The 144,179-nt window shown below is 46.4% G+C and overlaps 3 protein-coding genes across 4 annotated transcripts; all 3 read left to right on the top strand.

The window, feature by feature from the left end:
- Window positions 1-9,240: 9,240 nt before the first annotated feature.
- Window positions 9,241-10,735, top strand: LOC144695607 (claudin-3-like). Its single transcript, XM_078566506.1, has one exon. It carries the CDS (start codon window positions 10,103-10,105, stop codon window positions 10,733-10,735), a length of 633 nt encoding a protein of 210 aa, XP_078422632.1. The 5' UTR covers window positions 9,241-10,102.
- Window positions 10,736-41,155: 30,420 nt separating this feature from the next.
- LOC144695589 (guanylate-binding protein 1-like) lies at window positions 41,156-71,673 on the top strand. Of its 2 annotated transcripts, XM_078566481.1 has the most exons (10): window positions 41,156-41,219; window positions 42,851-43,043; window positions 47,783-47,910; window positions 53,558-53,667; window positions 58,861-59,057; window positions 61,781-62,023; window positions 62,529-62,806; window positions 64,835-65,047; window positions 65,348-65,450; window positions 71,185-71,673. In XM_078566481.1, exons 2-10 carry the CDS (start codon window positions 42,860-42,862, stop codon window positions 71,193-71,195), a joined length of 1,467 nt encoding a protein of 488 aa, XP_078422607.1. In that variant the 5' UTR covers window positions 41,156-41,219; window positions 42,851-42,859; the 3' UTR covers window positions 71,196-71,673. The 2 variants fall into 2 exon arrangements, with proteins under 2 accessions (XP_078422607.1, XP_078422608.1); XM_078566482.1 differs by lacking the exons at window positions 41,156-41,219; window positions 42,851-43,043; window positions 47,783-47,910; window positions 71,185-71,673 and adding an exon at window positions 53,071-53,241 and having other exon boundaries at window positions 65,348-65,628.
- A 1,173-nt stretch (window positions 71,674-72,846) lies between these two features.
- On the top strand, window positions 72,847-112,085 carry LOC144695598 (zinc-binding protein A33-like). The gene is made up of 6 exons (XM_078566497.1): window positions 72,847-74,601; window positions 79,730-79,825; window positions 80,460-80,693; window positions 81,665-81,687; window positions 81,781-81,896; window positions 111,511-112,085. Exons 1-6 carry the CDS (start codon window positions 74,227-74,229, stop codon window positions 112,083-112,085), a joined length of 1,419 nt encoding a protein of 472 aa, XP_078422623.1. The 5' UTR covers window positions 72,847-74,226.
- Window positions 112,086-144,179: the final 32,094 nt, after the last annotated feature.

A 144,179-nucleotide genomic window follows, 5' to 3' on the forward strand; every position in this document is an offset into this window, starting at 1 on the left:
ACAAAAATGATGCAGTATTACTACTATCAATTACTGCTTACTACCCTCCCTCAGCTAATGAATCACTGCTACTCCATGTTGAACACCACTTGGAAGAAGCACTGAAGGTGAAACTGAAGCTCCATCAGTGTCATGTAGATCATTTGCTTATGACATGTCAATAAGACATGAAAGAAGTCAAAGCTGTGTATACCAAATTTTTTTTTGCTATTTTAAAATGGACTTTTGTTGAACCAAAAGATGGCTGCTACAGGTCATATGATTCACAGGATTGGCCACCTGTCCTGGACGCTTACGACAGGAGTTACAAGAACAAAAGAGTTCCCTCTCATCCTCATGGAATCATGTACCCCATTGTAAGGACATTATAATCATGAAACCAGGGGACTTGCAGTGATTGAAACTTGTTATTCCTGCAGGGTTGTTTACAGACCCATCTCACATCTGGGACTGTCCAGCTCCATTTCATAAGGGGACCAATGAGGAGAAAATGAAAGTCATTTGCATCTTTATAAGCTTACCCCTCCAGCGGATTCTGAGGCTCTGTCCAGACAATGGCTCCCAAAAAACAAGATCCTCAACATGGATGGTGACTCTTTCAGAGGCTAATGACTGGGACATTATGAGCCATAAAACAAAAGCCAGGCCTAGACACCAGATAAATATCCCTTTTGAAATCGTTGTGGAGGAAGGAGGTCACATGACTCAAGTGACCATTTTGAAAACTCTACATTCAGTTGAGAACTGAGAAACAAGCAGTCTGGCCGGCTTACATGTGACTCCAGACCCACAGCAATGTGGTTGACTCTTTAACTGCCCCCTGAAGTGAACCAGCAAACCACTCAGTTGAAGGGCAATAAATGCTGGTGCTTGGCAGTGATTCTCAATCCCCATGAAGAGAGTAAAGGAAAATAAAGTCAGAGAGGACCGTCACCTATGTGACTTCATTGTCGTGTCAACTAATCCCATTCAGGTGAAAGCCGAACTGCTGTGTGTCTCCACTTCTGTTTCAGGTTTTCAGCACCTGCTGTGATTTTCTTTATTATTCACAGTAAGAAACTGGCCCACTCAACTTACCCCTCTAGCATTACAGACTGCCTGGACATAGCTTCCACCTTACTTCTACATTGACCAACATAGCGACAGTATAAGCTGGGTGGCTTTGACAGCGGGAGGAGTGAAACTGAAAATCAACTGACCCCTGCATTTTCTTATATTTTCCTTACCACTGAGAGGGAGGGGATGAATCACCGTCAGAGTGTTTCTGTAAATTTACAGCTTTTACTGCTTTTTGTGTGTGCTGATGAAGTGGGGAAAGTCAGTATTAGTACTTTGCCATTCTAGGCACCTAGGATCAGCATCAGACTTGTCTACATCAGGAATACTCCCAATTTCAAAGAGCAGAGTACCCCCTACTGTGGAGAAGAGCCAGGAGCCTAACCCATAGCTTCAGAGAAAGTTGACCTTCTTGGTCATGCAAAGGGACAACTAAGAGGAGACCTCGTAGAGGTCTGTATAATGTTATGTAGTACCTTTACAATGTAAACCCAAAGTTAAACTATTATTACAGCACAAGAGACGAAGTAGTGAGTAACGAAATGTAAACTCAGAACTAATTTCAGGAGGTTTTCCAACAACTGATCAGCATAAGGAATAGAATTTTGGATAGGGCGATGGAGACAAAAGCCTTGGAATCATTGAAGAAGCATGTGATAGATGGACTGTGGGGTCTTTCAGGAGCAATGAGCTGCCTCAGGCCCTCCTTCATCAGTATCTGCTTTGTGCTCTTCTCGAGCATGAGCATTTACATTTCCCAAACCAGCCATCCTTCTGACCACTCTATTGAGAAGTGGATGATTTTCCCTGATATTAACTGAGGGAAATAATGTTGTAGACATAAAAACATAAGAAATAGGAGCAGGAGTATGGCCCCGTCAAGTCTGCTCTGCCATTCAATTCAATCGTGACTGAACATCTACATCAACTCCACTTTCCTGCTCTATTCTCCATAGGTCTTATTGCCCTTAGCACCAGATAAATAGTGGCTACAAGAGCAGATCAGAGGCTGGGAATTCTGCAGCGAGTAACTCACCGCCCGACTCTCCAAAGCCTGTCCACCATCTACAAGGCACAAGTCAGGAGTGTGCTGGAACATTCTCCACTTGCCGGGATGGGTGCAGCTGCAACAACACTCAAGAAGTTTGACACCGTCCAGGACAAAGCAGCCCCCCTTGATCAGCACCCCTTGCGCTGCCTTAAACAGTTATTCCTTCCACCAATGACACACAGTGGCAGCAGTGTGCACCATCTACAAGATGCACTGCAGCAACTCACCAAGGCTCCTTCCAAACCCACGGCCGCTACAACCTAGAAGGACAAGGGCAGCAGACAAATGGGAACACCACCAACTGCAAGTTCCCCTCCAAGCCACTCACCATCCTGTCTTGGAAACATATCACTGTTCCTTCACTGAAGTTGGGTCAAAATCCTGGAACTCCCTCCCTAACAGCACTGTGGGTGTACCTACACCACATGGACTGCAGCGGTTCAAGAAGGTGGCTCATCACCCCCTTCTGAAGGGCAATTAGGGACGGGCAATAAAAATGCTGGCCTAGCCAGCGATGGCCACATCTTGTAAAACAATAAAAAAAGGCCCAAAAGTCTATCCGTCTCAGTCATGAATATAGTCAACAATTGAACATCCATTTTAGGGTAGAGAATTCCAATTTCAGTATCTGCTAATGATGAGGGATTTTTCACAGTTGTTTTCCTGTGGAGCTAGGAGCAGGCTGCCCATTTAGCACAGGGTTCATTCAGCCAATAGCCAGAGAAATCCTTCATCCATCAGCCTGAGTTTAATTTGAGTCTAAATACCACCAAGTCCCAAGTCATCTTCACTCTTAATGGTTGACTGAATACAATTTGTTCATCTGGGAACAGATTGTCCAACTATAAAGGAGAAGATACGGATGAAAGATTAATTGTGTCAGCTAGGAACAGGGTGTTCAATGACTAACTACAAATTAGAAGAGATAGATGAATGGCTTACACTCTTTGCTTGGGTTTGTTGTTACGGCAACAAGGGTCATGTTAATTTTCTCCCTTACTGCCCTGTTTGTTCATCTCACAATCAACTATGGCCTCTGGACCAAACTATTGAAGAAACTTTGTAATGAATGTCCCACCATGGAAAAAGTAGTCAGGCAGATATATGAAGAAGCTGCTGGCTTATGACAAAAAGCTGATAGATTGTCTAAACACTCCAATAATTTAACATTAATTTAAATAGCTTGGGGGTAACTTCCCGCTGTTGCATTCTCCAGGGCAGCATCTGGACCAATCAGAGTCCACTTGCCAACCAATCAGCACCCTACTCCCACGCAGTACAAACTGTTGTTCCCTTTGAGATTTGACATTCTTGTGATTCTGCCCTGATAAGTTTAAAACGAAAAGATTCAACCACAATGCAACAATAATCAAGTTCTCTACTACCAAATGACTATTAATATAAAGTAAGACTTGCATTTACATATAGCCTTATCACATGTCTCAGATATGTCATAAAACATTTGGCATGCAAAGCATTGGATTGAAGTGTGATTACTCTAATTTATACAGTTAAACTCTTCTGAACACTTCAAGATCCCACAATCAATGAGATGAATGCCCAATTTTTTGAGGAAGGGATATTAGCCAGGACATTGGGAGAGATCTCTACATGATAACCCATGGGGATCCCTTAAACTTCACCTGAACAATTAGACAGAATCTCAGTTGCCATCTCTTTTGAAGGAAGGCATTTTCCAACAAAGCAGTGAGTTTGGTTCCCTAACACTCTGTCTCAAATCAGGGAGCCATTACCTCAGTAGCTTAGTGAGTGAATCAGGCATTAAACCAGATCAAAGAGACCAGCAAGTCCTTGGTCCATATTGCTGTGGTGTTAAGATAAAAGCAAAATACTGCAGATGCTGGAAATCTGAAACAAAAACAGAAAATGCTGGAAAAACTCAGCAGCTCTTGCAGCACCTTTGGAGAGAGAAACACAGTTAACGTTTCGAGTCCGAATGACTCTTCTTCAGAGCTAAAGACAAGTTAAAATGTGATAGAATTTATACTGTTGTAGGGGGTTGGAGCAGGCAAAGCAGGATAGAAGGCCAGCAATAGGTGGGGGCCAAGTAGAGACAAACAAAGATGTCATGGACACAAGACAATGGGGGTGTTAATGGTAGTGGTGAAGGCTAAGGAAGGAGCTGATGGTGCCATAGAGATAAGAAAACAGAATTTGTTAACAGCAGAACAAGGGTCAGCACTCTGTGAAATGGCGGAGGATGATCCTTTGAATGTGGAGGCTGGTGGGGTGAAAAGTGAGGACAAGGGGGACCCTATCATGGTTCTGGGAGGGAGGGGAGGGGATGACGGCGAAGCATGGGTGATGGGTCAGACACGGTTGAGGGCCCTGTCAACCAAAGTTGGGGGAAACCTCAGTTAAAGAAGAAGGAAGACATGTCAGAAGCGCTGTTTTGGAAAGTGGCATCATCAGAACAGATGCGATGGAGGCGAAGGAACTGAGAGAATGGATTAGAGTCCTTACAGGAAGCGGGGTGTGAGGAGCTCCTATCTCCTTTCTACCTCCTTCCCAAAATTGACAAAAGGACTGACCTGGCTGACCCACTGTGTCAGCCTGTTCCTGCCCCACGGAACTCATTTCTTCCTATCTTGACTCCTTTCCCTTTCCCCTTATCCAGTCTCTTCCTACAATATTCATGATTCCTTTGATGTCCGACGACATATTAACAATTTCCAGTTTCTTGGCCCTAACCGCCTCCTCTTCACCATGGAAGTCAAAATCCCTCTACCTTCCCATCCCCCACCAGGATGGTCTGAGGGCTCTCTGCTTCTTCCTTGAACAGAGGCCCGAACAATTCCCATCCACCACCACTCCCCTCCATCTGGCTGAACTTGTTCTCCCACTGAACAACTTCTCCTTTAACTTGTCTCACTTCCTCCAAATAAAAGGTGTGGCTATGGGTACCCGCATGGGCCCCAGTTATGCCTGTCTCTTTATGGGGTTTGTGGGACATTCCTTATTCCAGTCCTACTCAGGCCCCCCCTTCCACAACTCTTTTTTTGGTACATCGATGATCGTATCGGTGCCGCTTCATGCTCTTGTCTGGACCTGGAAAGATTTATCGATTTTGCTTCCAATTTCCACCCCTCTATCACCTTCACATGATCCACCTCCAACACTTCCCTTCCCTTCATTGACCTCCCTGTCTCCATTTCTGGTGATAGACTGTCTAGCAATGTTACACGCCCACTGACTCTCACAGCTACCTCAGCTATAGCCGTCACAACCCCAGGGCATCACTGCAGGAGTTCCTGAGGGTTGTGTCCTAGGCTCAAATATTTTTAGCTGCTTCATCAATGACCTTCCATCTCTCATAAGGTCAGAAGTGAGGATGTTCGTCGATGATTGCAAAATGTTCAACACCACTCGCAATACCTCAGCTGCTGAAGTAGTCCGTGCCCATATGCAGTAAAGCACTGGGCAACAGTCAGGCTTGAGCTGATAAACAGCAGTAACAGTTGCACCATACAAGTGCCAGGCAATGACCACCTTCAGAAGAGAGTACTTAACCATCTCCCCTTGACATTCAATGGCATTACCATCACTGGATCTCTCACCAGCAATGGGAGTTAACATTGGCCAGCCAAATATACTGTGCCTACAAGTGAAGGTCAGAGTTTGGGAATTATGCTGTGAGTAAATCGCCTCTGGACTCCTCAAAACCCTGTCTGCCAGCTACAAGGAACAACTCAGGAATGTGACAGGATGCTCTCCTCTTGCCTCGATGAGCATGGCTTCAACAACAGTCAAGAAACTCAATACTATATAGGACAAAGCATCACCACTTGCTCAGCAGCGTGTACCATATACAAGATGCACCCACTCATGCATAAGGAATGCCGACTGGTGAAACCTAAGTGAAGACTGTTGATACCCGTGAAGTTGCATCTTAAGCAAGGAGCTTAAGGGAAAATAGAGTTGTCTTGGAGGCAGTACAATGAATTAGATTGGTTCCTGGGATGAAAGCGTTGCCCTATGATGAGAGGCTGAGAAAATTGGGCTTAGTCTCTGGAGTTTATAAGAATGAGAGGTGATCTCACTGAAACATCAAAAATGTTGAAGGGGACTTGACAGGATAGACACCGAGAGGTTGTTTCCCCTGGCTGGGGAATCTAGAAAACAATGGAACAGAATACGGATAAGAGGTTGATCATTTAGGGCTAAGATGAGAAGGAATCTTTCTTTGCTGAGAGTTTTGGAATTCTCTACCCCAGAGGGTTATGGATGCTCCACAGTTTAGTAAATTTAGGACTGGAACAGATGGATTTTTGATCTCTCAGGAAATCATGGGATATGGGGAGCGGGCGGAAAGTGGAGTTGAGGCAGAAGACCAGCCATAATTGTATGGAATGACATAGCAGACTCGAGGGCCTGTATGGTCCACTCCTGCTGCTGTATCTTATGTTCTTAAGACCCAACATCTTAAGGATAAGAGAGAAAATTTATAATTAACCTTTCGGGTGATGGTGGCATAGTAGTAATGTCACTAGCCTAGTAATCTAGAGGCCCAGGCCAGTGTTCTGGAGACATGGGTTCAAATCCCACTATAGCAAGCTGGTAGAATTTGACTTCAGTTAATAGAATCTAGAACTTAAAAATCTCAGTTATAGTTACTGTGAAACTATTATCAATTTTTGTAAAAATCCACCAGGTCCACTAATGTCCCTTAAGAAAATCTAATGGTCCCTAAGGAAATCTGCTGTCCTTACTTGGTCTGGCCTACATTGTGACTCTAGGTCTACAGCAATGTGGTTGACTCCTAACTGCCCTCTGAAATGGCTCCAGACAACTGGGATGGGCAACAAATGCTGGCCTTGACAGTGATGGCCACATCCTGTGAAAGAATAAAGGGAAAAAAACATCATGTAAGGTCTTTATGCCCAAAATCTCCTCTGCAACTGAGCCATTGTAACATTTCCTGTACTGGATGATGGCTATTCCCAAAGTCAACAATAACCAGGGTAAAAGCCTGTGGGTTGCCAATTTATAATCACACCCATTGTTTCTCTTCTTTTAACGTTGCACAAACTAGCATACTTTGTCCAGTCCATCAATTACTATTTCCTTTCTTTTAAAACACTCAAACTTTAACTGCCCTGGTGTGGTACTGAGCCACACTGCTCACATGTTTACTTACAGGTCTATTGGCATGTTGGATGACCATAGCCAAGGTGCTGGAAGGGATTTTGTTATTGGCTTGCGTGTTGCTAATTGAGGAAATAGCAAGCCAGCAGTTTTCCCACTGCTCATCATTGTACCATATGGGGCAGGGGAAAAGGAGATAGTGATATAGTGATGGACCCAGGTTAATGCTCTGGGGGCATGGGTTCAAATCTCACCACAGCAGCTGGTGGAACTTAAATTCAATTAATAAACCTGGAATAGTCTCAGTAATGGTGGCTGTGATAACTATTATTGTAAAAACCCATCTGTTTCAATAATTTCCTTTTTCGGGAAGAAAATCTGCCACCCTTACCCGGTCTGGCCTACGTGTGACTCCAGACCCACAGAAATGTGCTTGACTCTTAACTGCCCTCTTAAATGGCCTGGCAAGCCATTCAGTTCAAGGGTAATTAGGGAAGGGCCAAAATTGCTGGCCTTGCCAGCGATGCCCACATCCTATGACAAAACAAAGAGAAAGAATGAAAGGAACATTTATGCAGAAGCCCATTAAGATCTTGATTGCTCAGGTATGATGCTGCAATGATTGAATAGCCTAGGAATATTTACTAGGCTCATTCTGTAAAGTAACCATTTGAGCAAGGGGCCAGAGCGCAGCTGGCATCCATTATTCTCTATCATTATATGTGGAGGGGCAAACATTAAGAAATCATACATTTTAAGCATGATGTTATTTTTCTAAAATAAGAAGTTTATTCTCCGAGATCTTTCTTCATAATTCATTTTTTTATACTGAGAGAATATGTTTGTGACCATCCTCTGGCTTGGCTCAGCTACATTTGTATTTATTTCTTCAGCATGCTGACTACACGTGGAAACAATGCTTCGCTTGTGGTGTTGTTGATAACACAAGCACAGGAGTCAGAATCAGTGGTGGATGTGGCGGGGGCACCCTAGACTAATGATCACGGCTGTACTCACACGGTGGTCACATGCATTGTCTCTTCATTGTGGCTCGTTTGTCAATGGTTGCTCATTAACCTCAGTGGTACAAAGATTTCCATCTCTTCACACTCTGTTGGCTTTGAGCCATGTGGCAGTGTGCTTCATGGTGGAGTTCCAGCCCGTGACCCCTTGGGCTAAACTTTCCAGCAGCCAACACCTTTGGTCTCAGACACTGAAACCTTCCCCCTCGTCCCTCCTCCTGTAGGTAGGCAGAAATGGGATGCAGCGAACATGCCCAAATAGGTGCCCATATAAGCATGGCATTGATGCTGGCCATGCCCAACTGCTCCCAGCATCACCCACTCCAACCTTAAGTTTCAGGAGAGAGGGTAATGGCCAATCAGGGGGGGAGAGCGTGGAATCTGACAGACAGAGAGGCATGAAGCTTCACAAAGATGTGCACTTGGATGGGTAACAAGGGAGCAGAAGGAACATTGTGTAGCTCTGGCCTTTCACTCTAGTGAATAGGAGGACAGGAGTGAAGGCAGGATGATTTGTCACGGCAACCCCTTCTCTTTAATTAAAAAAAAGGTTATTCATCCCACAAGTGGGGGAGATGCGGTTTATTGAGATGTCAGATTGCCTTTGAAATACACGACTGACGTAAATGTATGTGAGGGAACGCCAGGCTGCCTCACTCCTATGTTGGCTTTCGTGAACCATTGGAAGCGGATGGTGGTGGAGGGGAGCACTGGAATCTCCAGGGTGGTGAACGCTTCTCGGAATTTCTCAGCAATCCCTTATCTTGAAGCAGAGGAAAAATAAAGTAAGGCTGGGAAAAGTCACGTCATCAGTCCTGCAGTGGGTTCTGCTCGGGTTTGAGAAATAAATAAACGCCGACAGGTCTCCTGAGCGGCAAAATAGAGGAAGAGAGAGAGAGAGAGAGCGACCCACATAAAACAACCCTCAGTGAGACCTCTTCAAGGCGGACTCTGGATTCAGTGAAACACATTTGAAAAGACATCAGCTCTTTTCTAAGTCATCCGAAGACTGTATGGGAAGGAACTAGGTTTAGGATAAATTCACTGCAGTAGATGAGGAGTGGGGAGATTATAAAACAGATTTTGATTTTTTTGATATAGAAAAAGCATGGCATGAAGACTCTACAGTGAGAAGCCTCCCCGAGACTTCAGGAGACTGAAGAATCAGATATTGTTGGTTCAAATTGGACAAGTGTCAGGAAGAACCCCCCATTCCCTCCTGGGTGCAGACTCTACACAGTTGAACGGGTCAATCCATTGCCTGCCTCCAGGCGGTCATCAGTCAAAGTGCAGCTAACGCCGAGTTACATATGGATTAGAGTGAAGAGTGAACGGCCTGTGGAACATAGACACCCAGGGGAGAAGGTGCTTCGGGCATTAACTCTTAACCTGAGACCCTGGGTTAAAAAAAAAGTCATTGCCTGAACTTAAACATTGTGACTTGTTCTTTTTAAAAGAGTGAATTACTCTTCCTGCGAAGACTTGCGCGAAATTCTTGACAGCTCCGCAAAAATGCAAATTCTGGGCGAATAGACTCGTTTCTGGAGGTGAGATCAGCCAAGGAGCAACAGCTAAATACTGCGGGTGCTGGAGATCTGAAATATATAAAAAAACAACCCAGAAAGCGCTGGAAAAACTCACCCGGTCTGTAGAGAGAGGAGCTGAACTAACGTTTCTCAAGCCTGACATCTTCGTCTATTTGGCTTTAAGAAAGTGAAGATTTTCTTTTTCAAAAAAGCGTTGAGAATCGGGCTTTTTTTGCCTTTCTGAGGTTGAGTTGGGTGCTCAGTGGGACACCTGAGAGGGGAATTTGATTTGGTTGCTGTACCCAGGACATATTGCTACAACCAAAGAGAAAGGAGGCAGGATGGAGTCTGTCATGCTGGAGATCACTGGCCTCTTCCTCTCTGTGAATGGGTTGATTTGTGTTATCCTGACCTGCACATTGCCCCTGTGGAAGGTGCCCGCTTTCCAAGGGGCCAATATCCTGACCGCCCAGCAGACCATGGAGGGGCTGTGGATGGACTGCATGTGGCAGAGCACAGACGAGCTGGTCTGCAACACCTTCGACTCCATGCTGATCCTGAGCCAGGAGCTCCAATTGGCGCGGGCACTGACCACCACCGCGGGGGTGCTGGGGGCCTTGGGCATCCTGGTGAGCATCGGCGGGGCTAGCTGGACCAAGCTGGTCAGGAGCGTGCCCTGCAAGGGCCGGCTCATCTCGGCCGCCGGCTTCATCTTCACGGTGACGGGGATTCTGCAGCTCGTCCCGGTGGCGTGTTACGCCAGCAACATCATCAGGGATTTCCACAGCGTATCCATTCCTGATGCTGTCAAGAGGGAGCTGGGGCCATCCTTGTACATTGGCATGGCGGCTGGCGTCCTCTTCATTGCTGCCAGCGGGCTTCTGTGGAGCTCCTGTTACAGATCGAGAACACAGACAACTCCAACACATTACGCTCGTGGGCAAACAGGCTACAGTGAGAGCCATTATGTGTAGAGAAATGGCACAGAAATTGGGGTACCTTCTAACTGAAGAGTATGGAGATTAACAGTCAACAGTGTGGAAATTGAGGGATCCTCAATTGTAAAACTGTTGTAATCCTATATTGTCCGCTTAGCTTTTCAGTCATATATGTATATATATATATAGATAGATAGATATATAAAAGTTTATAATCTGGTTTAAGCTACATAGCAATCAGAATGTCTAATTAAATGCAACTCAGAGATTCAGTACAGCTCACAACTTAGTAAAAAACATATTTAATATAGGCTTCTTAGCAGTAGAGGTTTGAAAGTGCAGGCAGCAGAGTGTCTTTCTGATTTAGCACGCTCAAATAGATTATGTTAAGCAATTTAATTATTAGGCCAAGTCTATCTGCGGAGCACAGGAACTGGGGTAACTCATTCCCAGAACAGGGGCACAGTCTCAGAATAAGAGGCAGGCCATTTAGGATCAAGATGAGGAGGAATTTCTTCACTCAGAGGGTGGTGAATCTTTTGGAATTCTCGGTCCCAGAGGGCTGTGGAGATTCGATCATTGAGCATGTTCAAGACTGAGATTGACAGATTTCGAGATATTAAAGGTATCAAGGGATATGGGGACAGTGCAGGAAAATGGCATTGAGGTAGAAGGTCAGCCAATGTCTGGTTGGATGGCAGAGCAGGCTCGAAGGGCTGAATGGCCTATTGCTGCTTCAATGTTCCTATGTTCCTCTGTTCCACCATTCAATGGAATCGTGGTTTATTTGTATCCCCACTCCACATACCACACCTTGATCCTAACCTTTTATACTTTGCCTAACAATAAAAACAATCTATCAGCCTCAGTGGCTATTCTGCCTGTAGGGTCTCAACCTAGATTGATGGGGGCAACATAGGAGATCCCAGTGTTAGACTGATGGAACTTCAAACCAAGGCTACACTTTGAGTTTGTAAATGAGGAGATGGTGGTGCAGTGGTAATGTCACTAGATTAGTAATCTGAAAGGCCCAAGCTAATGTTCTGGAGACTTGGGTTCAAATCCCACCATAATTCAATTAATAAATCTGGAATATAAAGCTAGTCTCAGTAATGGTGACCATGAAACATCATCAATTGTTGTGAACACCCATCTGGTTCACTAATGTTCTTTAGGGAAGGAAATCTGCTGTCCTACATGTGACCCCAGGCCCACAGCAATGGGGTTGACTCTTAACTGCTCTCTGAAATGTCAACTCAGTTCAAGGGCAATTAGGGATGGGCAACAAATGCTGACCTTGCCAGTGCCACCCACATCCCATGAAAGAAAAAAATAATCTGGTTTTGGCAAAAGTCTGGAGTGAGATTCCCCAGAGAGAACAATCTCACACTTTGCACTAAATAGAGTAAAATAGTTGGAAGTGGTCATTAACAGTGCTATCAAGCAACACTTGCTTAGCAATAACCTGCTCACTGATGCTCAGTTTGGGTTCTGCCAGGGCCACTCAGCTCCTGACCTCATTACAGCCTTGGTCCAAACAAAGGCAAAAGAGCTGAACTCCAGAGGTGAGGTGAGAGTGACTGCCCTTGTCATCAAGGCCGCATTTGACCGAGTGCGACATCAAGGAGCCCTAGCAAAACTGGAGTCAATGGGAATCAGGGGGAAAACTCCACTGGTTGGAGTCATACCTAGCATAAAGGAAGATGGTTGTGGTTGTTGGAGGTCAATCATCTCAGTTCCAGGACATCACTGCAGGAGTTCCCCAGGGTAGTGTCCTTGGCCCAACCATCTTCAGCTGCTTCATCAATGACCTACCTTCCATCATAAGGTCAGAAATGGGGATGTTCACTGATGATTGCACAATGTTCAGCACCATTCGTGACTCATCAGATGAAGCAGTCCATGTCCAAATGCATCCTGGACAATATCCAGACTTGGGCTGGCATGTAGCAAGTAACATTCACACCACACAAGAGCCAAGCAATGACCATCTCCAGCAAGAGAGAATCTAACCATCGCCCCTTGATGTTCAATGGCATTGCCATCACTGAATCCCCCACTATCAACATCCTGGGGGTTACCATTGGCCAGAAACTGACTAGCCATATAAATACTGTAGCTACAAGACCAGGTCAGAGGCTATGAATCATGTGACGAGTAACTCACCTCCTGATTCCCCAAAGCCTGCCCACCATCTACAAGGCACAAGTCAGGAGTGTGATGGAATACTCCCCACTTGCCTGGATGAGTTTAGCTCCAACAACACTCAAGAAGCTTGACACCATTCAGGACAAATCAGCCCGCTTGATTGGCACCCCATCCACAAACATTCACTCCCTCCACCACCAACGCACAGTAGCAGCAGTGTGTACCATCTACAAGATGCACTGCAGCAACTCACCAAGGCTCCTTGGACAGTGTCTTCCAAACCCATGACTGCTATCATCTAGAAGGATGGGAGGAGCAGATAGATGGGAGCACCACCACCTGGAAGTTCCCCTCCAAGTCACTCACTATCCTGACTTGGAAATATATTTGTCGCTGGGTCAAAATCTTGGAACTCCCTCCCTAACAGCACTGTGGGTGTACCTACACCACATGGACTGCAGCGGTTCAAGGAGACAGCTCACCACCACCTCCTCAAGGGCAATTAGGGATGGGCAATAAATGCTGGCCCAGCTAGTGATGCTCAGATCCCATGAATGAATAAAAAAAATCTCCAATGATGCATCAAGCTTGCTTTGCAAAGTCCATGGGGAAGTCTTTTGGATTCCCTTGGGTATTATTTTGAGATGTACCTGACATTAACTTAAAGAATTTGAGAGCAGCAACTCTCTCCTCCTACATGCCCACCACCCCCACTCCCCCCACCCCACCCCCACCCCCACCCCCACCCCATGACCACAACAGTCTCCAAACAGGCAGATTGCCCTCTTTACTCCCTGGGTGTTAAGCAACGGTTGTGGGGATCCCAGAAAGGAAATCTGACAGGGAGGATTTCGCAAAGGGACAAACAAATGGATTTTTCTTCCATACATTACTGGCTGATAATACTTCAAGCGTCACGGTCCTGTCTGCCATCTTTCCTTTCCGCGTTCCATTCAGCCAGGCAATACTCAATGCCCAGGTGGTATAGATGGACATTTGTCCCAACATTTTTTTTGTAAATAGCCGGGAGAGGACTTTATGCATGTGTGTGCATCCAGGGATGTGCAGAGCTCCCTACTGGGCAGAGCAAGCAGGCACCAGCCTGGAGGCATGCCAGGTGAACATTAAGTTTAAATTGCTTGGGTGGCAGATCCTGGACCAGGGACTCCCAGGTTCACAGCCCTGTCTCCGTCACTAATTCTCCATCGCCACAGGACTTGGCAAATGGAGCCTGGGAGAGGCCTGCGTGACACTTTGTTCAGCATGTGGACCTTGGGGCACTGTCATTGTCCACACAATCTTGAGGGCTGGTGGCCAGATTTCAGTAACATGTCGAATCACAAAGGCCTGGACCGCCTTGCTGCTGCTGCATTCTTCCAGCTCTGCAGCTGGTGAGACGCACAGCCTCCCTTCACCGGTAGCAGAGGAACTGCTACAAAGTTTAACCTGAGGGGTGAAGGCCCAGGTTTTGAGATGGTGCAGATTGGATGTGATACTGGAAACTCCCTTCAACAGTTGATACCAGTGACCAATGAACTGTCAGAAAACTTCCCAGTCACAAATCCTTCACTCTTGGCTCCCTGCTCCAAAATGCCTTATTTTGCATCATTTTTCTTTGAATTATTTCCTATCTTATCCCTTTTTTTAAAAAAAGGCTCGTTTCCTGCCCTGCTGTGCCACATCTTGCCTCTTCGTCACGCCCAACCCAACCTGGAATCTTTCTGCCCACCCTACCTGGAATGACAACCCCCACCATATCATACCCCCTCTCTCCCTACCCTTCCACCCACCACCCCCCACCCCGCCCCAGGTTATCGAACAAGTGGCGAGTGCCCATAACACACCTGCAGGTTGAGTTCTTTTGACTACTTGTTCCTACAATTCCCACCAGTAGAGGTCAGGGAAGCAGCATTGACCAAGGCAGGCAGCAGACCAATCAGTGTTAGGTGAACAAATTGCAATAACTTTTTTTTTAACTGTAGAACGAGCAATATTAGGTTGACCGCCCTTTATAGATCCCTGCTAATTTCCCTTTCCATTGACTTTCGTACACAGGAGAGATGTAGATTGGGCAGCAGATCCAAGAGCGATCATTTTACATTCTGTCCGAAACTTAAAATTATCTCCAGCCTCCATGATTAATGCCCAATTAAAAACCTGATTGCCAAAATAATTGGGATACACGTGTTCCATTGCATGAACTGACCCACTGAAGAGGCCCTGGATAATTTCCCAGATTGCTTTTATTCTTTTATTCATTCATGGGATGTGGACATCGCTGACTAGGCCGGCATTTATTGCCCATCCCTAATTGCCCTTGAGAAGGTGGTGGTGAGCTGCCTTCTTGAACCGCTTCAGCCCCTGTGGTGTAGGTACACCCACAGTGCTGTTAGGGAGGGAGTTCCAGGATTTTGACCCAGCGACAGTGAAGGAACGGTGACATATTTCCCAGTCAGGATGGTGAGTGACTTGGAGGGGAACTTCCAGGTGGTGGTGTTCCCATGTGTCTGCTGCCCTTGTCCTTCTAGATGGTAGAGGTCGTGGGTTTGGGAGGTGCTGTCGATGGAACCTTGGTGAGTTCTTGCCATGCATTTTATATTATAACACACACTGAGTTGAAGGACAACCACAGCTCAGGGGCTACATGACTAAAGACACAGCCACCGATGGTGGAGGGGGGAGGAAGTCCGGGATATACAAGAGGTTAGAATCGGAGGAATTCAGATAGCTCAGAGGGCTGCAGGGCCACAGGAGTTCACACAGGTAAGGAGAGGCCAGGCCTTGGAAGGATTAGAACATAAGGATAAGCTCACCACACCTTCCCAAGGGCAATTAGGGATGGGCAATAAATGTTTGCCTAGCCAGAAAAGTCCACATCCCAAGAACCAATAATAAATAATAATTTTGTCATGTTGCTTGGCCCAGGGAAAGTGAGGTGGATGGATTTAAAGTCTGGGACTGTAGTCTTCCTTGTGGAGCTATTGGACTTGTAGCTATTCGTTTTCTGAAGCAACGCTTTTGACCCACACTGAACATGGCGGCACATTGGGAGCTCACTGGGAGCTTCTAGGCAAGAATTCCTCTACTCTCTACACACAGTGATATCTCATGAAGCTTTCCTCCTGACTGTAACTCAGACCAATGTTAGACATGTCCTTTTCGAAAGGGTACATGGAGAGCAGCTGTTTTCCCCATGTGCAGGGCATTACAGATGTCCTGTTGTGATTCTCCACTTCAGCGCCCCCCCGTCTCCCCATCCCCCCCACCCGTACACACCGGAGACACGGCAGGAAATGTCTGGGCTGGAGGCTGTGTTCAAGGGGGACTAATGTAGCAGAACGTCCAGGCTGATGCCTTCATGTTATTCGAGGAGCAGCTGTGTTGGGTTTACCTGGCAGTGAAATTGTAACGTATTCACAAGCCTGGAAGAACTTGAGTGAGAACAGATGACAGGAGTTACACGGATGTGGATGATGAACTATTCCTGTTGGTGATTACTATATACAGATATATATATAGTATATATTACTATATAAATGTCCTGTGGCATGGAACTGAATGATTGGCTCTGCTTTATAAAACATTCCAATTAATTTCTGTATGTGCCACTATTAAAGTGCCTTTTAAAAACGGTATTAAAACGGTATTTTCTCATTTTATTCCTCCTCCTCTCCTGAAGGTGCTCACTCATGTATACGGATATAGGAGCAGGGGTAGGTCATTTACCACTTCAAGCCTGTTCTGTCACCTTTCAATGAGAACATGACTAATATGTGACATAACTCCATAAATCACATTGTCCCACACCCCTTAATACTCATTGATTGTTGTAAAAACCCATCTGGTTCACTAATGTCCTTTAGGGAAGGAAATCTGCCGTCCTTACCCAGTCTGGCCTACAGGTGGCTCCAGACCCACAGCAATGTGGTTGACTGTTAACTGTTCTGTGAATTAAGCTTTCATTTCAAGGGCAGTTAGGGATGGGCTATAAATAAGTCCACATCCCAGGAAAGAAGAAAAAAAATACCTTTAGTTATCAAAAACCTATCAACCTCAGTTTTAAAATTAAGAATTTACCTACCATTATCCATTGTGGAAGAGAGTTCCAAACTTCTGCACCTTTTGCATGTGGAAGTGTTTCCTTACTTCACTTGGAATGATCTGGTTGTAATTTTTAGACCGTGTCCCCCAGTCTTAGGTTCCCCAATCATCGGTAATGTTTCTTTCTGTCAGCCTTATCAGTTCCCCTACTACCTTAAAAACTTTGATCAAATCAGAATCACAGAATCGCACAGTGCAGAAGAGGCCCTTCAGCCCATCGAGTCTGCACCGACACGTGAGAAACACCTGACCTACCTACCTAATCCCATTTACCAGCACTTGGCCCATAGCCTTGAATGTTATGATGGTGCCAAGTGCTCATCCAGGTACTTTATAAAGGATGTGAGGCAACCCGCCTCCACCACCCTCTCAGTCCACAATCTTCGAAATTCTAGGGAATAGAACATAGAGATCTGGAAAGGTCTATCCCTCCTTGTCCCATGAATGAGCCAAGTTTACCAGGCAATTATCGAGAGTGCCCTGGAATACCAAGGACCAGTCTGGCTCAGGTACCCTCAAAGATACTTCATTCCAAAAATACTTAGCTCCCACTGTCCCAACGTGAAGGATAATCGCACTGAGCAGTGTGAGGTTGAGTCCTTGTTTAGCATTCCAGATATCAGCAGCATCTCAAGAGCAGCAGCGTAAGCAGTGAAGGAGTTTGAGGATGGAATTTGAGAGCAAGGGGCGCTGATGGCCATCGGCATGGATGCCACCAGTGGGGAAGATGCACAACAGAAAGATGGTCCATCCCATTCTGGCATCCTGACCAACCGACTGAGTCGCAGCTAACAATTTACCTGGCTTTAACTCAAACAATGCCAACCAGCACACTGCATGAACATCTGGGAGATATCTGCATCCCATCCTATCATCTTTGTGGGCTGGGAGGGGGTGAGATTAACACGGCACCAAGGTCAAATGGCAATGAGAAATTGAAACCTACTTGATCATTTCAGTCCAGTTTTTCAATCCAATGTCTTTGGGAGGCAAGCGGTAGATTTTTAGGCCTGAATTTCATGCTTTGTGCGTGCACGAAATCGGCAGGCCCGGAAGCCGATGTAGAATCTGCTCCCAGGTGAGGTCACGTTTCCAACACGATTTTGCGCTGGGTGGCCAATTAAGGCCCGCCCTGGGTGAAACACGTCCTTCCGCTGGTCGGAAGGGCCAGGCGGGGTGGGAGCCTGTTAGGCACCAGGTCCAATAGCAGCCTGGCGGGGGATTGAAAAGCAGCAGAGGCAGATCCCTGAAGGCTGCCAGGGGACACAGAAGGAGCTGTTGAGTTCGAGGAAGAAAAATTTCTTTGGAATAGCAATGGCATCTGAACCTGCTGGGCACGCCAAGCGGGAGGGCAAGCCCAGTGGGCATTCGTTCCCCCCCACTGTGGTTCTTGGATCAGTGCCTGGGTATCATTGTGGAGGAGGTCAGTGCCAGGTGGGACATCTTCATACCCAGGGATGGCAAGAGGAGGCCACTGCACCTCACCAAGAAGGCATGGGCAGAGGTGGCAGCCCAGGTCAGCAGCCATGATGTTGTGCGGCGCACATGGGTGCAGTGCCGCAAAAGGATCTATGATCTGCTGCACTCAGCAAGGGTGAGTACCGAGTTGGCATGGATCTGCGTGGAGGAGTGTTAACGGCTGCCCCAACTCCGTGGTGCTCGGGGATGTACGAGTCTGGGTGCCAACTGTCACTGACATTGGCACCAGCCAAAGTGGTGAGCTCTGGCTGCTTGGCCTGATTGCCTTGCGGGTTGAGGGCCATGGCTCGAATGTGCCATGCAAGTTTCCCCTCAGCTGGGGTTGGCCAGGCTGCAATGGCGCTGCAGGCAGAGAGTGGACGAGTCAATGCCCCTCTGTCCTTTCCGGAGAAGAGAAGCCATAACACCATCGAGGGGTCAAGGACAGGCGGAGGCCCCCCCAAGCCTGATAACGAGGTACAGGATGGATGCCCTGGTGATGGAGTGCCGATTCCCAGCTCAGTCCACTGGCCGTGGAGAGGCAGGGGTCTCTGATGCAGGTAAGAGTACAGTGAACAGATGTGAGAGTGTCGGAGTGTGTAAACATTATTGTGTTGTTTCATCTGTAATGGTAACCTCAAACCTCCAGTCCTCATTGTTCATTGAAAGATGAAGGAACCATAATGCAGATCTCCATTGTCTCACCAGCCTGCCTAGCATGCACAGTGGAGTGTGTGATGATGGATACTGCTGCCATGTTGAATTCCTCCCCTAGAATCGCCACCCAGCAAACGATAGCAGGACCCCGAGGAGCCAGGCTTGACACCAGAGGCCCAGTGCCCGTCAAACGCACCAGCGTCACACCCCCTCTCTGAACCAGGCGCCAGCGCAGATACCAGCACCTCTGCCGTCATTAGATTGTTGGCTACAATGTCAGTGCACAGTGGAGAGGGCACGGCACACTGGCATGAGGAGCTTGTGGAGGCAGAGAGTACCCAGGGTGCTGGCAGTCGGAGGACTGCTGGGGACCAAGACCATGCTGAGTCCGGGGCAGATAATGAGCTTCTGGAGTCGTCCATTAGGCGGCAGATGCTAGATGTCCAGCGGGATGCACGGGAGGATCTGGTGGAGATCCAAGAGAGCCTGCATGCCATGGTCTCCGTCAGGGAGGAGTCCGTGCAGAGCACTGCGTTGACCCTCAGCACCGAGCACACTGCTTTCTTCATTGAGAGAGTGGCGTCCCTCATGGAGAGGCAGCTCCAGGAACAGAATCAGGGGTTCCTGGGGTTGCACTCGGACCTGTAAACCCTCACACAGGCACTGACCTCAGGTGGTCACTGCCAGTGTGAGAGATGGATGAGGCATCCAGTATCTCTGTCAGGTCCATCAATGGCGAGCAGGGAGGGCCAGACTGACCTCACGTTGGCGGACGAGCTTCATGTTGTCTCTGCGGGCTCCTCTCAGGACACTCTGGATGGTGGCACCAACTCCTCCGCTCCTCTGCCAGTGACTGTGCCATCTGATGAGGTGCAACGACTGAGGAGTGCCCAGCCATGGAACTGGACCCACCCTCAGAGGCAGTGGCCACACAGGGTCTGCCAGCCAGGGGACGGCCGCCAAGGTCACCAGGGCCATCATGACACCCGGGTCAGCAGGCGGCCTCCGATGCCACTGCCAGTGAGGGGAGTGGGGAGGGGGGGGGTGGGGGGGAGGGCACCAAGGGACTTTTCATGGGTGATCTTCTGTTCTGCCATTATTTGTTAAGTTGTTTACCGGTGTGACTGTTATAATGTTATGTTCATTGTCTGCAGAGCATATAAGTTTTGCTTTTGTGTTAATGGCCTGAGTATGCTTCACTTGTTTTACAGGTGCAGGGCACGCCAGTATCTCAGTTGGACGTGAGGGGCTCTAAACTTTATTGCACAGGAACTGAGTGGACTTTGAGTTGAATGGAATGGCTCATTACAAACATTGGGTAAGGCGGCAGTGCCCCTGGCAGTCTAACTGAGGCAGCGTTGGATCAAGGCCTCCCTGGTGTTCCTGTCTCCCTGAAGGTTCCAGAGGTCTGCCTCCACACCCTCACCGTGCTCCTCACTGGGCTCCTCTTTTGACTCACCACTGGATTCATCCTCTGTGGCCTGTGGAGCTGCCTCCAGATCCTCTTCCTCCAGTGGGTCCCCCCCCTTGCCAGAGACAGATTGTGGTGAGCACAGCATGCAACCACGATCAGTGACACCTATTCTGTGGGGTATTGTAGTGCACCCCCTGAGCGGACCAGGCATCTGAATCTCACCGTCAGAGGACCTATGGTCCTTTCAATCATCCCCCTTATGGAGGCATGGCTCCTATTATAACGCTGCTCTGCCTCTGTTCTTGGGTGGCGGAGAGGTGTCGTGAGCCACCTTTTCAAGGGATAGCCCTTGTCACCCAGCAGCCATCCATCCAGTCGAGCTGGAGCAGTGAACAGTCTTGGCACTTGTGAGTGACAGAGGATGCATGCATCATGGGAGCTCCCAGGATACCTTGCACAGACTTGCAGAACCTGTGCCTTGTGGCCACAAACTATCTGCACGTTCATGGAGTGGGATCCTTTCATGTTGACAAAGGCACCCGGCTCACCCACCGACGCCTTGATGGCCACATGTGTGCAATCGATGGCACCCTGGATGCGGGCGAACCCAGCAATCGCTGCAAAGCCTCTGGCCCGCTCAGCCTGGCTGGCCTCATCCGTCCGGTAATGAATAAGTGTCATGACCCACCTGAACAGAGTGTCAGTCACCAGCTTAGCGCAACTGTGGGCAGCAGATTGGGGCACTCCAGAGCCCTCACTGAGCCCTGGAAAGAGCCGGAAGCATTGCAGTTGAGGGCCACTGTGACCTTCAGAGCCACTGGCATGGGGTGTCCACCCACACGCTTGGAGGTGATCTCAGGCCCAATCATATGACAAATGGAGATCACAGTCTCCCTGGAGAGGCGGAGTCTCCTTCGGCATTGCACCTCTGGCCTGTTGAGGTAGCTGCATTGCTGCCTGTACACTCTGGCAGCAGGATAGTGGCGTCTTCTGTGCTCCTTCTGCCTTGGACTCCCTGCTAGCCCTGTTCCCCCTATGCCTGCACCCCCTCTCCCACAGGTTGCTCCCTTGGGCATTGCCTATGGACATCTGGCCTCCTCTCCTTTCTGACCCTTTCTTCCTCCTCAGAGGAGGTGCCACCAGTGAAGAGTACAATCCTCATTGCCAGGGTGACCGAAGGCTGTCTGGTGACAGCAAGGGTCCAAACGGTATAAATCCTCCAGGTATAAATCCGACTCCTGTGCATGCCCGCCTTCACATTGAGGACACCCTCCATCGTGTTGGGTGGCACTACCACCATGCTAAATGGGATAGATTTCAAACAGATCTAGCAACTCAAGCCTGGGCATCCATGAGGTGCTGTGGGCCATCAGCAGCAGAATTGTACTCAACCACAATCTATAACCTGATGACCCGGCATAACCCCCACTCTACCATTAGCACCAAGCCACGGGATCAACTCTGGTTTAATGAAGAGTGCAGGAGGGCATGCCAGGAGCAGCACCAGGCATATCTAAAGAGATGTCAACCTAGTGAAGCTGTAACACAGGACTACTTGCATGGCAAACGACATAAGCAGCAAGTGATAGACAGAGCTAAGCGATCCCACAACCAACAGATCAGATCTAAGCTCTGCAGTCCTGCCACATCCAGTCGTGAATGGTGGTGGATAATTAAACAACTCACTGGAGGAAGAGCTCCACAAACATCCCCATCCTCAATGATGGAGGAGCCCAGCACATAAATGCAAAAGGAAAGGCTGAAGCATTTGCTACAATTTTCAGTGTAAAGAACCTATTTTTTATTTTTCTTGGACTGTGGCCTTAAAATTGGACAAGTCTGCACAATGACTGTGCGGTGGTCACTCCTACCGATACTGTCATGGACAGATGCATCTGCGGCAGGCAGGTTGGTGAGGATGAGGTCAAGTATGTTTTTCCCTCTTGTTGGTTCCCTCACCACCTGCCGCAGACCCAGCCCAGCAGCTAAATCATTTAGGTTCGGCCAGTTCGGGCAGCAGTGGTGTTACCGAGCCACTCTTGGTGATGGACATTGAAGTCCCCCACCCAGAGTACATTCTGCACTCTTGCCACCCTCAGTGTTTCCTCCAAGTGATGTTCAACATGGAGGAGCACTGATTCATCAGCTGAGGGAAGGTGGTATGTGGCAACCAGCAGGAGGTTTCCTTGCCCATGTTTGACCTGATGCCATGAGACTTCATGGGGCCCAGAGTTGATGTCGAGGACTCCCAGGACCTGTTATATAACCACAAGTAGCTGCCACAATGAATTTTAACTACAATATAAACCACAAGCACATAACACTCTCTGCTAACACACCTTGTTAGCACCATGTCTGGTTCTTCCACAGTGGGGAAGAAAACTGCAGGAACAGAGAAAGAGGAGCCCCTCCTTCAGATGGTGACCTGTGTACTTTATCCTGTAACCTTTACTGCTCAATTACAAAGATTTCTCTTCAGGCTTATTTCATGGTTTCTTTTTTCCTACTCAGTGTAATGATTGACAATACACCGACCTACACCTTCAGCAACATCACAACTATTCTCACTGTAACACATCCTGCACCATATCATCAACACCACATGCATTAGGATTAGTCATTATTGGTTAACATATTGGGGCTAGGATTACAAGATTATATTGTCCGCTCTTTTGTCTCAAGACGAATCCTTTTCCAGTTCATGTTTTATCTGTCGCCGACAGGACATAGAATGGGCTCATGAATTGTTCCTTTAAGAACTGTCTTCTGGTTTGACACTGACCTTCTTTGACAAGGAAGACATTAAGGGCAGTAGACTTTGGTGTTACGGTTGCTCTGGTTACATTCAGTCATCAGACAGAACTGTCATCAGTCATCAGAATAAACTGATACCAGGTCCAAGTGATCACCTGATTCAGTTGGGATGTCTCCACTCATTGCTGCTTTTCACCTTCACCAAAATGTCCATTTCAGCCAGAGGTACTCGCACTCCCATTTCCGACTGACAGTGTAACTGATTGTTAGGGGGGAATATAGGGGTACATTAAGAACTTATTGAAAGGGAATGGATGACTTAAAATATCCAATGCCTGCAAGTACAGTTAAACGCCAGACTGGACAGAGAGGAATCTGAACCTTGCACACCCTCAGAGCCTGTGACCATCAGCAAGGTCAGGCCGAACAGAGAGGAATGCAAATGCAATAGGTTGGGTGTCTTAGGAGTCAGACTGGAGCCTTAGGTTGAAAAACAACCAAGATTGTGTCTGTTTATAGCAGATAGGGAAAGAACAGATGGTCCTAGTTGAGATGGGAGGGAAGGTCTCCGCCGGGGGTGAAAGTAGGGACAGATGATGCCTGTACCTTGGTACCTTTGTTACTAGAGAGATGTCTGTTTAATGTAAACCTATATGTTGACGAGATCAGAATCTGGAAACTGTTCTTGTGCGTGATCAATAATGTATAAATATGGTGAACACTTGCAGTTTAGCAGAGTGCTATCTCAAGCTACATTGGGATGGCTCTCCCCTTGCAATTGCTCGAATAAACAATCGTGACCTGTACCTGAGACTCCTGTGGTCCGTTTGTCAAAGTGACCACATCAATTTGGCACGGTCGGCAGGATACTCAGATCGGATCCTCGGGACGGCTGTGCAAAGTGGGTGAGTATATTTAATTACCACCCGTAGTTAGTGCAGTAAGCCTACCCGAGAACGGTCCCGTCAAGTATCAAAGAATCGGGAGGAGGACTCAGGACAGGAGATAGGAGGTGCCGGGGGTAAGAGGCGGAGCCGTGCAGGCGGGCTAGCGGTTTGAAATATAATCTTGGCCGAAGCCGCGCAGGGAGGCCAGACCCCAGTTAAGAGGAGGCGGAGCCGAGCTGGTGGGTTACGGTTTGAAATATAACCTTAGCCAAAGCCGCGCAGGGAGGCCAGACCCCAGTGCAATAAGTGAAACCGCACATACCGCAAGTAACTAAGTTGTTCGGGCCGCGCGAACATACCACGCAGAGATAGAGGGGAATAAGAACAGAGTCAGGAAAACAGAATAGCACTATGGAACTCAACTGGGGAAGCGCGGACTCCATTACGAGGTTCATAGCGGAACAGCAGTCAAAACTAATCACAAAAATGCAGAAAGAGGGGTGGAACCCACAGGGAACCTCCGGAGAACAAAAACAGTGGTGGTTAGAGCAGAAAAAGGATAAGGAAAAGAAAGGGGTGATGGTTATTATTATCTTGTACCTGCAGTTGTGCAGACAAATTAATACTAAGTTCCAGTCGATTAGAGAGAGAGAGAGACAAAGTCAGATCCAGGACAGATCAGAGCAGTGGCGGCAGCCTGTAGTGATACTGATTAAGAGGGGAGAGCTCCGAAGGAGAAACCTATGATGGAGTTGGGACAAAACCGCCCTCATATGAACCAACCGCCCCCACTGTGCCCGATGAATTCCATGGTCCCTATGGCAGTAACTGTTAGGAAAAGTAAAGTCAGGAAAGGCGAATTAAAACCCGAAGGGAGAAAGGGGGCTGAGGAATAGGGGGAGGATGAGGAGATTGAGAGGGTCACGGAGAAAGTTAAGCACGTACCATTCAGCCCGGGGGAGAAGCAGGTTTTGCTTAAAGAACTGCTGAGACTTAAAACTCGGCATAGCAACCCAGGTTTTCGGACCAAACTGCGGGAAATGCAAGATTTCCATGCAATGCACCGCCTTGATACCCACATACTGGTGAAGGCTAAATGCCCAGGGGATATCTGGGAAAGATTACGCCTGCAGTTTAGAAGTGGAGACTGGGCGAAACCTGGGGACGTCCCAGATCGGGAGAAGGCGATAGCCCTGCACAGGGACTTTGAGGAGGCAGTTAAGGAAACCTTGGGGGAGGGAGAGACGAATTGGGGGCGTAAAATGTCCCGTGCGGAATGATGAAATTTTCCTGAAAATGTGGAAGGATGATTGGGGCCCAAAAGGTCCGCTACTGAATTTTCTGTAACTTAAATAATGAATTGATCTAAGTTACAAGAGCTGCTTGTGCTGAAGAGAGAGAGAGAGAGGAAGAGAGAAAAGGGGGGTACCCCTAGGGAGGTTAATGAGCACTGACAGGCAGGAGCTGGGGAAATGTGAGCTTTTGTCAGTTTGATTGTCCCTATAGGTGGAGCCTCCAAGATCCCTTTATTCCCCCACTGCTATTTGAAGTTTTGTTTAGAATATGAGAGTTTTAAATCATTAAACAGGGTTAGATGAACCAACCTTTGTACCACCCCCTTGCAGACAAGTATCACCAGTTTCCAAGCTGATTGGGATTGATACATACGAGTTACATTAACTCAGAGTTAGTATTCTAAAATTCTGAGGGGAAAATTACCTGAAGTTCAAGGGATTCTAGAAAACCAAAAGGCATAAATACACAGTCTAGGTGGTTCCAATGGATAAAAAGGGGTTTATTTTGAAGAGATGAATTAAATATGAAAGGAAATCTGCAACCCAACAGCACTTTAATTTGAATTTGGGACAACCTTGAGATGTGAAGTGCAGTGAAATTTAACAGGTTACTTTGAATAACGAGGATGTTATCCAAAGGTAAAGAATGTGTCGATAAACATACGGGAATTATAACTTGGATACAAGTCAATACACATAAGAAAGAGGTTGTTTTAATTTTGATAGCATAAATTACATTTCTTACAAAGTTTAAAATTTGAGGTTTGGTTCCTGATAATTTCTCAAAAGGGAATTTTCATTTTAAAAGGTTTGACAACAATTGGCACTAATTCAAATGCTGCAAGCTTTTGTATTTGTAAGTCTGTTCCCCAAATATGAAGCTAAGCTCAAGACCTTGACAGAGTTTGGCAGAAATCCAATTTTTGGCAGAGTTAATGAATCTGGGGTAATTCTAAAAGAAACGGGTCAGACACAATTTAGTGAGTTACTTTTGAGACAATAAAGTGTTGTTTGAGAAAGGGATAAGGAACATGTCAATGCCTGATTTCTGTTTTTAAAACTGTTATGAGAATATTTTATTTATTTTAAAGTCTCTCCAGGCAACCTGAACAAGATAAGATGGCAGCTGTTGCATGTGTAAAATGTTATGAGGCAAATAGGAGAAAGAGTTAGGCAAAGAGGACACAATATACAAACTGTTTTAAGGGAACTGAATTTGATAATCTGGCCATCAACTGAGACATTGGAAATGCACAGGGGGAGATAAGCAAAGATCTAGAGACAGATCCTCGGTGACACGGAATAGTTAATACGGCCTAAAGAGCAAGGAAACATTATAAACGATCAAGGCAATAGAGAAACTGACCTTAAAAGAATCTTAGGATCATGGTCAGGGGAAAAAAAACTTAGAAGTAAAACTATGTGGAATCTTCAGAAATTGAAATGTAAGGAGAAATAATACTTAACAACAATTTACCACAAGGTGGATATAGGTAAAGGGAAGGCTGGAAAAAGGCTAAATAGATGTATTACTAATTGTATCAATGTGCCTGCGAGCTACAAAAAGTAAGACCACAGGATTAACACTATGATGACAGACAGTTAAGCAGATCCCAGAGAGAACCGTCACTGGAAGTGAAGATACTGAGCCATTGAAAGATAGGATAAGAAGGTGCACTGTAGAGTTGTGGAGGCAGTTTAAGGAATTGAGGTCCAACGTGGGACAGCAGCAGGAGACAGTAGACTGGAAAGAGTGGAGGGGGCCTATCCAGATGGATTCAGTTCGGGGAACTCATTTCACAGGAAGAGTCATTAAAGAAATGTATAAGCTTAAATTTAAACAGAAATTCCACATTCCCTACCAGCCACAGAGCTCGGGGATGGTGGAAAGGATGAACTGAACTTAAAAAAAATCAATCACAAAAGCAATTCAAGAGACAGGGAAAAGCCCAATATTCTAATGCGTCTCAGGGCTACCCCAAGCAGGACCGCCGGGTTCACCCCACTTGAAATAATGACAAGGAGAGCAATGCAGTTACCCGAGGGAATCATAGTAGGAGTGGGAGATGTAGGAACACTAAAAGGAAGGAAGTTAGAGACCGACAGGTGATTAAGGATATGGAAACAGGCAAATCCAAAGAGCAACAATGGACCCCAAGTGGGGAATAAGGTGATGGTCAAGGTGAGCCCGGAGTGAACAGGCATGGACCATACGAGGTAATTATGACAGGTGATACATGTGCACTTGTAGATATGAGAACGGGAAGTAAATGGAGGCATTACACACAGTTAAAGATACATGACAATTGACCAAGCGGTAACCCGGAGAACGGGAGCCGATGTTAATGTCTCCACAGATCTACGATCCTGGTCATGTGCGTATCTGTACTGGCAACAAGGTCGGGGATCATCACTGCTCATCCCGCATCGCAGGAGGAACTTTGGTACAGCACAGACAGTGCCGAATGTGACACGCAACGGGGAATGATAAATGTAACAGGAGGAGAACAAGTGCTTTCGAGTTGTATTAAGGGTTTGCTTCAGATCGCGCATGGGAGGTCCGCCAATACCCAGCCACCTTCTACCTCTACTTCCATAGTCCGAGTAGAGATAATTGAAGCCCCTCAAACCACACTGACTGACTCACCCTGTCCGAGTATGAATCCAGGACCGACGAATGGTTTGGTACTGATTAATCAGAAGTTTTGTATGATAATGTACATCAAGAGCTGGTACCCGTAGTCTTGAACATACCCAGAATTGCCCCACCCCAGTGGTGCTCAACCCATATTCGAGCACTATATACGGCTCTAATGGGTCAGTTGATGACTGAAGCATCTCAGTTCAACGGCGAGATGCGATCAGGCTTGGAAGGGAACCGCGTTAAGCGCAGCCTGGTAAATGATGCCGCTATGATATTCAATATAGGGACATCAGTGGTTAATTCAGAACCTGGCAACTGTTGACCAGAAGGTCCAGACCCTGAGCTTTAATCTTAGGGAGATTTTAGAGCAGGGACAGGGAATTCATAACACCCAATTAAACACAGACCAGGATATGACATGGTTAATCCAAAGCCTGGCTACCATGCTCGAAAGTCATGCGGGGATTATCAACAAACTGATTGAAATAGGAAAAATATTTCAGACGAAGCGAGCAGAAATGATGTTTGCAGCACCTATGGATCTTGGGCACTGGAACAAGCCCGAGAGAATTTAAGACAGATTAATGAAGGGGTAGTTCCTTTATGGGTAACTAATGAGCATTTATTTAATCTTTCATGACACAAGGATCATGACTTGACTGGTTGCCAGTTTAGAGGTTTAACGCGTATATAGAATTAATGTTGAATATATAGTGAATAGCAATATGCTAATAGGCATTCTATTAGTAATACCTGTCATACCTATGTCAACACCCGGCAGGACATTTTATAGAGTAGAAAATATTGGGGTGATATGGGGGGATTACTATATTAAGTACCACGATATTCCACCATACGCAGTAGAGATAGAAGGAAATATAGTTAGCACCACATTAGAAGGGTGTAGTATAAAGGCCACCGTAGTAGTATGTGCACATCCAATATATGAGACGGAGGAAGTGAAGTGTAGATTTAAAGCAGCTGCAAACTGTACAATGGAAACCATATGGGCTGCAAAAGAACAGACCCATGTTGCATATACAGGGAATGGGAGATATTGTATCACCACGTGGCAGGAAAGAATCCAGTATGGGAGCAACTGGTTATTCCCCATCCATAATCATTCAGTGTGCCTACACCCACAGGTGCCGGCAAGGGTGGGGAAGGTGGAACTGGCTGAAATATACAATAGGGGAATGACTACTACTCAGGTCGTGAAAAACCTTAAAGATAACCTGAAACAGTATCTGAACCAGTTCTCCTATGAAATTCCATTATTACCAGAGCACCTAACCGCAATTCGGAGACAGACTCAGCAGGTATACAGAACTTACTATACACTGCAGCAACAGGTTAGAGCCTTAAAGAAGGATATAGAACAAATAGATTCCTCCACATGGTGGGAGGACCTGTGGAATTGGGGCTGGAACGTACAGATACACCCCTGGATTTGGATTATCTCCCATGCTCTAGTTATACTTCAGCTGATATTGATTATGTATCTAACATACTTGATTCATCGCACCCGGGAGTCACAAAAAAATGTGGCTCTGGGGGAGTTTTAACAGGTGGAGAAGGAATTTGGCAAGTCAGAGGTTTAAAGTAAAGGACCAGATGATACAGATGGTCTGACCAGTATTTTTTATGTACCAACGCTGGATACTTGGCCAGTATCAATGGGTGGCGGTGCGTAAAGGGACAGACAGTACCACTGTAATTGGCTACCTTGGGCTAGACCCAGGGCCAAAAAGGGGGGACTGTTAGGGGGGAATATTGGGATACATTAAGAACTTATTGAAAGGGAATGGACCACTTAAAATATCCAGTGCCTGCAAGTACAGTTAAAGACCAGGCTGGACAGAGAGGAATCTGAACCATGAACGCCCTCAGAGCCTGTGACCATCAGCAAGGCCAGGCCGAACAGAGAAGAATGCAAATACAATAGGTTGGGTGTCTTAGGAGTCAGCCTTAGGTTGAAAAACAACCAAGATTGGGTCTATTTATAGCAGATAGGGAAAGAACAGATGGTCCTAGTTGAGATGGGAGGGAAGGTCTCCGCCGGGGGTGAAAGTAGGGACAGATGATGCCTGTACCTTGGTACCTTTGTTACTAGAGCGATGTCTGTTTAATGTAAACCTATATGTTGACGAGATCGGAATCTGGAAACTGTTCTTGTACGTGATCAATAATGTATAAATATGGTGAACACTTTGTAGTTTAGCAGAGTGCTATCTCAAGCTACATTGGGATGGTTCTCCCCTTGCAATTGCTCGAATAAATGATCATGACCTGTACCTGAGACTCCTGTGGTCCGTTTGTCAAAGTGACCACAACACTGATCCTTGGATTTGATCGCTCAGCGTAAGTGATCCCTGGATTTGGTCTCTGATTGGTTCAGGTGGTGTGTGATCACTTTCTGATTGGTTTCTTAAGGGAGATGGTCATCTACTGAGGCATGTGGAGCTTCTCGATGTCAAATGAGGATACAAGCACAAACCAGTCACGTGATGCTAGTGTCCTACATAGATTACAATTAAGGAGAATAAATATTGGGTTAATCGATTAATGCACACATTACTAAACCACAAAAGCAGCCTGAACAGGTCCCTTCCCTGCAATGGATTAGCTATCACAATATTCAGGTTGTTAAACCATGACAGCATTCAGGAGTTTCCAATGCGCTGAATGTTATATCATTCAGTGGTGTTCAGAAAGCTTCAGTAAGTCAAACTGGTGGCCCTTATGGAGAAATGTAGACCAATATCTTATTATTTGTGAATTTAAAGTTTCATTTCCCAAACTCTGGCTCTGAGGTGTCTCTCCAAAAGCTCCTGTCTAACATTCCAGACAGGAGTTTCGCTCCTCTACCCAACACTGGGCAGAAGCTGTGTCCACACTCCAATAAAACTGCATCAGGAAGAAATCAAGACAAATTGAACAAATTGAATCCCCTGTCAGCTCGCGACCCGCTGTCTGGAAGCCGTGTGCACACTCACCACTCCCAGATTCAAATAGCTTTAGTTTCGAGTTTCCTGTATTGCTGAAAGCCACTAGGGCAGTGATTTCCTGATTGTTGTAGGGTCTGAGTTACAGTTTGGTAGGTCTGAAGAAGCCTTAATAGTTATACGTAGGTTAACTGTAAGCCCTTACTGACTCTTAGAACTATTTGCGAATATACACTAAAGGGTATAAGCTCGGAGCTGTCTCCATGCTTGCTGGTACGCATGGCTCTGTCCAACACAAGATTGATTCTAGGACATGTGCTCTCTTACATCACTGCGTTGGCAGTACTGTACTCAGTTCCACAGTAACCCTACATGCACCAGGCTCTAATACCACACTGATGAGGTTTACTGCAGCACTCAAGGAATTATTAATATAAACTTGGTTCTGTCAGCTTTTACAGAAGGGTTAGAGGACACGCAGTGTAGAATTGGAGTTCATTACATGTCTGCCTTATCAGGAAACGTTAGATACTTTGCACTATGTAAACAGGGGGAGTGGGGGGCGGGGGGGTGGGGGGAGGCGGAGGGGGCGGGGCTAACGCCTGCTTGACTTCCCCTTTGCAAAGCTGCCTTCAACACAGCCGGGAAAGGGCCAACTCAGTCCAGGAAACCCTGTTTCACAAGCTGCCTATAACCAAAGGCCTTAAAAATAGATATCAAAATGTGCAGCCTTGGAAATGCAGTCAATTTCACTGCAGTTTCAGGACTAGCACCTTGGCTCCTCCTGATTGTGAAATCCTTTCCCGATCACTGGCAACAGCTGACTGGAAGATCAGTGCAGGTAAAGTTCACACTGCTAACATTGTAATCACCAGGAGAGCCGAGGCCATGTAATTGCTGTTCATAATCGAGATCTACATCGGTTTCTAACAGAGAGACGGAGAGAAAGTCACTTTCTGCAGCAAACAAAAGAGCAAAATTAAATGAACAGCCAAAAAAATGCACATTGGCCAATCAGGAGAAGGTTTAGAAGCAGGGGGGCAGGGCCTGTATTTCCATGGGCCATTTCAAATCATCACTGCAAGATTTTGTCCATCAGGAATCGATGAACAGCCTGACTCCTCTTTTATCGGATTAAGGGAGCCTAATTATGTGGCCCAATCTTCTTCTTGAGTTCTTTGCCCGACAGCGGGTCTGACCCATAGTGCCGCAACCTCCACCAGGGGCGGGACAAGGGGGAAGGTCCCGAGTCCACCCCAGCTGGAATGGGGGTCTAATCCTACGCGATTGGCACCAATCTGATCCACACCGGTCTTCCAGCCAATCTGCCCCCTACCCCCACCCCACTCACAAAGGAGATAGGGACTTGATAGGGGAGATACTGGGAGGCTGTTTCCACTTTTGGAAGAGACTAGAACTAGGGGTCACAATTTAAGAATAAAAAGTCTATCGTTTAAGACGGAGAAGAGGAGAGATCTTTTCTCTCAAATGGCCACTAGTGTGTGGAATTCTCTTCCCCAGACGCTGGGTCATTGAACTTATTCACGGCTGAGTTAGACAGATATTTCAGAGACAAGGGAGTCAAGGGTTATGGGGGGGGCAGACAGCAAAGAGGGTTTGAAGCACAACCCGATCAGCCATTATCTTATTGAACAGCAGAGCAGGCTTGAAGGGCTGAATAGCCAGCTCCTGCTCCTAAGTCCTGTGAGTCCAAGTTGCTACGGCAACATACACTTTTAAATGCATATGGATAGTGATGGTACAAGCTCCAATTTCTTTCCATCACATGTCCGATCAGGAATCTCTCCTACTCTTACCACTTGCTATTGCTGTATGTTGGAAGGAGTTTTACAAGTTGATAATCAGCCTGTCTGGCCAAGTTATGAATACATCTTCCTTGGTCATCAAGCCCATTGAACACAGATGACCTGTAAAAGAACGTCGACATCAGTAAAAACCTTTTTTTTTTGCAGTGAGAGGTTAGGAACTGGAATACTCTGCCTGAGAGTGTAGTGGTGTTAATCGAGGCTTTCAAAAGGGAACTGGATCATTATCTGAAGAGAAAAAAATTGCAGAGCCACATGGAATCGGTGGGACTAGGTGAGTTGCTCTTTCAGAGAGCCAGCACAAACATGATGGGCTGAAAGGTCTTCTGTGCAGTAGCCATTCTATGATGAGGAAGGATGGGGGAGGCTGAGGTGAAGGATAAAGGCTGACACTGGCTGGTTGGGCCTAAAGGCCTCTTTCTGTGCTGAATATTCTATGTAATTCATTGAGTGAACTCTGACCTACAATTTCACTTGTGAAGTGCAGCCACTTTCAGGACAGACACAGTTGTTAACCCACCAGGAAAAACTCAGCAGGTCTGGCAGCATCAGCAGAGAGGAACACAGTTAACGTTTCGAGTCCGAATGACCCTTCAACAGAACTAAGTAAAAATAGAAGAGAGGTGAAATATAAGCTGGTTTAAGGGGTGGGGGTGGGACAAGTAGAGCTGGATAGAGGGCCAGTGATAGGTGGAGATAACCAAAAGATGTCACAGACAAAAGAACAAAGAGGTATTGAAGGTGGTGATATTATCTAAGGAATGTGCTAATTAAGGGTAGAAAGCAGGACAAGCAAGGTACGATATAATTTATATAGATTTTTCTTTTCTTATTATGTTTCTGCTCTCACTTTCCCAAGCCCAGGAATCTGTCAAAGAATAACTACAGCAAATGCAGGTTACTTCAGGAAAGAGTACAATTTATTAAGCGCTGAACCGTACAATGGCCAATGGGAGAGATCATCTAGATCTGCTTGAAGTTACAGTGTTCAACAAGCAGTATTTATACAGTACAATTATGCGACTCCAGCATATTTACACAGTGATCTTATTAGCTTGAGTGATCTTATTAACTTGCCCTTCTTTATTCTCTTATAATTATATCTATGTTACTATGTTAGCTAATTGATTTTGCTTACCTGTACAGTTTCTTGATCATCCCTTATCTCTTCTAACATTCATTCCATGAAACACATCTTCTCCGCCGATGCTGCCAGACCTGCTGAGTCTTTCCAGGTAATTCTGTTTTTGTTTTGGATTTCCAGCACCCGCAGTAGTTTTTTGTTTTTAACATCTGTTTGTGTTTATTGTGTCATGCATCCTTTTTATCTACTCTTTGCCTAACCTTTGATCTCAGGTCATTTCACGTGCCCAGGCTTCTTGTTCCTATTTTTCTGTTCTTGCTTCCCTTTATAATTTAACCCTTTAGGTGATTTTTCTTCCTCAAATCCCCAGATTTTAGGGGAACAGCAAATAGGATTTTAGGACTGGACTCATTGTCACAACCACACTGACCCATTTTCACAGCCTCTCTCTCAATTCCTCTCTCCTCCACAAACACCTATTTGTGTCGGTCACCAACCCCAAAACGCTATCTCTCTTTTGTTAGAAAGTGAATATTGCCTTCCCCTTTCACATCTGACTTCCTCATTTTAATTTGGCACTCGACTGCTTCATCGCAGTAAACAGTGTGCTGGGGACAAAAGCCCCTTTATAATCTGCAAAGGTTTAATCCAATGATTTTGAGAACCCTTGTTTGTTTCTGTAAAAGAAGCTCTGGCTCCTGAACCTTTTCAAACAACCTTAATTGCTGTATTTCAGGTTGAACTGGGTGTGATGGCTCCACCATTGGTAAATGTTGACTCAGCCACAGGGCTTCACTCTACAACGACCAGAAAATCCAATTGTTTGCACAATTGATTATAATCTTCCACCCAGTTACTGAAGAAGGTTGTGAAATATGCCTGTGAGTGTTTGAGCCAAACTTTAAATATTTGTGTTGGTAACGTATGAATATTTTTCTGGCTGTTTGTATTTATACACCAGCTGCTTGCTCACAGCTGGGACAGGATTTTATGTCTCACGGGCAGGCGCCCGCCTGACCTGATCGGGTGTAAAATAGTGCGTGATGATGTCGGGCAAGCGTCCTGACGCCATCGCGCACTTGCACGATATTTTGGTCAGTGGGCGGGTGCGAGAGTTGGCAGCACGCCCACCGACGATTAAGAGGCCTATTAAGGCCCTTAATCAAGTAACTGAAAGCAATTTTTCGCTGCCCATCCAACTTTACGTTGGACGGGTGAGCGAATTGGCCAGGGTGCCTTTGGATTTTTCATGAAGCCTCATCCATGGACGGGATGAGATTTCCAACAGTAATTTAAAAAGTTTTTTCTTACACGTAATTTTTATTATGTATCTGCTCTCGTTACTGAGTTCAATGTCGGGGCATGTTTTTCACATTTTTAAATGGCAGCTCCTTGCTTTCGGGGTTGGGTGGGGGGGGGGTGGGTTTCAGTGCGTGCCCCTTACCCCATCCATGCGCAGACTTTTGCGCTCGCAATCCTCCTGCCCCCCAACCCAGGCAGCGCTGGGCTCCTCAGCGCGCCTTTCACGCTGGTTGGCTGTTAATTGGCCAGCCAGCGTGAAATCGCGGTCGGGGCCCGACTGCAGGTGGCAGATCGCTTCGCGGCCGCTCCCAGGCCTGCCCACCACGCCCACCTGATAATCAGTAAATCCTGAGCCTGGTTACCTTATACCAGGATGTTGTGCTTCAGCGCTGGGAAAGCACATCAGGAAATTCTTAACTGATCACCAATAATGTTTTAATGGTCAGAAAGTCAAGTGTCAGGGATGTGGAAAATCCCAATATCCACTTCCTGTGTGTGTGTGTGTGACAAAAATCCTGAAGTAAAATTGTTGCTTCACATTGCGTGAAGATTTGTTCCTCTTCTTGCTACATATCCCATTAACCTGTGGGACATGCAGGAGTGACATCCATTGGAGGTGGGGACTGCTGCTGTCTGCTTCCTTACACAAGTGGCCACTCTTTTTTTACAAGTGTAGATGGTGAGGATCAAACTTTTGAGGCCATCTCCCTTCCCCCTGAGTCTACCACAATCACCCAAATGATTGCCTGCAGGACTCTGGCCCACCAGAGAGGTGAGAACAAAGGAACAGGAGGAGGCCATTTAGCCTCTCAATCTGTTCAGCCATTCAGTGAGATCACGTGAGGGGCGGGTGGGGTGAGATGCAGTCAGACCTGCCAACCCCAGTAAGCCAAGGGTGGGGGAGTGTGGTGGGGCTGGGACAGCAGGGAGGCAAGCTGGTTAAAAGACTTTGGCCCAGTTGTTATAGAAACTGTTAGGCGCACTAACCCTCAGCACTCACACTCCCTCACCCCACCAGCATACGCCACATGGTGCCTCATACCCTCCATGCCAAGCCAATGTCAACTAATGCACTCCACCCATCTTCCATGATCTCACATACCCTTCATGCCATCTCCATAGCCACTCACCCAGTATCCACCATTGGCAGACCTCAGGAGCCATGTGGAGATTAGACAGGCTTCTAAAAATCTAGTGTAGCTCTCATTATATACATTTGATGCTGACTCATTAACATTCATTCCCTCCACCACTGATGCACAGTGGCAGCAGCGTGTGCCATCTGTAAGGTGTACTGCAGGAACTCACCAAGGCTAATGAGACAACACCTTCTAAACCTGAAGCCTCTACCACTTACAAGGACAAGGGCAGCAGACACATGGGGACATCACCACCTGTAAACTCCCCTCCAAGCCACTCACCATCCTGGCTTCGAACTATATCACCATTCCTTCACTGTCGCTGGGTCAAAATCCTGCAATTCCTTCCCTAACAGCACTGTGGATGTACCTACACCACAGGGACTGCAGCGGTTCAAGAAGGCAGTTCACCACCACCTTCTCAAGGGTAACTAGGGATGGATGACAAATGCTGGCCCAGCTAGCGCCACCCACATCCCATGAAAGAATAAAAGAAATCACCCCTTATAATTTTAAATTCAATGAAGTAGATACCTAGGATGTTTAATCTCTCCTCATAGTTTAACCTTCAGAGTTCATGTATTATTTTAGTAGACCTACTCTGGACTGGTCAATATAGGTGTGGAGCCCACATCTGCTCACAGTAACTCTGGATGTGGGCCGACCAGGACTATTACAACTGAAGCATGACTTCTACCTTCTTTTAATTTAATTCTCTAGATATAAATCATTCCATTATTCTTTTTGATTGTTTCCTGTACATGGTCTTGTTGTCCGCTATTTCGGCGAGCTTTTTGAAAGTACTCTGTTCTATCCATTTTGATCCAAAGTGTATGACCTCATATTTGCCCATGTCACAATCCACTTGCCACAGTTTGGCTCATTCGCTTCATTTATCAATAGCTTTGTTATTTTAAGCTTCCAGCAGCACTGCTTACGATGCTGCCTATCTTTGGATATATGGCTCTCTCTATGCCTTCAGGTCATACAGTGAACAGTTGAGGCCCCAGGACAGATCTTTAAAGAAGATGACTAGACACAACCTGCCAGTTATAATAGCTGCCCATCACCCTGATTTGCTGTCTCCTTCACTCATCCAATTTCCTAACCAGGTTAATAATTTGACTTCAATTCCTTGAGATTCATGTTTTAGGAGGGACTTTATCAAATGCCGACTGGAAGTCCACATAAATACCATTCTTCAATCCACTGCTTTAGTCACCTCTTCAAAAAAATTCAATTAGGTTCATCAGGCAGGAAGTACTCCTTATAAATCCATGCTGACTCACTCTGATCATTGGTTACAATGATGTTTCAGTCACTCTATTCTTAATAATAGACTAGAAACTCACTGGGTGGAATTTTCTGTGCCCGCTGGCAGCGGGTGTGATAGGTGGCACGTGTGGACAATATGGTGCGATATGGTTCATGACGGCGGGAAGGCAGGTCGCGATCATCCGCTTGGCCTGCCGATAGCGGGCCGCGTTTCCCGCCAACGCTTGGTAGGGAGCTCATTATAATACATCGGCATCTCATTGAAGGGCCATCCCGCCAGGGTCTTAGACCCCACTGGATCGCCCGTCCACATCAGCGGGAAAGCACGCCGCCGTGTTTCACAACAGCACCCAGGCGATGTGCACTTGGCGGCCTTCACTTTGGGGGAACTGAGGGGAGTGAGCAGCAGCGTTCTCCACAGCTCACCAGGGTCACCTGTTACTCTGCAGGCCTCAGGGGAGCTGGGGGGCCCGGGGTGATGTGCCACCCAGGCCCACAGGCGACTGCTGCCCTGGCACTGCATTCCATACACAAGCAATCGAGGTGGGAGACAGGGTAGGCGAGGGAAGTGGCCATGCAGTACGGACACCTGTATAAACTGAGCACCCCTCTGCAACTGAGACAGTTCAGGCGCAGCCACAGTGATATGATTGGGGTCGGGCTCCTAGCCTGCCCACCCACGCGAGCAATGTGGAGGCAGTGTGAGACTGGACCATCACTGTGGTCTGAAGCTGCACAGAGCACAGGGAAGAGGCCCTGGACTGAGACACCTGCCTTTTATCTTGTGCAGAAAGGTTTCACATCTGAGTGACAAGGACACTGCTCATCGGAACAAGCAGCCACAGGCAGGGAGACATTCTTAGGAGTTTATTGACAATAGTGAACAGTATGTACAATGATCAACACATGCCCAAGCTGTGCAACTATTTTTCCTTAACTGCCCTAACCCTGTCTTGGGGCTCCCCGGACATCCACAGCAGAGGTGGAGGCGGCCTGCTGACTGTGAGTGTCCTCTGAAGGGCCAAGACTTGGAGGGCCCCAGCCTGCTTTCGGAGGTCCTGCTGTGAGGCAGTGGCACCCTCCCCGGCCTGTGAAGTTGGATCTGCAGAGGTCACATTTAGATGGGCCGGACACTCCCGGAATCACCTGGGTGGATGGCCCCGGAGCGTGCACCTGCTGATGCTGCTCCCTATGGGTGTCCGAGGGCCCCAGGCTGACTCCTTGAGGAGCAGGGACAGCTGGAGTGAGATCGAGCTGCCCGGCACCCCTCTCACATACACACTTTAGAGGCCAACTATGGCATCAGCGATGGAGTTCAGCCCGCGCAGAAGTGCAGGAGCGACGTCCTGGACCAAGGTCTCCATGGCGGCCGCCATCCTGCCAGTGTTGCCCTCGGTGCATTGCAATGCCAGCGCTATCATCTCAGCCTGAAGGCGGATGGACTCCTCCGTCGTGCCTTGCAACCTGAGGAGTGCAGCTGACATCCCTTCCTGATGTTCCCGAGTTTGCCTTTGAAGCTCCAGCAACTGTGACACAGCCGAGTCCAGAGGCTCATCATCTGACTCGAACTCAACAGGTTCCTGGCCTCCAGCAGCCCTCCGAATGCTGGGGACCTGGGAATTCCCCGCCGTGGCCTGCTGTGGATCAGACTGTGCACTGTGCTCACCAGTATGTGATCCCGCGCATATTCTAAAGCCAGGTCCCACTGAAGTGTGTGTCCACGCACTGGTGGAGAGTGTGGGTGAGCGCTGTGATGGAACTTGTAGGGGGACTTTGGATGTGCCTTCCGAACTGGCTCAGAGGCCCTGGTTCATGGGCTCCAGCAGCTCTTGGAGTGATGTGCCTGCGGATGCAAGGGGAGATAACTAGTGCATGGCAGTGGCCTGTGAAAGGGGACACATCACTGAAGGCATGTTTGTCTGATGGATGTGGCACTGCTGGATCCTCACTGACCTCGAAATGTAATAAATTCTCCAGATATAGGCAGTGCTGTCATTTATTACCCGTCCCTAGTTGCCCTGAGAAGATGGTAATGGGCTGTCTTCCTGAACTATTACAGAGGCTAGTTGGGAGTTAACCAGGTTGGAGTAGGTTGGAGTAACAGGACAGTAATGAACTAACTGGCTTTTATGTGACAACCCAATAGTCACATGGCCACTTTTACTGGTACCAGTCCTTTTATTTCCAGAGTTTTGTTCAACTGGACTCAAATAGACTAGAGTGTTGGCTTTGACTCTGTGATGCTCCATTGCTTTGCTAATCTGATTCCTATCATGCTTCAAAGATCAAAGTCCAGGCCTCCCTGTCGCTTGCCATTTTAACACACCACCCTGCTCTCATGCCTACATGTCTGTCCTTGGCCTGCTGCATTGTTCCAGTGAAGCCCAGCGCAAATGGGAGGAACAGCAACTCATCTTCCGACTAGGCACTTTACAGCCTTCCGGACTGAATATTGAGTTCAACGCCTTCAGACCATGAACTCTCTCCTCCATCCCCACCCCTTTTTAAATCCCTTTCTTCAAAATTTATTTTTATTTTTTATCCACTCATTTCTATTTTTATTTATTTTTACTTTTATTGAATAATTCATCGTTTTATCCTCTTTTTTAATCCCCCCTTTTTCTATCCTTTTCTCCCCACCACTAACCCCTCCTCTACCCCACCCCCACTAGGGCCATCTGTCACTTGTTACATGTTGTTCTTTCCAGAGTGCTTACCCTTGTCCTGCTATTATCACATTCTGCTTTCTTACCTTAATGCCACCATCAGCACTTCCTTTAGCCAGTATCACTACCATTAACATTCCCTTTATCCTTTTGTTCATGATATCTCTGGCAATCTCTCCTTTGCCCCCACCTATCACTGGCCTTCTATCCAGCTTCACCTGCTCCACTCCCTTAAACAGTATAAATTTCATTACATAGATAAAAACAAAAAACTGCGGATGCTGGAAATCCAAAACAAAAACAGATACATTTGAAGGGACATGAGGACTTGAAACGTCAACTGTACTCTTCTCCGCCGATGCTGCCAGACCTGCTGAGTTTTTCCAGGTATTTCTGTTTTTGTTTTAAATTCCATTACATTTCTACTGCTCTGTAGCTCTGAAGAAGGGTCGTACGGACTAGAAACGTTAAGTCTGTTTCTCTCTCCACAGTTGCAGTCAGACCTGCTGAGGGTTTCCAGCATTTTCTGTTGGTGTTTCAGATTTCCAGCATCTGCAGTATTTTGCTTTTATCTTGGAAATGGCTGGCACGGCTTCGCACCGGATTTCTGTTTTAAGGAGGTACACAAGACCAGTTCGGAGAAGTACCTGTCATTTCCAAGTTCGTCGGATTTTTCCTTCTGGGAACTGGCCCGAGCTGCCCCTCCCGAATTGCACTGTGCTGATGACATGCAAACCTGGTATTTGTTTTGCAGTTTGTACAGAATGACTAACAGGGCAATTTATAGTCGGTTAATGAAAACTCCTTTCACTTTCATTTTGAGTACATTTAATACTTCTTCCCACTCAGCCTATCGGGAACAGCAGACAGTTCCTCGGTGGTAGTCGGATTGAAAGCAACTTCTCTTTTCAGCTCCAGCAGGCAGGTAATGTGTGAATTTAATAAAAGGGGTGATCGAGAATGTTTCAGTTGTTGGTGCTGTTTACCTTCATGCACCAAGACTGGGCATGGGCTGAAACAATGAAAATTAGTTTTACTAACTGGATTATAAATTGCTCCCACTTTACAGAAAAATAATTAACTATTTCTATAGCTTTTTTTATACACAGTCAAAAGGGCTTTTACAGCCAGTGAAGTCATTTTAACATGTAGGCAGCTGGAGCAGTGGGGGGATGGTGGTGCAGTGTTAACACCATTGGCCTAGTAATCAAGCATCCTGGGTGAATACCCTGTAGGGCGTGGGCCCAAATCCCACCACAGCAACTAGTGGAATTTCAAATCTGGAATATAAAATTAGTCTCAGTAAAATGAAATCATTGTGGATTGTTGCAAAAGCTCATCTTGTTTACTAAGATAAAAGCAAAAAACTGCAGATGCTGGAAATCAAAAACAAAAACAAAAGTACCTGGAAAAACTCAGCAGGTCTGGCAGCATCTGTGAAAGGGAGCACAGTTAACGTTTCGAGTCATGAACTCTCTCCTCCATCCCCACGCCCTTTCCGTTTCTTCCCCCTCCTTTTTGTTTTTTTCCAATAATTTATATAGATTTTTCTTTTCCCACCTATTTCCATTATTTTTAAATGTATTTCCATCCATTGTTTTATGTCTACCTTTTAGCCTTTTTCGATTCCTTCACCCCACCCCACCCCCACTAGGGCTGTTCTGCCGAAGGGTCATGAAGACTCGAAAGGTTAACTGATTTCTTCTCCACCGATGCTGCCAGACCTGCTGAGTTTTTCCAGGTAATTCTGTTTTTGTTTTGGATTTCCAGCATCCGCAGTAGCTTTTAGCTTTTTGTTTCTATCTGTACCTTGCTTGTCCTGCTTTCTACCCTTAATTAGCACATTCCTTAGATAATATCACCACCTTCAACACCTCTTTGTCCTTTTGTCTGTGACATCTTTTGGTTATCTCCACCTATCGCTGGCCCTCTATCCAGCTCTACTTGTCCCAGCCCCCCCTTAAACCAGCTTATATTTCACCTCTCTTCTATTTTTACTTAGTTCTGTTGAAGGGTCATTCGGACTCGAAACGTTAACTGTGTTCCTCTCCGCAGATGCTGCCAGACTTGCTGAGTTTTTCCAGGTATTTTTGTTTTTGTCAAGAGTAAGGACCCTGGCTAATTTCATTACCTCTTCCTCCCAAAGTGTGCTGAAGGTTTGCCGTGGACAGAGGATCTGTAGGGAGCTAAGACTTTGTGTGTGGGAACAATGTAAGCTGCTTATCTTTAGATTAGGCACAGAATATATTGGGTAGAGTTTGAGAGATCAGCAAGCAGAGCACTGGAGCTAATGAAGCCTTAGGCTGTGTGAATTGGACATTGAATCTGTTTAAACACAGCCTGGAGAATAAGCCAAGCCCCCATCGCTGCTTTGGTTGAGACTAGCTGTCTCAGTACTGAGTGGGGATTGAAACTGGGATCTTCCTGTTCTGATTTGTGTCAGTGTGACACTGTCTTGGAGGTGAGAACAATTAGGGCAGCTTTTTAGAAACTTCTTTATCGGTCGATATGTTCGATGAAGAGCGCCAAGTAACTGCAGCATTTTTATTATTTCAGGTTGTTAAAATGAATTCTGACACCTACATGCAGTGTCTGATTGAAAACACCCAGAAGGGGAAACTGGTGATCAATGAGGAAGCCCTGCAACTTCTCTCCAATATTAATGAGACGGTGGTGGTTGTATCTGTCGTGGGATTTTACAGGACTGGGAAGTCCTACTTGATGAACAGATTGGCAGGAAAGACTGACGGTGAGATTCATGGCCTGTTACTCGATGAGCTTTTGGTGACAATCTGAGAGGCGACTGTTGTGAGGGAGAGGGTACAGTGAGTTAGTGAACTGCTCAATGGATACTAGATAAACATGGGATCTTCCACTTCAGTCTTGATGGGCAAAATTGATCCCCTAGGCATGTGGTGAGGCTGTTGACCAATCACGTATGGTTACAGCATCCAAAAATTCTTCAGTTCCCATTCTATCACCAGAATTGTAACAGTATGACATCTCTCGTTTGCTATGATCCCTGTGATTGTGATGGGGGGAGCCATTTGCAGTTTGACTGGGCAATCTGATCCTGCTGGCAGTGTTGATGGGGGAGGAGTGGGGGTTCTGGAGTTTCACCTTGCCACAGTGTAAAGGTCATGGCTGCTCCAGCCGAAGATGTGGTGAAGTGGTCTACATATTAGTAGACTAGTAATCCAGCAGCCCAGGCTAATGCTCTGGGGGTGTGGGTTTGAATGCCACCACAGCATCTGGTAGAATTTAAATTCAATTACTTAAATCTGGAATTGAAAACGAGCCTCAGTAATGGTGACCATGAAACTATTGTCGATTGTTGTAAAAACCCATCTGGTTCACTAATGTCCTTTAGGGAAGGAAATCTGCCGTCCTTACCTGGTCTGGCCTACATGTGACTCCATCCCCACAGCAATGTGGTTGATTCTGAAGTGGCTGAGCAAGTCACTCAGTTCAAGGGCAATTAGGGATGGGCAACAAATGCTGGCCTTGCCAGTGATGCCCACATCCCATGAAAGAATACATTTTTAAAAAAATCAACGAATGGATAGATTTTGTGGGATTCAAGGTGATGTTTCCCTGAATGTAATTGATTCCCACTTGGAAGCTGATATTTCAGCATTTGTGGGCCTCATTTCCACCAAATGTTGCCTGTATCTTAAATGTAGTTAGAATTCTGGATAATAGAGGTGGAACTGCTGGGATTTTTTGCACTGATCCCGGTGATTTACTTTTCATCCTGCAACGGTTTCCTGGTGTTCACTGCTCTTGGTCCTCAGGCCTTAGCTCTCTGTCAATATGCCAAATCCACTGGAGCACAATATTAACCTGAGGCACCTCCAGAGGACTCCTTGATCAAACCTCGGCCGTCTCTGCTCCTCCATTTCTACTTGACCCTCTGATTTCACTGGACAATCTCCGGCTGTCAGATTATCGTAAAATCCCAATTGGATCAGCAATGTCCTTCAGGAACTCTTCTGCCCTTACACTATCTGATGTCCACATGACTCCAGTACCTCGCCAATGTAGCTGCTTCTTAGCTACCCTCTGAAGTGGCCTAGCCAACCGCTGAGGCGCAATAAATTCCAGGCTTGCCAGCGATTCTCACATCCCCATAATGAATTGTCTCTGTGGTTTCTTCCTCTGCTCCTCTTGCATCCTCTGCTTTTGAGGAGCTCAGCTTGTTACACCTCTCTAGCCTCTTCTTCAATGCCCTGGATCTCTACAAGAGTGCAGGTGGTGGCATAGTGGTACTCCAGAGACCCAGGGTAATGCTCTGGGAATCCGGTTTCGAATCTACTCAGTAGTTAAGAAACAGCTACATTGACGAGGTACTGGAGTTCGATGGAGGAATTTGAATTCAATGAAAATCTGCAATTCAAAGTCTGATGATGACTACGAAACCATTGCTGATTGTTGTATAATCCCATCTGGTTCACTAAATCTGCTGTCCTTACCTGGTCTGATCTGACCCACAGCAGTGTGGTTGACTCTTAAAATGCCCCTGAACAAGGGTAATTAGGGACGGGCAATTAATGCTGGTCTAGCCAGTGATGCCCATATCCCATGAACGAATAAAAAAAAGTACCAAGATTCCTACTGAGATCATCATCACTGCTTTCCCCCCTCAGCCTCTGCACTGAGTGACTTCTCACCCTCGATGGTTTTAACCTCCATGTCAACTCACCTTTCCTCCTGTCCTGTGAGTTCAATACGAAATAGGAGCAGAAGTAGACCATTCGGCCCCTCAAGCCTGCTCCACCATTCAATAAGATCATGACTGAAGTTCCACATTCCCATCTACCTCTGATAACTTTTGATTCCCTTGCCTAACAAGAATCTGTCTGCCTCTGCCTTAAAAATATTCAATGACCCCGCCTCCACTGCCTTCTGAGGCAGAGAGTTCCAAAGTCGCACAACCCTCTGAGAGAAAAAAAATTCTCCTCATCTCTGTCCTAAAAGGGCAATCCCTAAATTTAAAACAATGCCTCCTAGTCCTGGACTTATCCACAATATGATACATCCTTTCCACGTTCACCTTGTCAAGGCTTTTCAGGATCTTGTATGCTTCAATCAAATCACTCCTCCCTCTTCTAAACATGGTTTTTTATTCATTCATGGGATGTGGGCGTTGCCGGCTGGGCCAACATTTATTGCTCATCCCTAGTTGCCCTTGAGAAGATGGTGGTGAGCTGCCTTCTTGAAATGGTGAGTGACTTGGAGGTGTTCCCATCTATCTGCTGCCCTTGACTGTCTAGGTGGTAGTGGTCGTGGGTTTGGAAGGTGCAGTCGAAGGAGGCTTGGTGAATTCCTGCAGTACATCTTGTAGATGGTGCACACTGCTGCTACTGTGCGTTGGTGGTGGAGGGAGTGAATGTTTGTGGAAGTGGTGCCAATCAAGTGGGCTGCTTTGTCCTGGATGGTGTCAAGCTCCCTGAGTGCTGTGGGAGCTGCACTCATCCAGGCAAGTGGGGAGTATTCCATCACACTCCTGGCTTGTGCCTTGTAGATGGTGGACAGGCTTTGGGGAGTCAGGAGGTGAGTTACTCGTTGCATGATTCCTAGCCTCTGACCTGCTCTTGTAGCCACAGTATTTATATGGCTAGTCCAGTTCAGTTTCTGGCCAATGGTAACCCCCAGGATGTTGATAGTGGGGGATTCAGTGATGGTAATGCCATTAAACATCAAGGGGCGATGGTTGGATTCTTTCTTGTTGGAGATGGTCATTGCCTGACACTTGAGCGGCGCAAATGTTACTTGCCACGTTTCAGCCCAAACTTGGATATTGTCCATGTCTTGCTTCATTTGGAAATGGACTGCTTTAGTATCTGGGGAGTCGCGAATGGTGTTGAACATTGTGCAATCATCAGCGAACATCCCCACTTCTGACCTTATGATGGAAGGAAGGTCATCAACGAAGCAGCTGAAGATGGTTGGGCCGAGGACACCATCCTGAGGAACTCCTGCAGTGATGTCCTGGAGCTGAGATGACTGACCTCCAAAACCACAACCATCTTCCTTTGTGCTCGGTATGAATCCAACCAGCGGAGAGTTTTTCCCTGATTCCCATTGAGTCCAGTTTTGCTAGGGCTCCTTGATGCCACACTCAGTCAAATGCTGCCTTGATGTCAAGGACAGTCACCCTCACCTCACCTCGGGAGTTCAGCTCTTTTGTTCATGTTTGAACCAAGGCTGTAATGAGGTCAGGAGCTGAGTGGCCCTGGTGGAACCCAGTGAACAGATTATTGCTAAGCAAGTGTCGCTTGATAGCTCTGTTGATGACCCCTTCCATTACTTTACTAATGATCAAGCCTAAACGGATGGGGCAGTAACTGGCCGCAGCAAAAGCTGGCCATGAAGTTCCCATAATGCATAGAGGAGTTTAACCCAAATACATTAACGAATCCAACACTAATGATGCATCCATGAAAAAGTTGCTAGCCAATATAGGAGAGAATCTCTCTCTTATCATTGTCACATCACAGTAGGACTAATGAAACCATTCACCTCACCACACGGTGTGTTTGCAAATCTGGTTCAATAACAACTCTTTTTCATGAACACCACGGTCCCTTTAACACTTTCTCCTTCCCATGCCCCTGCCATTACGCCCCCCTCTACCCACCCCCCAGCCCCCACCCCCAACCCCCCCACCCCCACCCCAACCCACCCTGCTTCTGTGGTGTGCTGTGATGATAAATAAATTTAGGAGTAAAGAAGCTGCAGTTGTATAGAGCCTTGGTGAGACCTCACCTGGAGTGTTGTGTACAGTTTTGGTCCCTTTATCTAAGGAGGGATATACTTGCCATAGAGGGAGTGCAAGGGGTTTCACCAGATTAATCCCTGGGATGGCAGGATTATTTTATGAGGAGAGATTGGGGTCTGTATTCCCTAGAGTTTCCAAGAATGAGAGGTGACCTCATTGAAATGTACAAAATTCTTACAGGACGTGACAGGGTGGATGTAAATAAGAAGTTTCCCCTGGCTGGTGAGTCTAAAACCAGGGGACATCATCTCAGAATAAGGGGCAGGCCATTTAGGACTGAGATGAGGAGGAATTTCTTCACTCAGAGGATGGTGAATCTTTGGAATTCTTTATCCCAGAGGATTGTGGAAGCTCAGTCATTGAGTATGTTCAAGACAGAAACCCATAGATTTCTGGATACTAATGACATCGAGGGATATGGAGATAGTGAGGGGAAGTGATGTTGAGGTAGATGATCAGCCATGATCTGTTAAAATAGCAGAGCAGGCTCGATGGGCTGAATGGCCTTCTCCTGTTCCTATGATGTGTGAGGTGGCTGAGTCTGGTTTAACATGACATTCATTTTCCGATGTGGAGAAAAATAAATGTTGGCAGCAAGTGAGACAGGTAGTTTGTAGTTAGTGACACTGTACAGGACCATTCATTCTAAATGGTTGAGAATCTCCCAACCTGTCAATTAATCTTTGTGATTGTAATTGTGGTACCAGGTTTCTCTCTCGGATCTACTGTCCAATCCCACACCAAAGGGATCTGGATGTGGTGTATGCCTCATCCTAAGAAGCACAATCACTGCTTGGTGCTCCTGGATACAGAAGATCTGGGTGATATTGAGAAAGTAAGGAGATTTCATCATTTCCATTCAAAAGCTTTTAACTGGTGAACTAAGTGAGGTGATGAGGTAACTATATCTACACATCCACCTGACACAGGTGTCAGTCTTGGCTCAGTGAGTAACACTCTTTTTGTTGTGATATGTGCCTGCATGCATTGTAATGTAAAGGTGCTCAAGGATATAATTGTGGTAATCTGATGTGTATTATACCTTTAAGAAGAATGTTATAATAGAAGATCGCATGATCTTATTATCCAATGACAGAGTAGCGTGGGCTACCTCAGTGGTCTGTAGCCTGGAGTTAGTAGTCTAGAGTAAGATTCTGTAATGTAGAGACAGGGTTTGAGTTGAAAGCACACAAGTGTAGCTGCTGAGTTCCTTTGTAAAGAAATAGAATGTGTGCTACATAAGAATTGTCTACTGATCTGCTCTGTCTATGGTACCAACTTGCTCATCCCGAAACAAGCGTGTAACCTGGATCCATCAGTCTAACTGAACTCGTGACAAGGGTCCAACAAACTGGCGACAAGGTGAGAAAGCAAGAAAAAAACAAGGAAAGATGAGAAAAAAAAGCAAGAAAAAGTGAGGAAGGAAATCGAGTGAACCGAAATCGGGCCGTACCTCACACGATAATTGTAAATAGATTTTCTGTCCTAATCGTCGACACAGTCCCCTCAAAGTATGCCGCAGTTTGGAAGAGTTGATCCTTTTGACCCAATGGTGGACAATTGGTTTCATTACGTTGAACGCCTCACGTTCTTTTTCCAAGTTAATGACATTGTAGGGGAGGAGGAGAGGCTCGCGATTCTCTTATCTGCGTGTGGGAGTAAGGTTTATGGATTGATCCAAAGTTTAATGGCACCCCGTGCCCCGGATTGGAAAAGTTTTGATGATTTAGTGAACCTTGTGAAGAATCATTACCAGCCCAAACCCTCGGTACTGATGCAACTGTTCAATTTTAATTCAAGAACGAGAGCCCCATGGGAGACAGATGCTTATTATGTGGCAAGTCTGAAACAGTTAACAGGGTATTGTGAGTCTGGTACATCTATAAATGAAATGCTTAGAGAGCGTTTGGTGTGCGGTGTAAATAAAGATTCGATTCAGAAGAGATTACTCTCTGAAACAAGTTTGGATTTCGGAAGGCACCTGGAAATATTACTGGCCATGGAAAGCACAGTGAGGAACTCTAAAGCCATACAGGAAGCGCAAAATGGCGCCGTAAGACCATAAGACATAGGAGCAGAAATTAGGCCATTCGGCCCATCGAGTCTGCTCTGCCATTCAATCATGGCTGATAAGTTTCTCAACCCCATTCTCCCGCCTTCTCCCTGTAACCTTTGATCCCCTTACCAATCAAGAACCTATCTATCTCGGTCCTCCACGTTGGGTGGGGAACCCCTGCTAAAAAGGGCGTGAAATTGCACAGCTCTGACGAGAAGCAGGAAACAGCCACAGCTTTCAGACAAATAAAAAGAAATGACTGAGCAGCAAAAACATGGAATAATGTTAACAGGTGGAAGCAGATAACCTTGTACTGAATGGAAGGTTAAAAAAAATTGAATGTGTTTACTGTAATCGAAACGGACACCTCTTGAGACATTGTGAGGATAGAATCAGGCAGACTTTCAATCAAAAGAAAAAACCCCATGAGATTCATAACATAGGAGAGCCTAAAGTAACGGATTCAGATATTTATTCATTGCATAATTTAAAGGTAGGAAGAACAGAACCAATCTATGTAACAGTGAGGGTGAATGATAGAGCTATCAGAATGGAGGTGGATACAGCAGCTTCCACTATGGTGATAGATGAGTATACCTTCAAATAGCTGAATCATGGGGAATGTAAATTAAATTTGAAAGAAATAGATGTCAAATTGAAAACTTACGCAGGAGAAGACACCAAGATTAAAGGCAAAAACAGGGTTACTGTGCAGTACGGAAGTCAATCAGTAAAATTACCCTTGATGGTGGTAGCAGGAGAGGGGCCAAACCTCCTTGGATGAAACTGGCTGAAAGAAATTAAATTGGATTGGGCTAAGACCTTCCAACTGGGAGCCAGTGGCTACCTGAGCTCTTATAAAAATACACCTCAGTTTTCCAAGATGAACTCAGGAAGATCCATGGGCTACAAGCAAACATTCATGTTGTTCCATACTCTACCCCCTCCGATTTATGAAGGCAAGACCAATGTCTTATGCTATGTGGGAAAAGGTAGATGCCGAATTGGATAGATTTGGGAAACTTGGAATATTACAACGTGTGCAGTTCTCGGAATGGGCAGCACCAGTAGTCCCCATACTTAAGTCTGACAAAAGTGTTAGAATTTGTGGAGACTACAAATTGACTGTCAATAAAGTGACGAAGTTGGACAGACATCCTATACCAAAAATTGAAGAACCTGTTTGCTAAGCTGGCAGGTGGAACCGCCTACACGATGCTTGATATGAGCCATGCTTATCAACAATTGGAATTAGAGAAGGCCTCCCAGAAGTTTGTCACAATCAGTACACACACAGGGTTGTACCAATACACCCATTTGCCTTTTGGTGTAATGTCTGCATGTGCCATATTCCAGAGAACAATGGAAAGTTTACTGCAGGGACTGTCTCATGTTGTAGATTATTTAGATGACGTTCTAGTGACAGGACTCACCGAAAAGGAGCATTTGGCAAACTCGGACAGTTTTGAAGCGTTTTTCACAGGTGGGAGTGTGCTTAAAGAAACAAAAATGCACCTTCCAAGCGAAAGAGGTAACCTATTTAGGTCACAGGGTAGATTCACAGGGCCTAGCCTGGCTGAAGAAAAAGTGAGAGCCGTTAGAGAGACCCCAGCGCCAAGGAACACCCCTTTGAGCTCATACCTGGGGATGATCAATTACTATGGACGCTTTTTGCCTAATTTGTCGACAGAACTGGCATCGCTGTATTACCTACTCAAGAAAAACCATTGTTAGTCTTGGCAAACACCACAGAAAGACGCTTTCACAAAGGTGAGACAACTGTTACACTCATCCACCCTATGAGTACATTTTGACCAAAGAAACGAGTTAGTTTTGACATGTGAGACATCTCCTTATGGAGTGGGAGCAGTACTCTCCCATCGAATGGATGATGGCTCAGAAAGGCCTATTGGATAAGTATCAAGAACACTCAACACAATGGAAAAGGGAGACTCATAGATAGAAAAAGAAGGCTTGAGAATCATCTTTGGTGTCAAGAAATGTCACCAGTGTGTACGCGGTCGTCATTTTACTATTGTTTTGGACCACAAAGCCTTTGCTAGGATTGTTCAGCAAGGACAAGGCTATACCACCCATAGACTCAGCAAGAATACAGAGATGGGCATTGATCCTGGCAGTGTATGAGTACACTTTCATCCACAGGCTCAGGATTGCAAACACTGGTGCACTTAGTCATTTGCCTTTAAAGAAAATGATGAGGATGTTCCAGCTGCTCAAGAACTTGTTTTATTATTGATTTTCTTGGATTCATCACCGGTATGTGACAGATTAGAGACCGGACAAGTCGAGACCCAACCTTATCCAAAGTTTGAGAACAAGGTCTTCACGGTTGGTCACAAGAACAGGAATCTGACAAAATGAAACGGTATTTTCACAGAAGATATGAGATAACCAGCCAGGATGATATCTTATTGTGGGGGGCTCGAGTGATTGTTTCTCCAAAAGGGCAAAAGCCTTTGTTAACTGAATTGCAGAGTGCACATCCAGGTATTTCCCGAATGAAGACCATAGCACACAGCTATCTATGGTGGCTTGGGATGGATGGAGAAATCGGGAGTTTAATGAAAAGTTGCATGCAGTGTCAGCAAGTGCAAAAGTTACCTCCAACAGCTCCGTTACACCTATGGTAGTGGCCAGGAAGGCCATGGGTGCAATTGCATATTGACTATATGGGACCTTATATGGGAACAATGTTTCTCCTTATTGTTGATGCTCACTCAAAATGGATGGACAGATATGAGGTAAAGTCACCAACATCTTTGGCTACAATAGCCAAGCCATGCCAAAGTTTCGCCATCAACGGACTACCAGAAGTGGTCGTACCAGATAACGGCACGGCATTTACGAGTTCTGAGTTTCAATGGTTTATCAGCCTCAACGGTATCACTCATGTAAAAACTTCACCATACCACCCTCCTTTGAATGGACTGGCTGAGCGAGCAGCTCAAATATTCAAAACTGATATGAAGAAATTAACTGGAGACTCCAGAGTGACCAAGTTAGCACATTTCCTTTTCCACTTTAGAACCACCCCTCATACGACAGCAGGTGCCACACTTGCAGAATTGTCAATGAATCGCCATCTCAGAATGAGATTGAGCTTAGTAACGCCAAATTTAGTTGGAAAGGAGCCAGGGAAGTCAGAAAATTGTACATGATTGGCATTGTCCTGACAGAAAGTTCACCGTAGGAGAGGTGTTATATGTGAAACATTTGGTGAAGGACCTACGTAGTTATCAGGTGAAATATGTGCAGAGACTGGACCTCTTTCTTACCATGTGAAAGTAGAAGACCGAGTCATATAAGGAGGAGAGAAACAAAGTATCAGGAAATGATTCCTCCAATGTTTATGACTGTGTCAACGTCTCCTATAAAAAGAACTCAACTAAGTACAGATGTGTTTGAAGGATCGGCTGTATCTGCAAGAATTGAGGAAACAGATTTGCAGGTGCCCACCAAAGAACCTGATGTTCGGACAACACCAAGAAAGGAAGTTCCTGACAGAACATCTGAAGCTGTAGAGCTGAGGAGTTCTATACGCATAAGAAAAGCCCCAGAAAGACTGAATTTGTAAATTACTTATCTGTGTAGATAATTTGATATTTTGAGAAGAATTGTAATTGTAATTGTAATTGTAAAATGTATTTCTGAGTAAAGGGGAAGGAATGTGGTAATCTAATGTGTAATATACCTTTAAGGAGAATGTTATAATAGAAGATCGCATGATCTTATTATCCAATGACAGAGTAGCGCGGGCTACCTCAGTAGTCTGTAGTCTGTAGTTAGTAGCCTAGAGTAAGAATCTGTAATGTGGAGACAGGCACACAAGTGTAGCTGCTGAGTTCCTTTGTAAGTAAATAGAATGTGTTCTACATAAGAACTGTCTACTGACCTGCTCTGTCTATGATACCAGCTCGAGCATCCCGAAGCAAGCATGCTACCCGGATCCATGAGTCCAACTAAACTAATGACAAGGAACCAACAGTAATCCAGGCTGACACTCCAGTGCCGTACTGAGGGAGTGCTGCACTGTCGCACATGCTATCTTTCGGATGCGATCTTAAACTGAGGCTGCACCTGCCCTCTCAGGTAGACTTAAAGGATCCTGTGGCCACTATTTCCCTGGTGACCTAGGCCAAAATTTCTCCCTTAACCAATATCAATAATGCAGATTATCTAGTCATCTCCAACATTGCTGCCTGTGAGATCTTGCTGTGCACAATTTAGCCACCATGTTTCCCACATTACAACAGTGACTACATTTAGCTGTAAGGTGCGTTTGGGACACCCTGAGGTTGTGAAAGGTGCTATAGAAATGCATGTTTTTCATTCCTGTTTGTACAGTTCTTCATGTTATTGACAGTGAGATGAATGGTGTGTTTCTCATTATGTTCGTGTCCAACAGGGTGATCAGAAGAACGACTGCTGGATCTTCTCTCTGGCCGTGCTCCTGAGCAGCACGTTTGTGTACAACAGCATGGGAACCATTGACCAGTATGCGGTGGAGAAACTCCAGTATCTTTTTATCTTGTTCTAACTTTCAGGAGAAACGTCATCATTCAGAAAGTGGCGAGAATGAGAAACTCACTAACATGTGGAGCGGTAGAGATAAAAAGTGTCAATGCATTTAAGGGAGAAACAAGATAAGAAGATGAGTGGGAAAGGCAAAGCTTAAAGCTCCACAGTGTGGGAGGCAATCTGAACTGTGGGTTACTCCTCAACTTTCGGACTGACCGACTCCCTGTGGATCAGGTCAGTAACATTCCTCCCCAGTGATGGAGTTAGGAGAGAGACTTAATAAATTTGGGCCAGCTAGTGGCTTGTGCCTATAACTGCATGACAACAATCGATGGCAAAAGTTAAAGGGAAATGTCAACCTCGTAATTTACAGTAAATGTCAAAGAGTGTCCTGACCTTGGGGCATTTGGAAGTTGGATTTGTGAATGAGAAGTATGCTACTTCACACAACTGCTACAGCACTGAAGGAGGCCATTCGTGGTTCTCCAAAGGAGCAAATCACCCAGTTCCACTCCCCACCTTCTCCACATAATCCTGCACATTCTTCCTTTTCAGATAACAGTATAATTGCCTTTTGAACCCTGGGCAATTGACCCTGCCTCCACCACACTCTCAGACAGTGCATTCCAGACCCTAACCACTCGATTGACCTTGTCTCCACCACACTCTCAGACAGTGCATTCCAGATCCTAACCACTCGATTGACCCTGTCTCCACCACACTCTCAGACAGTGCATTCCAGACCCGAACCACTCGATTGACCCTGTCTCCACCACACTCTCAGACAGTGCATTCCAGATCCTAACCACTCGATTGACCCAGTCTCCACCACACTCTCAGGCAGTGCATTCCAGATCCTAACCACTCTATTGACCCTGTCTCCCCCACACTCTCAGGCAGTGCATTCCAGATCCTAACCACTCGATTGACCCTGTCTCCACCACACTCTCAGACGTGCATTACAGATCCTAACCACTCGATTGGCCCTGTCTCCACCACACTCTCAGACAGTGCACTCCAGATCCTAACCACTCGATTGACCCTGTCTCCACCACACTCTCAGGCAGTGCATTCCAGACCCTAACTACTCGATTGACCCTGTCTCCACCACACTCTCAGACAGTGAGTTCCAGATCCTAACCACTCGATTGACCCTGTCTCCACCACACTCTCAGACAGTGAGTTCCAGATCCTAACCACTAGATTGGCCCTGTCTTCACCACACTCTCAGACAGTGCATTCCAGACCCTAACCACTCGATTGACCCTGTCTCCACCACACTCTCAGACAGTGCATTCCAGACCCTAACCACTCGATTGACCCTGTCTCCACCACACTCTCAGACAGTGCATTCCAGAACCTAACCACTCGATTGATCCTGTCTCCACCACACTCTCAGACAGTGAGTTCCAGATACTAACCACTCGATTGACCCTGTCTCCACCACACTCTCAGACGTGCATTACAGATCCTAACCACTCGATTGGCCCTGTCTCCACCACACTCTCAGACAGTGCATTCCAGATCCTAACCACTCGATTGACCCTGTCTCCACCACACTCTCAGGCAGTGCATTCCAGACCCTAACCACTCGATTGACCCTGTCTCCACCACACTCTCAGACAGTGCATTCCAGACCCGAACCACTCAATTGACCCTGTCTCCACCACACTCTCAGACAGTGCATTCCAGATCCTAACCACTCGATTGACCCTGCCTCCACCACACTCAGACAGTGCATTCCAGATCCTAACCACTCAATTGATCCTGTCTCCACCACACCCTCGGACAGTGCATTCCAGATCCTAACCTCTTGATTGACCCTGTCTCCACCACACTCTCAGGCAGTGCATTCCAGACCCTAACTACTCGATTGACCCTGTCTCCACCACACTCTCAGACAGTGCATTCCAGATCCTAACCTCTTGATTGACCCTGTCTCCACCACACTCTCAGGCAGTGCATTCCAGACCCTAACTACTCAATTGACCCTGTCTCCACCACACTCTTGGACAGTGAGTTCCAGATCCTAACCACTCGATTGACCTTGTCTCCACCACACTCTCAGACAGTGCATTCCAGATCCTAACCACTCGATTGACCCTGTCTCCACCACACTCTCAGACAGTGCATTCCAGACCCGAACCACTCGATTGACCCTGTCTCCACCACACTCTCAGGCAGTGCATTCCAGATCCTAACCACTCAATTGACCCTGTCTCGACCACACTCTCAGACGTGCATTACAGATCCTAACCACTCGATTGGCCCTGTCTCCACCACACTCTCAGACAGTGGACTCCAGATCCTAACCATTCGATTGACCCTGTCTCCACCACACTCTCAGACAGTGCATTCCAGACCCGAACCACTCGATTGACCCTGTCTCCACCACACTCTCAGACAGTGAGTTCCAGATCCTAACCACTCGATTGACCCTGTCTCCACCACACTCTCAGACGTGCATTACAGATCCTAACCACCCGATTGGCCCTGTCTCCACCACACTCTCAGACAGTGCATTCCAGATCCTATCCACTCGATTGACCCTGTCTCCACCACACTCTCAGACAGTGCATTCCAGACCCTAACCACTCGATTGACCCTGTCTCCACCACACTCTCAGACAGTGCATTCCAGACCCTAACCACTTGATTGACCCTGTCTCCACCACACTCTCAGACAGTGCATTCCAGACCCGAACCACTCGATTGACCCTGTCTCCACCACACTCTCAGACAGTGCATTCCAGATCCTAACCACTCGATTGACCCTGCCTCCACCACACTCAGACAGTGCATTCCAGATCCTAACCAATCGATTGATCCTGTCTCCACCACACCCTCGGACAGTGCATTCCAGATCCTAACCTCTTGATTGACCCTGTCTCCACCACACTCTCAGGCAGTGCATTCCAGACCCTAACTACTCGATTGACCCTGTCTCCACCACACTCTCAGACAGTGAGTTCCAGATCCTGACCACTCAATTGACCCTGTCTCCACCACACTCTTGGACAGTGAGTTCCAGATCCTAACCACTCGATTGACCCTGTCTCCACCACACTCTCAGGCAGTGCATTCCAGACCCTAACCACTCGATTGACCCTGTCTCCACCACACTCTCAGACAGTGAGTTCCAGATCCTAACCACTCGATTGGCCCTGTCTTCACCACACTCTCAGACAGTGCATTCCAGACCCTAATCACTCGATTGACCCTGTCTCCACCACACTCTCAGACAGTGCATTCTAGATCCTAACCACTCGATTGACCCTGTCTCCACCACACTCTCAGACAGTGCATTCCAGATCCTAACCACTCGACTGACCCTGTCTCCACCACACTCTCAGACAGTGCATTCCAGAACCTAACCACTCGATTGATCCTGTCTCCCCCACACTCCCAGACAGTGCATTCCAGATCCTAACTACTTGCTGCATGGAGAGGGTTTTTCTCATATCACTTTTTCTCCTTGCCCTAAAATTTTAATAATCCAATAGATGATGTAGTTTGTGGTTACAATCATGCAGTTCACCCCTTTTGATCATCTGGAATCTTTGTAGGTTCCTCCTTCGTGTTTGGTGTTTGTATATTTTGTTGCTCTAAGTTGACAGACATGGTGGTTCCTTTCTTTCCTCTTGATTTGTTTCTATGTTTCAGTATTTGGATCTCCCTTTAGCTCTACCTTGTGTCTGGTCAGTTTCTCCTGTTAGGCTGTAACTTCTGGGCTCCCCAGCATCAGATTGCGGGGGGTGTAGGAAAGATGCACTGGGGAATCCCTCTCGGAACTGCACTGGTAAGGGTTTGCACGGCAGTTGCCCAGAAGTGCAAACTTCCTCTGGGCAATTGCCCTACTCCTGGAACCATCCGAAAATGCGGTTTCAATCGCAAACCTTGGATGATTCCCAATAACCATAGTTACCCAAAAAAAAGTTAGAATTAAATCCTTTTCTAACATCAGGGTAGCTGTTGTAAAGACCCAGACTCCCCACCTGCTCCTTAATGTCCGACCCCCCTCAACCCCCTCTTGAATGTTGGACCCTGCCCCATTCCCTCCCGAATGTCCAGCCACCGCATCCCCTCCTGAATATCTGATCCCTCCCTAGCCCCCAGTCCTGCACAGGACTCGCCATAAGCCCCCAATCCCCCCAGGGGCTTCCCCCAACCCTGACTAACCACCCCCCATCATGGTATGCCCCCAGCCCCAAAACCCCCACGGGACTCCGCCCACAGAACCCCTCACCCAAGCCCCCAAGCTTCCCTGGGGGCCCGACTCTCACCCCCTACCCCTGAGGCACCGAGCTCCCCAACCCACAGGCCCAACCCGAAACCCCTACCCCCCACCCCTGAGGCACAACTAGACACTCACCCATTCCAAGTCCAACCCCACCCAAACCCCCATGCCTGACCCCCCCCCCTCAACCCCCAGAATGTCCGACCCTCCACCTCATCCTGATGTTTGACACCCCCAGCCTCCCCTGATGTCCGACCAGCTCAACCCCCTCCCGATGTCTGAAACCCCCCACCGAATTTCCCATGCCCCCAGCCCCCCCTCGAAGTTCGACATCTCCCAGCCCCCCCAACGCCCCGAACGTCCAACCCCCACCCCCTCCCAAGTGTCTGACTCCCCCACCCCCTCCTGATGTATGACACCCCCCCCAGAATGACCAACCATTCCCGATGTCCGAAAACGCACCCCACACAAATCCTATCCACTTACCTTGGCGGCTAGTGCTGTAAAAAAGAGGTCATGTCCTCCTTCAATTCAACGGTGCTGGGTTGCGATGCTGGACTTCAGAGACAGGCGCACTGCCTGGATCTTGCCCACCCAAAGTCGGAAGGTCAGGTGAGACAGGCGCCGAACCAATTTGGCGTAGGTAAGTGGGCACGGGGTGGCAATCTTTGTCTCTCAGCTGCTCTGTCGGCTCCACCTCCTCTTCAGTCAGTTCACCTGAATCTTCCCTTTCCCAACTGCAGACCTTTCACCCCCTGAAGCTCCACCAAGTTCCTCCCGATCAGATTTGTTCCACTTTCTGGAATTTGCTCCCTTGGAATAACAGGCGCCCGATCTCTGAGCCGACTTGTTATTTCAACAACAACTATTTGTCGGCAACCATCACCTACAGTGTTTTAAAGTAATTGTCTGGTGCAAAAGACTGTAGTCAGTCATTTCCTTAACAGAATGTAGTTTTATTTCCAATCTGACGGAGCTCATCAAGGTGAAGTCCAATGGAGGAGATGATGATGATGATGAAGAGCTAGACTTATTGAAGATCTCTCCGGCCTTTGTTTGGGCAGTGCGGGATTTCACCCTGGAACTGAAAATCGATGGTCAGGATGTCACGGCAGATGACTATTTAAACTATGGGCTTCAACTCAAAAAAGGTAATTGCACAACTACAAATATCCAATATCTTTCACCCATGTGAGACCATGTGTTAGACTTTATGCTATTGTGTTATCACCAGTACTTTCCACTCTGGGCCAAAACACTTCTAGAATGACACAGCTCAGGAAGAGACCAATCAGCCCATCATGCCTATGCTGCTTCTGTGACTGAGCTCTCCAACTAAGTTCCACTTCCTCTTTCCTATTTCCAGAGACCTGAAAATATCTCCACTTCAAATAGTTATCCAATTCCCTTTTGATCGAATCTGCATCCCTCAACCTTTTAGACACTGCATTCCAAAACATAAAAACTCATGGTGTAAAGAATATTCTCCTCATCTCCCCTCCAGTTCTGTTACTAATTACCCTAAGTCCGACCCATCTCCTGCACCTCTGCCCTCACACCTTTCTCTCCCTCCCAGAACCATGATAGGGTCCTCGTGGCCCTCACTTTTCACCCCACCAGCCTCCGACATTTCTGCCAACTCCAGCATGACGCCACCACCAAACACATCTTCCCTTCACCCCGCCTCCCCTCTGTCGGCATTCCGTAGGGACCGTTCCCTCCAGTACACCCATGTCCACTCCACCATCAGCTCAAATAACTCACCTCCCTCCCACGGCACCTTCCCATGCAATCGCAGAAGGTGCAACACCTGCCCCTTTACCACCTCCTTCCTCACCCTCCAAGGGCCCAAACACTCCTTTCAGGTGAAGCAGTGCTTCACTTGCACTTCCTTCAATTTAGTCTACTGCATTCGCTGCTCCCAATGCGGTTTCCTCTACATTGGAGAGACCAATCGCAGTCTGGGTGACCACTTTGCGGAACACCTTCCGTCTGTCCACAAGCATGACCCAGACCTCCCTGTCGCTTGCCATTTCAATACACCACCCTGCTCTCATGCCCACATGTCCGTCCTTGGCCTGCTGCAATGTCCCAGTGAAGCTCAACGCAAACTGGAGGAATCGCACCTCATCTTTTGCTTCGGCACTTTACAGCCTTCCGGACTTAACATTGAGTTCAACACCTTCAGACCATGAACTCTCTCCTCCATCCTCACCCCCTTTATATCCCCTTTTTTCAATATTCATTCTCAGTTCATAATTTTTAAATTTTTATTTTTATCCACATTTTTATTTCTATTTTTATTTAAATTCATTTTTATTCATTGTTTTATCCTATTTTCTATCATTTTCCCACCACCGTCCCCTCCCCCCACCCCACCCCCACTAGGGCCATCTGTCACTGGTTACATGTTGTTCTTTCCACAGTGCTTACCCTTGTCCTGCTATTATCACATTCTGCTTTCTTACCTTAATGCCACTATCAGCACCTCCTTTAGCCAGTATCGTTAATCATTAACACCCCTTTGCCCTTTTGTCCATGACATCTCTGGCAATTTCTCCTTTGCCCCCACCTATCACTGGCCTTCTGTCCAGCTTCACCTGCTCCTCCCACTTAAACAGTAAAAATGTCATTACATTTTACTTCTCTTTAGCTCTGAAGTGGAGTCATAAGGACTCGAAACGCTAACTCTGTTTTTTTTCTCCACAGATGCTGTTGGACCTGCTGAGTTTTTCTCGCATTTTCTGTTTTTGTTTCAGATTTCCAGCATCCGCAGCATTTTGCTTTTGCCTTATATTTGTGTTCTCTGGTCACTGAGCCTCTTGCCAGTGTCTCTTTACTCGATCAAAATCCCCTCATTGTTTTATTAAATTTCCCCATTGCTTTATGTGCTCTAAGGAGATCAATTCCAGCTTCTCCAGTCTCTCCAGGTAACTGAAGTCCCACATCTCTGGTACCATTCTAGTAAATCTACTCAGCATCCTCTCTAACTCTCGACTGCCTAACAGGACTCCTATTGGACTTGGAGCGGGTGCAGCTCAGATTCACCGGAATGATACCAGGGCTAAAAGGGCTGAATATTGAGGACAGGTCACATAAACTTGCCCCGTATTCCTGTGCATTTAGAAAGTTGAGTGGAGATCTAGCTGAGGTCTTCAAAGTGATAAAGGGATTCAGTCGGATATATAGAGAGAAACTATTTCCTCTGCTGGAGGAATCCAGAGCAGAGATTATCAACAATCTTAAAGTGAGAGTCAGTTATTCAGGAGTGAGCTCAGAAGGCAGTTTTTTATACAAAGGGTGGTGAAAATGACTAACTCTCCTCAAAAATTAAGGGTAAATTTAAATTTTCCAAGATTGAGACGGATGGAATGTTGTTGGTATCAAGGGATTTTTAAAAAAAAATTCATTCATGGAATGTGAGTGTCACTGGCTAGGCCAACATTTATTACCCATCCCTTGTTCATAAGGGCATTTCAGAGTCAACCACATTGCTGTGGGTCTGGAGCCACATGTAGGCCAGACCGGGTAATGACAGCAGATTTCCTTCCCTAAAGGACATTAGTGACCTTAGTGGGTTTTTAAAATAACAAAAAAGACAATGGTTTTACACTCATCATCAGACTTTTATCAAATTCACATTTCACCACCTGTCATGAGATTTGAACTCCTGTCTCTGAAGTATTACCCTGGGTCTCTGGAATATTACTGCAGTGACACCACTCTGCCACCCTCTCCCCTTAGATGTGGCTATGAAATAAAGAGGAGGAAATAGATTTAAAGTACTCCAGGGCTTTTAATTCATGTTATTCTGAACTCTCGTACTGGCAGCCAAAGTGGATTTGGTTTTGTTTTCTCTTTCTACCGAATTCAGGTATCTCGAGAAAAGTGATGGAATACAACCAGCCCCGTGAGTGCATCAGGAACTATTTCAGGTCTCGCAAATGTTTTGTTTTTGTTCAGCCAACGGCCAGTTCGAATCTAAACCAGATGGAAAAGCTCCCGGAAAGTCAGCTTAACCCCAAATTTGTTGACATGTGCCATGAGTTCTGCCAGTACATCCACCTTGAATCGCAGCCTAAGACAATCAAAGGTGGTCACAGGATCAATGGTAGAAGTAAGTGCATCACAATTGGACAAGTATGTGTGTCAGCTCATTGAAGTGTTGATGGCTGTTGTTATATACAACAAACTCTGTAATGGCTCTGACGCTGAAGTGCTGAATCTAACCAGGTCTCTCTTTTCTCCTGTCTATGTTTGCTGCTCATCGAGATGAGGGATGTTAGTAGTGAGAAAAGAGACACTTTCCAATTCAGGCACTCAGTTTCCCACCTGAGTGTTCACATCGAACACTTCCAGGTCACCAATAAATGAACTGAGGCTCCTTCATTGATGTGTTTCAGTCCAAACCTCATAATGTTGACTCTTATTACACACTGTGGCAATTTCCAGTTTTACATCCTGAGTCTAGCTTTAGTCTCTGAATAACATTAGCAATTTAATGGCAGTCAGTGCTGGATTGGAGTTGGTGTTCTTGAGAGTGCCAACCTCACTAAGAGGATTTGATCCTCCATATTTACAAATGTTCTGTAATGAACTGTTTGTCCTGTCCTTTGTTGCAGAGTTGGCAATCTTAGCTAAAACCTACGTTGAAACTATTGCCAGTGGGATGGTACCTTGCATAGAGGATGCTGTTAGCAGCATGGCTAAGATTGAAAATACAGCTGCCCTCAAAGATGGCCTCGCTCACTACAAACAACAGATGGACCTGATGGTGAAGATACCAACTGAAACTGAAGAGCTGGCAAAGATGCACACACAGTGTCAGAAAGAGGCCTTTGACCTCTTCATGAGGAGGTCCTTCAATGACCAAGATCAGGCTTATTACAAGCAGATGGTGGTGAGGGTCTAAACCACGTTTCAAAAATAAAATGAGGACATTAAAATAAGCATGGAATTGGAATGGCCATTTTAAAGACCTGGCCTCTTCCACAGACCTTGTGCAAACAACTTCAGCATGGACTCTTACGTTGACCTTTTCATCTCACGATCAAAACGCTCCCTGATTCCCTAAAGTTGATCAAATAGTCATTCATCCTTACATTTTGCACTGCTCAGGCCTGACTTGTTGTTTTTCTAGACAATCTTTACCCCGACTGACATTCCCCTCACACCACACCCCACCCCCACCACCCCCCTGCCGAAATGCCCTCCCCTCCCCATTGCCCCAACACCATCCCCACACACAAACAGCACACGATTGTCTATCCTTGGGGTTAGGGTGCAGTCACATAATGATTATGGCCGGGATGTTCCACCCTATCGAAAGTCAATGGGCTTTTGCCTGGCCTGCCACACCCCCCACGGAGATTCCTGCTCTGGCAGGGCCAGGAAATCCTGCCCCATGTTACTGGACTAGTAAATCATAAATCAAAGTATTGAGTATAGGAGTTGGGATGTTATGGTGAGGTTGCATAGGACATTGGTGAGGCCAACTTTGGAGTATTGTGTGTAGTTCTGGTCGTCTAACTACAGGAAGGATATCAGTAAGATTGAGAGAGTGCAGAGAAGATTTACTAGGATGTTGCCGGGTCTTAAGGAGTTGAGTTACAGGGAACGATTAAACAGGTTAAGACTACCTTGGAGCGTAGAAGAATGAGGGGAGATTTGATAGAAGTTTACAAAATTATGAGGGGTATAGACAGAGTAAATGCAAGTAGGCTCTTTCCACTTAGAATAGGAGAGATAAACACGAGAGGACATGGCTTTAGGGTGAAAGGGGAAAGGTTTAGGGGGAACATTAGGGGGAACTTCTTCACTCAGAGAGTGGTGAGAGTGTGGAACGAGCTACCATCTGACGTGGTAAATGCAGGCTCACTCTTAAGTTTTAAGAATAAATTGGATAGATACATGGATGGGAGAGGTCTGTAAGATTATGGACGAGCTGCAGGTCAATGAGACTAATGGAATAATATTTTGGCACAGACTAGAAGGGCCGAATTGCCTGTTTTCTGTGCTGTAGTGTTCTATGGTTCTATGGTTCTAGTAATCCAGAGGCCTGTGGTAATGATCTGGAGAGTTAAGTTCAAATCGCACCATGGCAGCGGGCGGGGGGGGGGGGATTTAAATTCAATTCACTGGAGAAATCTGACATTTTTCTCTTAAAAAATAACTAGTATCAGTAATGGTGACCATGTCGCAAGGGGGGTGCAAATGGCACAACTAAAGAAATAAAAGATGTGTCGGAGGAGGTGTTCATCTCGCGCCCCCGTCTCCCCAACACCATTTTCCCCTGGCTCTGCACTTAGTTAACCTGCCATTTGTCTAACTTCTTCCAGTTCTGATGAAAGTTCATTAACCTGACATATTTACATCATGTAACCAGCCATCCTATTCCTAACCCAAAATTAATCCACCTTGTCAGCTTCCACCAAATTTAATTCCAGACCTGCATTTACAATTGGTTTCTGCTTTGCAAATTTCCACCTGTTTTTCCACGGGTTTATCTATCACCAACGTAGTGATTTGTACATTATATTTTGTAAACTAGCACGGCCAACAGCTGAGATGATTCCATAGCTGGCCTAACTACCTCCTGCTTTCCTTTCAAACAGGTTACAGAGTATCACCTTCTCCATTTGTAATTGGTCTATTCGTTGATTGCACTTGCCTCTCTCCTCTCCTTCCCCCCCAACCCACCCATGACCAATATATGCTTATTTTGTTCATGTTGAATATGTTTAATGTCTGATTATGCTATATTGTTCTCGCTAGAGATGTTTACTGCCCTGCAATGTATTTCTCAGCATCCACTGTTTTTAACAATGTTCTGAGTATTTTCAGGCTAACTTGACACAGCCAATCAGATACTTGCTCCAATGTTGTCACCAGGCCTGGTTACACGATCTGGATTTTCTGTCATTGTCAGGCCGATGTGCAAACACATTATTTGGAGCTTTGTGGCAAGAATGAAGCTGCTTCCATGGAGGCGTGCACCAACCTGCTGGAGATCCTGTCCTCCAAGATAGAGGAGAAAATGCGAGAGGGACTTTATGCTCAGTCCGGTGGCTATCGACTGTATGAAGAGGATCGCCAGAAGATGATTCTGAAATTCCACTCCACCCCTGGAAAGGGGAATAAGGTAAATATTTCTCACCCATTTGGCCAAGCTTTCAGCAGGGAATCGATTGCAATTTTACGCGAAACGAAACCCTCCCCAAATTACCTTCATCGTGTCTCCATCGTGCCTCTCCTCAGCAATAAACCAGTGAGCACTCCTGCCCCAACATGTAGATCAGATTTAATTCTCAGTAATAAGTCAGTGAGCACTCCTGCGCCAACATGTCTTTTTGTCAGTGTTAAAGCAGTGTGAAGTCCTGCCTAAATGTATTTGCCTTCTCGCTATTTCTTTAATTGTATTTTAAATCCCCCACTCCCACAGGCCGAAGACGCCTTGAACAAGTTCATAAAACGCAAAACTCCGGAAGCTGACTCCGTGCTACAGGCTGACAAGAAGCTGACAGACAAGGATAGGGAACTGGCAGGTAAGCTAGTTCCAGTAACTTTGTTGGTGGAAGGAAGAAAAGGCTTAAGTGGAAAGGCTTAAGTGGAAAGGAATTTAATGCGCAGGAGCTGCAGCTGTACAAGAGAGAGTTGGAAAGGCAGTAGAGTTAATGACAATGTGAAGATTAGCAATGCTTGAAGTGCACAACAGCTTAACACAGAATGAGAAGGTAAAAAATGTAGGTACATAAGAAATAGGAGCAGGAGTAGGCCATTCAGCCCCTCGACTCTGCTCCACCATTCAATAGGATCACAGCTGATCTGATTGTGGCCTTAACACCACTTTCCTCCCTGTCCTCCAAAACCCTTGACTATCTTGTCAGTCAAAAATTTGTCTGACTCAGCCTTGAATATATTCAGTGATGCAGCCCCCACTGCTTTCTGGGGAAGAGAATTCCTAAGATTAATGAACATCAGAGTGAAGAAATTCCTTCTCTTCTCTACCTTAAATGGGATTAAAAACTGTGTCCCCTAGTTTTAGATTCCTGCATGAGGGGAAACATCTTCTCAGCATCTACCCTACCAATCTCCCCCCTCAGAAACATTTTATTTCAATAAGATCACTTCTCATGCTTCTTAACTGCAATGCGTATAGACCCAACCTGGTCTACCTTTCCTCATAAGACAACTCCTTTGTCCCAGGAATCAGTCTAGTGGACCTTCTCTGAACTGCTTCCATTGCAAGTATATCTCTTTTTAAGTAAGGAGAACAAAACTGTACACAGTACTCTAGATGCAGTTGCACCAATACCCTGTACAGTTATAGCAAAACTTCCCTACATTTGCCTTCCTAATTACTTGCTGGACCTGCATGTTAAATTTTTGTGATTCATACACAAGGACACCCAGATCCCTCTGTACTGCAGCATTCTGCAGTCTCTCTCCATTCAAATAATATTCTGTTTTCCTATTCTTCCTGCCAAAGCAGATAGTCTCACATTTTCCACATTATACTCCATCGGCCAAGTTTTTGCCCATTGACTGAACTTACCTATATCCCAGACTCTTTGTGTCCTCCTCACAACTTGCTTTTGAATCTACAAAACAGTTAGTCCCTTTATCCAAGTTATTAATGTAGATTGTACATAGTAACTGGGTTAATATTTCAGTTATGAACCCTTCATCAGAATCATCTTAACCGTAGAGAGTATCAGAGCTGAACCCAGTCATGTTCACCTTCATCATTTACACACATGCACTTTACAGGAGGGAGCATTAGACAGTGATGTGGAAGTTATCTCCTTCTTTGGTTCATTGTCCAGGTTATTTATTCTTTAAACAGCCTGGGACATTGTTAAAGACACTACATAAATGTGTGCAGTACTCGTAATAATACGAGTAGCATTGCATTAGTTACATCTAGTACCAGCAGCATCAGTAGTAGCAGCCATAGCAGCAATGCAGTAGTAGTTGTAGCATTCACAATAATCAGTAGCTTTAGCAGTAGCAATACCAGCAGTAACAGTAATGGCGGGGTCTATCCCAATGGTAGGAGCAACAGCAGGAGCAGCAGTAATAGCAGTAGGATCATAGGATCATAGAGCCCAGGGATGAGAGGATTGTCCAATGATGAGAGGTTGAATAGAGTGAGCCTATATTCTGGAGTTTAGAAGAATGAGAGGCAATCTCATTGAAACACGTAAGATTCTGAAGAAGGGTAGATTCTGAGAGGCTGTTTCACCTGGTGGGAGAATCTCAAATGAGGGAGCAACTAAAGGATTGATAATTTAAGACTGAAATGAGGAGAAAGTTCTTTATTCGGAGCATTATGAATCTCTGAGGCTATGGATGCTCAGTCATTGAGTATCTTCAAGGCTGAGATGGACTCTAGGGATATCAAGGAATATGGGGCTTGGGCAGGAAAGTATAACTGAGATCACCAATCAGCCATTGCAGGCTCAGGGGGCCTAATGGGGGCTACCCCAGCTCCTATTGCTTATGTGTTTGTTTCTCCGTGTGTACATGTATCTGTGTGTGTGTTTGTATTGTGTGTGTCTGTGTGTGTGTCTGTGCATGTGCATTTTTCAAAATTCATTCATGGGATGTGGGCTTCGCTACCTGGGCCAGCATTTATTGCCCATCCCTTACTGCCCTTGAGAAGGTGGTGGTGAGCTGCCTTCTTGAACCGCTGTAGTCCATGCAGTGCAGGTACACCCACAGTGCTGTTAGTAAGGGAGTTCCAGGATTTTGACCCAATGACAGTGAAGGAATGGCGATATATTTCCAAGTCAGGTTGGTGAGTAGCTTAGAGGGGAATTTCCAGGTGGTGGAGTTCCCATCTATCTGTTGCCTTTGTCCTTATAGATGGTAGTGGTTGTAGGTTCAGAAGGTGCTGTCTAAGAAGCCTTGGTGAACTCCTGCAGTGTATCTTGTGGATAGTACACACTGATGCTACTGTGCGTTGGTGGTGGAGGGAGTGAATGTGGATGTGGTGTCAGTCAAGCGAGCTTCTTTGTCCTGGATGATGTTGAGCTTCTTGAGTGTTGTGGGAGCTGCACTCATCCAGGCAAGTGGGGAGTATTCCATCATATTCCTGACTTGTACCTTGTAGATGTCTGTATATTACCAAAAAATGTCAATCTGGCTTCACAATTCCTTGGTGGGGTCTTGTTTGCTTTGGCATTGTTTATGGTGGTATAGTGGTATTGTCACTGGACTGGTAAGGTAATCCGGAGAACCAGGGTAATGCTCTGGGGACCTGGATTTGAATCCCACCACAGCAGAAGGTGCAGTTTGAATTCATCTGGAATTAAAAGTCTAATGATGACTGTGAAACCTTTGTCGATGGTCACAAAAACCCATCTGGTTCACTAATGTCCTTTAGGGAAGGAGATCTGCCATCCCCACCCGGTCTGGTCTACATGTGACTCCAGACCCACAGCAATGTGGTTGACTCTTAAAAATGCCCTCTGTATAAGGGCAATAAACGCTGGCCTAGCCAACAAAGTTCACACCCCACAAATGAATTTTTAAAAAACCTTGGAAGGTGTCCTTGCACTTTAAAACAGTTTTCTCTATCTCATTTCCAATTTCAGACATCAGATGACCTATGGTGGCCATCATTATTGTCTTTTAAAAAGGATCCCCTTTAAACAGTCCAGTATGTTTTTGGTTAGCTGGTGATATTACCGGCTGATATCACTCAAGTGATATCGAGTGACTTTACATTAGTCACAATTTTCCAACATTGTGGCACCGTGTAAGTGTGCGTGTGTGTATGTTTGTGTGCCCTGTGTATGTATGAATGTATGTATTTGTATGTGTGTGTGTACGTGCATCTGTGCGTGTGTGTATACCTGTGTGTGTGTACCTATGTGTATATATGTGTGTGTGTATATTTGTGTATGTGTGTGTGTACATATGTGTTTGTGTCTGCGTATGTGTGTGTCTGTATCTGTGTGTGTGCGTATCTATGTGTTTGTGTGTGTGTGTGTGTGTTTATGTGTGTGTGTTTGTGTGTGTGTGTGTCTATGTGTGTGTGTGTGTGTGTGTGTGTGTTTATGTGTGTGTGTTTGTGTGTGTGTGTGTCTGTGTGTGTCTATGTGTGTGTGTGTATCTGTGTGTGTGTATATGTGTGTGCGTATCTGTGTATGTGTGTATCTGTGTGTGTGTGTATCTGTGTGTTTGTGTGCGTGTGTGCAAAAGCAGGACAATGGCACGAGATGATAATGCTCAGTTGGAGAGCCGGTGCAGACACGATGGACTGAATGGCCTCATTCTGTGCCATTAAGATTCAGTGATTCTGCAGGTTCTGGTGGGAAAAGGAACTTTTTATTAGCCGGCTGCAATGGCAGCTTCTCATGCCATATCATCCCAATCCCGCCTAATTATTCATGCATTCCCGGGAAACATGCCGTTTCGATGCTGAGCAGGCTCCGATTTGCTGCCATGCCACCACCTCGCCACTTCGTCACGCCGGACGCCACATTTAAAGTTCAGTCGCGCGCACACCTCTCAGTGCTTCCAGCCCAGGACTGCTGCACAGAAGACATGGCCCCGAAAGGCAAGAATACTGCTGTCCCCAGGTTTAGTGACGCGCCCCTCGAGCACCTTTTGTACACTATGGAGGCTCACTGTGATGTCCTCTAACCCCACTCTGGCCACAGGAGGGGCAGCAACATTACCACTCAGGCTTGGGAGGCGATAGCAGTGATGGTCAGTGCCAATGATGCACAGAAGAGGTTGGCTATCCAATGCAGATAGAGGGTGAATGGTCTCATCCTTGCCGCCAGGATATGGCAACCATCTCATCACTCTAAACTCACAAACTCAAGCCCTTCACATTCACTGGCATCTCACTCACTGCCAGCTCAAGGGACATCACTGCTCAGTCTCTCACAAACACCCTCACATGTCCATTTGGCCTCCTCTGCTCTGGAGACTGCCTCCTCAGCCCTCATCATCTTGAGGCCACTTTCAATCAACAAGATCAAGTTGTGCCCCCCACACACCCTGGGATACTCCCTTCCCCAGTGCCCTCGCCCTGCAGCCTCTTCCCTTGCCTGAGCCCACTTCTCCCCCTTCCCCAAACAAGCCCTAGCCCTGCAGCCATTGAAAAGTCATCCACATATGGCTGATGTGGTTAGTCGAGACCTGCCTGTGAGCCCCCTAAAAGTGATGTGGCTCTGTCTGTGAAGCCTGGCACTGATGACTGCCCGTGCTGCCCGAAACAAGATAGGCAAACAAAGCTTGAAGTCGCGAGTGAAGTGCAGCCCCCAGGTGCCCGTCGCTTATGTACAGTTGTGAAACACATCGGCGTGATGTGCTTGGCTGATCCAGCGTGGTGTGGGGTTGGGGGTGATTCCGGCGAGCTGGGCTTATAACAATATACAGATATCTTACAATGCAGTTCCCGACATCCGACAGCGGGAAACATGGCCCACCATTGACGGGTGGAGCGGTGGGTTGCAAACTGGTTTCACAATGGCGGGAAACTGATTTTTGACCTTCTCGCCGTCTTGTCCACTCACGCTGCCAAACCCGCCCGTTGCCAATGGGCACAGAAAATTCCGCCCATCATCTTTACATCTACCCTCCCCTTTCATAACATTAAAGGCCTTGATCAGGTCTCCCTCTCTGTCATCTCTTTCCCAGAGAAATGAGCCCCAGCCTTGTTACTCTCCAGTGAGGACACAACTGAGCTCAGCTCTGCTGTTCCCGAGTCGCCAGTTGCTGCCTTCAGAAGAAGAGATGAGGAAATTGAGGCTGAGGGACGTCTGAAAGAAAGTCACATTATGAGTGTGTTTGACTGTGTTGCTGCTCTGCTTACTGTGCCAGAGTGTACACTGCATCAACACACGGGAATCTCCCAGTCTGAGCTGTGCTGCCTTAGGAGCTGGAGTGAAATCTCCTTTACAATTCTTAATGCATTGAGAACTGTTGTACTTTCCAGATTATTTATTCATGAGGAAACTCTGGCACCAGAGTGTGGAATATTTAATTTCCTTTTTTTCCTCCATCCCCTCCCGTGTCACACATCAGTTCCTAGTCGATGGGACTCATTGGGGAATTGTTCCTACCAGGCAAAGAAAGTGAAAATTCTGGCAATGTCTGGAAGTCCATTCAGTATGTGTGATGGGGAAAGACAAGTGAATGATGTTTTAAATGTGTATCCGTTGATCAGAACCCACGAGGGGGTTTCTGGACCTGAAACACCTTTTCCATTTCAGATTTATTTCATTGTTGGTTTTATTTTTATAATCTCATTCTCGTCAGGTCTCTGCTGAGACACCAATGAATTCTGAAATGCAGCCTAGAAATGCAAGGAATGAAGCTCAGAACTGAGATGAAGCTGTCGTGTTCAAATAAGCGACCAGCAGCAAACTATCTCCTAAACTCCTCACTACTCACATTGACAATGTTGCTGACCCTTTTTACCCCACCCTTGGAAGGGGTTTTGCAAATTGTGGGCTGCCCGCCTGCCTGTTTTGCCAGTGCGACGAGGACGAAATCGCACGGGCGGCAAATGTAAAATCGGGTTCCATTGGGTTTTGAATGGCCTTAAGTGGCCTTTTAATTGATGGCGGGCGCAGCTCCGACAGCTGCGCGTGCCCGCCGACCTGGAGATTGCGCGTGTGCAGGATGACATCGGGACGCGTGGCGTAAAATTCTGCCCCTGATAAACAACGTGGTGGGTGTTTGAATCCCAGATATTGTAAAACCCTTTTGTGATGCATTAAACTGGGAACAGGATTTATTTTTACATTGAGGCTCCAGTTCCAGCTTTTGCTCATTTTCTTATTTCTATCCCCACACAATCCCACAGAGCTGAGGAGGGTGGGTGTAATGTTTGATATTTCCAGAAGCTGTGACCTCCCTCTGTGGAAGTCCCAGTGTTTTCTGCTGTTGTCAGATTCTCATTTCCTCCCCTCAGGGCGGCCCTTTTTCATGTTGGAAAACAAATCAAAAACGGTCAAATTGAGGAGAGAATTTTCACCGATCCCCAGTGAGTCTATCCCCTGATCCCCAGTGAGTCTCTCCCCCCCGATCCCCTGTGAGTCTCTCCCCCGACCCCCAGCGAGTCTCTCCCCCGATCCCCAGCGAGTCTCTCCCCCGATCCCCAGCGAGTCTCTCCCCCGATCCCCAGCGAGTCTCTCCCCCGATCCCCAGCGAGTCTCTCCCCCGATCCCCAGCGAGTCTCTCCCCCGATCCCCAGCGAGTCTCTCCCCCGATCCCCAGCGAGTCTCTCCCCCGATCCCCAGCGAGTCTCTCCCCCGATCCCCAGCGAGTCTCTCCCCCGATCCCCAGCGAGTCTCTCCCCCGATCCCCAGCGAGTCTCTCCCCCGATCCCCAGCGAGTCTCTCCCCCGATACCCAGCGAGTCACTCCCCCGATCCCCAGCGAGTCTCTCCCCCGATCCCCAGCGAGTCTCTCCCCCGCTCCCCAGCGAGTCTCTCCCCCGATCCCCAGCGAGTCTCTCCCCCGATCCCCAGCGAGTCTCTCCCCTGCTCCCCAGCGAGTCTCTCCCCCGATCCCCAGCGAGTCTCTCCCCCGATCCCGTCAGTTGCTCCCCCGATCCCCAGTGAGTCTCCTCCCTGATCCCCAGTGAGTCTCATCCCCAAAAATGCGGGCGGAGTGAGAGGGGCAGAGTGGGAAAGGGGAGGAGAGAGAGAGAGAGAGTGGGAAAGGGGAGTGTGGGAGAGAGAGAGTGGGAAAGGGCGACAGAGTGTGGGAGCCAGAGTGGGAAAGGGGGGAGATTGAAAGAGAGTGGGAAAGCGGGGAGAGTGAGAGAGACAGGGTGGGAAAGGGGGAGAGGGAGAGCGACAGAGTGGGAAAGGAGATAGTGAGAGAAACAGAATGGGAATTTTTCTAATTATTTTCACAAATGATTTTGTTACTCAAGGTTTATTTCTGTCAGAATATTTATTCAATTTTTGGGGGTTTTAACAGAGAAGGTTGATGAGGGTGATGATGTTGATGTGGTGTACATGGACTTCTAAAAGGCATTGGGACAGTGTCTGCAACAGACCTGTGAACAGGGTTATAGCTCATGGAATAAAAAGGAGAATAGCGATATGGACATGGGATTGGCCGAGAGACAGGAAATAGAGAGCAGTGGTTAATGGATGTTTTTTCGTTTGGAGGAAGGTTTCGTGGAGTTCCCCAGGGGTCAGTGTTGGGACCTTTGCTTTTCCTGCTTCATATTAATGACCTAGACTCTGGTGTACGGGACACAATTTGAATATTTATGGATGATACAAAACTTGGAATCATAGTGAACTGTGAGGAGGATAGTGGAGAACTTCAAAAGGACATAGGCGAGTTTGTGGAGCAGGTGGATAAATGGTGGATGATGTTCAATGTGGAGAAATATGAAGTGGTTCATTTTGGTAGGAAGAACATAAAGAGACAATATAAAATAAAGAATTCATCTCCAAATGGTGTTTAGGAGCAGAGGGAAAGAGGTGTATGTGCGCAATCACTGAAGGTGGCAGGACAGATTGAGAGAGCAGTTTATAAAGCATACAGTATCCTGGGCTTTATTAATAAGGACATAGAGTACAAGAGCAAGGGGGGTTTTGTGGAATTTGTATAAGTCACTCGTTCGGTCTCAGCTGGAGTATTGCGTCCAGTTCTGGGTGCCGCACTTTAGGAAGGATATGAAGGCATTGGAAAGAGTGCAGAAAAGATTGATGAGAATGGTTCCAGGGATGAGGAACTTCAGTTAAGAAGATAGATTGGAGAAGTTTGGACTGTTTTCCTCAGAGAAAAGAAGGCTGAGAGGAGATTTGATAGAGTTATTCAAAATCATGAGAGATCTGGACAGAGTAGATAGGGAGCAACGGTTCCCACTCATGAAAGGATCGAGAATGAGGCAGCACAGATTTAAAGTACTTGGCAAAAGATGCAAAAGTGACATGAGAAAAAAGCTTTGTCACACAGAGAGTGATTAGGGTCTGGAATACACTGCCTGAGAGTGTGGTGGAGACATGTTCAATTGAGGTATTCAAAAAGGAATTTGACTGTGATTTGGAGAGAACGAATGTGCAGGGTTACGGGATGAAGGCTGGAGAATAGCACGAAGTGAATTCAGGGACCGGTGCAGACATGATGGGCTGAATGGGCTCCTCCTGTGCCTTAACAATTCTGTGATTCTGTGAAATTTTATTTATCTGCAATCTATTTATATGCTTCATTTCCCCTTTTCTGGGTGTAGTTTATGTTGCTGCTGGAATCAGGAAATGAAACTGAAAGTATTTCACTTCATACTGATCACCATTTTACATAGAGCACAGAGCAAGGTTATCAGTCCTTCGAGATGGAAGCTGATCTTTCCTGTGCTATTTGCCATGGTCTGTATAAAGATCCTGTCTTAATCGACTGTGATCACAGCTTCTGTCGATCCTGTATAACCCGTTACTGGGAGAAAGCTGGCACTACCTCCTGTCCTGTTTGTCGAAAGGAGACTTCATCCATGGACCTCAGACCCAACCGCACCCTCTCCAATGTCGTGGAGACATTTGTAAGTAGTGATAAAGGTGGTGAAATTCAGCAGGAATGCAGCCGTCACAAGGAGAAGCTGAACGTTTTCTGTAAAACTGACAATCAGCCCATTTGTGTCATTTGTCAAATTTCAAAAAGTCATCAAAACCACGAGGTGCTGCCAGTGGAAGAAGCTACTGAAGAGTTAAAGGTGAGGAGATACTGTGTAAAATAAGATACAGGAACAGATAACAGAATCCCACACAGGGAACATTAATAGATTCTGTTTGAGCATTTCTCAATATTTATTATTTAATTACTCAGTCTTTAGATGAACTGCCATTTGTATCTCTGCTGCAGAAACCAGGGTGAATGTAATTTTTTGTGGGTGTTTAACTTCCAAATCCGTGAGTCTGCCCTCACTCAACATTAATTTGTCCTTTTGAGACTTTAACCATTCAGGCAATAGGAGACAATCTGGTGATGTAACTCAGGAAATGTTTATTAAGTAACAAAAGTAATACTTAACAAGTTAGGCAATGACTTCACTGGCTCAGCATGGTTCTTGCTTCCTGATTCAGCTCAGGGCACAAGGTGACATGTGATCTTCTCTCTCTCTGTCAGTTGGTTCTGTGGTCTTCTCCCTCTCTCCCTCCCTGTTGGTTCTGTGGTCTTCTCCCTCTCTCCCTCCCGGTCGGTTCTGTGGTCTTCTCCCTCTCTCCCTCCCGGTTGGTTCTGTGGTCTTCTCCCTCTCTCCCTCCCGGTCGGTTCTGTGGTCTTCTCCCTCTCTCCCTCCCGGTTGGTTCTGTGGTCTTCTCCCTCTCTCCCTCCCGGTTGGTTCTGTGGTCTTCTCCCTCTCTCCCTCCCGGTCGGTTCTGTGGTCTTCTCCTTCTCTCCCTCTCCCGGTTGGTTCTGTGGTCTTCTCCCTCTCTCCCTCTCCCGGTTGGTTCTGTGGTCTTCTCCCTCTCCCGGTCGGTTCTGTGGTCTTCTCCCTCTCTCCCTCCCGGTCGGTTCTGTGGTCTTCTCCCTCTCTCCCTCCCGGTCGGTTCTGTGGTCTTCTCCCTCTCTCCCTCCCGGTTGGTTCTGTGGTCTTCTCCCTCTCTCCCTCCCGGTCGGTTCTGTGGTCTTCTCCCTCTCTCCCTCCCGGTCGGTTCTGTGGTCTTCTCCATCTCCCGGTTGGTTCTGTGGTCTTCTCCCTCTCCCGGTTGGTTCTGTGGTCTTCTCCCTCTTTCCCTCCCGGTCGGTTCTGTGGTCTTCTCCCTCTCCCGGTTGGTTCTGTGGTCTTCTCCCTCTTTCCCTCCCGGTCGGTTCTGTGGTCTTCTCCCTCTCTCCTTCCTTCCCGGTCGGTTGTGTGGTCTTCTCCCTCCCAGTTGGTTCTGTGGTCTTCTCCCTCTCTCCCTCCCGGTCGGTTCTGTGGTCTTCTCCCTCTCTCCCTCCCGGTTGGTTCTGTGGTCTTCTCCCTCTCTCCCTCCCAGTTGGTTCTGTGGTCTTCTCCCTCTCTCCCTCCCGGTCGGTTCTGTGGTCTTCTCCCTCTCTCCCTCCCGGTCGGTTCTGTGGTCTTCTCCCTCTCTCCCTCCTTCGCGGTCGGTTCGTGGTCTTCTCCCTCTCTCCCTTCCGGTCGGTCAGTTCTGTGGTCTGCTCCCGGCTGGAAAGCAGTCTCTTGTCTTCAGTTTCTAATTCAATGCATGTCTGGTAGCTCAAAGCTGGTGCTTTTAAACTCTTTCCAAATCACAGCCCACATTCATGATCAATCATGCTTTTGAATTTTTATTGGCTCGGGCAGCAAATGATCACTCCCGATTGGTTTAAGTGGTGCATGATCAGTTTTTGATTTGTTTCTCACGTGTAACGGTCATCAATTGATGTCATTTCCTGTTGACTCCTGATTGGCCCTCCTATGTCTCAATTACTCATGGGACAGTCCCTCTCATTGTAGCTTTTTCTCTTCTTTCATTAAATGTTATGACTTTCAACAGAGATAACAGGGGTCTTAAGTTAATTTTGGTGTCCGCTTGTTTGAGATAGTAGAGGGTATGATGTCAGTAACACTCAGTGATTGGGCTCAGTGTGTCAGGTGCCTATTGATATGTAGGTGTCAATATCGTACGTCCCCTAGAACTCAGATTAAGACAGGTACTTATCAGTGTGTTTTGGTTGAGAGCAGAGCTTCGATGTTTTTGTTGTATCTACCAGTGCTTGGGACAAATTAATTAAAAATAGTAAACGAGGACAGAGCAGTGCATAGCCTTTCAGAAATTACAAAGTTACAGAAATTACATAAAGCCCATAGAAAATACAAACAAAATTAGTGCAAAAAACTGATTGGTGTGCTCAAGTTGAGGTATCAGGATACACATACAAGATGCAGCACAATACATTATATCTTCATAAGGAATTAAAGGCAAGAGAACAACATAGCGATAAAAACTGATTGCAGAACTTAACTCTAAGCTTAACAGAACCAAAGATGGTTTCGTGTTGTGAAGGAAAGTGACTGCTTTTACCCTTCTTACAATACTACAAATTAAAAGGACTAGACTAATTATCAGGAATGAGGACTAACTGCTTAAAACCTTCACATGATAGGCTTTGGAATTTTAGGGAATATAAACTGGTAAGTTTTAATTGCTAGGGAGGATGATGGTTCCAGACCAGGACTGCTGAACCGTGATGTCTTTGAAGCATTGTCTTGTGGCCATGTGGTGTTGCCCACTTGTCGAGTGTGGATGTGACTGCTAAGACCTAGTCACATGATGTACTAGTGTCCTGCATTGACTACAATTCATCAGCATATCATATTGGATTAATTGATTAATAAACTTGAATTACTTGATCATTAACTAAGCTAAACTACAAACTAATTGTAAATAATTATTAAACCTAAACTCTTCTACAACAGAGGATGAAAGATTCACTTTAGTATAAAAGGAGTCTCACTTTACATCAACAACAAAAACCTATATTTATCTAGCACCTTTAATGTCATAAAACATCCTCAGGTCCTTCACAGGAGTGTTGTAAAGTAAAATTAGACACTGAGCCACATCGGGAGATATTAGGACGGATGGTGCAAAGCTCAGGCAAAGAGACAGGTTTTAAGGAGTGTTTACAAGGATTAAAAGTCGAGAGGTGAAGGGGGTTAGGGAGAAAATCCCAGAGCTCAGGACCTCTGCAGTTAAAGGTGCAGCCACCAATGGTGGAGTAATTAAAATCAGGGATGGTCAAGAGGCCAGAATTAAATGAGAGCAGATATCTCACAACATTGTGGGGCCGAAGGAGATTACAGACCTAGCGGGGAGCAAGGCCATGGAGTGATTTTAAAGGATTTGTAAGATTTAAAGTTCTGGAGGCTCAGATTACCCAAAATAGGGAGTCGAGAACTCATCCGTGAATTTAAGGTAGTTTAAATTTATTAAGAAGGAACGGTTTAGATATGATGTGTAATCTAAATAGGCAGAAAATGCATAAGTAACAAGTGAGAACAGTTTATTGGTCCTGGATTGGACAAACAGCGGGGAACAGCAGGGGGATGCTGATCCCCATGGCTGATGGTGACAGTCTCCTCAGAATGGTTTACAGTCCCGGATTGGGCAAATGGAGGAATGAAGCTGATCTTCATAACTGAAAGGGGCAGTTTCTTCTGTTTTCTTCAGTCTTCTTTAGCTAGTCAAAATGTTAGGCCGAAGCCAGCATAGATCATTTTGAAAAGCTCTCCTTTGTCCAAAGTCTTCTTGGACTAACCAGGGTGCTAGGCTGGAGCCAGCACTGGTCCACCTCGAGAGGCTCCCTTCTGTCCAAAGTGTTGTTTTTCCCGTTCAAGAATCCATTTATTTACCTCATTTCTGGCAAGTTTTTATGCCATTAATTTATTCATTTGTCCATTGGCAAGGGACAGGTATTCAAAGTAATCCCTCTTATTTCCATGAGAAACCCAGGACCATCAAACTATTCTGAGGAGGCTGCCACTATCAGCCATGGGGATTAGAATCACCCTGCTTCTCCCAGCTGTTTGTCCAATCCAGGACTAATAAACTCATTTCTTGCCAGGACATCCTGTTTAATCTTCAGACAGTTGGTTTATGTTTGAGTCATAAGATCACCTCCCATCCCTGCTATCAGGATTAATAATGGCTTGTTTCAGTGCTTGTGATAGAGACGTGCCCTTGGCAGAGGTAACGGGCGTCGCTGTTTTAGGATTTTATAAAGTTATTACACAATGTTTTATTACAGATGCAAACTTTAAAATCGAGGTGTTTTTTGCGGGAGCCAATGTAGGTCAGCGAGCACCAGGATGATAGGTGAATGGGGCGTGGTGTAAGAAGATGGGCAGCAGGGTTTTGGATGGCCTCAAGTTTATGGAGGGTAGAATGTGGGAGAGCAGCCAGGAATGCGTTGGAACATTCTGGAGGTAACAAAGGCATGAATGTGCTTTTGTTCAAAATTCAAACCAGGTCAACTGTGATTGGTCAAGGCTTTGCCCTGGGGAGTGAACCAGGGAATGGCTGTTCCCCAAGCTTTTGTTTAGTTGTAAAAGGTGCAGCATGTGGGGCAGGCTCCATCTGCCTGCTAAGCACAGGGCCCTGTGTGTGAATATTTGTGGCTTCTAGCATGCATAAGTGAGCCACACTGAAAGACCGACTGATAATCTTAAATTGATTTTCAGTGTAATTCTTAGCACAATCAGGATTGGACAACACTTGCTAAATGTTGTGTTCTCAATACCCATTTGCTGGGACTAAAGAATACGGGTTGCACGCATGATTCAGAATGGCCGAGTTGGTACAGAAGAAAGAACAGATCAGCAGACCAATATTAGATGATGCACATACTGTTTATTTACACAAGAGACACAGCTGTTACACTTGTGTGCTTCTAACACAAAACCTAACTCAAGACGACTAACTACAGAGGTAGCCCGAGCTACACAGCTATTGGATGACAAGATCATGTGATCATCCTGTATACCATTCTTCTTAAAGGTATATTACACATCAAATTACCACACTAAACAATCAGAAATTCGCATCTGGGCAGTTAACTGTTCCATGCTGCATTCTGCATGGCAACGCCTCCACCAATCAGAGTCCACTTGCCAACCAATCAGCACTCTTCCCAGCAGTATAAATTGTTGTCCCCTTAATGTTGGCAATTTCTTGTGAATTGTCCTGATGAGGGCAAGATGAAAACCTTTGATAGCATTTTTCAACCAAACTGCTGAATGTGAAGCAATAGGTACCCCACAATAAGAGCCTTCAGATTTTTAATTTTAACTGTATGATGTTTAATTTTGGGTGTTTATTTTTGAAAAATGTACAATTTAATTGTTATTCTTTCATCAGGAGGAACTGCAAAATTTACTGAAGCCGATCCTGGACAAGAAGAAGGAACGTGATGCTGTAAAAAGTGATTATGAGAAAACATTAACCCACATTCAGGTACTTCTGATCTTATTTTGTTTGACATTCTGTACAGAATTATAGACATCCAGAATTGTACTGTGCAGAATTCTGTCTCCGTATTATAAAAAGGATAAAGAGGTAGTGGAGAAGGCGCAAAAGTATAATTACAAAGATGATACCAGAACTGAGAGGTTTTACCTTTAGGGAAAGATTCAACCAGCTGGAAAAGAGAATCTGTGAGGTGACCTTAGAGAGTCCTTTAAAATTATGAAAGTTTTTGATAGTGTAGATGTTAAGAAGATGTTTCTGTTTGACAGGGAGTCCAAAACTTGGGGTTTTCAATACAAGATAGTCACCAATAAACCAAATAGAGAAATTAGCAACTTGATCCTCAGTTAGAGCTCCCTCTTCTGAATAAATTATCGTCTGATCATCTATCATCTATTATATCTAATGTATAATGAAGTAACTAGATTTCAGAACATTAGAGAATAACTTTCTCTGTATAAAATAAATCATACAGACATCTCAATAAATTATCTGGATGTGGATTAACAAGATTGGGAATATTTTTTCTGTATAATATTCTGATATGAACAGAACTGCTCAGGCTGAATAACCTTTTTAAAATCCTCATTTGATTTTTCAACCTCACTGATAATTTCCAAAGGACCAAAGTGTAAATACAGAGAAACAGATTACAGCCGAATTTGAAAAACTTCACCAGTTTCTCCGTGAGGAAGAGAGAATCGTGTTGGAAGATCTGAACCTGGAGAAAGAGAAAAAGAGTCAGGAGATGAAGGAGAGGATTGAGAAGATAACGGAGGAAATCTCATCGCTTTCAGTCACTGTTCGGGATATTGAACAAGAGCTGAGTGAACAGGACAACATCAAGTTTTTAACGGTGCCTGTTATTTATTTCTCTCTCCTTCACCTCTTTTCTTTGAGACTGTCGTGAAGAATGAACAGGTTGTGTCATCAATATCTAGAATATAAAATTCACTGACCAGAATAATACCAATCACCTGTGACATTTTGTTTCCTCTGTCTCACACCCAAGGTCACTAACGGCTGCCTTTAACTTGGAAATTGCTACATCTGGAACTTGTTTATATTCTGTATGGTTCAGGTTTTCAGGTTACACAGAGTGGTCTGAGACGCTATCTGTAGTATAACTGCAGACAAAGATTCAAAGACAAGTTTGATTAGCCCCAAGGCTGAACGTAAAACTAACATTGCAGATTTCCCCGTCTTTCTAGGATAGTCCGTGATTTCTATTGGACAACACTGGTACAGAGTCACAGAAACATTTGTCTCCAGGACACATACAAATTATTAAATGAAATCATTAAAGTAATTCTCTTTAAACAATTAATTAATTATTGCTGAAAAGAGAAAATAATCTTTTCATCTGAAATTTTTTCACAAGTAACGTCTCTTTTCATCAATATTCAAGTTCTGTTCTACCAAGCAACTGTTTTGTTTATTCCTTCATGGGAAGTGGGCATTGCTGGCTAGGCCAGCATTTGTTGCCCATTCCTAATTGCCCTTGAAAAGGTGGTGGTGAGCTGCCTTCTTGAACAGCTGCAGTCCCTGTGGTGTATGTATACCCACAGCGCTGTTAAATTAATTCCAATAATTGGACATCCATCAGGATTTTACAATTGGATTGTACCTCTGAGTTGTGTTGTGCAGTAAGATCGAGTCATTTGTAATATTGTGGAGTAACTCACAGTCCAGTGAGGACAGGAAGAAGCAGTCCAATAACTTGCGAAATTTATAATGTACTTTTCTTTGGAATCCAGTTTGTTTCTTTACTTTTTGTGATAAAATGTTCTCCAAACACAAACATTAATTATTGTTCTTGTTCCACAGAAAATTCAAGATCTACAGAAAAGGTAAAATTTACACCCTTGATTTGATTTTTATTTCTAACATGTTTCTCCCTCACCCTGGAATGATCCAACACTGACCTTTATCTCCTGTTTCAGAGTGAAGCGAACTCTCCCAGAGCCACAGAAGGTTTACCCTTTAATAAATGTGGGGAAGTACATTGGGTCACTGCAGTACAGAGTGTGGAAAAAGATGCTGACGGTGATTAATACAGGTGGGTGTGAGCTTCCTGACACCAGCTATTAAACAGCTTTCTCTGTTATTAGTTGAAGGGATCTGTCTCTTTATAATAAATATCTAATTGTATTGTAACTGACTAGATTTTACTTCAGTCAGTTTTCTGTTAAAATATATAATTGTCTGATCTGTTTCCATTTGATATTTTTTTGCTGAACAATTAGCCTGGCCCAGAATTCCCAATGGATGTATTTTCAGGACAGATCTGGGATCTGCTGAAATTCCATCTGTTCCGTTCCTGACGCTGTACCAAATCCTGGAGTCTTGGGGATTTCCATATTGTCCGTCGGTGCCAATTCTATTTCCCACTCGATCAGTAGACTGGTCAGAAATGTAAGGGACAGGCGGGAGCTACATTTGAAAACTGAAAAATGCTGCTGCTTTTACTGGAGGCTGGTTTTCTGAAAGCCCACGATCAATCAGTGATCGATTACATTTGGGAATCAAACCTTTCAAATGTTCAATATTCCTCATGTCTTCAGTAACACTGAACATAAAATAAACATACTAAATGATAGGGGGAGTGAGTGGGCCAGTGGAATTTGTTTGTCTGGATTGTCCTATGATTTCCCTCTCACTGTGGGTGCTAAATGGAGTTAAATAGGCAGGAATTGTGACTGCCTTAACTCTGCCGGTTTATAATTCACCTCAACAAAGTGTCTTTTCCCTAATGTCCACACAGAGTCCACTCCACCACAGTGTGGGTGGTCAGCCCGCCCACACAATTTTTTTAATTATTATTCGTTCATGGGACATGGGCATTGCTGGCTAGGCCAGCGTTTGTTGCCCTTGTTCAGAGAGTATTTTAAGAGTCAACCACATTGCTGTGAGTCTGGAGTCACATATAGGCCAGACCAGCTAAAATGTCCTTCCCTGTAGGACATTAGTGAACCAGATGGGCTTTCACAACAATCAACAACATCATTAGACTTTTTTTAATTCTACATTTTTTTATTGAACTCAAATTCCACCATCTGTTGTGGTGGGTTTGGAACCCAGGTCACCAGAACATTACACTGGGGCTCTGGATTTCCAGCCCGGTGAAAATACCACTATTCGACCCCCAATTTAATCCTCAACCTCAACCCTAGTTAATCCCGGCAGTATATGGGGGAATCCCCACTCACCAGGATTGATGATCAAGAAGATGACACTTAGATTTCTCAGTGTCTCACCTCCGAGGAAGGTGCAGCCTCTCCTCCAGTGGAGTTTAGGGAGATTTGTCCACTGATAGCTGGACTTTCACCTGGACAATATCGGCTGAACTTTACGGACCATTCGTGGATGGACAAACAGGCAGGTGGACCTGTAAATTAGGGTGCTATGTCCTTGGTGACATACCCGCCACTGGTTCACCCATTCCCACAGAAACATAGAAACATAGAAGTAGGCCATTTGGCCCTTTGAATCTGCTTCACCATTCATTATGATCATGGCTGATCATCCAATTCAATAGCCTCCTCCTGCTTTCTCCCTATACCCTTTGATTCCTTTCGTCCCTAGTGCTACATCTAACTCCTTCTTGAAAGCATATAATGTTTTGGTCTCAACTACTTTCTGTGGTAACGAATTCGACAGGCTCACCACTCTCTGGGTGAAGAAATTTCTCCTCATTTCAGTCTTAAATGGTCTACCCCGTATCCTCAGACTGTGACCCCTGACTCTGGACTCCCCCACCATCGGGAACATCCTTACTGCATCTACCCTGTCTAGTCCTGTTAGAATTTTATAGGTTTCTATGAGATCTCCCCTCATTCTACTGAACTCCAGCGAATATGATCCTAATCAACTCAATCTCTCCTCATATGTCAGTCCTGCCATCCCAGGAATCAGTCAGGTAAACCTTCACTGCACTCCATCTATAGCAAGTATATCTTTCCTCAGATAAGGAGACCAAAACTGCACGCAATATTCCAGGTGTGGTCTCACCAAGGCCCTGTACAATTACAGCAAGGCATCCCTGTTCCTGTACTCAAATCCTCTGGCAATGAAGGCCAACATACCATCTGCCTCCTTTACCGCCTGCTGCACCTGCATGCTTAGCTTCAGTGACTGGTGTACAAGGACACCCAGGTCTCGTTGCACATTCCGCTCTCTCAATTTATAGCCATTCATATAATCATCTGCCTTCCTGTTTTTGCTACCAAAATGGATAACCTCACATTTATCCACATTATACTGCATCTACCATGCATTTGCCCACTCACTCAGCTTGTCCAAATCACACTGAAGCATCTCTGCGTCCTCCTCACAGCTCACCCTCCCACCCAGCTTTGTGTCATCCGCAAAGTTGGAGATATTACATTTAATTCCCTCCTCTAAATCATTAATACATATTGTGAATAACTGGAGTCCCAGCACTGATCCCTGCGGTACCCCACTAGTCACTGCCTGCCATTCCGAAAAAGACCCGTTTATTCCTACTCTTTGTTTCCTTTCTGCCAACTAGTTTTCTATCCATCTCAATACACTACCCCCAATCCCATGCACTTTAATTTTACACACCAATCACTTATGTGGAACTTTGTGGAAATCCTTCTGAAAATCCAAATAAACCACATCCACTGGCTACCCCTCATCAACTCTACTAGTTACATCCTCGAAAAACTCCAGTACATTTGTCAAGCATGAGTTCCCTTTCATAAATCCAAGCTGACTCTGTCCGATTCTGCCACTGTTTTCCACATTCCAGCTATTAATTCTTTTATAATGGACTCTAGAATTTTCGCCGCTACCGACATCAGGCTGATTGGTCTATAATTCCCTGTTTTCTCTCTGCTTCCCTTTTTAAATAGTGGGGTTACATTAGCTACCCTCCAATCTGTAGGAACTGTTCCAGAGTCTTTGAATCTCGGAAGATGACCACTATTTCTAGGGCCACTTCCTTAAGTACTCTGGGATGTTGATTATCAGGCCCTGGTGATTTATCGGCCTTCAATCCCATCAATTTCCCCAACACCATTTCCCTACTAATACTGATTTCTTTCAGTTCCGCCCTCTCACTAAACCCTGTGTTCCCCAACATTTCTGGTATGTTATTTGTGTCCTTCTTTGTGAAGACAGAACCAAAGTATGTATTTAGTTGGTCAGCCATTTCTTTGTTCCCATTGTAAATTCCCCTGTTTCTGACTGCAAGGGACCTACATTTGTCTTCACCAATCCTTTTCTCTTCACATACCTATGGAAACATTTACAGTCAGTTTTTATGTTCCCTGCAAGCTTACTCTTGTACTCTATTTTCCCCTTCTTAATCAATCCCTTGGTCCTCCTTTGCTGAAATCTAAAGTGCTCCCAATCCTCAGGTCTGTTGTTTTTTCTGGTCAATTTGTATGCCTCTTCCTTGCATCTAATATTGTCTCTAATTTCCCTTGTAAGCCATAGTTTGGCCACCTTTCCTGTTTTACTTATGCGCCAGACAGGAAGAAACAATTGTTGCAGTTCACCCATGCGCTCTTTGAATGTTTGCCATTGCCTATCAACCGTCATCTCTTTAAGTAACGTTTCCCAATCCATCATGGCCAACTCGCGCCTCATACCATCGTAGTTTCCTTTATTAAGATTCAGGACCCAAGTCTCAGAATCAACTACGTCACTCTCCATCTTGATGAAGAATTCTGTCATATTATGGTCGCTCAACCCCAAGGGGCCTCGCACAACTAGATTGCCAATTATTCCTTTCTCATTACACAATACCCAGTCTCACCCCACCTCATAATTTTAAGGCTAGCAGGGGAGGTGTCAGGTGGTCACCTGACTTTGGCCGAATTGAGGCTAGTTGACTCAGCAGCAGTGTGATTGCCCCTGAAATTTACATGAGGGTGTGTGGATCCCACCCTCAGCATAAAATCCAGCCCTATTACTGTTCGTGGCAGTCACGTTACTGCTGTCCTGAATTTCTCTGCACCTGGATCCTTCCAGGCAACAGGGAGGCATTGGCATTGTCATTGGACTAGTATTCCAGAGGCCCAGGGTAATGCTCCAGGGGCCTGGGTCCGAATCCCACCACAGCAGATGGTGAAATTTGAATTCAATTAAAATCTGGAATTATAAGTCTAATGTTGACCATGAAACTATTGTCGATTGTTGTAAAAACCCATCTGGTTTATGAATGTCCATTGCGGAAAGAAATCTGTCGTCCTCACCTGGCCTGCCCTACATGTGACTCCAGACCCACAGCAATCTGGATGCCTCTTACAATGTCCTCTGAAATAGTCTAGCAAGCTTCTCGGTTGTATCAAACCGTTAAAAACAAGTCAATAAGGAATGAAACTGGATGGACTACCTGGCAATGACCTAGGCACCGGAAACAACAAAGGCAAACTCAGCCCTGTCAACCCTGCAAAGTCCTCCTTTCTAAAAATTGCCAACATTGGGAGAGCTGTCTCTCAGACTAGTCAAGCAACAGCCTGACATACTCATACTCACAGAATCATAGCCTACAGGCAATGTCCCAGACAGCACCATCACCATCCCTGGATATGTCCCCTCCCACCAGCAGCAGGGGTGGCGTCACAGTGGTATACAGTCAGGAGGGAGTTGCCCTGGGAGTCCTCAACATTGACGATGGATCCCATGAAATCTCATGGAACGATGTCAAATATGGGCAAGGAAACCTCCTGCTGATGCCACTTAGCGAGCCCCTGTCAGCTGATGAATCAGTACTGCTCTATGTTGAACATCACTTGGAGGATGCTCTGAGCGTGACAAAGGCTCAGAATGCACTCGGGGTGCGGACTTCAATGTCCATCACCAAGAGTGGCTCGGGAGCACCACTACTGACCAAGCTGGCCGAGTCCTAAAGGACATAGCTGATAGACTGGGTCTGCGGCAGGTGGTGAGGGAACCAACAAGAGGGAAAAACATGCTTGACTTTATCCTCACCAACATGCCAGCTGCAGATGCATCTGTCCATGACAGTAATGGTAGCAGTGACCACTACACAGTCATTGTGGAGGCAAAGGCCCGCCTTCACTTTGAGGATACCCTCCATCATGTTGTGGTGTTTCAAACAGATCTAGCAACTCAAGACTGGGAAACCTTGAGGTGCATGATCAGCAGCAGAATTGTACTCAACCACAGTCTGTAGCCTCATGGCCCAGCGTATCCCCCCCTCTCCAATTACCACCAAGTCATGGGATCAACCCTGGTTCAATGAAGAGTGCAGGAGGGCATGCCAGGAGCAGCACCAGGCATACCTAAAAATGAGGTGCCAACCTGCTGAAGCTACAACACAGGACTACTTGCATGCCAAACAGCATAAGCAGCAAGTGATAGACAGAGCTAAGCGATTCCACAACCAATGGATCAGATCTAAGCTCTGCAGTCCTGCAACATCCAGTTGTGAATGATGGTGGACAATTAAACAACCCACTGGAGGAGGAGGCTCCACAAAATTTGCATCCTCAATGATGGGGGACCCCAGCACATCAGTGAAAAAGATAAGACTGTAGCATTTGCAACAATCTTCAGTGCGGAGTGGATGATCCATCTCAGCCTTCTCCGGAGGAACCCAGCATCAGAGATGCCAGTCTTCAGCCAATTTGGTTCACTCCACGTGATATCAAGAAATGGCTGAAGACACTGGACAGTGCAAAGACTATGGACCCTGACAATATTCCGGCAATAATACTGACTGATGCTTCAGAACTTGCTGCCCGCCTAGCCAAGCTGTTGAAGTACAGCTAAGACACTGGCATCTGCCCGGCAATATGGAAAATTGCCCAGGTACGTCCTTTACATAAAAAGCAGGACAAATCCAATCCACCCAATTACCACCCCATTAGTCTACTCTTGATCATCAGTAAAGTAATGGAAGGGATTGTCAACATTGCTATCGCACAGGACTTGCTTAGCAATAACCTGCTCACTGATGCTCAGCTTGGGTTTCGCCATGTTCACTCAGCTCTTGACCTCATTTCAGCCTTGGTTCAAACATGGACAAAAGAGCTGAACTCGCAAGGTGAGGTGAGAGTGACTGCCCTTGACACCAAGGCAGCATTTCACTGAGTGTGGCATCAAGGAGCCCTGGTAAAACTGGAGTGAATGGGAATCAGGGGGAAAGCTCTCCTATGGTTTGAGTCATACCTAGCACAAAGGAAGATGGTCATGTTGTTGGAGGTCAGTCATTTCAGCTCCAGGACATCACTGCAGGAGTTCCTCAGAGCAGTGTCCTAGGTCCAACCATCTTCCACTGCTTCATTAATGACCTTCCGTCTGTCATAACATCAGAAGTGGGGATGTTCACTGATCATTGCACAATGTTCATCTTCTTAGGCAGTCCCTGGGGTCGAGGATGAATTGTTTCCTCACCAAAAATGAGTTCTCAGGTGACTGAACAGTCCAATGTGTGACCTACAGGCTCTGTCACAGGTAGGGCAGAGGGTGGCAGGGTGTAGGGTGGGTGGAGTGGTAGGGGTACAGTGGGTGGGGTGCCCGGGTTGCCATGCGCTCCTTTCGCTGTCAACGTTTGGCTTCAGATAGCCCTTGGCGATGAGGTTCAACGTGTTCAGCACCTTCCCGGATGCTTTCCCTCCACCTCATGCAGTCTTGATCTGGGGACTCACAGATGTTGGTGGGGTGTTGCACTTTTTCAAAGAGCCTTTGTTGGTTTCCTTGAAGTGTTTCCTCTGCCCTCCTGGGGCTCACTCGCCCTATTGAGCACTTGTTTCAGGAGTCTCGTGTCAGGCATGCGGACGATGTGGCCCGTATAGCGGAGCTTTGACAAGGATAGTTCCTCTTGAGGATGAGTCCAGAACTAGGGGGCACTGTTTTAAAATTAGGTGTTGCTCTTTTAGGACAGAGATGAGGAGAATTTGTTTCTCTCTGAAGGTTGTAGGAATTTGGAACTCTGCCTCAGAAGGTGGTGGAGGCGGGGTCACTGAATATTTTGAAGGCAGAGGTAGAGAGATTCTTGTTAGGCAAGGGGACCAGAGGTTCTCGGGGGTAGACGGGAATGTGGAATTTGAAGCACAAGCAGATCAGCCATGATCGTATTGAATGGCGGAGTAGCCTCGAGGGGCTGAATGGTCTACTCCCGTTCCCATTTCATATGCTGTTATGTCCGTCATGCTCCCTCTCCCTATGTTGTGCCCCTTCTTCCGCTCTGCTTGTCGTGGCTACCTGTCACCCTCTCTAACTCCCTCTCTCTCTGCTCGTCACTCTCTGTCTCTCTCTGTCTCTCACTGACAGTCACTTGCTCTCTCTGCCTGGCACATACTCTCTCTCCCTCTTTCTCTCTGTTTTTGTCACCCTCTCCCTCTCACTGCCGATTATGCCCCCTCTTTCTCTCTCTCCCCCTCTCTGTGCACGTCACACACACTCTCTCTCTGTCACTCATGATCTCACCTCTCTCTCCGCCTGTCAATTTTCCTCTCTCTCTCACTCGCTGAAAGTTATGCTCACTGCTCTTTGTTTGAATGTCACCTTCCCCTCTTTCAAAGAAGTATAACTATTTACAATACACGCTCATGTTTAGTCCCCATTACACAAGTGCATTGAACTGATGAATCTGTGAGTCTCTAAAGCGTAAAGATAATCAGCTGGTACTCCCAGATCTTGCAATGGTAACCTCGTCTGGAGGTTTCTTTAATTGCTCACAGTGATCTGTGGGATTGTCATTCTTGGATGTTGTTCCTGGTTGTATTTGGGATCTTGTCCTGGATGCAATAGGACTGTACGGTGGTCGAGGAGCTGGAATGGATCTGATTTGTCTCCGGTTATGCTTCACTGTTGCACCTTTGTGTGTAATGACTTCATAAGACCTTGATTCTGAACAAATCCTTGTCACCTCAGCTGGTTGCTTGTGGGATCCTGGATGCAAACTCATTGACCCAACTGTAAATTTCACAATTCTGTACCTGAATTTTTATTGTGCATATTAGTCACCTTATCTTGTAGTTTTAAAATTTGCTCTCTAGTTTCTGAGGAATTCAAGTGGGTAAGAGTTGGTAAGTTGGTATGTACTGGCCTGCCAAGCATGTGCCCTGCCGGTGATGGAATAGTTGCATTTAAGGTGTTGTCTGAGATGTAACATTGCAATGTGTAGATCTTGCTTGGTCTGTCTACATTTGAGAATTAGGGATTTCACTGCATGAATGATTCGTTCAGCTAGGCTGTTCGATCTAGAGTAATGAGGAGAAGAAGTAGTGTGACTGATATTCCATTTCTCATACATATCCCAAAATGGCTTACCAATAAATTGCGGACTGTTATCCATAATGATCTGTCTAGGCATGCCAAATAAACTGAAAATAGCCCTTAAGAGTGCACGTGGCAGTTATGCTTAACATATTGTGCAATTGTTGAATAATTAGGTATTTGTAAAGTAGTCGACCATGATGATGAAGAACGTGCCATGGACATGAAAGAGGTAGAATCTGACTTTGGGCCAAAGATGCGTAAGAACTTTATGTGGAATCAATGGTGCTTTGTGTTGATTGACATGTGCTCTTGACATGCCTTGTACTCCTTGATGATGACTTCAATGTCATTGTTCATACCCGGCCAATAGACTGACCCTCTTACGAGTCTTCTCGTCTGATCTATGCCCATGTGTGAGTGCTGAAGTTGTTGAAGAGTATCAATATCATCAGAGAGCCGCTGCTCAGGAATCTGTACCTCCACCATTTTCGGTGGCTGGCGGAGAGGAGGGCTGTGGCTGCTGGGGTGACCAGGACAGGGGATGTGTTGGATGGCGGAGGAGTGGGCTGGATGCTTCTGCAGGATTTGGCACATAGTGCATCAGTATGTATCTGGCTCACAGCCAATGTCATTCAAGACCTTAGGACAGTCATGCCCAGCCCTGATGTCATTCTGGGTCTCGAGATGGTGCAGGTGTGCGGTGGCCTTCCTTCAGAGCGTACCCCTGTTTGGACAGAATTCCACATTCGCCCCAAATCCCAAACCCTCCCTCTGGAGCTGGAGCCCTGCAAACTGAGTCACCTCACGGAAATGCCCTCTGTGTCCTTTAGCATGGTGCGAAGGGGGTTCCTGTATGGGCTGCCGCTGCACACCCTTCACTCCCTTGCCCTCAGCCACTGCCCAGACACGCCCTGGCATACCTTGTTGCCCTTCAGTGGCAGAGGTCCCCAGTGGGGGGGCTCTCTACATGGAAGTCCTCCTCCTTTCCATCAGGGACCTGGGGTGGAGGGTGTTGCAGGCAGCAGTCACATACAACCGTAGCATGTGTCAGTTCACGGAGTCCCAAGATGTCTGCGTCTTTTCCGGCCTTGTGGAGTGCGAGGACCACACTTATATAGGTTGTTATAAGCTGCACCCCCTTTTTAGTTACTTGAAGAACCTTTTGCCTCTGTTTTGTTTGAACTTCAGTCCCACGCTCCTGATCTGCGGGCACCCAATGAGGAGGGAGACGGGGAGGGAGGAGCATCTCCTCGTGAACCTGCTCCTGGGCCCGGCCAAGTTGGCCATTTTCAGGCCCAGGCAGTGGATGATCGAGGGGGTCATCAGGCCCGACTGTCTCCCCGTCTTCTGTGCCTATGTTTGCAGCCGGGAGTCCCTGGAGATGGAGCACGCAGTCCCCGCTGGCACCGCCGAGGCCTTCCGTTCTCGGTGGGCACCGTGGGCACTGGGGTGTTTTATTGATCACTTTGATCACATTTTGGATTAATGTTTGTAAGTTTGCTTCAAATTTTGTCTTTTGTTTCTGCAGTTTCCCTTTAAGGGGCTGCCTTTTCATTTGTCCCTTGGTTAATTTAGTTTATCTGGTTTTGACTCAAAAGAGTTACAAAATGTAATTAAATCCCATACACAGACAGACCTAACTATTTACCCCCATAAACCTACTTTACAATAAAACAGAAAAATATTGTGAAAATTATGACACCTCATGACATCCACTATGGCCCTGGTGCTGCTGTGACTCTCATTGTATCTCCTTTCTGTGTCAGTTCTGGGCACCCTCACAGGCATCATTAGAGATCTTTTCAGTGAATAGCTCTTAATGTCTAGAATCCATCCCTCTAACGCATCCGGGCTGGTGAAGAGGTCTGGAATCTGAGAGTTCCTGAGGGTGTATGAGTTGTGTCTGCTGCCTGGGTACCTGGCACACACCTGCATGACCTACCGAATATGGTCACACACCAGCTGGACATTGATCGAGTGGAAGCCCTTTCTGTTTCTGAAGGTGCATGGCTGTCCAGCAGGAGACTTAGTGGCTACGTGCGTGCAGTCAGTGGCTCCCTGCACCCGGGGGAAAACTGCAATCGCTGCAAATCCTCAGCCTTATCCATTTGGCCCTGGACATCCTGCGTGAAGGGGATGTAATTCTCAGCCCTTTGGAATATTGTATCTGTGAACACCTTGATGCAGTGGTGTGCAGCAGGCTGTGTTATCCCACTGAGATCTCCACAGGCTGCCTGGAATGTGTCTGTTGTGAAGAAGTAAAGCTCCACTGTTACCTTCAATGTGACAGGCACCAGGTGATTGTGTGAGATCTCCCCTGTCAGCATCTCACATAGTGATGTCACAGTGACTCCTGAAAGTCACTGAGTCTCACTCAGTTGCAGGTAGCTGAATCTCTGCCTGTATATTCTTGGGACAGAATAAGTTCATTTGTGCCTCCGCTGAGGGTTTCTGGGTTCCTCCTGCCCATTGGGGTCTGGCATTACTCTGCCTCCTTCCTGAGGAACCACAGCATCCTGAGCGCCCCTGTGCTCCCTTCTTCCTCTCACCTTTCTCATCCTGCTTCTCCTGTTAATCGTTCTCTCCTCCTCACTGGAGGATGTCTCTCCAACTGAGACCACAATGCCATCTGTCTCCGAGACTTTTCACCCCTGGGTAACAAACAGGAAAATAATCAATCGAAAGAACCCTCTGAACCAAAGGAGAGTCCTCCTGATGAAACAGTATCCAAAAGATTCCTCTGCTCAGTCACACGAGCAGTCTCTGCTGTCAATGAAGTGTTAATTGCAAAGCTGAGACTCTGGTGTGAGCTGCAGTTTTAAAACCCGCCCTAACAAGCTCGCTTATGAAAAAAACAAAATCCCCACCAGTCGTGATTCTCACCCTGAAGGGGTATTATTATCTTTTTACCGTATTATTGCAGTGAGATGGGTAGTTAAATAGCTCTATTGCCTTTTAAATTGATATTTAAATATCGCGGGCAGGTTCCTGACTTTTTGACCCGCCCGCGTACTGTATTATCAGCAACCGGCGTGATGATGTCATAAACGCGCCCGACATCATCATGTCCCATAATACTCTCCGTGAAGTTGGGTACGCTTCTGATCTCAGAGCTGATTATTCAGCTTTTCATACCTGTTTGCTTTCATAGTCCTGCTCTTTCAATCCACGAGCAATACCTTGCAACGTGAACTAATTAAATTAGACAATTCAATATAATCCAAATGGACAGGCCGGATTTTCAAATTGGAAGCAGGAACCTGACATTCGGATGAAATGGATCTACTTATCCACTCTATCTAGACCTCTCCTAATTTTATACACTTCAAATAGGTCTCCCCTCAGCCTCTTCTGTTCCAAAGAAAAGAACCCCAGCTTATCCAATCTTTCCTCATAACTAAAATTTCCTCTGTATCCTCCATAGTGCAATCACATCTTTCCGAGAGTGCAGTGAGCAGAACTGCAGGCAGTACTCCAGATGTGACCTAACTAGTGTTTTATACAGTTCCAGTATAACCTCACGGTGAAAGTCATAAGATGATTGGCTGGTGAGTATTGCTGCTTAGGGACTGAGTTTAAAAAATGTTAAAAATATTACCTATTAATAACAAATTAGTAGCTGGCGAGTTTTGTCTTCCATTTTTAAGTAAGGTTTATTCCCACTAGTAAGGCATATTAAGTATTAGTAGGATTTATCAATATTAGTAAAGCTTATTAATACTAGTAAGGTTTATTAGTATCGGTAAATCTTTATTAGCAAATTCCGAGTGTGAGATTTTCCACGTGCACAGAATCGAATTGAGATGAGCACATGGGCAGAATGAACCTGAGAGGCTCGACTGGGGATGCAGCCAGAAGTGTGGCCTGGTGAAATATGTTGCTTTGTTGAGTCTGGAGCCTGAAGCAGTGGATTATCTGTGAATGTTCATGTCTGGGTTTGGAGTGTAGTGTGGTCCCATATGTGACAGGGATATAAGATGGTCAAGAGGGTATACGGGATCCTTGCTTTCATTGGCTGGGGTATAGAATATAAATGCTGTGAGGTTTTAGTGGAGCTGTAAAAAAAACTTTTCACAGTTTGCTTTCATTTTGAAGCCCTGTAACCATTTTCTGTCCTAAATCACTATTTTGTGGGTGAAGCATAAAGTTAAACCAGGAGAGAAGAAACAAAGCTGAACAGCAATGCCATTGCAGTCAAGCAGCAACCAATGATCATCTAAGGCAGTTTCCACTTAAAGTGCTGCAACCTAGAGATAAACTAAGTTCAAAAGCTGTAAAAGAAAATCTGAATAGCTGTTACAACTTTCAGATAGCATTAAAAATCCTGAAAAAAGCAAAAAGATGACCACAAAATTTCTAACACTCAACTGGAACGCAACTGATCTCCTATCTGAGTTGACTTTGTTCTGATAACGCGTCAAGCTGTGTTTTCTGGACCTCAATATTTCTGAACGTGATAAACAACATTGAAATGAAAATTGCTGTCGGGAATGAAGGCCTCCACAGACTGAACATGTCAAGTCCATCAGATGGCCACCTTAAAAATCTGAATAAAATATGGTCTAACACTCGAAGATCAATTACGACTGAAGCTCAACTTCAGAATACACCTTCTGGAATTCATGTCCTTTAGTGAACAACCGACAGAGACCATTGATCAGTAGCTGCCGATACAAGGGGTGTGATTGTGAATTCACGGCAGCAGAGCTAGCCGACAGAATAATCGAGCTTGTTATAGCATCTACTCCAATAGAAGTGTTCCAAAAAGACCTCTTGGACCAGCCCAAAGTCTACACTATAGAAGTGACTACAAAGCAGATACAAGTATGAAACCAGACTATTGGGTAGAAAAAGTCTACAGGCTATGCCGAATTTATCCACCATTGGCACCATTGCCAATACAGGTTAGACTAGTAAGCAATGCAGGAGATACAATCTCATACATACATCCAGAAATTGCCCAGCTTTTAATGCTGTATTCAATGTATGTGGCATCAGAGGACATTGGAAGTGTGAGTGCTGAAAGCAAAGGCCAAAAGAAGTGGTTCAATGTCATGAGAAACCACAACCAGAGGCCGGACAGATGCAGCATTCCAACAAACCAAGGGTGTGCACCAAACATCATCAAGAGAAGATCCACGACATGTCTGGCCAAGCTACACGGTCAGGTGAGAATGACCAGACCACCAACAGTGAAAGTGAACAATCAGCCTGGTGAACATCAAAGAATATATTGGCACAGTGATACCAACAGAAGCCTTTGCCAACATCCAGATAAATATGCCCATAGCTGAAGGGGCAGCATAACCCACGTGCAAAACTGGATACCAGTACTAGTGTAAACATCATTCCATTTCACACACTGAAATGTATGTACCCACAGAAATGGCAAGTGATGATTCAACCAACCAACGCCAAACTCACTGCATACAATGACCGGGAGATTCCATCCCTGGGATCTATTACATTCAAATGTCACTTCAACAACTCACTCTGATTACCCCAGATATTTTACATTGTGGACACCACGGGTCCAGTGATTGCAGGCCGACCGGCGGGCAAGGACCTGTCCTTGGTCACCATCCATAGTAACATCAAGACAAAGATGAGGAAGACAGAGCCCAAGGAGAACCATTGGAAACCCGGTGCTTACATTGGGAGAATATCACCAAACTCTGCAATGCACATCATCGGCCAGCAGGCTGAGCGGCACAATTTGAGCTGAATTTAATTTTTTATTATTCATTCATGGGATGTGGGAGTCACTGGCTAGGTCAGCATTTATTGTCCATCCCCAGTTGCGCTTGAGAAGGTGGTGGTGATCTGCCTCTTTGAACCGCTGCAGTCCATGTAGTGTAGGTACACCCACAGTGCTGTTCAGGAGGGAGTCCTAAGATTTTTGGAAAATTATGAACATATTTGCACTTCATTACCTATCACTGGTTCCTCCTGTTTTATCTGTACACAAACCACTGGATTTTCCTGTGCCTGAAACTCAGAACCCACTGTCCTCTTAATTCCAGAACTTTTCTGCACCCTATAATTCCAACAGGTTTCCCCTGCAATTTCCAGCGGACTGAGTTCATGTGTCTAACTTTATTACAATGAAATCATCTCAATTTTCGAATGTGACTTCTACCCTCAGCACCTTCCTTTGTATTCTTAGGAAAAACATCCTGACAATTTCCACCTACTCTTTCTCACCCCTAACTACAAACCTTCCTTTCACCTTCCCACTTTCTATCCTTTTCCAATTTGAAAGGGTGACGAAAAAAAGGTTTAGCTTTCTGAACTAACTCACAATCATCAGCTATCTCTGCTGCTTGCCTGACAGATTCAACCCTCTGTTCCACCACATGAGTTCTCACTACCGAAGGAATTGAATCTTTAAATTCTTCCAAAATAATTACCTCTCTAAGAGCTGCATATGTTGTCTCTATCTTTAATGCCCGTATCTACCGGTCAAAATTACTTTGTTTTACTTTTTCAAGCTCAATATAAGTTTGCCCCGGCTGTTTTCTCATATTCCTAAATTTCTGCCTGTCTGCCTCAGGAACCAACTCATCTGCACTCAAAATAGCCTTTTTTCACCACATCATAGTTCATTGACATTTCTTCTGACAGCAAAGCATAAACCTCATGTTCTCTACCCACCTACCTGGATTGTAACAACAATGTCCAGTTTTCCTGTGGCCATTTCATCTCTTTAGTTATCTTCTCAAATGAAATAAAGAATGCTTCAACATCTCTTTCCTCAAACTTTGGAAGAACTTGTACAAATTTAAACGTCTCCTCACTGGGTTTTAAATTAAAGGTTTTTACATCATCAGAACTTTCCTCAGAATATGAGGTCTCTTTTTTAACTTCCAGCCTTTGAAGTTGGTATGCCCTTTCTCTTTCCTTCTCACTTTCCCTTGCCTCTCTTTCTTTATCCTTCTCTCTTGCCTGGAATTCCAGTTCTAGCTTCCTTTCTTTCTCTTGTCTTTCTGCTTTCTCACTTTGAAATGCCCTTTCCTTTTCTGCTGCCTCTCGCTCAATTTTTCTCGTTCCTTTCTTTATTCAAGTTTAAACTTCTTCATTTCTAACTGAAGTCTCGCTACCTCCAGCTGTGACTCACTAGTGCCAGGTATCACTTCCAACTTCAAATGTTGTGTTATACCTTCAATTATATCTGCTTTATTAACCCCTGCAGGTAACCCCAATTGTAATGTATCCACCAATTCCAGTAACTTAACTTTAGATATCTTTTGTAAACAGGCCAAACTATAATTTCAACTCCCAAACAAGTCTGAGCAACTGCCAAAGCCATATTGCAGCCTCACCACTACAAAAGGCCTCAGCCAAACTTCTCAATTCAAAGTGCTTCTCCTACTCGTAGCCTTAAGATTCACCAACTCCAAACAAATCAAGGAATTTCAAATATATCCCACAAGAATGTTATGACACAGCCGACGGTAAATGCTGAGCTGTTCAAATCCCAGAGGGAAACTTGAAACAACTGTCACAATTCATTTTCAATTTGTATAAATGTTGAGATGCCTGCCTTGAATTCAGTAGTAATAAGACCACCAAATCTAATAGGTTTTTTTACAAAACTAGAGTGAACATTTACTAATAGAGAAATGATTTTTAATCCATACACAGATCTACAAATTACTACTATGATAACTTCAAATTCCCTACTCAATCTAACTCCAAGTTACACTTTTGTCAAGGCAACAGAAAGACACATAGATTTTAAAAGACCCAGGGAAAGAATCATGATACCCTGAACAAGTCGCATTCGGAGCGCATTTTCTTCACTTTAGTCCCTGGAGACAGCAGCTTGAGGCATAGATGCTGAAGGCTTTTTCACATACTTATAAAATTTTAAAAATGCCATCCCTTACAAAACAGTCTTTATACATATCTTCCTCTTTGAATGCAAATACCCATTGTTTCACTCTGTCTTTGGACTTTATCTCCCTAATAATAAAACCCTCTTATAGCACTAAGTTTTTCCAGTAATCTTCAGGAAAAATAAACACACTGTTTCTAAACTTCACCTGACGAGGTGACACATTTCACCCCTCCTTTGAAAACAATCTAGTCTGGTTTATTTCAAAATGCAAAGGTTCCCCTGACACCTATCTTTCTAAACTTCCCCATGGTTATCTATCTAACATTTCAAAGCTGACCTCCCTTCTTAGACCAAAGCACCCAGACTAATTCATTTAAGTCTCATACACACACTGACACGTATAGACACACAGACACATCCCACTATTAGTCTATTTTACAATAAATTCCAATAACATTATAAGGATTATTACATCTTCTTAACAGTTATTCGCTACAGGATTCCTAGCCTCTGACCTGCTCTTGTAGCCACTGTATTTATATGGCAAGTCCAGTTCAGTTTCTGGTCAATAGTAACCCCCAGGATGTTAGAAGTGGGGGATTCAGTGATGGTAATGCCATTGAATGTCAAGGGGTGATGTTTTGATTCTCTCCTGTTGGAGATGATCATTGCTTGACACTTGTGTGGCGTGAATGTTACTTGCCACTTGTCAGCCCAAGCCTGGATGTTGTCCAGGTCTTACTGCATTTGAACATGAACTGCTTCGGTATCTAAGGAGTCGTGAATGGTGCTGAACATTGTGAAATCATGTATACCTATTCCAACCATGTACACTTCATCATACTGCAGAACCAATACAGAATTACTATTCAGTGAACAAGCGCAGACAAATCTCCCAAGTCATCACCTGTCAGTACTCCCAAGAGATGTGACGTATTACACGAAAAACAAGGGAATGGGCACTACACAAAGGAAAACCAATCTTGGTGGATTTCTGCAATGTTCATGCACAGAGGCTTTTAAATATGTTGATAGTATCTTATTGAAACTTATATAATCCTGAGGATCTTATTGAAACATATAAGTTTCTTAGGGTACTTGATAGGGTGGATACCAGGAGGGTATTTCCTCTTGTGGGGGAGACTAGAATTAGGGGACAAGGTTTAAAAATAAGAGGTCTCCCATTGAAAACTGAGACAAGGGGATTTGATTTCTCTCTTAGATGGTCATTAGCCTGTATTCTTTTCACTAGAGAGCAGTGGAGGGTGGGTCACTGAACTTATTCAATGCTGAGTTTGATAGAATTTTGACACACAAGTGAGTCTAGGGTTATGGGGCTGCAGACAGGAAAGTAGAGTTGAGGCCACAATCGGTTCAGCTATGATGTTATCAAATGGGAGAGCAGGCTCGGGGATCTGCCTGGCCTACTCCTGCTCCTTGATCCTGTGTTCCTATGTCAACTCAATCCAAATTATGGCCCTTCGTACCCTTATACCTAGTGTACACTATGTACAGAATTAATGAGCCATATAGTAACAATGACCTGTGTGGAAGTGCTATAAAAACACCCATTCACAAATCGTCTTTTGAAAAAAACACTGTTGTTCCTACAACCCTGTAAAAGTGTCAGTCAGACAGACCATTAAAGTATCAAACACAGCAGCTTCAACACCTCTTAATGTTGTGAAAATAAACACTGAGACATCAACAAAGCTGATCACAGACAGAAAATGTATTATAACTACTGAAAGGTGTCAATCAAGCAAAGGCAAGCCTTCTCTCCATGTGTCAAAACAGAACCTCACTGAGATAATCCTTTAATGAGTCTGGACTCTCAGCCCCTTCGGCTGTAAAAACAGTAATACGTTTTCAAAAGACAATTTGTGAATAGCTTTTTATTTCTGAGCAGTTCCCCGAGTGCCATTGTTACTTACTGGCTCATTGGTTCTATACATTGTGTACAGTGGGTTAATGGGCATGGAAGGGCCATGAGTTCACATGGAGGCTATAAGGGATGATGGGATGGATGGAGGGAATGGGTTGGCACTGGGTTGGAATGGAGGGGGGAATGGTAGGTGCATGAAAAGGACATGGGGGGCATAAGTAAGACCTTTTGACCTTAGCTTTCAAAAGGCTCCTAAATCCGGACTATGTGTCACAACTCCTCTGTGAGGCCATGAACCATGAGTCATGGAGAAGCTGGCCCGACTCGACAAAAATTCGGGAGGGCTATGATTCACCTGACCCCACAATGGAGCTGGCAAGGTCGAGAGTGCAGAGTGTGGGCTTGCTCCTCACAACCTTATCCTGTGTCAGCAAAAATTGGGGTGTGGGGGGGTGCGGTGGCGGGTTGGTGGGGGTGGGTGGCGTGCGGTGGGGGTGGGGGTTGGGGGTGGGTGGGGAACGGGGAGGGGTGCGGTGGGGGGCTGGTGGGGGTGGGGTAGCTCCTTCATTTATCCTTTCTCTCCCTTAAACCAATTTTCAATTTCTGATGTTTGCCACTTAGCCTCATTTGGAAAAATAGTCAGTAAGACATTACTTTAATTGGATGTCTACCAAAAGCAATAGTAGTTTCCTTTTAAAGAAAAGTTCCTCTAATAAAATTTCAGCAGTGTTTTTAAAAGTTCAAATTGAATTTCAGACTTCAAAGCTTCAAGGCTGAAACTTAACTCATAAACAAACTCGCTGGTCCCGTTGCCTTTCCATACAAATTTTTTTTTAATATTTATTTTTTAATTTTTATATATTTTTTTCTCACCTATATTTCTCATATTTCTCACCTACATTTCTCATATCCTGGCTCACTTCAAGGCCAAAAGGCAGGAATTTGTACTGTCCAAAACATGTGCTGAATGTTGTCACAGTGAAGATTCTTTGTCAAGCTTTAAGTCCAGTAGCCATTTCTGGCATCAAACATGGTGAAAACCTTTGCCCCTGTTGGTGCTGGTGTGATCTCTTCCAGTGTTGGAATGGGGCAGTGATCTCTCTTAATTGCTTGATTACGATCTTTGGGATCCAGGCAAACTCGTAGACATCCATTTGGCTTCTCTCTCATAATGATGAAACTTACCCAATCTGTAGGCTCTGGGACTCTGACAATCACTTTCTTTTCTTCCGTCTCCTGGAGTTCGTTTTCTAGGTTTCCTTTTAATTCTATTGGTATTTATGTGATTGGTGAATCATCAGCTTCTTCTCTGGGTCAATGGTGATGTGATAAATCATTGACTCTATACTTAAGATCTTTGGATTTTTGGTTTCTCAGTGAATTAAGGGAAATGGGGAACGGGCAAGAAAATGGAGTTGAAGACCCAAGATCAGCCATGATCATATTAATGGTGGAGCAGGCTCGACAGGCCTACTCCTGCTCCTATTTCTTGTATTTTTGTACTCAAAACTCTCAAAGCATCCAACCGTCTCAACAAAACACTCTGGGTACATTAGGACCAGATCTTTCTTGCATCTGATTGGAGGACATTTTCCAGTGGATGTACTACCTACAACCCTCAGTGACGCCTCCATCATCTCATGGTTTACTGAGTAAGCTACAACTCTTCACATCTGCTCAACCCAGGAAAGCAGGACCACCTGTTTCAGCAACGCAGAACACGCAGTTAACGGCTTTCCCTTTGTGTGTCCCTCTGATTTGGGACATTCCAAGCTGTCGAATCTCAGTTCCACCAGATGCTGTCAGTTTGACATTGCTGAATTTCAGAGCATCTTTCTTTAGGTAACCATTTTCTTTCAAATTTTCAGGAAAGATCTTCTGATATAGTCTGAGCAGGATGATGTTACTCTGTGCTTCAGTATCAAGCTTCAGCTACAGATTTATGTTTACTTCATGTCAATTTACACTCTTGTTTAAACTTATCAAATGCCTCCATAACATCATTGGCCTCTCATTTCATCCTGAGTTAGAGCTGTGTATTCATGGTTGTGGCAGCAATCATTTCGTTTTCATGCAGTTCACTCAGTTTTTTTTCATTCTATACTAATTTGAGTTGATTTTTCTCAAACTAATTCAGCATTTATTTCATTTATATGGTTTGGGGTTTACTCACAAACACTTGCTGCCACCATGTTACATCTTATGGTTCCCAGAAGTCCAAAATAATTAGAATTTTAGATACAAATATCGGAGCTGAGATGCAGTGCATTTCTCCAGAACTCTCCATGTGCTGTGGAATGATACATTATTACTTTGGTAAACTAACCATCATGCGATAGTCAGTGATGTGGCATTCTGGATATATGTGTATACCTACATGTCAAAATATAGTTCCTAAATCATTTTGGAATATATATAACGACCTTGTGGTCTATAACATGGAATAAGGGGGAAGAATTTCCAATATCTCCTTTATTTATCCTTTCTCTCCCTTAAACCAATGTTCAATTTCTTAGCCTCATTTGGAAAAATAGTCAGTAAGACATGTCTTTAATTGGATGTCTACCAAAAGCAATAGTAGTTTCCTTTTAAAGAAAAGTTCCTCTAATAAAATTTCAGCAGTGTTTTCTGGTCCCGTTGCCTTTCCATTCAAAACAGAAAATGTTTCCTATTCATTTGTCTGAGCAGTTTTAACCTCTGTTGTGGGACTTTTAAACCTATTTTTTCTCAGGTGGGGGTTTCAGGTGGGGTTCAGTTATTGCCGGGCAGACCCCTTTCTGACCCTCTATCTGACTCTCCTTCACTCGGATGTGTGACCAAGAGTCACAGTGACTAGCTCCACCTGCTGGGCACTCATAGTATCGGGCAGGGATATTGCTCATTCAACCTCCCTTTGTGGATCATTAATCCAGCATTCTGTTTTTCTTTTCATTTTTTTCCCCCTTTTTTCATGTCAAAGACTACAAGGTCATTGTTATATATATATTATTCCAAAATTATTGAGGGGTTATATTTGACATGTAGGTATGCACTTATATCCAGAATGCCACATCACTGACGATTGCATGGCAGTTAATGTACCAAAATAATAATGTGTCATTCAACAAACAGAAACTAGAGCCATCAACATAAATATCTCATCCCTCAGGGTGGATTCCTGCCTTGAATCCTCCCTCAGTTTCCCAAACCCCCTGTAAGGTACAAGTAAGGGGTTCTCCCAGATAGTTGAGATTAGCTATGAGTTTAGGGTCATCCATTCTGTTTACCTTAATGTTTTTCCCACTTCGCAAGAAAGTCCATCTGGTTATTCTGGCACTAGATCCTGTTCCTTCTTTCATTTTTCTGTCCAACAACAGTCGGATTGGGTTGTGCTGGGTCAGTAATGGATGCCGGTGAAAATGGTAAAATGTTTCACTGCCCAACAGGTCACTAGCAGATGTCCCTCACAGAGGGAAAACCCCTCTGCTAGGACTTTGGACACATCGGCTACTGGTCACAAGTGACCGTTTGTTTCCTGCAGAAGGACTTCACTGAAACTGACGTCAGTGGCTGCAGCTTCCAGATAAAAGTCCTTGTCGGGGTCCACAGGTCCCAGAGCTGGGCCAGTCTGCAAGCCCATTTTCAGTTTAATGAAAGCCTTTTCACATTTGTCATCCCAGTCCCAATGCTCCCTGTTCCACTAGGGAGGCTACAGCCTTTTCCAGGTCTTTCCCCACTTCCTTAGGGAAAGTGTATTGTTTCTATGGTTGGGACATGGGGTCTCCCTCTATCCTGACTTCTCCCCCAGTCACTCATCCACAATCATGTTTGTGAACAGTGGAGACTTCCCTATTTTCTTCTACTACAGTCCTATACATTTCCCGTGTCCGAGTTCTCAGAGTTTTTAAATAATAGGATCCTATTGATGTCATTTCCCATGTCTCACCGTGACGTGGAGGAATAACCAACACCTCGTCCGCTATCCATTCCACCCCACAAACAGTTATTTACCACGAGAGGCAACTTCCAATCTGAACCTAAAACTCCCATCCCAGGCTGGTCCCATCTCACTAAAACACACGTCCACTTTGTTGGGGTCCCACCCTTAACATTTAAGGGTTTGGATATCGCTCCAGCCACTGTGTCACCTGTAAATCTTCCCAATACAATGGATTCTCCTGTAGATCATAGGAGAGGGTGAATCTACCACCGTGCTGGATACTCCAGTGTCTACTACCTTTCTTTCCCTCCACTATAATATCTACACATTGTCTATCATACTCATCATACCTGAGTGGACAAGGATAATCAGGCTGGGTGCAGCCCCTTCCTGCTGAATTTCCCGGGACACCCTCTCCCTGGGCGACATGGACCTGACCCTGGGGAGTGTTTTCGTGCTGACACCATTTCATTGATGGTTGGAATTTCTGTAAACTAGGGGTGTGTGGGTCGAGTCTCTCTTGACTCCGAGTCTGACTCTGGCGCGTGCCCAACGGATGAAAAATTCAGGCCCATGGTCCAAGTGTCCATCTCGTGTGGCTGCTTGTTCCTGTACCACCCTGATGTCACGCTCTCGCTGCCCCTTCTCACTCGACCTCATTCTGTCAGTTGAGCTCCCTCTCTCTCTCTCTCTCTCTCTGCTTATCGCGGATTTGTTTTGCAAGTTGCATTCACTCTCTCATTCTCTCTGTTCTTCCCCTTCTCTCTCTCAAGAAATAAGGAGGGAGAAGATTAAATATGAGGGTAAACTAGCCAGTAATATAAAAGAAGATTGCAATAGTTTTTTTAGATATGTAAAGGGTAAGATGGAGGCAAAAGGGGACATTGGGCCACTGGAAAATGACACTGGAGAAGTAGTAGTGGGGAACAAAGAAATGGCGGAGGAACTGAATAGGTACTTTGCGTCAGTCTTCACAGTGGAAGACACGAATGACATCCCCAATGTTTAAGAGAGTCGGGGGGCAGAGGTGAGTATGGTGGCCATTACCAAGGAGAAGGTGCTAGGAAAACTGAAAGGTCTGAAGGTGGATAAATCACCTGGACCAGATGGATTACACCCCAGAGTTCTGAAGGAGATAGCTGAAGAGATAGTGGAGGCATTAGTGGTGATCTTTCAGGAATCACTGGAGTCAGGGAGGGTCCCAGAGGACTGGAAAATCACTAATGTAACCCCCCTGTTTAAGAAGGGAGTGAGGCAAAAGATGGGAAATTACAGGCCGATTCGCCTGACCTCGGTCGTTGGTAAGATTTTAGAGTCCATTATTAAGGATGAGATTTCAGAATACTTGGAAGTGCATGGTAAAATCGGGCAAAGTCAGCATGGTTTCATCAAGGGGAGGTCATGCCTGACAAATCTGTTAGAATTCTTTGAGGAGATAACGAGTAGGTTAGACAAAGGAGAGCCAATGGATGTTATCTACTTGGACTTCCAGAAGGCCTTTGACAAGGTGCTGCACAGGAGGCTGCTCAGTAAGATAAGAGCCCATGGTGTTAGAGGCAAGGTACTAACATGGATAGAAGATCGGCTGTCTGGCAGGAGGCAGAGAGTGGGGATAAGGGGGTCCTTCTCAGGATGGCGGCTGGTGACTAGTGGAGTTCCGCAGGGGTCAGTGTTGGGACCACAACTTTTCACTTTATACATTAATGATCTAGATGAAAGGAACTGAGGGCATCCTGGCTATGTTTGCAGATGATACAAAGATAGGTGGAGGGACAGGTAGTATTGAGGAGGCGGGGAGGCTGCAGAAGGATTTGGACAGGTTAGGAGAATGGGCAAAGAAGTGGCAGATGGAATACAACGTGGGGAAGTGTGAGGTCATGCACTTTGGTAGGAAGAATAGAGGCATAGACAATTTTCTAAATGGGGAGAGAATTCAGAAATCTGGAGTGCAAAGGGACTTGGGAGTCCTAGTCCAGGATTCTCTTAAGGTTAACTTGCAGGTTGAGTCGGTAGTTAGGAAGGCAAATGCAATGTTGGCATTTATTTCGAGAGGACTTGAATATAAAAGCAGGGATGTGCTGCTGAGGCTTTATAAGGCACTGGTCAGACCACATTTAGAATATTGTGAGCAATTTTGGGCCCCGTATCTCAGGAAGGATGTGCTGGCCCTGGAGAGGGTCCAGAGGAGGTTCATGAGAACGATCCCAGGAATGAAAGGCTTAACATATGAGGAACGTTTGAGGACTCTGGGTCTATACTCGATGGAGTTTAGAAAGTTGAGGGGGGATCTGATTGAAACTTACAGAATACTGAAAGGCCTGGATAGAGTGGACGTGGGGAAGATGTTTCCATTAGTAGGAGAGACTAGGACCCGAGGACACAGCCTCAGAGTAAAGGGAAGACCTTTTAGAACAGAGATGAGGAGAAACTTCTTTAGCCAGAGAGTGGTGAATCTATGGAATTCATTGCCACAGAAGGCTGTGGAGGCCAGGTCATTGAGTGTATTTAAGACCGAGGTTCTTGATTGGTAAGGGGATCAAAGGTTACGGGGAGAAGGCGGGAGAATGGGGTTGAGAAACTTATCAGCCATGATTGAATGGCGGAGCAGCCTCGATGGGCCGAATGGCCTAATTTCTGCTCCTATGTCTTATGGTCTTACGGTCTCTCTGCCTGTTGTGATTTTGTTCTGTCAGTCGTACGTTCGCTTTCTCTGCCTATCGTACGCTCTCCCGCTGCCTGTTGCACACACTCGTGCTCTCTCTCTCTCAGCCTTGGAGATGGTTCAAATGAGATTTACTAGGTTTTTAGCTGGAATGAGCGGGTTGTCTTAGGGGGAAAGTTTGGACAGGCTGGGCTTGTTTCCACTGGAGTTTAGAAGGGCGAAGGGTGATCTGATTGAAGTATACAAGTTCCTGACCAGTCTTGGCAAGGTGGTCGTGAAAAGGATATTTCCCTTGTGGGTGAGTCCAAAACTAGGGATCACTGTTTTAAAATTGGCGATCGCCATTTTAGGACAGAGATGAGGAGAATTTTTTCCTGTCAGAGGATTGTGCGACTTTGTAACTCTCTGCCTCAGAAGGCAGTGGATGCAGGGTCATTGAATATTTATAAGGCGGAGGTAGATGGATCCTTGTTAGGCAAGGGAATCAGAGGTTACCAGGGGTAGATGGGAATGTGGAATTCGAAACACAAGCAGATCAGCCATGATCTTATTGAATGGCGGAGCAGGCTGGAGGGGCCGAATGGTCTACTCCTGTTCCTATTTCTTATGTTCTTATGTCTGTCATGCTCTCACTCTCTCAGTTGTGCCCCTTCTCTCGCTCTGCCTGTCGCGACCTCGTTCCGCCTGTCATTCTCTCTATCTCCCTCTCTCTTTGTTTGTCTCTCTCTCTCACTGTCAGTCATACCCTCTCTCTGTCTGGCACATTTCTCTCCTTCTTTATTTTTCTCACCCTCTCCCTCTCACTGCCTATTACGCTCTCTCTCTCTCTTTCTCTCTCTGCCTTCATGAACTAATTCTGCCCTTCCCACCCTTAATCTCTCTGCCAGTCACTCTATAACCCTCTCCCTCTCCCTCTCTGTGCATGTCATACACACTCTATCTCTTGTCAGTCATGATCTCACCTCTCTCTCTCTCTCTCTGCCCACCACATGCTCTCTCAATCTCTGCCTGTAACACTCTCCCTCTCTCTACCTGTCACGTTGTCTCTCCCTCTCTCTGCCTGTCACATTATCTCTCTCACTCACTTTAAGTCACAGTCTCTGCTCTCTGTTTGTATGTCACCTTCCCTTAATCTTGCTGCCACCTGTCTTACCACTGCTGATCACCATGTCGTGTTATTAGAATGATATAATACCTTGGGCTTATTTACTCTACAAGAGACAAGGCACCAATTTCTTATCGGTGATTGGGTAAACACGTTGTGGGTCAATCATTAAGACTAGGCACATGGTTCTACATAGGTATAAAGCTTGAAGGCATCAGAGCTGTGTGTGTGTGCTCTGCTCAAAGCAAAATGAACCAAGACTGGATCACGTGGCATACTTACCTTCTAGTGATATCACTTAAAGGCATATTATAATCAGTGCTCTCTCTGTGTCATTCATGCTCTCTCATCTCCCTCTCACATGCTCTCTCTCCATCCTCACCTGTCCCTCTCACTCTATCACAATCTCGTTCTGCCTATCACACTCTCCCCCTCTGTTAACCTCTCACTTTCATTTTATTTATTCTTTCATGGGATGTGGGCATCACTGGTAAGGCCAGCATCTATTACCCATCCCTAATTTCTCTTTATTTGAGTGACTTGCTCAGCCATTTCAGAGGGCAGTTAAGAGTCAACCACATTGCTGTGGGTCTGGAGTCACAGGTAGGCCAGACCAGGTAAGGATGGCAGATTTCTTTCCCCTAAACAACATTAGTGAACCAGGTGGGTTTTTACAACAATGGTTTCAAAGTCATTATTACTGAGAACAGCTTTTAGTTTTAGATTTTATTAATTGAATTTAAACTCTACCAGCTGCTATGGTGAGATTTGAACCCATGTCCCCAGAGCATGAGCCTGGGCCACTAGATTACTGCTCCAGTGACATTACCACTACGCCACCATCTCGGTCATGCCCCTTGCCCTCTCTGCCTGTTATGACCTAATTCTGCCTGTTGTACACTCTCTTGCTTTCTGCCTGTCACTCCCCCTTCCTTTCTCTCTCTCTCTGCTGCGTTCCCTCTTGTTCTCTGCCTGTCGTGGCCTTGTTCCGTCTGTTGCACTGTCTCTGCCAGTCATGCCCCTTCTCTCTCTTTCTCTGACTGGCATATCCTTGTTCCATCTGTTGCTCTCTCTCTCTCTCTCTCACACACACCATCAGTCATGCCCTCTTGCTCTCTCTCTCTCAGATGCGCCCTCCCTCTCTGCCTGTCCCTGTCTCTTTCCGGTCCTATCTCTTTCTGTCTCACTTCCCTTCTCCCACACTTCTCTCCCTCTTTCTCTACCCCTCTCTCTCCCTCCTTTGCCTCGCTCTCTCTTGCTTCTCCCTTTCCCCTTCTCTCTTCCTCTCTCCTTCTATCTGCCTGTGTCTCTCTCTTTCTCTCCCCCTCTGCCTGTCCCTCTCTTCCCTCCTTTCTCCCAGTCTCACTCTCCCTGCTTGTCTCCCTCTCTCTTTCACACTTTCTCCCCCTCTCTCCACCTGTCTCTCCCCATCTCTTTCTGCCTCTCTCTTCCTCCCTCTGCCTGTCTCTCTCTCTCTCCCACTCTCTTCCCCTCTCACCCTCTCTCCGTCTCTCTCTCTGCTCTTTGTTCCTCTCATTCTCTCTCTCTTCCTATCTTTTTCTCTCTTTCTGCCTGCCTTTCTCTCACTCTGCCTCTCTCAATCTGTCTCCCCATTTCTTCCTCTGTCCCCTTCTGTCTTTCTGCTTCCTTGTCTTTCTCTCTGTCTCTCTTCCCCTCTCTCTCTCCCTGCCTGCCTGTCTTTCTCTCTCTCTCTCTGCCTGTCTCTCTTCCCCTCTCTCTCTCCCTGCCTGCCTGTCTTTCTCTCTCTCTGCCTGTCTCTCTTCCCCTCTCTCTCTCCCTGCCTGGCTGTCTTTCTCTCTCCCCGTCTCGCTCTGTCTCTCTGCCTCTTTCTCTCTGCCTGTCTCTCCCCACTTTCTCTGCCCGTCTTTCCCTTTCTCTCTCTGCCTGTCTCTCTCTCTCCCTCTTTTCCATGTGTTCTTGTTGTCTTTTGGTTTCCAGATGTTGTTAATAATCACACTTTATATTCGTAAAGATAAAAAACTGTGTTTAATTTTGCCACCCTGTCTGATTCAAAAGAAGAAGCAGATTGAACTGGTTACATACACATCACTTCAGTCTCTGGTGCAGCTGTGAAATGTGGCCTCCTGGAACACTTGCACATAACACATTAGTTTGAGATAAGTAGTTCCCTGAAGCTATTTACAGGTATTTACAGATAAAACAACATATAACTGTCTGTCTCTCTATCTGCCTCTTCCCCCTTTCTCTCTCTCCCCTCCTCTCTCTGCCTTTCTCTCTCTGTCACATCCTTTCCCTCCCTACCTGGCATGACCTCACTCCATCTGTCATGCACGCTCTCACTCTCTGCCTGTCATACCCCCTCACTCTCTCAGCCTGTGCCCTCTATCTCTGTTGCATCTTCTCTCAGCCCATCGCACCCCCTCGCTCTCTGCCTGTTGCGCTCAATCTCTCTCTTCCTGTCATCCTCACTATCTCACTGCCTATCAAGCCCTCTCTTTCCTTTTCTCATTGCCTGTCCCACCCCTCTCTCTCTCCCCCCTGCCTGTCACACCCTCTCTCTCTCTCTGTCTCTGCCTGTCACACCATCTTTCTCTTTGCCTGTCACACTCTCTTTCTCATTGTCTGTCACCCCTCTCAGACTGCCTATCAGGTTATCTCTTCCTCTCTGCCTGTCATGACCTCATTCTGAATGTTGCACTCTCCCTCTGTGCCTGTTGCTCTCTCCCTCTCTATCACGCCCTCTCTTGCTCACTGCCTGTTGTGAGATCATTCTGCCTGTCGCACTCTCGTCCTCTCTGCCTGTCACTGTCTCTCACTCTTTCTCTGTCTGATGCACTCTCACTCTGCCTGTCGTGGCCTTGTTATACCCTCTCCCACACTCTCTTTCTCTCCCTGCCTGTCACATTCTCTCACTGTCAGATACTATCTCTTCCTCTCTCTCTGCTTGTCTCTCTCTCTTGTCTGCCTCCGTAATCTCTCTGCCTCTTTCTCTCTACCACACCCCCTCTCTACCATTCTCTCTCTCGCTCACCCTCTCTTTCTCGCGCACCCACTCTCTCATTCACCTTCTCTCTCACCTCTCTCACACTCCCTCTCTCGCTCACCCTCTCGCTCGTTCTCCCTCTCTTGCTCTCCCACTCTTGCCCTCCCTCTCTCTTCCCCTCCCTCCCTCTTTATCTCACTCTCCCTCTCACACCTTTTATCACACTCCCTCCCTCTCACTCACCCTCCCTCTCGCTCACCCTCTCTCTCGCTGACCCTCCCTTTTGCTCAACCTCTCTACATCTCCCTCACCCTCCCTCTCTCACTTGCCCTCCCCCTCTCTCTCACCCCCCCTCTCTCTCTCTTGCTCTCCATCTCTCTCACTCATCCTCTCTCTCTCTCACGCTCACCTTCTCTCTCGCTCTCCCTCTCTCTCTCACTCAACTTCTCTCGTTCACCCTCTCTCTCGCTCACTTTCTCTCTCACTCACCCTTTCTCTCTCGCACTCCCTCTTGCTCACCCTCTCCCTCTCTCTCTGCCCCTTTCCCTCCCTCTTTCTCTGTGCCTTTCTTTATCTCTGCCTGTCTCATCTTGTCCCTCCTTGTCTCTCGCTCTCCCTCACTCTTCTCTTTTTCTCTGCCTGTCTCTCCCTCTGCCTGTCTGTCTCTCTCTTTGCCAGCCCCCTTCTCTCTGCCTTTCTCTCTCTCTCTCTCTCTCTACCTATCTCTCTCTCTGCCTGCCACTCTCTCTCTCTCTCTCCTCCAGTCTCTCTGTCTCTCTCTATTCCAGAAACTGTAGATCCCTGATTCAGTGCAGTCCTGAGGCCTTGTCACCCTCCCTAGCCCCTCCCCCATCTGTAACGGGGTTTCCTCAGCCTCACTGCAGGGTGTGGGCACCAGGTAAAACCTTCCCCCCGGGCAGTGTCTTCCCGTTTCCCCTGTGCTCTGTTTAAACTCTTCCCCGGGTGGGGGGTTGAATTTCTCATTCTGGTTCATTGCTGATTTTCCCAATCACTAACCGGCTGTGAAAGTTACAGTGAGTGTGACTAACATTTTATTTGTGTCCATCTGTTCCCAGCTCCAGTGACCTTCGACCCTAATACAGCCCATCCTAACCTTCTCCTGTCTGAGGACCCGAGGAACGTGAGAAACACCGGGAAACGGCAGCAGCTTCCCGACAATCCGGAGAGATTTGATTCCTGTCCCTGTGTCCTGGGATCAGAGGGATTCACATCAGGGAAACATTCCTGGGAGGTGGAGGTGAGGAACAAGACTGAGTGGGATGTGGGTGTGGCCAAGGAATCCAGCAATAGGAAGGGGCAAATCTACCTGAGTCCAGGTAACGGATACTGGACAATGTTCCTGAGCGAGGGGAATAAATACTGGGCGTGTGAGAAATCACCGAAACTCTTAGAGCTGAGTGTGAAACCGAGAAAGATTCGAGTCTGTCTGGATTATGAGGGAGGGAAGGTGTCCTTTTATAACTCAGATAACAAGTCCCATATCTACACTTTCACTGCGACATTCACTGAGAAACTCTATCCTTACTTCTATCCAGGTACCACTGATGGTAAAAACACAGAACCACTGAAAATCTGTCCCCGGACAGTAACAATCCAGGAGGATGAGGGTTTTATCCCTTCATCCAAATAAAGATTGTTTCTTGTATGTGGGTGGGGGAGGGGGGTTTGTTCCTCTGTCGATGAGGGGCTGGTGTCCTTCACGGATCCTGCCCCCCCCCTCCCATTATCACGCACTGTCAGCGGGGGTCGTCCATTCTTCAGGAACCACGGGCTGATATCCCCAGGACCTGCTCGACCTGGTCGAGGATTCAATTAAAAAGGCCCCACACACGGGGTCACTGGGCGGTGGTGGGGGAGAAGAAGGCCTCACACACTGGGTCACTGGGCATTGGGGGGAGGAGAGGAGGAGAAGGCCCCACACACTGGGTCACTGGGCATTGGGGGGAGGAGAGGAGGAGAAGGCCCCACACACTGGGTCACTGGGCAGTGGTGGGGGAGGGGAAGGCCTCACACACTGGGTCACTGTTCGGTGGTAGGGGAGGGGAAGGCCCCACACACTGGGTCACTGTGTGGGGGAGGGGAAGGCCCCTCACACTGGGTCACTGTGTGGGGGAGGGGAAGGCCCCTCACACTGGGTCACTGTGTGGGGGAGGGGAAGGCCCCTCACACTGGGTCACTGTGTGGGGGAGGGGATGGCCCCACACACTGGGTCACTGTTCGGTGGTAAGGGAGGGGAAGGCCCCACACACTGGGTCACTGTGTGGGGGAGGGGATGGCCCCACACACTGGGTCACTGTGTGGGGGAGGGGATGGCCCCACATGCTGGGTCACTGTGTGAGGGAGGGGATGGCCCCACACACTGGGTCACTGTGTGGGGGAGGGGATGGCCCCACTCACTGGGTCACTGTGTGAGGGAGGGGAGGGGAAGGCCCCACACACTGAGGCACTGTGTGGGGGAGGGGATGGCCCCACACGCTGGGTCACTGGGCGGTGGTGGGGGAGGGGAAGGCCCCACACACTGGGTCACTGTGTGGGGGAGGGGAGGGGAAGGCCCCACTCACTGGGTCACAGTGTGGAGCAGGGGAGGGAAAGCCCCACACACTGAGGCGCTGGGCGGTGGTAGGGGAGGGGAAGGCCCCACACACTGGGTCACTGTGTGGGTTGGGGGATGGCCCCACACACTGGGTCACTGGGTGGTGGTGGGGGGAGGGGAAGGTCCCACACACTGGGTCACTGGGTGGTGGTGGGGGGAGGGGAAGGTCCCACACACTGGGTCACTCTGTGGGGGAGGGGATGGCCCCACACATTGGGTCACTGGGCGGTGGCGGGGGAGGGGAAGGTCCCACACACTGGGTCACTGTGTGGGGGAGGGGAAGGCCCCACACAGGCACTGGGCGATGGTGGGGGAGGGGAAGGACCCACACACTGGGTCACTGGGCGGTGGTGAGGGAGGGGAAGTTCCCCATTCTCCGTCTCTGATTTTGGCTTCGGGGTCACTGGTTCTGGGATGGAGCTTTTCCCTGAATCGTCGTGTGACCCAGTGCCTGAGGCAGAGCGGGGCCCTGAACCACTGTCTCCCTCCGACCCAGAACCTCCAGAGCAGCCCAGGGAGGAGCCCTTTGTCGTCGATCCTGGGGGTGGGATGGTGACAGAGGAAGGGCCGACTAGTGTGGCTGGGCCACCTGCTGCCCTCTGTGTGGTGGGGGGAGGGGGTTCGATCACTGACAGTGACAACCCGGAGGAGGAGGGCAGGGGAATGGGGGGGAAGAGGAGGAGGGCGGGGGGATGGGGGGGAGGAGGATGGCAGGGGGATGGTGGGGAGGAGGAGGGCAGGGGGATGGGGGGGAGGAGGAGGGCAGGGGGATTGGAGGGGAGGAGGAGGGCAGGGGGATTGGGGGGAAGGAGGAGGGCAGGGGGATGGGTGGAGGAGGAGGGTGGGGGGATGAGGGAGCTGCTGGTGGACAGTGGGCGTGATTTAGTCCATCACGAGTGAGTTGGTGGACACCCTCATGTCACCACCACGTCTCCCCTCATCCCCCTCGGGGAACTCTGGGAATTCCTAGCCGACAGCTTGGGTCAACGTGACAAAGTCCAGCTGGCCCTCGACCGCTGGTCGGAGCTGACACTGCTCAACAGGTCCGCCTCACAGAGGGCTCATGTCTTCTGTCAGGAGCACAGAGGAGGTGGAAGGCCAGCTCGAGGGGTTGGAACAGGAGGTGCTCGACCTGGAGTCCCATCTCGGTCAGGCCGATGAGGACCCGGCCCTGTGGAAGGTGTATGAGGTGAAGAAGGATGCGCTGAGGGACCTGCAGCTTATCCGGTCCTGAAGTGTGTTCGCAGGGTCACAGATCCGGCTCCTTCAGGACCTGGACTGTGGCTCCCCCTTCTTCTACTCACTGGAAAACAGGCAGGGGGTCCATAAGCAGCTCCTGGGGCTGCTGGCCGATGACAGATCCCTGGTCTCAGATCCACAGGGTCTCAGTGTCCTCCTCCTTCCCACCCCCAGGGTCCGTGTCTGCCCCCAAGTCCCCAACAACCACCCCGCCATCCCTTCTCTGTTACCAATGCACCCCCACCCTCCCACCCTACCAGCTCCCTCTACCCCCCCTCTCACACACACCATTCCCTCCTATCATGCCCACACTCAGTTCACTCCCCAGGAAGCAGTCACTGACTCCATGGAACCTTCCCTTGCACATTCACCTGGGCATCCTCACCCCCTTATTCCCTCCTCCGTGCTTTCTCCCTCCTCCCCGCTGGACACCTTTCCTCCTGCAAACTCCCTCCTCCCTCAGACAACTTCCCCTCTCCAAACTCCCTCCCTTACACCGTACCCCCAATACCTTCCTTCCCACTTGCAGCATTCTGCCCCGTTACACCCTCCCCCCCCACCAATACTCCCTCTTCCCTCTCCCAACCTCACTCCCCCGACATCTTCGTCCTCCACCTCCCAACTCACCACCGCCCTCCCACCCCCTCTCCCACTCACACCTAGACCTTCCTCTCTCCTCCCCACCCCACCCCACCCCCTTCGCTGATTATCTTTAGCAGCCCAAGGTCAAGAACAAGGTGATGTTCTGAAGCAGACCTGAAGCATCAACTGAGACCTCCCACCTTCCAAGAGCTGCTTCGTGCTAGAGCCATGTCTATGTGGATCCACCCAGCATGTGATGCATGTGTTCCTCCAGGGTCCAGTGGCTGGAGGGCTCCAGCATCTTCTCCTCCTCGGATATCCGTGATCTTAGCAAGGCTCTAACACTAAGCCCTGACTCCTGCACGTCACAATCATCCAGATGTGCTCTGGGCCGGTGTGTTTTCCCGCTGGTGTAACGGTAAATCGGGCCCCACTCTGACATGGCAGTCTCTGCTGCATTTCCTGCAGATGCACCATTCTCTTAGATCACGGACATCCGAGGAGAAGGTGCTGGAGCCCTCCAGCCACCGGACCCTGGAGGAACACATGCATCACATGACCACCACGGCACAGACCATTGTCTCACATGATGCCAGAAGATCGATGCAGAGAACAGTGGGTGGTGCTGACAGTAACAGACACTTTGTAAAAGCAGACTATCAAGCAAAGTATGAAATCACTTATTAAACATTATTAAACACGCTTTCACAAGTACTTTATACAAATTGTTGTCTGCACTGACTGTGGTTTCAAAGCCTATGTTTTATTCAGACAGTCGCGAACCGAAACGGAAACCAAGGGTGGAATTTGAGTACCTGCTCTTTGGCGAGTTTGGTGGCACGGGCATTTAATTGGATGGGAGGGTAACAGGTGGGGATGCCATCATCTTCCTGCCTCTGCCTTGATTTTGTCCGGGACAGAAAGAACCCGGAATGGCTTTCCTGCCCAATGCCAATTGAGGCCCTGAAGTGGGCAATAAATGCCCAGTTCAGGGCCTCAGCCTGCCGTTGTTGAGGTTGCTCGCAGGCACCCAGGAAGTTTCCCTCCTTCAAAGCTACTTGGTGCCCAATTGAGGGACTCAGTATCAGTGGGAGGGAGGTACAGAGAGTCTCACTCTGACCCCCACAGTGCAAATATCTCCCACCCCACTTCCGCTGCCATCAGTCACCTGTGCCCAGGTCCTTCAGCAATCCTGAGCCCAAGTGGTTGTAGTACCAGTAACAGCCACTGTCTCCTGGTGGCATTGCTGAGCAAATAAGAGCTGCCAGCCTCTAATGATAAACCGACATTGTATACAACCCCATATCCCCAGATTTCTGGGAGGGGTAGGTATAAGTTAGAATTCCTGACTGTAACATCAGACTTCTGAGAACCCAGCCTGTGGCTTAGATTGCCAGTGAAATGGAAACGGATTCGAAAGCAAAGAAAACAAACCGGAGAGTTCGAATTTCAGCCAGTGGTCAGAGTAGACACAAGGGCCAGAATTTTCCGACTTCAGCGCGAGGCATCGTGATATTTCAGTCGGCGGGTGCGCTCAGCAGCGGGGCGTTCGGCTGCCATTAAGTGAAGGCCTCGTTAAAGAGCTTAACTTGCCAATTGTGCTGGATTTTGAGGGGCCCGTGCGAACTTCAGGTCGGCGCACGGGCCCAATGGGCAGGCGGGTAGGACATTTTATAATAAAACTCATGCATGTCGGGATATGTGGACTCAGAGGGGTTGTTCATGTGTTACATGAAGTTTTAATTGCTGATAGTGTTTAAAAGTTGCCTGTGTGCTTGTTAGCAGTTCTCATCGATTTCCAAGAGCTTTTTGTGTACTTTGAAACCAGTCCTCAGACAGTAATCTTCCTCGGGCCTGCAGCTTTCTGGAAGCCTCCATTTAACCTGGGGGTATGGGTTCTGACCTCTCCACTGAGGCAGCTCCCCTGAGGAGGAAGGGAGGGATAGAATAAGGAGGAGGCCAGGACTGGACAATCAGCCTCCAGGGGAGCCACCTTTGGGAGTACAGGCGCAGGCACAAGGGACACAGGGACAAAAGCTTGTCCAAGGTGGAAGGGGCATGAGAAGACGCCACTATCCTGCTGCCAGGGTATACAGGCGGTGAAGCAGCTACCTCAATATGAGGTGCAGTGCCGAAGGAGGCTCCAAATCTCAAGGGAGGCAGTCAACTATATCTGTCAGATGATTGGCCCTGAGATCTCCCCTAACTGTGTGGGTGGACATCTCATGCCAGCGGCTCTGAAGGTCACAGTTGCCCTCCACTTCTATGCCACTGGTTCCTTCCAGGGCTCAGTGGGTGATCTTTGCGGTGCCTCCCAATCAGCTGTCCCCACTTGTATCAGCAGGTTACAGACGCTCTGTTCAGACGGGTATCCACCTTCATCCACTTCCACTGCGACCAGGCAAGTCAGGCACAGTGAGCCAGAGGCTTCGCGGCCATTGCTGGCTTCCCCCGCATCCAGGGTGCTATAGACTGTACACATGTGGCCATCAAGGTGCCAGCAGGTGAACCCGGTGCTTTCATCAATAGAAAGGGCTTCCACTCCATGAACGTGCAGATAGTGTGTGACCACAGGATACTGATTCTACAAGTCTGTGCAAGGTACCCAGGCAGCTTCCACGATGCCTACATCCTCAGACACTCCCAGGTGCCGCGGCTCTTCAGTGCTCCGGCTCGGCTGGATGGTTGGCTGCTGGGTGACAAGGGCTGTCCCCTCAGAAGGTGGCTCATGACGCCTCTTCGCCATCCAAGAACAGAAGCTGAGCAGCGGTACAATAGGAGCCAGCGCACCACAAGGGCTGTGGTGGAGAGAACCATCGGTCTTCTCAAGATGCGCTTCCGTTGCCTGGACCGCTCAGGGGTTGCACTCCAGTACCCCCCAGAACCCGTCTCTCTGATAGTGGTAGCATGCTGCGCTCTGCACAATCTTGCGCTGCAAAGGGGGGATGCAGTTGGCGATGAAGACCTTGACGCAGTGGATGAGGCTGCAAATGATGAATCCAGCAGTGCCTCAGAGGATGAGGAAGCACAGGGCGATGATGAGGGCCACAACGACGACCTGCGTTTACACCAAGGAGGCAGGGACACCCGGGACACTTTAATCCAAAGAACCTTCAGCTAGCTCCACACACATGGATCAGCAGGAACAGCATTGCCTGGCGCTTCCACACGTGGCACTTAGGTGCCACAGCTTCCACCTGTTCAGCTGCAACTAAGGGCTTAGGACAGAAACATCAATGTCCACTCAAACACTCATGATAAGTATGTGAAAAAGAAAAATGCACCACAGACAAAACACCCTCAGCCATGGTAACAAAAGTGGACTTTATTCTGTCCAAAAGAAAACCAAACAATTCTCCACTGCAATGAGAAAAATTTGGGTCCCTATTCTCAGGCCAAAACAAAATCACCAGTGACATATCCGTGGAGTGCCTAAGGTGCCTTATGCTTACGTTTTCGGGTGCTACATCTAGGTGCCGCCCCATCGCTCGGAGTGGCTTGAGAGACTGCCTGCTGACTCTGCTGTCCTGTTGGCCTCGATGACCTTGGCGGGTGTCCTCTGGCCCGTGAAGCCTGTGATGGCTCCGCCTGGGAGGAAGTGGCCAGTTCCAGAACTGGCACCTCCCCAGTTGTTGCAGCCTCAACGGAAGAAACGTTGACTGGCAGAGAGGCGGAGGAGCTGCTGCCCTCATCCTGAGCGCCCTGAGAGGAGCTCGCAGCGACGTCAGGCAGCTGCTGCGCCAACATGAGGTCCAAATCTACCTCCCTGCTCACCGCAGATGCATGGGCACCGAGTGCCAACGCTTGGTGTCCACAACATTTCCCACATTGGGAATGACCACCCGTGGCCAGTATCGCTGTGAGGGCTTGCAGGTCAGAGGGTATCCCAATCATAAAATGTTCCATTCGATCGAACCCGCTCTCTATGAGAGTCGCCGATCTCTCATTGGAGGAAGCCTGAAGCTCTGCCCTGATGGTCAAACCTTCACGTGCACTCTGCCTGGACTCCTCCGTCGCAGAGACCAACTGAAGCATTCCCTCATGCAACCCTGCCAGATGCAAACGCACTTCCTGCCGCCTGTCCTGCAACTGCTGCATTGGGGACAACTCCAGAGGCATGTCATCAGTGCCAGACTCAGCATGTGCCTCATTCCCTGCAGCTCTCCAGCTGCTGGCGCCATCGGCACTCTCTGCCCCTACCATCTCCTCCAGCGATTGTGGTGTGCCCTCTCCACTGGAACACTTGCCAACGGTAAAGACCCCACCAAGGTGTATGTGTCTGCGCTGGTGCCTGGCTGGCTGAAAAGATGTGCTGCAAGTTGCACATGTTGGCCCTCAGGTGTGGAGGGGGGGCTGCGGGGTCGGGGTGTGGGTCGCTGTGGTGGTGATGCTGAAATTAACAACAAGGACAGTTCCTCAGTTAGCGGACAGTCAGTTCAACGTTTCATCCCTTTCCCCCCCAGCCTCATATGTCGCTCACCCCTCAAGACCCTCAGGAGACGAACATTGGTGAGGTGGAAAAGAGTCAAGAAGAGCCCCAACCATTAAACGCACATGCAGACAGGCTGGTCAGATGGCCTCAGGAATGCCTCATGGCATGTTATGTACCATTGGAGTGGGGAAAGTGCAGAGGTACCTGACCTGGATGCATTCTGGCCTTGAGAGTTGCAGGGCTGAGGAAACATCGCAAACACTTGCGGCATTTGCTGAATAACATGGTGGCATTTATTTAGGTTGAGTGCCATGAGGTTCACAGCTGAGGTGCTGAGGACCTTTTGGACAGAGTAATGTGGGGCGCACTGGCTGAAAGGGTGGTGGAGGTCCCAAACCCCCTAAGATGCAATAACTCTTTGGCTGTGCAGCAGCGATCCAATGGCATGTTAGACCATGGTGATAATGGTCACAAACGGGATAGGGTGACTTTGGAAGGTGGTGGAGACACGAATCTTCAAGGGGATGAGCATCCCTTCTGTATGACCCACACATCAGAGTGTCTCACTCTATGAATGAGCATTGTTTCAGCATTAACGATTGAAGCAACCATCAGTGGTTTGGATGGTGGGCAGACAGAGTGGATGGAACTGTGGACCTCAAATACCTGGTAGCTGGACCCCAGCCTCACCGCCCCCAGCCGCCCTGGCCTCCTGCCCAGCTCCATGGCCTGCTCTTCAAAGGTTGTGAGGTGCTGGAGGAGGGCGTGCCCACCTCCAGTCCTCTGGCGCTCCCGGGCATAGTGGCAAAACAGAGAAGAGGATTTATTGGGGCTGATAACTCATGTACTCTGCACGCGCACGCCGCACCCCAACCACAGTGGCCCATCTGAGGCCTCCAGCGGCTCCTGTCCACACTACTTGTGATCAGTCCCCAGAAGATAGTACGGCTGGTCCCAACCCCCACCCCCAACGGCCACCTTGGACACATTCGGCGTCCATCACTTTGATAACACATGGGCCTTAGCGCCCATGGCAAGGAGGCGTAACTAAGTGTGGCGCCGATGCCAGCAGATGTCACTTGGTCAAAACACCTTGAGGCTCCCCTTCCACCATCTCTTCCACCATCAATATGACAAGTGTTGGAGTTCTGAGTATGTGTCTAGCTGCCTCCCCTGCAGGTTGCCCCCAGACTACTCAAATGCCACACACACCAACATATGCTGCAGTGAACACCCTCCTTCTCCTCAACCACTAAGGCTGGTGTAAGCATGGTTAGTACCCGTTTGGCCACCCAGCATGCACCAGATGCCCTGTGCAGTAACGACAGCAAGACATGGGGGGGGGCGGGTCAAAGGCTAAGGCCACCTTCTGGGTCAAATGGCCAAGACTGACATGGTACTCACCCGTCCAGAGCGCAGCAAATCATTGAATCTTTTTCTGCACTGGGTGCCAGTGCACTGCACATCATCATGGGCACTGACAGCGTCACCTACCTCCTCCCACGCCTGGCTGGTGACATGGGGGGTCCTCCTCCTCCCAACCCCAGATACAGCAGGTGCCGACGGATAGACACCTCTTGGAGGAGGACAGGAAGGCGTGCATCAGAAAATTGGGGGGCACAGTAGCCCCCCTCTGGCCTCTCCTGCAGCCTGCCCCCCTCCTTCTGCTCATGCTGCTGTGCAATTGGTCCTCCCTCCCTCTCTCCACGAGTGGCCATGGTGCACTGCCTCAAGTAGGCTGCCTGGCCACTCTTTATACAGGCTGCAGGTTCCCCAATGGATCCGGCAGTCTGAGGCAGCCCGCCCCCGCCACTATTTTCCCGTTCTCCACGGGAGTCGCTAACCCGCTTGCCGGGCCTTAATTGGCGGTGCCGCCCGTTTCACCAACGGCAATCGCCCACCGCCAAGTCCGACGGGCCCGCCCGCCCGACAAACGGAAAATTCTGCCCATGGGGTGGAATTTTACAGCTCCTCATGCCGGTGGGATTTTCCAGTCCCGCCGAAGTGAATGCGCTTTTGATCGCCCTGCTGCATTTTATGGCCCCATCCCCACCGCGATAGGTCATAAAATTCCACCTGTGGTTTTTGTAGCTCAGTTTTTCAGCAGGAGATGAACAGTTCAGTGACTATGGGTGTTACACAGCTAACATAGAAAGTCATGGCACAGATAGAAAAGAAGATCAAAAAGGCTGGTTCCGGGAACAGAGTTGAGAGGGTTCCAGAAAGATGTGCCTTTGGTGTTCTCTGTAGCTGTGGAAGTCGGGTGAAGTAAAGCTGCTGTCAGATGGGTCTAATTCCTGCATGAATAAAGAAGCTGAAACTCTACCTAGTAAGAACAATGTTTCGAGGGACTGCACATAGTGCCATATGTGCTGGGGAACTACCAGTGAATCTGTGAGATCTACCTTTCTTAAATCAGCTGCTAAAGTGCATGGTCGCTACTGAGTACAATGTGCCTGTTAATTTATGTTTAATTTAAATTGATTTTGGTTTGGTTGCTGCAGTGAAAGTTTTAAAAAGTGAAATCTTGCCCATTGGTTTCTTCTTGAGGTTATTTTGGGAGTCTGGTTTCTGTACATTATTGGTCTCCATGGTGACCATAACAAGGGGTAAAATAGCAAAGGTGTCTCAGTGTTTCGTTACACAAATTCTTAAAAACAATTGCAGATCAGCAAAAAAGTTAAAAAAGCTAACTTAGAACTTGGAATTATTTCTAGGGCTATAGAATTCAAAAGTAGTGAAGTTATGTTAAACTTGGACAGGACTTTATTCAGGTTGCACTTAGTGCTGTGCACAGTTCTGGTCTCCAGACAGAAAAAGGAACCATAGAATGACTAGGAAAAGTGTAAAAAAATTTCCAGAACTGGGATATTGCAGCTCTTGGGAAAGATCAAACAGCTCAGGTGTTTTTTCTTTAGGAAACAGGAGACTCAGAGGAGATCTGAGGGAGATGTATAAAACTGAACGGGTTGTAAAGGGTAGCTGTGGAGAGAATGTTTCCACTTGTGGGAGAATTCAATCATAGCGGCTGTAAATACAAGAAATGTTTCGAAGATACTAATAAATCCAACAGGGAAATGAGGAATTATTTAATTACTCAGAGTGGTTAGAATGTGCAACTCACTAAATAGTTTAACTGACTCCTGACGGATGAGCTCAGACAGAATATAACAAACTAGTGGCCCCATCACAACAGAAATGTCAGAAAGAGATAGTAAATTATTAATCAAATTTTTTCCATGCCTGAGCTCAGACAGTAGATTTTTAAAAATGTATTCATGGGATGTGGGTTTCGCTGGCCAGGCCAGCATTTTTTGTCCATCCCTAGTTACCCTTGAGAAGGTGGTGGTAAGCTGCCTTCTTTAACCGCTGTAGTCCATGTGGTTTAGGTACACCCACAGTGCTGTTAGGAAGGTAGTTCTAGGATTTTGACCCAGTGACAGTGAAGAAACGGTGATATATTTCCAAGTCAGGGTGATGAGTGACTTGGAGGGAACTTCCAGGTGGTGGTGTTCCCATCTATCCGCTGGCTTTGTCCTTCTAGATGGTAGCGGGTTTGGAAGGTGCTGTCAAAGGTGCCGTCGTAAATTCATACAGTGCATCTTGTAGATGGTACACACTGCTGCTGCTGTGCATCGTTTGTGGATGTGGTGCCAATCAAGCAGGCTGCTTTGTCCTGGATGTTGTCAAGCTCCTTGAGTGTTGTGGGAGTTGCTCTCATCCAGGCAAGTGGGGAGTATTCCATCACATTCCTGACCTGTGCCTTGTAGATAGTGGGACAGGGTTTTGGGAGTCAGGAGGTGAGTTACTCGTTGCACGATTCCGAGCCTCTGACCTGCTCTTGTACTCATAGTATTTATTTGGCTAGTCCAGTTCAGTTTCAGGTCAATGGTAACCCCCAGGATATTGGTAGTGGGAGATTCAGTAACGGTAATGCCATTGAACATCAAGGGGCGATGGTTGGATTCTCTCTTGTTGGAGACAGTCATTGACTGACACTTGAGTGGTGTGAATGTTCCTTGCCACTTATCAGCCCAAGCTTGGATATTGTCCAGGTCTTGCTGCACTTGGACATGGACTGCTTCAGTATCTGGGGAGTCATGAATGGTGTTGAACATTGTGCAATCGTCAGTGAGCACCCCCACTTCTGACCTTATGATGGAGGGAAGGACATTGATGAAGCAGCTGAAGATGGTTGGGCTGGGGACACTACCCTGAGGAAATCCTGAAGTGATGTCCTGCAGCTGAGATGACTGACCTCCAACAACCATAATCATCTTCCTTTGTGCTCGGTATAACTCCAGCCAGCAGAGAGTTTTCCGCCTGATTCCCATTGACTCCAGTTTTGCTCAGGCTCCGTGATGCCACCCTTGACTTGGTGTGGGGTTAGGGGGTTGGTGAGGAATTGGAAACCAACCAGGACAAAATTCTGATCCTCTTGGGATCAATGTGCAGAGATGGGACTATCTGAAGCTCTTCCCCACCTACATTACCTGATCCTAATAATATCCAGGTCAAAGTATTTCAGCAAAGCCAAAGTAGTGAAAATGCTCCAAATGAAATAAAACACAGAAAATAAAGAAAACACTCAGCAGCATCTGTGGGGGGGGAAACAGAGTCAATGTTTCATGTCCATAGCCTTTCAGCAGAACTGGAAGAGCTTTGCGATGAACTTTTAAAATGAATGAATGTGACAAATAATGGTGGAGTTGGAGGAGGAAAGCACAGAGAGGAAAGTCTCTGATTGGCTGAAGGGCAGGAGGGAGGGATTCAATGATCAAAAGGAAGGTGGTACAAGGTGAATGGGGTTATTGAAGAAAGTAAAGATGGATCCAGAGGAAGTGTCCATGGCTGTAGAAAAATAACAAAAGGGAAAGGAAGCAAAGAAAACATGTCTGGGAGGAGAGGCTCCCATGTCACAGGAATAAAGGCGGGGGAGGCAGTGGTGCTGTGGTAATGTCGGTGGGCGAATAATTTAGAGGCACAGACTAATGCTCTGGGGGCAAGGGTTCAAATCCCACCAATGGCATCTGGTGGAATTTCAATTCAATTAATAAATCGGGATTTCAAAAACAATCATTAATGCCATTGAGGGAAATCTGCCATCCTGACCTGGTCTCACCTACAAGTGAACCCAGACAAACAGCAATGTGGTTGGCTCTGAAATGGCCTTGCAAGCCACTGAGTTGTATCAATTCACAACTGGACGGACCATCCGGCATCGGCCTAGGCACTGTAAATGGCCAGGGTTCACCTAGCCCTGTCCACCCTGTAAGGTTCTCCTTACTAATATCTGGGGGATTGTGTAAAAATTGGTATAACTGTCCCACAGACTAGTCAACCTACAACCCGACATAGTCATACTCACAGAATCATACCATAACAACTGTGGCTGTACGTACATGACATGGCCTGCAGTGGTTCAAGAAGGCCACTCAATGCTACCTTCTCAAAGGCAATTAGGAATGGGCATAAGTCCTGGCCAAACCAGCGATGCCCCACACCCTGTGAAAGAATAATAAAAAGTGATGTGCACCTGCCTGTTGACCAATAGTGAAGCCCCACCCAGAGCGCCAACACACATCTCCTCCACTTCCAGTGACTCTGAAATAACCACACTACATTTGCAGCATGTGTCATTGGAGAGGTGATTATGATCTGATGGTTTTAATCCCAGTACTCAGTCTGACAGACAATGGCACGTCTAATGGGAAAACAGGATGCTCTTCCTCAATCAGTTTCAAAGTAGAACACTCTAGCAGGCAGAGGATTGAGAAACTAGAGTCGATGTTTTATTTCCCACCCCAGAATGTGAGAGGAATTCCAATGGGAATGACACATGAATGGAACAAAACAGATCAATTCCCGATGGGGCCTGAGGAATATCCCAGCAGGACAGCATGAGGGTGGGCAGAATGGGGGGAGGGGGAACTAATCGGGCAACAACATTATGGTGTCAGGCAAGACGCCTTATTCTGAAACTATACCCCTAGTTTTAGATTCTCCCACAAGGGGAAACATCCTCTCAGCATCTACTCTGATAAGCCCTTCAGAATCTTCTCTGCTTCAATAAGGTCATCTCTCATTCCTCTAAACTCCAATGCGTATAACCTCAATGTGTTCAACCTTTCCACATAAATACAACTCCTTTATCCCAGGAATCATCCTACTGAACCTTTTCTGAACTGCCTCCATGCAATAAGCCCACTTAAATAAGATGACCAAAGTTGTATTAAACTCAAAACAGAAAATGCTGGAAAAACTCAGCAGGTCTGGCAGCATCTGTGGAGGGAGAAACAGAGTTAATGTTTCGAGTTGTGTGGCTCTTCTTCAGAGCTCTGAATACAGACTCGAAATGTTAACTCTGTTTCTCTCTCCACAGATGCTGCCAGACCTGCTGAGTCCTTCCAGGATTTTCTGTTTTAATTCAGAATTCCAGCATCTGCAGTATTTTGCTTTAATTTGAGACCAAAATTGTAGGCTGTACTCTCAGCATGGTCTCAGCAACTCCCTGTATAGTTGTATGAAAACACACCCACTGTTATACTCTTTGATACTTGTATCAAAGGACATTAAAACCATGTTGACTCTACTTGATTGTATGATTTTTAAAATGTCTTGCTACAACAAAAGCAGGAATAGGGGTTAAAGGTCTTCATTTAGAGAGAATCTAACCATCACCCCTTGACATTCAATGGTATTACCATCATTGAATCCCCCACTATCAACATCCTGGGGGTTACCATTGACCAGAAACTGAACTAGACTAGCCATATAAATATTGTGGCTACAAGGGCAGGTCAGAGGCCAGGAATTGTGCGAGCAACCCACCTTCTGACTCTCCAAAGTCTGTCTACCATCAACAAGGCACAAGCCAAGAATGTGATGGAGTACTCCCCACTTGCCTGGATGAGTGCAGCTTCCACAACACTTAAGATGGTTGATACCATCCAGGACAAAGAAGCCCACTTGATTGACACCACATCCACAAATGCTCACTCCCTCCACCACCAATGCACAGTGGCAGCAGTGTGCACCATCTACAAGATGCACTGCAGGAATTCACCAAGGCTCCTTCGACAGTACCTTCCAACCCCACGACCACTGCCATCTAGAAGGACAAGGGCAGCATATAGATGGGAACACCACCACCTGGAAGTTTTCCTCCAAGTCACTCATTAGCCTGACTTGGAAATATATCGCCGTTCCTTCACTGTTGCTGGGTCAAAATCCTGGAACTCCCTCTCTAACAGCACTGTGGGCGTAGCTTTACCTCAGGGAGTGCAGCAGTTCAAAAAGGCAACTCACCACCACCTTCTCAAGGGCAACTAGGGATGGGCAATAAATGCTGGCTTAATCAGTGAAGCCTAGATCCCGTGAATGAATAAAAAAAATTTAGACTGGTGGAAGGTGAGAAGTGATTTCCACAAGGACCAGGACTGGGACAACTGTTGTTAACCATTGGGCTAAATGATAAGGAGTCAGGAAGCAGAAGCAGAAATGCAGAATCTGTAGACAAAATAGTAATTGGAAATGCAGTTAATAGAGAGGAAAAGTGCTTAAAAAAAAAATCTTGCAGCTATTAATAAACTTGCAGATTGGGTGTTTTACCCAAAAAATTATTTCAATACAAATGTGAGGTGTTTGATAGGAAGAATGAAATTCCCAAAAATTCCCTGAAAAATCTGAATGGGAGAGATGGGCAAAGACTTTCACATGTGCAGAATCAGAATGAATCTAAAGTAACAGCACACGTTATCAAGGCCATAAACAATAAAACACTGGAGTTCATTCTAGAGCAAGGAAATGAAAAGCAAAAATGTGACATTGGAACTCAACTGGAACCTCGGTTATCAGACACTGGACACAGTGTGAACAGTTTTGGTTTCCACATTTCCATGTATCAAGACAGAGAGGTTATTTTTACAAAGACGACACCAGATTGAGAGATTATAACTCACAGGAATAACTGAACAAGGTGGGCTCTATTCTATAGGTATGAGGAAGCTGAGGGGTGAGCTGGTAAAGATCTCCAAAAAGATCCAGGTCTGTTGTGAGATTGAGATAAAGAAGGTATTTCCAGTTGAGTGGGTACAAATTGGACTGCAGCAGTTAAAGAAGGCAGCTCACCACCACCTTCTCAAGGCAATTAGGGATGGGCAATAACTGCTGGCCTAGCCAGTGATGCCCACATCCCATGAACAAATGAAAGAAACCTGGATGTTCATCAAGGTCACTAATAAATCCGATAATGGATGTTGGAGAGATTTTGTTTCTCAAAAACGTGTTAAATTGTGGAACTTGCCAAAACATGGAGTAGACGAAGCGATAAACAAAGCTGGATTTAAGAGAAAGAAGGATATGTACATGAAAGAGAAAGGTATGGAAGGTTATGCTGTTCAGATTAGATGGGCTTGAATGGAGAGAAGCTCACCTCAGAATTCCCAGCCTTTGACCTGCTCTTGTAGCCACGGTATTTATGGCTGGTCCAGTTTCTGGTCAATGGCAGGATCCAGCATGTGGATGGTGGGGATTCAGTGATGGCAATGCCTTTGAATGTCAAGGAGAGATGGTCATTGCCTCATACTTGTGTGGTGTGAATGTTGCTTTTCACTTATCAGCTGAAGCCTGAATGTTGTCCATGTTTTGCTGCATGTAGGCAGGGTCTATTTCATTATCTGAGGTGTTGCGAATGGTTCTGAACACTGCAGTTATCAGCAAACATCCCCACTTCTCCCCATTTATGAGGAGGGGAAGCTCACCTCAGAATTTCCAGCCTCTGACCTGCTCCAGTGGCCACAGTATTTATATGGCTGGTCCAGTTTCTGGTCAATGGTAACCTCCAGGATCTTCATGGTGGGGGATTCAGCGATGGTGAGAACTTGTGTGGTATACCTTCACTAAATTGATGACAGTGTTTGCATGGGGTAATATTACTGGATTTCTATGCTTAAAATCGAGAAGGGGGCTGTTGCCAAGTCATTTACTTATGTGTTCTGACCAAGTGGAGCTTTTTGGGGTGATGTTTTGTAAGATTGTTTTAACTGTGTGACTTTAATCTTGTGTGTTTAAGATTTTTTCCTTCTTGCTAATAAATCTTTTAATTTTAAAACCCTAAAAAGTGTTCCTGGGATTCTACGTTTTTGGGATCAGTAGTTCTTTCCTTCATTTTCAAAATATAAAATAAAGGTTATGATCAGTCAGGCAAGTTTCCCTCTGGGTTTTTGCTTGCTGAATAACATCAGCTGTGGTCATAACATTTGAAACTCTCCTCCTAAAAAGGCAGTGGAGGCAGAGTCTTAGAATATTTTTAAGGCAGAGCTGGATAGATTCTTGATTAACAAGGGGGTGAAAGGTTATCAAGGGTAGGTGGAAATGTGGAGTTGGGGTTACAATCAGATTATCCATGATCTTATTGAATGGCAGGGAAGGCTCGAGGGGCCGAGTGGCCTGTTCCTGCTCTTAACTCTTATGTTTATACGTCAGACAGTGAATCTTTGGGCATCGTATTTATTGAATTGATTATTACCAATCACATATCTGCATAACGATCATCATTAGACCAGAGTGTAACATTATCAGGCACAGGCAAAATCAGGAACCAGCTCAGATTTATAAAACTTCAATAGTTATCGTTACTTACCAGGAATACCAATAAAGGCAAGGACTGTGTAGTATATTCCTTCAACACCATCAATTGGTAGGTGCATTTTCTATGAGAAGAAATCTGTCCCTTTGTGCTACAGGTTATCCCTGTGATTTAAAATATGAGGCCATACATTCTCAGACCCTGTAATTTATATCCTGTGGGATCTCCACAGGGACACTGTGGTTGCAACATCTCCCAAAACAGTTGTTATTTAAATTTGAAAAAAACAGGTTATGACAGTTGTGCTAAATCCCAGTTGTGATAGTGCTGAGATTGAATTAGAAAACCTCAAAGATTGTACAATTCTGCTCAATTCATTAACTAAAGGAGATTGAACACTTTAGCCTTAAGGCGATGGTCCTTTCCTATGAACACTACCAGCATCATCTGTAAACCTCATATTGTTTCAGGGATGTCTTTCAGTCTGCTATTTCTTTAGGCATCAAATTTCAAATGGATGAGTTTTCTCTCATGCTGCTTCCTGAACCCAGGGATGTGTTTGCTCCCTTTTCCTGTAGCCATTCAGTAATTAATTTTTATTCATTTACAGGATGTGGGCTTCGCTGGCTAGGCCAGCATTTGTTACCCATCCCTAATTGCCCTTGAGAAGGTGCTGGTGAGCTGCCTTCTCGAGCTGCTGCAGTCCATCTGGTCGAGGTACACAGAGTGCTGTTAAGGAGGGAGTTCATGAATTTTGACTCAGCAACAGTGAAGGAACAGTGATATATTTCCAAGTCAGGATGGTGAGTGGCTTGCAGAGGTGGTGTTCCCATGTATCTCCTGCTCTTGTCCTTTTAGATGGTAGTGTTTGTAGGTTTGGAAGCTGCTTCCTAAGGAGCCTTGGTGAGTTTCTGCAGTGCATCTTGTAGATGGTAAACACTGCTGCTACTGTGTGTCCGTGGTGAAGGGAGTGAATTTTTGCAAGCTACAGCATGAACTTCATTACACCATCGCTGTGCTGTAGTCTGAGGCTGCCTCATGTGTGTCATCAGCCACAGCCTCTGTCGGTAGTCCTGTCTCCAAGGAACAATCCCTGCAACTTCTGTGGACCCTGGAAGACTGCAGGGGTCTGTGACTGACTGAGCATGTAGAAGTCATGCACACTCCCTGGAAAACGTGTTTCTGGTGGTCACACACCAGCGGCACATTCAGCGAATGGAACCCCTTGAAGTTAATATGGTTTACCGTGTGTTTCGATAGAGGCCTGAGCTCCACATGAGTGCAGTCGATTGCACCCTGAACCTGTTGGAAACCAGAGATCTGGGCGAATCCAATCACTCTTGCATCCTGGCTGTCCTGGTCCTAGGTGAAATGCACAAAGTTGTGTGTCCTCGCAAAGATGGCATCCGTGACCTCATGGATGCATTTGTGGGTGGAGGCTTGTGAGATCCCACAGACGTCACATGTGGAGCCCTGAAAGGAGACACTGGTGAAGAAAATGGGTGCCGCGGTCAATTTCACAGCCACTGGCACTGGATGCCCTCCATGCCCCCATGGTGCTAATTCCTGCAGTAGCTGGCAGATGTGACAGGCCAGTTCCCTAGACAATCATATTCTTCAGTGACACTGGTTGTTGGTCAGCTGCAGGAGTGACAGGCGGCGTCTATAGGCCCAAGGTGTCGTTAGGCGTTAACCAGTGACAGCTCGCTGTGGCTCTTCGACTGTGTGTGTGAGAGACCCAGCTGCTCCTTCTTCCTGAGATTGCTCCTCCTGCCTCTGAGCAGCCAGAAGCCTCAGTCACTCTCTCCTCCGACATCTTCACTCTCTGTAGGCCATCAGACATAGAGCTAGGTCACCAGGCTCCATGATCCTGGAAGAAATCCAATTGGAAATCTGAGAGAAACTTCTTCACTGTTATGATACCCAGCTGAGGTTACCCCAGGACAAGCCTGACCCCAGAGTGGAACCCAGCTTGATAGATCCTAACTTTTAATTTGTTTGTTTAGATACGTGGAGAATAGCTACTGAACAGAGTCACAGGAGTCAGCTGATGAAATTTTAACAAGAATAAAATATATATCCAATAAGAAAAGACGAAATATATTTGAAATGCTCCTTCACCAACAACTATACCATTACAGGTATATGCAGATTTGTAAGAATAACACAAGTTACAAACGCTATTTTATACTGTAATGTCCTCAGCAAGTACACTGTCCATTTACCAATAGGCACCCCGTGGTCAGACACACCAGCCTCTGAAACCAAATGGCAGATGCCACCTCAAACAGATGCTATAGATATATCCTCAACTACCCTGCGCCACCCCCACCCCCCACCCCCAGATATATGTCACACCATGAGCCAACCAGTCTCACTGCACTCTGTTTTTCACACGTGGGTTTCCAATCTCTACTCTCCAAGGACTCGCTTTGGAATCTTCTCCCAAACTGACACTTTCTCTCAGACGCCTTCTGCAAGGGTTCACCTACAGGGTTTTGAGCTATCCTTCTGATGTTCCTCTTCCATGGGTCACCATATGCATTCAAGCTGTCTTGCACACACCCATCTCACCGACTAAGCTGACAACAGCATGCCGCTGTTTTTCATACCCATAGCAAAGAGTTACAGACCTTTAATTGTCTCTTTGGACCTTCTTGCCACTTCTGAAGCCTTTATCTCTTGAAGCTTGAAACTTTCACCTTGAAGCTTGGAACATTTCTCTCTGCCCCCCCACTCTTCACTTAAGAAGAGCTTTTTCAGGTTCCAGTCCTTCCTTTGATGAGAAGGTCTGCTTGGGACTTTCCCCTGTTCCACTCCCCTGGATTTTTGGGGTTTTCCTTTAGCTTGGGACTTGCTATCTGTCCCCTTCTAGGCTGCTCCTGCCTGGCAGCAATCTTCAAAAGCAGCTGAACTCCAACAGCTTCCAAAACCAATTGCTGTTTCTAACTTTTCTGTGTGTGCCTGTGGGAGGGACCTGCCTCTTTGGGTCCCTGTCACCAGGCAACAGCTTAATTCTTCTGCCCTTGTGTTCGCTTTACTTCTTAAGTCATAAGCTCTCATTCAAAATGCAAGCACCTTTTTAAAGTGAAACTGAAACTACATTTGACCTTTCTTAATACACGGATACGGAAATACAAATCAAACTTAAACATTAAAGGTAACACTCATTCCTAACACCTCCAAATGCGATCTCTATTTCCTGAAAACCAACCCTTTGGAGGAAAGAGAGCTTCACAACAATGAACATTTCTTTACAATGGCCTTACATCTGCCTCACACAAACTTACCATAAACCCCTGGCAATAGCTTATTACATACTATATAAAATACGTATTACGTTTTGTTTCACAATTATATATGTTATCGTACAATTACAAATATTTAAGCAAAACAAAGTCAATGTAATATTAGTTGAGTTTGCACATCATAGATTTATCATAATTTAATTCTTATGTTTCTTTTTCCTCTTATTCCGAGTCATGAACTCAGCAAAAAATGTTTCATTTAAGCCTACAGCCCAATTGTCCTTTTTGTTCGCTCTAGGTGTAATTCCATCTTCAAGATTACTTTCCAAACTCAAATATGGTAAATTCTCATTTTGATTTAGCAAAGTCAAAATTGAATTCTTGTGCATTAACATTTCATTTCTTCTCTGACCAAAATCTCTTATTGCCGTTTCAAGGATGTTATTGAGATGCTTCTTTTGTTCACACAAAAGTGTTTCATAATCCTGCTTGGTTTGATCTTTAACCTTTGTGATATTGCTGTTTCTCCAAATCCCATTTCGAATTGAACTTTTCCACTTCTTTTTGAGCAAAGTCAATTATATTCTCCCTGTAGAGTTTCATAGTTTGTTCCAACACTTCAATTCTTTTGCATAATCCATGAACTATATCATCCCACTCTTTTCCAGGTTTAGAATGGTCTTTTGCAAACTGTCCATTTGCCTGGATTCTAACTGCTGTATTTTGCATATTAGCACTGGCAAGCACTTTCAAATCAGTGTCTCTGTTCATTGACTTTGCCAGGCCATTTTGCACTTTGTTCTTTTTGTTGTCAATTCTTGATTTCCAATTTTGCATACACTTCAGCTATCTTCACATTGTCCATGACTGAGTTTGATACATCAATAATTTTACGTGGATCCGTTCTCTGCTCAACTGGGCCTCAATTCAGAGTTTTTATTCACAGGAACAACTTTGGAACTGTGACACTCCATATCACATATCTTCTCCTTCATCTTTCCCAGATTGTTTTAATGTTGAAGAATCTCATTATTATTTTCACAACGAAATCCTGACAGTTCATTTAATTTGGTTTTTAATTCTGCATTCAACCAATTCTGATTGACCAACAATTTCTTTTCCTGTTCAAGGCATTTTCCCTGATATTTCATAGCAACTGCCGATGCTTGAAGTTCAAGTTTCAATTGAAGATTGACTTTTGTTAAGTTTGCTTCTACAAGTTTATCACTTAGACATTTCAAGTCCTCAGTCAAGTGTTCCACTTTCTGTGACTGATTCTCAATTGATCTAATCAATTCTCTTCATTAGCAAACTCCTCTTTCATACATGAATGTTGTTTTTCTACCTTAATTAGTTGTCCTTCTTCCAATTACTTGTTATCTGCGGTAAGTGTTTCATTTTTGGCCACAGTAGTTTTTTGAAGTTGGTTGAGCCCAGCATGATCAACTGCCTGCTGCAGTACAGTCATTGCCACATTACTGGCTCCACTAACCAAATCATTACTCAGAATAAAATCTACCCCTTCAACAGGTGATTTAGGAATAGTTCCCATCATAACAGTTCCATTCACAAAGTGACTTTGTAAGTTAACTTGGATAAAGAAACAGGTTCATAAATTATATTAATATCTCATCAATATTTTTTCTTTCATCAAACTGCCTGGAACACAAATTGGACCATCAGCCACCATTAATGATTGATCTGCTCCTGTATCTCTCAAAATTTTTATCTGTTTACTTATTTTGTTTGAGGAGTAAGGGAACATGTCTCCCTTTGACATAAAACATCCTGGTTAGCCTGGCTTCCTTCACCAGTAATCAAAGAAGAATTCTCTGGGCTCTTATGTACCATATCCCCCTTTCCTGTGTGTTTTCATGGAGCACGTTTCACCTTTACTACTGCTGCAGTTTTAACAACAATTTCCTTTTCTGATGCAACCTTTTCTGAGGAATCCTTTGGCATCCCTATTAATGCAATAGGGCTATAATTTTAACTCCAGCAATCTGCCCCAACATGCCCCACCTCATTACAATGAAAATGCTTAGGATTTTGAAGTCGCTTCCGCCCTTAGCACCTCCCTTTCCGGTCTGAGGAGAAATTTCCTGGGAATTCTCAACTGTCCCTTCTCTTCCCTGTCTACTTGACTTCCTTTCACCTTCCCATCTGCTCAGCTTTATAGGGATGACAGAAGAAGGGTCTAGATTTATGAACCAGTTCATAACCATCAGCCATTTCCGCAGCCTGTTTAGCTGTTTTAGCCTTCTGATCTTCAACATGGGCCCTAATTAGAACAGGAAGTGAATCTTTAAATTCTTCCATGAAAATTATTTCCCTAAGAGCTTCATACATCATCTCGACTTTTAATGCCCGTATCTCACAGTCAAAATTACTTTGCTTTACCCTTTCAAACTCAATATGGGTTTGCCCAGGTTGTTTTCTTCTCTTCTGACATTTCTGCCTGTATGCCTCAGAGACTAACTCATATGCACTCAGAGTAGCTTTTTTTACTGCATCATAATCCACCAATTCTTCTTCTGAAACTGAAGCATAAACCTCATGAACTCTACCTACTGACCTACTCTGCCACAGTAATGTCCAGATTTTTTTTGGCCACATCATTTGCCTAATTACCTTTTCAAACGAAATAAAGAATGCCTCTACATCCTTTTCCTCAAACTTTGGGAGAGTTGCACAAAATTAACCATCTCCCTACTAGGATTTAGATTGAAAGGTTTCTCATCATCAGAAGTTTCCTCAGAATCTGAGATCTCTTTTTTAAGGTCAAGCCTTTTAGGCAAATATTCCCTTCCTCATTCCTTCTCTCTTTCTTCCATTGCTAATTTCTCCCTCTGGAGGTCGAATTTTCGCATTTCCATTTCTCTTTGAAATGCTCTCTCTTTTTCCTTTTCTGACCTTTCTTTCCCCATTTCCTTCCCCTTTGCCTCTAATTCAAGTTTTTTCAGTTGTAACTGAAGTCTCACTACCTCCAGCTGTGACTCACCCACCTGGAGAATGTGGTCTTTCTGTTATCCCTTCCAGTTTTAAATGCTGTGCTATTACCTCAACTATGACTGTTTTCCTCATCCCTGCTGGTATTTATAACTCCAACATACCCCCAACTCCATTAGCTTACTCTTGGTTAATTTCTGTGAACCAGTCAGTTACATTTTCCATCTGCAGAAAAGTCTTAGCAACCTGCAAAGACATTTCAAATTCCAACCTGTACAACAGACCTCACAGCAACTCCAATTCATATGTCCAGTTCCTCTTTACCTTCACATATTCATTTTTTGAGATTCATAGATCCAACCAATGTTCAAGGTTTTCCAATTCCACCTTATCATAAATCCTGAACCAGTTATTATTCCATGTCCAACTTTAATTTGTTTTGGTTAGATAAGTGGAGAGTGGCAACTGAACAGAGTCATATGAGTCAGCTGATGAACTTTTAATAAAAGAATAAAACATTTATTCAACAAGATGAAGTATATTACAAGACTCCTTCACCCACCACTATACCTTTAAGATATATGCAGATTTGTAAGGATAACACAAGTTGCATAAGTTATCTTATACAGTAATGTTCAAAGAAAATACACAGTACATGTACTAATAGGCACCAACTGATACAGTGCATAAAATGAATGCAACATCCAATATTGATGGAACATCTCAGAATATATTTTCTTCTCAGTCCTCTGACCAAAAGCAGTTCAAACCCACAGCACCATGATCTCCAGCACAGGTAAGACAAGGAGGCAGCTCCCAGATCCACCCCAGCTGGAACACGGATCAAACCCCATGCTGTCGGCACCAATCGGATCCTCACCAGCCAATTGGCCCCACAAAGTCTCTGAGTTGCTGAGGCAACACACACTTTAACACATGGGCAACCATACCCACATCCCATGAATGAATAAAAAAATGTTGTGAGCTGGAGCTATGAATATTGCTGGTAAGTGCTCCAGATTTCTTTCCATCACATGACTGACCAGGAATCGTTCCCATTCTCATCGCTGCCATAAGCACATGTTGGAAGCTTTTTCAGGTTTCTGCTCAACCTGTTTAGCTGCCTTCAAAACAGGGGCCTTGCATTGTCCATCAAGCCCTATGATGGGTCTTGAACTGTCAGCTCCTAATTTAGAGGCAGGGATGGTACCGCTGTGCCACAAAACTTCCTCTTAAGTTAATGCAGCACTTCAAACTACACCATGGCTAGTTAGTACAGCACAGTAAAATAATACAGTACGTCAAACTGAATCCCAAGAGAAACTAATACTGACTCCTCTGCCAAGCTCCCCTCTTATCAAACCCCACCCAGTAAAATTAACTCACTGCCTGTGAATCTCTTCACCTGTGTGTAAATCTACTTTCTCTGGGAAACATCTCATGCCTTGAGGCTCTCCCCCTCTGTGAAACTCCCAATCAGAAAAAAAAACCCTTAAAATCCTGAACACTGTGAATTCCCAGGCCCTGTGGAAAGCTCCCTTTGAAACAGGGAAAACAGTGAAACTCCATCAACTGTGAAATTCCTCCCACTGTTTGTGGAACTCCAAAACTCATAGTGTGTGAATTTCCACCCTGGGAAACTCCTCCCAGTGCCACCCACCCCCCACCCTGCTGTGAAACTCCTCCCAGTCACACACACCCCCCACCGCCCTGTGAAACTCCTCCCAGGCACACCGACCCCCCACCGCCCAGTGAAACTCCTCCCAGTCACACCCACCCCCCACCGCCCTGTGAAACTCCTTCCAGTCACACCCACCCCCCCACCGCCCTGTGAAACTCCTCCCAGTCACACCCACCCACCGCCGCCCTGTGAAACTCCTTGCCAGTCACACCCACCCCCCACCGCCCTGTGAAACTCCTCCCAGTCACACCCACCCCCCACCGCCCTGTGAAACTCCTCCCAGTCACACCCACCACCCTGCGAAACTCCTCCCAGTCACACCCACCCCCCACCGCCCTGTGAAACTCCTCCCAGTCACACCCACCACCCTGCGAAACTCCTCCCAGTCACACCCACCCCCCACCGCCCTGTCAAACTCCTCCCAGTCACACCTACCCCCCAACCAACCTGTGAAACTCCTCCCAGTCACACCAACCCCCCACCGCCCTGTGAAACTCCTCCCAGTCACACCCACCCCCCCACCATCCTGTGAAACTCCTCCCAGTCACACCCACCCCCCACCGCCCTGTGAAACTCCTCCCAGTCACACCCACCCCCCATCGCCCTGTGAAACTCCTCCCAGTCACACGCACTCCCCACCGCCCTGTGAAACTCCGCCCAGTCACACCCACCCCCCACCGCCCTGTGAAACTCCTCCCAGTCACACCCACCCCCCACCGCCCTGTGAAACTCCTCCCAGTCACACCCACCCCCCACCGCCCTGTGAAACTCCTCCCAGTCACACCCAAACCCCACCGCCCCGTGAAACTCCTCCCACTCACACCCACCCCCCACCGCCCTGTGAAACTCCTCCCGGTCACACCCAAACCACACTACCCTGTGAAACTCCTCCCTGTCACACCCACCCCTCACCATCTTGTGAAACTCCTCCCAGTCACACCCGCCCCCCACCGCCCTGTGAAATTTCCCCTGTGAAACGAATCTCTATGAAACTCCTGCCCTGAGTAAAAATTCTCTCAAAAATACTCCCATCTATCCCCTCCAGTGTGCTAGGTTGGCCACTGATGGAACTCAGGAATCCCAGACACTCTCCCTCACCATCCCCCGTGCATGCAAATTCACAAAAATAATTAGGAGCTTATGGCCAGGCCAATATAATTGATTAAAACAAGCACTGAGATTGTATTGATACACTGAATTACTTTATTGATCAAGTTTAAAGAATAATTGTTTATAACCACTGAACTAATAACTGATATCAATACTGTATACATTGAATATAGTAATCGTGGGGATGTGCACAAGGCACATCCTTTCTCCTTGCCTCCCGGTCCTGCGCTTTCCTCTTCAGTTTCTTTCCTATTCTGTCATGAGGAATGAGTGTCACAGCGTTAATTGAGTGGCAAGGCTCTGGAATGCACTGTCTGAGAGTGTGGTGGAGACAGGGTCAATCGAGTGGTTAGGGTCTGGAATGCACTGCCTGAGAGTGTGGTGGAGACAGGGTCAATCGAGTGGTTAGGGTCTGGAATGCACTGCCTGAGAGTGTGGTGGAGGCAGGGTCAATCGAGTGGTTAGGGTCTGGAATGCACTACCTGAGAGTGTGTTGGAGGCAGGGTCAATCGAGTGGTTAGGGTCTGGAATACACAGCCTGAGAGTGTGGTGTAGGCAGGGTCAATCGAGTGGTTAGGGTCTGGAATACACAGCCTGAGAGTGTGGCGGAGGCAGGTTTAATTGACTCATTCAAAAGAGAATTAGATTGTTATTTGTAAAGGGATAATTCGCAGGGTTACTAGGAGAAGGCAGGAGAATTGCACTAATTTATTGGTCATTTGGAGTGCCAGTGCTGACATGATGGACTGAGTGGCCTCCTTCCACACCTTCTGCTTCCTATTACCTCCCACATGTGTGGTTAAATGAAGCACAAGTCTTTTTCCCAAAGGATCCTCCGCCCATGACCAGCTGTTGTCCCTGACGGTTTGAGCTCTTCCACCATCACCACCCAAAATTTGCTGGTTCCACCGTGGGCCTTTTCTCCGAACCCTGAGCGAGGAACAATTAGCTGAGCCTGGGTGAACTCACAAAAGGGCGGAGACAAGCACCCCCTGAGGTCTCACATAACCCTGCTGCCCTAAACAACTGATACATGTGGTGTAAGAATTGGAAATAAAACCAATAACTTAAAGCCAAAGTACCCCCTGGAAATGAGCAGTGTTTATCTGTTCCCCAGTGGCTGCTATTGGCACAAGCTGCAGAATGCAGGATGGTCTTTCTCTTGGGGATGGTGAATTGGTGAATGGTGTCAGAGACAGGGACACACTGTTCATCGTGGTGTGGAATGTGAGGGTGGTGATGTCAAGACAGACACAGCAACCAGGCAGACCCAATCGGATCATTATTTATGAACACGCGCTCATAATTGGAAATGATCTTACGTGATATTGGTATCAGCTAATGAGAATTCGAGGCTGGGAGAGGAAGCAATTGGCACCACCCAATGTCTAATCTTTATTGGTTAATATGGGTTACTTGCGTGTCAAACAGCATAAACAGCAAGTGATAGACACTAACCGATCCCACAACCAACAGGTCAGATCTAAACTCTGCAGTCCTGCCACATCCAGTCATGAATGGTGGTGAACAATTAGACAATTCACTGGAGGAGGAGGCTCCACAAATATCCCCATCCTCAATGCTGTGGGAGCCCAGCACATCAGCGCAAATGTTAAGGCTGAAACAGCCAGAAGTGCCAAGTTGATGATCCATCTCGGCCTCCTCTGGAGGTCCCTAGCATCATAGAAGCCACTCTTCAGCCAATTCAATTCACTCCACGTGATATCAAGAAAGGGCTGAAGGCACTGGATACTGAAAAGTCTATGGGCTCTGACGATATTCCGGCAATAGTACTGAAGACTTGTGTTCCCGAACTTGCTGCGCCCCGAGCCAAGCTGCTCCAGTACAGCTCCAACACTGGCATCTACCCAGCTATGTGGAAAATTGCCTGGCCAATTACCATCAGTCTACTCTTGATCATCAGCAAAGTAACGGAAGGGGTCATCGATAATGCTATCAAGCAACACTTGCTTAGCAATAATCTGCTCACTGATGCCCAGTTTGGGTTCCGCCAGGGTCACTCAGTTCCTGACTTCATTGCGGTCTTGGTTCAAACATGGACAAAAGAGCTGAACTCCTGGGGTGAGGTGAGAATGGCTGCCCTTGACATCAAGGCCACATTTGACTCCGTGTGGCATTAAGGAGCCTTAGCAAAACTAGAGTCAATGGGTATCAGGGGGAAAACCCTCCACTGGATGGAGTCATACCTATCACAAAGGAAGATGGTTGTGGTTGTTGGAGGTCAGTCTTCTAAGTTCCAGGACATCACTGCAGGAGTTCCTCAGGCTAGCATCCTCGGTCCAACCAACTTCAGCTGCTTCAACAATGGCCTTCCTTCCATCATAAGGTCAGAAATGTTCAATGACGATTGCACAATGTTCAGCACCATTCACAACAGATACTGAAGCAGTCCATGTCCAGAAGCAGCAAGACTTGGACAATATCCAGGATTTGACTAACAAGTGACAAGTAACAATCGCACCACACAAGTGTCAGGCAGTGACCATCTCCAACAAGGGAGAATCTAACCATCGCCCCTTGATGTTCAATGGTATTACCATCAATGGATCCCCCACTAACAACATCCAGGCGGTTACCATTGACCAGAAGCTGAACTGACCAGCCGTATAAATACTGTGGCTGCAAGAGCAGGTTAGAGCTCGGAATTGTGCGATGAGTAATTCACCTCCTGACTCCCCAAAATCTGTCCACTATCTACAACGCATAAGTCAGGAGTGTGATGGAATACTCCTCTTTTGCCTGGATGAATCCAGCTACCACAACACTCAAGAAGCTTGACACCGTCCAGGACAAAGCAGCATCTTGATTGGCACCACATCCACAAACATTCACACAGTAGCAGCAGTGTGCACGATCTACAAGATGCATTGCAGGAACTCAGCAAGCCTGCTTAGACAGTACCTTCCAAACTCACGACCGCTAATATCTAGAAGGACAAAAGCAGCAGATAGATGGGAACACCACCACCTGGAAGTTTCCCTCCAAGCCACACACCAGCCTGACTTGAAAATATATCACTGTTCATTCACTGTCACTGGGTCAGAATCCTGGAACTCCCTCCCTAACAGCACTGTGGGGTGTACCTACACCAGATTGACTGCAGCAGTTCAAGAAGGCTGTTCCCCACCACCTTCTCAAGGGCAATTAGGGATGGACAATAAATGCTGGCCCAGCCAGCGAAACTCACATCCCATGAATGAATAAAAAACATTGCATGGAATCGTTTCCATTATTTTAAACTGAAAATAATTGCCTGAGAATAAAGAGACTATTGGACGAGCCAGGCTGGCCATTTCCAAATTCCAAATACTGGACATGAGGACACCCGATAATGGAATGGAGATGGACCCACTGACAGTCAGATTGTCTGCTACAAAACCTGACAAATGACCACATTACCTCTGAGACACCCCACTGAGGAACTCCTCACTGTCAGAATCCTCATCTTGTGAGGCTCCACTTCCTGTGACACCCATCCTCATTTTAGTCTCCTCCCCCTGTGAAACTCCTCCCCCTGTTAAACTCCTCCCTGTGAGACTCCTCCCTGTGAGATTCCTCCCTGTGAGACTCCTCCCTGTGAGATTCCTCCCTGTGAAATTCCTCCCTGTGAAACAGCTCCCGGTGAAACTCCTCCCCTGTGAGACTCCTCCCTGTGAGATTCCTCCCTGTGAAACTCCTCCCGGTGAAACTCCTCCCATGAAACTCCTCCCCCTGTGAGGCTCCTCCCTGTGAGAATCCTCCCCTGTGAGACTCCTCCCCTGTGAAACTGCTCCCTGTGAAACTCCTCCCCTGTGAGACTCCTCCCCTGTGAGACTCCTCCCTATGAGACTCCTCCCCTGTGAGGCTCCTCCCTGTGAGACTCCTCCCCTGTGAGACCACTACCCTCTGAGACTCCTCCCTGTGAAATTCTCCCTGTGAAATTCTCCCTGTGAAACTCCTCCCCTGTGAAACTCCTCCTCTGTGAGACTCCTCCCTGTGAAACTCCTCCCCTGTGAAACTCCTCCTCTGTGAGACTCCTCCCTGTGGAACTCCTCCTGGTGAGACCCCTCACTGTGAGGCTCCTCCCTGTGAGACCACTCCCCCTGTGAGTGCGCACTCCATGTGATTCCCCTCCCCTCTCAAAAACTATGAGCTGTGGCTCTCCAATCTGCCTTCACTTTCATCACTTGCTGTAATATTTTTAACGTTCCCCAGCGAACTCACATTCTCTGTTCAATCTTTCTCTGAGGTTTGACACATAATCCAGGAGAGTAGGTTCCAAATTTTGAGCCATCAATTTCCCATCATATAACTTCAGTGGTCCCCTTACCTCATGATCACAGGCTAATTCAAAAGGACTAAAATCAGTCAATGCATTAGGAGCATCCCCAATAGCAAATAACAAAAATGGAAATCCCCTATCCCAATCCTGTGGATCGTCCTGACTCTCAGCCCTCATCATGGCTTTTAAAGTTTGATGCCATCTATCCAAAGCCCCTCATGACTCAGCTTGATCAGCTGTTGATTTATACTGTTTTATACCCAAACTCTTTGTTATTTCCTTAAACAGTTGTGACGTGAAATTTGAACCCTGATCCAATTGTATTTCTTTTGGTTATCCATATCTTATAAAAGATTGAATCAACTCTTCCACAATTCTCTTTGCTGAAATATATCTCAAAGGTATCACTTCAGGAAACCTTGTAGAAATATCCATTATTGTCTAGTTTCCACCTTTAGTATTAGAAAGGGATCCTGCAAAACCAATCATGACCCTAAGCAAATGTTCCTCAAATGATTGACTTGGAATTAAAGGTGCTGTGCTGGCTTAAACACTGCTTGTGGTTTACATATCACCTGATATATGTGATATGTTCTACAGAAATTGATTACATCTCTATGCAATCCAGGTCAGTAAAAATGTTTTTGCATTTTCACATGTGTCTTTAAAATTCCTAAATGCCCCCCTATTGGAATTTCATGAGCTATTCTCAGTATTTCATTTCTATACTGAGATGGTATAACACCTGATGCACTTCCATCCATTTTTCATCTGCTGGAACTTGATATTATCTCTGCTTTCTCATTAACGCATTACCCTTAAGGAAATAGCATTCTGGACTACACTCTGCCTCTGTTTCTGAGTAAGCTGAGTAAACTGTTTTATACATGGATCCTTTTGCTGTAACTCAAAACACTTCAGCTGCATTCTTTTCCAATCTCTCCTCCTGAACAATCTTATCAAAGACAGTATCAGCTATTTGAACTTCAATGCCTTTTCCCTGCCTTTTAACTTTCTCTTCTTTCTGTTTCAACCCGTGAGCGTGTGATATCATTACCATACAGTCTGGAAACAATCCAGGATGCTCTTTCTGCAACACTCCTGTTGAAAGCACCTCTACAAGCAGCTCAACTACCATAGGCAGCACCCACATCTGTGACCGAGCTATATCAGTATCTAAAATAAATTGAACCCTTGCAATGGGCAATTTTTAAATTCTCCAACAATTACGTCACCTGTTTTCCACTTACTCTTTAAATTTACCTTCCAAAATGGGAAAGGCTTAGCATCTCCATGAATCTTACTTATTATCTCCTGCTCCTGCAATACTCCCTTTAAACAACAAATATCGTTATCCCACAATTAAGGATTGACAAGCCCCTGTGTCTCTTAAAATTTTAAAATCTTTACCTGCTCCACCCTGCACACTTGGAAAGACTTTCCCTTCACATAAAAAATCTTTAAACATTTCTGCAACCTGATCTTCAGAAATCCTTTGGGTAAATTGTGAATTCATTCCCACTTCTTTACCTGTCACTGATTCGTCTTATATAATACCCCCTATTGGAATTTAATGAGCTATTCTCAGTATTTCATTTCTATACTGAGTTGGTATAACACCTGATGCACTTCCATCCATTTTTCATCCCCTGGAGCTTGATATTATCTCTGCTTTCTCTTTAACACATTACCCTTAAGGAATTTTTCTAGGTTCTTCTTGGTTTACCTGTACATAAACCACTGGTTTTTCCTGTGCCTGAACCTCAGAACAGACAGTCATTTTACTTCCAGAATTTTTCTGCATTCCAATTTTTGCAACAGATTTTCCCTGTAATTTCCAACACATTGGCTTCTTGTGCCCAACTTTATCACAATGAAAACGCCTCAATTTTCGAGTGTCACATCTACCCTCAACAACTTTCTTTTTAGTCTGTGAAAAAAACTACCTGGGAATTTCCACCTACTCCTTCTCTTCCCTGGCTACCTACCTTCCTCTCACCTTCTCTGTTAAAAGGATGA

This window comes from Cetorhinus maximus, chromosome 21, assembly GCF_964194155.1.
Source record: "Cetorhinus maximus chromosome 21, sCetMax3.hap1.1, whole genome shotgun sequence".
Taxonomy (NCBI): Eukaryota; Metazoa; Chordata; class Chondrichthyes; order Lamniformes; family Cetorhinidae; genus Cetorhinus; species Cetorhinus maximus.

Excerpts from the sequence above, each read along its gene's own strand:
- LOC144695607 (XM_078566506.1), top strand. The coding sequence starts at position 10,103 with ATGGAGTCTGTCATGCTGGAGATCACTGGCCTCTTCCTCTCTGTGAAT.
- LOC144695589 (XM_078566481.1), top strand. The coding sequence starts at position 42,860 with ATGAATTCTGACACCTACATGCAGTGTCTGATTGAAAACACCCAGAAG. Across the intron at positions 53,668-58,860 it reads TATGCGGTGGAGAAACTCCA|TTTTATTTCCAATCTGACGG; the intron begins GTATCTTTTTAT and ends AACAGAATGTAG. Across the intron at positions 65,048-65,347 it reads CCCCTGGAAAGGGGAATAAG|GCCGAAGACGCCTTGAACAA; the intron begins GTAAATATTTCT and ends CCACTCCCACAG.
- LOC144695598 (XM_078566497.1), top strand. The coding sequence starts at position 74,227 with ATGGAAGCTGATCTTTCCTGTGCTATTTGCCATGGTCTGTATAAAGAT. Across the intron at positions 80,694-81,664 it reads ACAACATCAAGTTTTTAACG|AAAATTCAAGATCTACAGAA; the intron begins GTGCCTGTTATT and ends CTTGTTCCACAG. Across the intron at positions 81,897-111,510 it reads GCTGACGGTGATTAATACAG|CTCCAGTGACCTTCGACCCT; the intron begins GTGGGTGTGAGC and ends ATCTGTTCCCAG.